At 40.7% G+C, this 132,888-nt stretch overlaps 8 protein-coding genes and 2 long non-coding RNA genes across 13 annotated transcripts; 4 read left to right on the top strand and 6 right to left on the bottom strand.

Moving 5' to 3' along the window:
- The first annotated feature begins 10,431 nt into the window (after positions 1-10,431).
- gng3 (guanine nucleotide binding protein (G protein), gamma 3) lies at positions 10,432-16,693 on the top strand. The gene is made up of 3 exons (XM_085469814.1): positions 10,432-10,949; positions 11,790-11,889; positions 15,155-16,693. The coding sequence occupies exons 2-3, from the start codon at positions 11,791-11,793 to the stop codon at positions 15,281-15,283; spliced, it is 228 nt and encodes a 75-aa protein (XP_085325940.1). The 5' UTR covers positions 10,432-10,949; position 11,790; the 3' UTR covers positions 15,284-16,693.
- Positions 16,694-16,747: 54 nt separating this feature from the next.
- Positions 16,748-19,844, bottom strand: banf1 (barrier to autointegration nuclear assembly factor 1). 3 transcript variants are annotated; one of them, XM_085469813.1, is made up of 3 exons: positions 19,726-19,844; positions 18,778-18,937; positions 16,748-18,330 (listed from the first exon to the last, which is right to left on the bottom strand). In XM_085469813.1, exons 2-3 carry the CDS (start codon positions 18,901-18,903, stop codon positions 18,184-18,186), a joined length of 273 nt encoding a protein of 90 aa, XP_085325939.1. In that variant the 5' UTR covers positions 18,904-18,937; positions 19,726-19,844; the 3' UTR covers positions 16,748-18,183. The 3 variants fall into 3 exon arrangements, with proteins under 3 accessions (XP_085325939.1, XP_085325938.1, XP_085325937.1); XM_085469812.1 differs by having other exon boundaries at positions 18,778-18,917; positions 19,726-19,842; XM_085469811.1 differs by lacking the exon at positions 19,726-19,844 and adding an exon at positions 19,294-19,375 and having other exon boundaries at positions 18,778-18,917.
- Positions 19,845-20,047: 203 nt separating this feature from the next.
- prdx5 (peroxiredoxin 5) lies at positions 20,048-23,051 on the bottom strand. Its single transcript, XM_085469810.1, has 6 exons — positions 22,723-23,051; positions 21,436-21,570; positions 21,224-21,355; positions 21,031-21,069; positions 20,884-20,948; positions 20,048-20,379 (listed from the first exon to the last, which is right to left on the bottom strand). Exons 1-6 carry the CDS (start codon positions 22,816-22,818, stop codon positions 20,274-20,276), a joined length of 573 nt encoding a protein of 190 aa, XP_085325936.1. The 5' UTR covers positions 22,819-23,051; the 3' UTR covers positions 20,048-20,273.
- Positions 23,052-25,558: 2,507 nt separating this feature from the next.
- On the bottom strand, positions 25,559-39,834 carry esrra (estrogen-related receptor alpha). 2 transcript variants are annotated; one of them, XM_085469806.1, is made up of 8 exons: positions 39,533-39,834; positions 37,786-37,888; positions 31,524-31,907; positions 30,962-31,078; positions 30,742-30,855; positions 29,684-29,851; positions 29,045-29,314; positions 25,559-28,585 (listed from the first exon to the last, which is right to left on the bottom strand). In XM_085469806.1, exons 3-8 carry the CDS (start codon positions 31,900-31,902, stop codon positions 28,332-28,334), a joined length of 1,302 nt encoding a protein of 433 aa, XP_085325932.1. In that variant the 5' UTR covers positions 31,903-31,907; positions 37,786-37,888; positions 39,533-39,834; the 3' UTR covers positions 25,559-28,331. The 2 variants fall into 2 exon arrangements, with proteins under 2 accessions (XP_085325932.1, XP_085325933.1); XM_085469807.1 differs by lacking the exons at positions 37,786-37,888; positions 39,533-39,834 and adding an exon at positions 36,695-36,943.
- A 4,652-nt stretch (positions 39,835-44,486) lies between these two features.
- On the bottom strand, positions 44,487-64,978 carry kcnk4b (potassium channel, subfamily K, member 4b). Its single transcript, XM_085469805.1, has 7 exons — positions 64,853-64,978; positions 64,299-64,560; positions 47,957-48,071; positions 47,681-47,841; positions 46,959-47,145; positions 45,666-45,808; positions 44,487-45,577 (listed from the first exon to the last, which is right to left on the bottom strand). The coding sequence occupies exons 2-7, from the start codon at positions 64,485-64,487 to the stop codon at positions 44,969-44,971; spliced, it is 1,404 nt and encodes a 467-aa protein (XP_085325931.1). The 5' UTR covers positions 64,488-64,560; positions 64,853-64,978; the 3' UTR covers positions 44,487-44,968.
- Positions 55,981-56,749, top strand: LOC146699883 (uncharacterized). Its single transcript, XR_014922657.1, has 2 exons — positions 55,981-56,190; positions 56,329-56,749. It is a non-coding gene; the product is annotated as an uncharacterized LOC146699883 (long non-coding RNA).
- Positions 64,979-72,911: 7,933 nt separating the features above from the next.
- adssl (adenylosuccinate synthase, like) lies at positions 72,912-81,177 on the bottom strand. Its single transcript, XM_085469803.1, has 13 exons — positions 80,760-81,177; positions 80,180-80,282; positions 79,614-79,682; positions 77,592-77,642; positions 77,450-77,516; positions 77,219-77,326; positions 76,706-76,787; positions 75,944-76,070; positions 75,686-75,840; positions 75,148-75,272; positions 74,911-75,008; positions 73,829-73,978; positions 72,912-73,716 (listed from the first exon to the last, which is right to left on the bottom strand). Exons 1-13 carry the CDS (start codon positions 80,991-80,993, stop codon positions 73,664-73,666), a joined length of 1,422 nt encoding a protein of 473 aa, XP_085325929.1. The 5' UTR covers positions 80,994-81,177; the 3' UTR covers positions 72,912-73,663.
- Positions 81,178-90,770: 9,593 nt separating this feature from the next.
- Positions 90,771-97,569, top strand: LOC146699880 (uncharacterized). Its single transcript, XR_014922486.1, has 2 exons — positions 90,771-90,829; positions 97,485-97,569. It is a non-coding gene; the product is annotated as an uncharacterized LOC146699880 (long non-coding RNA).
- Positions 91,621-109,279, bottom strand: kif4 (kinesin family member 4). The gene is made up of 31 exons (XM_085469800.1): positions 109,055-109,279; positions 108,136-108,280; positions 107,894-108,008; positions 107,521-107,711; positions 107,349-107,438; positions 107,065-107,231; positions 105,558-105,652; positions 105,298-105,417; positions 103,087-103,262; positions 102,894-102,955; positions 102,649-102,781; positions 102,409-102,467; positions 102,128-102,233; positions 101,764-101,871; positions 101,443-101,619; positions 101,076-101,179; positions 100,839-100,983; positions 99,639-99,749; positions 99,414-99,497; positions 99,176-99,289; positions 98,918-99,073; positions 97,697-97,794; positions 96,365-96,494; positions 96,062-96,232; positions 95,856-95,975; positions 95,665-95,742; positions 94,860-94,961; positions 94,614-94,781; positions 94,284-94,409; positions 93,555-93,662; positions 91,621-92,309 (listed from the first exon to the last, which is right to left on the bottom strand). The coding sequence occupies exons 2-31, from the start codon at positions 108,256-108,258 to the stop codon at positions 92,121-92,123; spliced, it is 3,726 nt and encodes a 1,241-aa protein (XP_085325926.1). The 5' UTR covers positions 108,259-108,280; positions 109,055-109,279; the 3' UTR covers positions 91,621-92,120.
- Positions 109,280-114,994: 5,715 nt separating this feature from the next.
- Positions 114,995-131,927, top strand: ammecr1 (AMMECR nuclear protein 1). Its single transcript, XM_085469799.1, has 6 exons — positions 114,995-116,548; positions 121,297-121,407; positions 124,888-125,002; positions 125,636-125,726; positions 125,845-125,941; positions 127,629-131,927. The coding sequence occupies exons 1-6, from the start codon at positions 116,076-116,078 to the stop codon at positions 127,741-127,743; spliced, it is 1,002 nt and encodes a 333-aa protein (XP_085325925.1). The 5' UTR covers positions 114,995-116,075; the 3' UTR covers positions 127,744-131,927.
- Positions 131,928-132,888: the final 961 nt, after the last annotated feature.

Genomic DNA, 132,888 nt, shown 5'->3' with positions numbered 1-132,888 from the left:
GTTTTCCTACAGAAAAGCAACAGTGCTGAATTCCTGTATCATTTTGCAGTAAAATTGCTGTTCCTGCAGCAGCTATGTCACTATTTCAGAATAAATAGATCTATTTCAGAGATTCTGACTGAACTCTGAATGGAAGTCGTCTATGGTTATGTCGAGACTGCAGCAGGCTTTGACTTCTTACTGATTTTTTACAGTTAGTCATGTATTATCACAAACAGACTGCATGCCGATACCAGACCGATAGCAGACTACCTCTGTCTCACTGCTTCTTCGCATTGGGCCAAAGTCATTTTAAAGACAGCTGACTGCGAGTGGTTGCATATCGGGTTGTCGTTTCCAGAGCAACAATTTCAAAGACAAGATCGCAAATTCATTGCACATGGTTGCAGTAATTTGGGTTGTGCAGTGGTGGTCTGTCTGTAGCATTAATGTGAGGCTTTAAATGAGGCATAACTCATCTGTGAACTGATTAGAGCTGCTGTTTTGAAATCTGCTAAGGTAGAAAATTAGTTTATACATTTTCTAGTCTGATATCATATGTGACATACAGTATGTGGAGTACTCTTCCCAGCCTCAGTTTAACAGGCACAGAAATAAAGACTCAGTCCGTCAAAGAAAGGTCTACAAATAGGGGACATTTGTGCTTGTTTTCCATTAATCCAACCATTCTGTTTATCCTGAATCGCAGGGGGGCTGCAGCCTCCCAGCTGTCGTAGGCTGTGCTCTCGCCTCTTAGTCCTTTAAAGACAGAAGAAAGAAGTGGTAGTGCAGACTTGCCAATGACTGTAAAGTTCAAGGATTTGGAACATGTTTCTTAATAATCTCATAGCTGACCACAATGTGACAATATGTCAGGTTACAGGTGGAAGCTACGACCCAAATAAATCCAGATTTGCAGACAAATTCACAAAATTCAAAGCTTTTAAATTAATTTTACAATATGTTAACCAAATCCTAGTTGTTGCTTCTTCCATATTTTTTTAACTAGTAATTTAAAAAAAATCCCCTGATACAATTTTCTAAAACCAAAATGCCTTCAGGTTAAGCAGTTTGAATAAGACTTTAAGAAGTTATCCTGAAACTTTTTTGGATTTAAGTGACTTTAAGAAAAGGTCTATATTTTTCTACCGTCTTCATCATGTTGGAGTGCCCGTTGTTGTTGTTTTTCTGTTTTTTACATGACTCTTTGTTTTGTATACGAAAGACCGTCTGTACGGAATGACATCTTCCTACTCTGCTGTGATAATGTGGATCGGATCTTCTTTGAGTTGCAATGCATCCACTGTTATCAGACCTCTGTAAACTTGGGAGTGGGTGGGTGGGTGTTTTTTTTTTTTTTTTTTGTTGTTTTTTTGGGGGGGGGGGGGGGGTCAACTCGCCGTATTCCTGTTTTTACCTCTCGCCTTTATTTCAGCTGGAGAAACATCAACCAAACGTGCAGTTCGCTCCTCCTGTCTCTCCAGCTCAGCTCGCAGTTAGGAGAAGGGGTAACGTTTGAAGAGGGCCTCTTACTATTGCTCCTTTTATACAGACTTTATATGCAAAGTGGCTGCCGAAGCAATTTCTTTGAATTCTACACTGTATGGACTTGCTGTGCAGTCGAGTCGTTGCTGACCTCAGATGTTTGTACTCGAGAGACAAATCGAAAGGAAGTTTCTCTTTAATTGTCATGAACTGAAGGGCCAGTGTCTCTGTGAGTGTCCGTATGTGCGTACAGTTTTTTCTCCTTTTTTTTTTTTGTTCTCTTTTTTTGCACTTGAAAAGAGGAAAGTTGTTACTGTGTGTAAACCAGTGCATTGCTTATTTGTGGGAACTGGATTAACCTGGTTTGTATTTTACTGCTTCTTTTTAGATATTGTGTTACTCCCTGTACCAAATACTGAGTTTAAGGATATTGATTCATTGGTGTGATGATGATGATGATGATGATGATGATGATGGGGTAACTCAAGAGAAAAAGTAGACCACCCCGTTCCTAAAGGGGGTAAGAACTCTTCAGGTTTGCCTATCAGAGTAATGCTGTGCTGATTCGCTGTCCTTCTTCCTCCAGAGACCTAAAAAAAACCTCATGTTATCGAACCTGTGATGCTCTTCTGTGCCCCCCTTCCCACCCTTTTCATAATGGATTGTTAATCTTAAGCAAATGTAATATTTTCATATTGTAATAACTGGTCCTCGTATTTAGAAAACATTTTTACCTTCATGTACCGACTATACTCTTCATAATTCTTTGAGGTGCACTGTGACAAATACAATGCTGCTATATCACAAAGACTATTATTCTGCACGTCACATTTAGCCGATGCCAGAAGCTAAAGGTGACAGATACAAAGTGGGCTCGAATACAGAGGCCCTGCTTCCATTGTTTGAATTCAATCCAGGCTTCTTTGTGCTGCCTCGGTGCGGTGTATTAATCTCAAAGCGACTTCGTGCACAACTGTAGGATCTGTAGCTGTCCTGTTGGTCTTCCTTTACAAGCATGACTGGATGGAAAGAAAGAGTCAAATGTAGCAGTTTCTAAAAGCTCATCTCATTCCTGACAGTGGTTAAAAAGTCTGTGATGTCTTTTTCTGCAGATTAAATCTATTCCAAACACAGAAGAAACAATTTATGGGTGAATTCTAATTAGCTGATTATTCCTAACCGATTTTGAACCATCGTGAGGTTTTTTTCAGCAGGTGATGGTGCAGATGTGGAAGCAGTTCTGCTTCAGTGTTCTTTGCAAATAAGCCCACATTTTGACTTGTTTGAGAGGCAGTTGTTACGTAGCATTACTAGCAGAAGAAAATCCTGGCAGACAAAAACTGGGGGACAGCATCTAACAACCATTGGGGAATTTTGCAGCAGTTGCACCTACAGCCACTAAATTCAGTGGTTTCAGTTTTGTGTTGCCATTGTTGTAACAAGCACATTTTTATTAAATAGAGTCAAAATAACTACTGAATGAATTGCCATGAAATTACATTTTAAGTCTTCATCAGTAGATGACGAGTTATTAAAACATTGCTGCCTGTGAGCTTCAGCTGTGCTTTGATGTTCATCACTAGCTAAACTTCATCATGCATGCTCACAGTAACAGTGGTTAGCACAGTGATCTTTAACTGTTTTTATACACACATGTGAGTCCAGATGCGCTATCAATGCTAAGAAGTTGGCACCAGACATGCTGGCTCCAAAGCTACTGGACAGCTACTGATGGACTACCGATGTTAGTAATTATGAGAGAAGTAAACACAAGAAATGTACCAATGGTTTGCAGATGCAGCCCACAGATACTGTCTCCCATGATTTTCTTCAGATGGAAATCAGTAAAAGTCATCTACGTAAGACTTTGGAACATTTTATTCCCGAAATGTGGGCTTGTTCTCAGAAAGCCGAAATATCTCTGCACCAGCACTGGCTTCAGTACAGCGTCAGTGGTAAATGATAGCCCAAACCAGCACTGTTGTCATGGTGCAGTGCTGTTCTAGACATAATACGAACTTTTGGGGGGGGGTTGTTTTTAAGTGCATTACAGAAATGTGGTATGCCTCAAAACAGAAGTGTATTGCGCATAAACCTTCATAGTTTTAGCTGCTAGAGTTTCTGCGGATTTTTTTTTTATCTCCATGAGATCAAGAACAAGTTGCCCAAAGTGATTTTTGTTGGGGTTTTTTTGTTGTTTTATTTTGTTTATTGGTCGACAAGTTGAAGCCTGAGCTATAATAATGCCTAAGGAAAAAGTTCCTTCAACTGAAGAAAAACTCTTTACCTGACTTTCACATTCAGGCATTTTGCCTGAATATATTTAGACCTGGTTTCATTTCTATCCGTGTAAAACAGAATATATTCTTAGCATAAACATGCTTTGAGTCTTATAAACTCTGAGAATATTGAGTAGACCTCAGAAATAGTCCAAAACAATACATCAAAAAATTATAGTGTAGCACAAAACAATATGCAAAAAAAACTAGTGGTGTTATTCTTAAATATTCTTCAGAGAATCTGTAACTAGCAAATCAGCCAGTGTCAGCCTTCTGATATATATCTCTGATGTACACCGGCCTTCATTGAGGCTTCCGGGACCTGCCAGAGAGAAATGAAGTTTGGAAGCTTAAAGTTTTGAAATGTAAATGATGAAAAAAGTGATGTGGGTTCAAATTCTTATCCAGGCAGGAGTCTTGTGCAACACAAAAGCACACCAGCTGCAAATAAGGTTCTTTGTGGAAATGCTGTCTGGACAGTGGCTGCTAACAAACTCGTTCATTCATGTACTTTCTCTTCCATTTCTTACATGTTTGATTAGCAGCAGCTCTGATTACACGGGTTCCTGTGTTGGTGACATGACTGAAGATTTCCCATCAAGTGATTAAACTGCTGTCTTGTCTCTCTTTTGTTGGTTATAGCTGAATATGATAATGTTACCATAATAGCATCCCTAAAGTGTGTGGTGCAAAACCTGATGGCTGGATTGTGAAGTTGTTCTCCGTGTTTATTTCTAGTAACCACACTGGAACTGGCTCTTTTAATAAAGAAATTCTGAGAAATGATTATGTCTGGGAGTGTGTGTTGTACATTTAAAAAAAGAAAAAAAAACCTGTAAACGCTCGGAGAACACAAACATCCAGTGCACTGTGATAGGCTGATGTGCGCCCTCTTGACCGATCACCAGCACTCTCTGAATGGAGTCAGTAGTGTCTGTTTGGAAAGTATTGAACGCTTAGGTTTCCGTCAATACAAATGACCAATTGCAATTGATGATTCTTATGATCACCCCACCCAGATCTGCTTTGCTCATCATTATATAAAACTGGTTTGGGATTCACAGCACTGCGATGGAGCACCCCGGGGCAGATCGATCAGAGACAGAGAGGTTAAAACCAACTCAGCATCTGCCTGGTAATAACCGCTTCAAATAAAAGCAATACTGCATCAACTATATGTAACTGTGGGGACCACATCACAATGAACCTTTTCCTTGTGCATCAGTCCATACTGAAATACAGTACCTTGCAAAATGTAGGCACCTAACATGTCTAGATCAATTTGTGAATTTTGTAGTCACAAATATCCATGAATTCATTTATTGAGGCTAGTCGCATGAAGTCACCTGACTTCCTGCACACATTGCTAGAACGTTGTCAGCCATATTGGATGTGACACAACCACCATTTCCTAGGGAAAAATATGTCTTCCCCAGCTGGTTGGCAGGGGTTTGGGACTGGACCAGTGATCACTTTGGTTGCTAGCCAGTTGCTATGGTTGCCTGTAACTTTTCATGTTTATCTGCAAATACTTGCTACTAACTATACTAACTACTATTTGGGCAGTAGAAAAACATAAATGGAGACTGTTCACCTTCAAAGTAAAAGTTGCAACTCAGCATTGCAGCTGACATGTTTCAAAAGTCACAACTTCTGCTTTGAAGGTGAACCTTGTGTTGCAGTTTTCATGGTTTCACGACAGATTGGAGAGTCCTGGACAGTGTTCGTAGACAAGTCTGTCACTTCACCGCAATTTGATTTATACAGCGCCAAATCAAAACACTAAACTCAAAGTGTTTTATCTTTTTAGGTAAGTACCCTACAATAATACAGAGAAAATCTCAAGCAAAAGTGAGAAGGAAAAACTCCCTTTTGACACAAAGAAATCTCGATCAGAATCAGGCGTGCATCTGCTGGAGAGGCATGCATCTGCTGCGACTGGTTCGGGGAGAGGGCAAAAGGAGAGAGCAGAGGGGTTCTGTTCAAACTATGACCATACAATGTGCTAGTGACCAAAGGAGCCACGAGGAGCTTTTTGCCAACCGGTTAGGGATTAAGCATGTTTCCATAGCAACAGATGGTTGCCAGGAGGTCACTGACAAGATGTAGACCTGCATGACTGGTGCTTTAGCAGCCAGCTTCCCAGCAACCACTTGCAACCAGTCAGGAAATACACATATTTGCTTGCCAGATGGTTGCAGACCAGTCCCTAGGCCTCCACGAGTGATACATTATTCACTTGATCCTACATTGTCACTATAATTGTCAAACAAATGGTGGACAAGTTAACATTGCATGGTTAGGGGTGATGTGTATGCAAAGCCTCGGTATAATAAATTTTGTTTCCTGGAAGATGAATCCCAATGACTGGGGTAATTCCCTGGCTCTTTTTTTTAGCACTATCATAAGACTCATGAAGTATTGGTTGGTTATGTTGATATTTGGTGCATACATTCATATTTCTCTGTAGACATAAACTTTATCATTGAGCCTTTCATTCTCCATCTAATCAACTTAGCAGCCATCTTGGATTGAATCCATGTATTTACTTTGCAGTCTGTATCTAAGTGAATGGGGAGAGCCATAAATTGAGAGTTATATCCAGTAAAGCAAGAAAAAAAAAGGTTTGGCAAAACGTTGCACCAAGTTAAGTTTTTTCCCCCATTAAGTTGTACTTGTACTACACGTGCACATGCATTGTTTCACATTACAGCTTTTAAAACCTTCCCATTTCAGCTGTTGATTGGACTACATGGGTGATAACTATCTTTCATGTTCAGAATTCTCCCATAAATTTCTATTCAGGATCCTTTGAGTGCCTTATCTAATGTCTTTGCTGCCACCTGCCAGCATTGTGAGCATGTTAGCAGTCTGATGTTGTACTGCCTAGCAAACACAGACAGTATAAAAGAAGCTCCCATGATGTCCTATTGTGAAGCATTAAGCTGAATATTTTTGGTGTTACCATCTGTGTGTTTTCGAACCAGATATGACGAGCGAGGGGTGGATCTGACTGTGGCTCTAATAATGACCATGATTCACACAGTGATCTTCATGTTTTATTCAGTACGACCTGAAACCAGCGTGTGAGCCCATTAAGTCATCAGGATAGCTTTTACTGAGGTTGTGGACCAAAGGAACCGAGAGCTGTTTTTCCATGGATTTCCAGAAAACTTATTGCAGTCAGAAGAGCCGTTTCCTCCTCCTCCTTATACTTTCACGTGCTCCCTTTAGGTCTCGCCACAGTGTATCATCTGCCTTGAACTCACCCTACGTCTAGCATCCTTTAACGTCACACCAACTCTCCATGTTTTCCTTCACTGCATCCATGAATCTTCTCCACTATACCTCCTCTGCACATGCCAAACCATCCCAGCCTTGCCTGGGATGGTTAAGACTTTGAAAGTCTTAACATCTTTTAACTCTGTCACCTCCAGCTCAGCTTGCTGACATCATAGCAGGTCCCACTGTCGTCACGGAAACCTTTCCTCCCAGTCTTGCTGCCCTGGCGCTTATCTCCACTCACTCCACCCTGCCTTTACTCTCTTCTTCTCTCTTTTGCCTTGTCCTTTTCTTTGGATGGTTGACCCCAGGTTTCACTGTATCTGCTCCTTGCAGCTTTACTGTTACACCTGTCTCCTTCTCATTGGCACACATGTAATCTGTTGCGTTTCTACTGATGAATCTAAACCATTATGGTGAAGATGGTGACTGCTGTCTTTGAGGCGTCAGAATGTTCGCATCGTTGCAGTTTACTCCAAAACGTATCAGAGAAAACCACTATGTGATATTCAGGAAACTGCTTGTAGCGCATTCAAATATTACTCAATGGTGAATTTCCTGAATGTTTACATAGTGAAGCTTTTGTCGGACACATCTTTATCTCAGCTGCTTGCACATCTGTTGCCACCTTTAGTACAGTGTGTGGCGGTATGATGGCAACAATCTACTCGCTACAATTGCATCAGTCTCCTGAAACCAGCCTCCTATCAAAGTGTGGGCATTTTACAAGATAGCTCATCAACCAGTGATGTGTGATGACTCAGAGGCTATTGCAACGGATGCTTTAATGTGAAAATGTCCACACAGATTTTATTTAAAAGCGCCAGCTCTTTTTACAAGCTAGAAATCATCAGACATAAATGGTCCCACAGATAATGCATTAAGCATTTTGCTCTTCGATACGAGCATTTCACCGACTGTTGAGCTGACACACACCCAGCGTTTCAGCACCACAGCGGAATCAATGGCCCCAAATGGCTTAAAATGAAAGTCTTTTACCAACATTGTTTCAATATTTATTGACATCAACCTCGAGGCAGAGAAGTACCCTGCGTGCTACATGCTTTCAGACAAAAGCAAGGCAGTGACTGGGTCACAAGAGTTTCTCTTGAAATTGCAGTGTGTTTGAGAGGAAAGTGATTATCCCTCTTTACTTATGCAGGGAGATAACAAGACAAGATCTTATCCTCGCTGCCATTTTTCTGCCTTGTTATTGAAAATGGTCCTAAATTTGTGTTTGCTAAAAATCATTTTCCTATCAGGTGCATAGAGTGAAGCTGCAGTAAAGACATAAGACTGGTTGTCTCTCAGCTTTGAGTCTCCAGATTCATAGGTCCCAGTGTGGCATGGCAGTAATTATGTTCAACTTAATTAAGCTTTGTTAATTATGTAAAAAGGAGTGTAATAAAAGGTCATTAAAGGCATCATTTAAAGGATGCAAAATGAAACACCGAGTTAACACCTGAAATTTTGCTAAACTGGATTTATGCACATTTTAAGTTGACCTTTCACCGAGCCACACCTCTATTTTCTCCTGCATTGTTTTCCCACTTACGCTTGACACCATTTTTTTTTTCATTAGTACGGCATCAGATAATTAGCTGACTTATCTGTTGGATGTGCACCCACACTAATTATAACAGAGAATAACCTGCAGAGATGAAAGAGGAGCTCTGGTAGACCATCTGGTGAGTGCTTTAGACACGGCTCCTGCAGTCATGTAGTGGTTTGTACCTGCTGTCGTTGTTTTTTCAGAGTTTGTGCCAGCACAAAAAAACTATCATAGGGTTGAAACTGGTTCTCACAATACAAGTAATGTTACCAAATACCTGCTGGGTTCATTTCTCAGATGTGCTGCCTGAAATGGGTCTGCTCAGCAGAAAAATACACGACAGAAAAATGACCTGAAAAGCAGTGAACTTCTACAGCTTATATTGGTATATACTGTATTCTATACCATACATGTTAAGAATAAGAACATGAACTATTCCTCTAAGTCATATCACTAAAATTATATCAAAACAATATGGTGTGATGTGTGGTTTATTACATATATAGTGCACAGCAGATGTGTTCAATCCAACATTATATGTAACGTATTCCTGTTTCCTGTGTTCTTTGTTAATGTTTTATCAGTTAGCATTAAATAGATTAGAAAAGAGCAGCATTATCGTGCTAGAATTTTATAATTAGAAAGCCACTAATGACGACACATTTTTAGTGGCTTTCCTTTCAGGTTTTGATGTTGCTTCTTGCTGCTGAGATTTGATTAAATTCTGCCGGCACCATCCAGCAGATGGAGTACTTGAACCTCAGTAGCAGCTTATCTTTTCACCTTCCACCATTGTATGCGCTGCAGCAGAGTAATCAACAGTAGAATAAGTCATGTCTGCACCATATACAGTACAATAGTTAGTTGAAATTAAATTTGTGATTGTCTTCCTCCACTCTCTCTCTCTCCATGCTTTCCCATCCACGCTCCACCATTACACTGTCTAATAAAGGGAAAAGGCACGAAAATTATTATTTAAGAAGAAAACAAATAAATGAGCTATGGCCTGTAACTGGAGCTCATTTATTGCTGGTGGTTATAGGTTATGCGGGAACCACTCACACCTTACCATGGCACAAATAATGTTCACTGACATGCACAGATGTCTTTTTCCTTCTCATTTTTAAAAAAGAACAAATTATTTTTAATGAATTTCACTTTGATTTGGGCAACTTTACACCAAACACAAAGTTTAAATTCTGTTCTACTGTATTATTATTATTATTATTATTATTATTATTATTATTATTTCATACCAACGTTGCAACTTATGGCAAGCAAAACGGACAAACTAGCTGGAACGCGATACGCCCCTCAGTAACCAGAGACCATACAAATGAAAAGATTCCACAGTCGAAAAAGAGATGAGAAGGGCAGCAGCACAGCGCCATTAAAGCCAAGAAAACACTAGCATAGCAAAGATGGCGTCGGACTGCTTTTTCAAACTTCAACTCCGTGTTGTAGGTTTTCAGGCTGTCTACTCGAGTTTCTCTTAATATAATTAACTTTGCGCAATGGTCAGTATTCTATTACTTTATAGTCCAGTCTTCACTGTAGAGTTAAACACACAGAGTGGTGTTTTTTCTTCTTCTTGTACATAGCGACAGCCATAGCTGTTGTTGGCGGTGAGCTAACGGAGCTCTTAACTTCACAGCGTCTTTGGTCTAACGGCGTCGTAAAAATCTGGTTTCTGACAAAATCTACGTCCGTTCTGCCATTTTCTTTTTCTTTAACATTATAATATGTACAAATTGAGCCACTAATCTGAATTATCTGTAGCACATAATTATTTAAATGCTAGCCGACATCTCCCCAATTTAAAATGTGATGTAAACCATTGAGCCAGACTGCAGCAGTCCCCATAGCAACAGAGGAGAGGGTGGACATCACAAATGGCACAGAGACGCATCATGATTCACACCACTGGAGCTCACGTCCCAAGCTGTGTATAGCATTTTAGCACTGAAAACTAATCCCAGACCACACAGACAGCCCTGCTCCATGTCAGAGATTGAAACCTGAGAGATTCCAGTTGGCCCCAATTTCCTCAGCACAAACGTGGTACAATCCACCCACATTAGAAAACCTTTACCAATGCTCCCCCCTCCCTCTGTCTGGCAGGTACCACTCACTGCTGAGGGGGTTATCCTATCCATCCACCGCAAATCTAGCCCTCGTTGTGGCAGAATTGCAGTGCATTGGACTGTACAGAGCAGGGTACCATCCAGGCTGTTGTCTGTGAGGGGTGGGGTCCGGCTACACTCATACCACCAACCATAAGCTGACAGAGGGACACCAGAGAGGCAGAAAAAGACAGGGGAAAAAAGAGAGAAGAGGGGGGAAGACTGCACCTGAAGAGGAATATAATACGGGTAAGGAGAAAAGGGGGGGTGGATGGAGGGAGAAGGAAAAAGACAATGGGGAAAGGTCCAGAATGGTTCAAATAGATTCGTTCCTTTGATGCTATGCTTTTTTCCCCCCTTTCCTTCCTGCTGACAGTCCATTTAATTTCAGTCCTTTTTCCATCTGTGACACGTTTTTCCCCATTTGTTATATGTGGGCATCATTTCGTGAATGGCTGCAGTGGTTATTTCATTCCACATTTGATATTTCTGTGCCTGTTCCCGTTCATAGTGGGAGAATCTGTGGGCTATAGTGAATGATGCTTACCATTTGGCCCAGTTTGTGTGTTGCCTTTGCATTTTTGAAAATATATGGGAATTTGATCCCATATCAGATATCAGATGACATAATGTGGCAGCTGTGCCGATTCTGTGACACAGTATTGACTGATATTTATAATATCTGGCTTCATGCTTGCCTTAAAGCCCAGCTTGCCTAAATACATAAATAATATAATGCAATTTTTGAGCACAGTTTTTTTTGTCTTAAGAGCTTTATATAATGTATTTGTCTAAAAACTGGTTCTTGTGTGTATTCCATTTGATTAAGCAGCTGTTATTTAAAAATAATAATAAAAATCCTCTTAATAAACCTGTATAATGGCAATGAATAGTGCCACCATAGCTCACTGCAACCATATTTGTATTTCTAATATTTTTCATGGCTCTAAAAATCCATTCAAAGTGAAGGATGTATGCAACACAAAAACAGTAAGATGATAAATTATTTTTTCATTTCAGTCAAACAAATGCACAAATCTACTGAATGCTTTTCCTGTCTCTTCTATACGTCGCCGTGTTTGTGGCTAGGATGAAAGGAGACACCCCAGTGAACAGCACCATGAGTGTCGGCCAAGCCAGGAAGCTGGTGGAGCAACTGAAGATCGAGGCTAGTTTCTGCAGGATAAAGGTGAGGCGCACGTATTTATCGTGAAGTTTGGTCCAAAACAGCACAAACGAAAGTTTTCTGCTTTAAAAAAATCAAGAAAGGAATTCTTTGATATGTTGTGATAAGTCAGTTCTGTCAGATGCTAATAATTGTGCCGCACAAACTAAATGCAAGTTTGGTTTGAAGATTTTGTTGTAAGCGATGATGGGTAGGCAGTGATGACCTTCTCAAACATACTTTAAGTGAAGGCTTCCCACTGGAGGCTTTCCAAATGGTGTTTGGCTTGCATGATGTTCCTAATTGCATCAAAGCCACCTTGCAGAGGCACCTTGCCTCTTTGTAAGAAATAATCCACGAGCGTTAAAATGAGCAGGAGGCAAACTTGTCTCATGCTACCATGAGAGCAAAGTTTTAGAGATAAGCTTTATCTGCTGGCACCTCTGGCCAATAATCAGAACCTGAAGCAGAAGGTTTGTCTTCACAGAGGTCCAGCACTCTTTCAAAACCTTTGAAACATCTGGCTGTTCAATGTAAAGGTTGAAATTGTTGTTAGAGAGAGATCCACATAAGGAGCACAAGAGCTAAATAATAATTCAGTTAACGTTCAGTTACTTTTATGTTTGCACATTTCATGCTCATATTTAGATTTTATTAAGAAAACTATCCATTCATACATACAAACATCATTTCACGGTCAATCAAAGCAATTTTGAGTCAAGTAAGAACATATTGAATTTTAATTGTTGTTGATGTGTTTGTGGTGTTACTATGTTTTATCTTCTTTACATAATCTACAGTAGTATGTCAAAATATTATCTACTGTGTGTGTGTGTGTGTGTGTGTGTGTGTGTGTGTGTGAGAGAGTGTGAGTGAGGGGGTGGGGGGGGGGGGGGGGGTAAATGGGGTATTTTTTTGGGAAATACCAGCCATTGTTAAAACTATAAGCCAGTACAGTAGCGGGGCTTGTGAGGGTCCTACAAAGATTTCATGTTCTGACTGTTCCACAGTGTACCTGTGAAAATACAAATGAGAAAGAGCAGAGGCCAAAATAATGCTCATGCATATAAACGATCACAGCAAAGATAAAGATATACAGTGGGGCAAAAAAGTATTTAGTCAGCCACCGATTGTGCAAGTTCCCCCACCTAAAATGATGACAGAGGTCAGTAATTTGCACCAGAGGTACACTTCAACTGTGAGAGACAGAATGTGAAAAAAAAAATCCATGAATCAACATGGTAGGATTTGTAAAGAATTTATTCGTAAATTAGGGTGGAAAATAAGTATTTGGTCAATAACAAAAATACAACTCAATACTTTGTAACATAACCTTTGTTGGCAATAACAGAGGTCAAACGTTTACTATAGGTCTTTACCAGGTTTGCACACACAGTAGCTGGTATTTTGGCCCATTCCTCCATGCAGATCTTCTCGAGAGCAGTGATGTTTTGGGGCTGTCGCCGAGCAACACGGACTTTCGACTCCCGCCACAGATTTTCTATGGGGTTGAGGTCTGGAGACTGGCTAGGCCACTCCAGGACTTTCAAATGCTTCTTACGGAGCCACTCCTTTGTTGCCCGGGCGGTGTGTTTTGGATCATTGTCATGTTGGAAGACCCAGCCTCGTTTCATCTTCAAAGTTCTCACTGATGGAAGGTGGTTTTGGCTCAAAATCTCACGATACATGGCCCCATTCATTCTGTCCTTAACACGGATCAGTCGTCCTGTCCCCTTGGCAGAAAAACAGCCCCATAGCATGATGTTTCCACCCCCATGCTTCACAGTAGGTATGGTGTTCTTGGGATGCAACTCAGTATTCTTCTTCCTCCAAACACGACGAGTTGAGTTTATACCAAAAAGTTCTACTTTGGTTTCATCTGACCACATGACATTCTCCCAATCCTCTGCTGTATCATCCATGTGCTCTCTGGCAAACTTCAGACGGGCCTGGACATGCACTGGCTTCAGCAGCGGAACACGTCTGGCACTGCGGGATTTGATTCCCTGCTGTTGTAGTGTGTTACTGATGGTGACCTTTGTTACTTTGGTCCCAGCTCTCTGCAGGTCATTCACCAGGTCCCCCCGTGTGGTTCTGGGATCTTTGCTCACCGTTCTCATGATCATTTTGACCCCACGGGATGAGATCTTGCGTGGAGCCCCAGATCGAGGGAGATTATCAGTGGTCTTGTATGTCTTCCATTTTCTGATGATTGCTCCCACAGTTGATTTTTTCACACCAACCTGCTTGCCTATTGTAGATTCACTCTTCCCAGTCTGGTGCAGGTCTACAATACTTTTCCTGGTGTCCTTCGAAAGCTCTTTGGAGTCTGACTGTTTGAGGCTGTCTCTTTTATACAGATGATGAGTTCAAACAGGTGCCATTCATACAGGTAACGAGTGGGGGACAGAAAAGCTTCTTACAGAAGACGTTACAGGTCTGTGAGAGCCAGAGATTTTCCTTGTTTGAGGTGACCAAATACTTATTTTCCACCCTAATTTACGAATAAATTCTTTACAAATCCTACCATGTGAATTCATGGATTTTTTTTTCACATTCTGTCTCTCACAGTTGAAGTGTACCTCTGGTGCAAATTACTGACCTCTGTCATCATTTTAAGTGGGGGAACTTGCACAATCGGTGGCTGACTAAATACTTTTTTGCCCCACTGTAACTCAAAACAACAAGGATGAGGGTCTGAAACATCCATCGATCCTCCCATCCGTTTACTTATGTTTATCCACTTCAGGCTCATGGTGAGGCTGGAGCCTGTCCCAGCTACCATGGAGCAAAAGGTGAAGTGGACCCCGCACAGGTCACCAGTCTGTCGCAGCTCTAACACTGACAACCATTCCCAGCCACTCCTATGGCCATTTTAGAATAACCAATCTAACACACACAGATCATGCAAACTCTACGCAGAAGGCTGGCTGGTGGATTCAAATAGAGGATTTTCTGTCTGCAATGCCACTATACCACCCGGGTTAAAAGCAGCATGCAAAAAATCAATAACTGTCGCTATTAAAGCACCTTGAGATGACTCCTATAACAGCAAGAGGCATCTCAAGGTGCTTTAAATTCATTTAATATTAATCACACAGTATTATAAGCAAGGATTTGGCGACTGTGGGGAGGAAGTCACTAAGTTCCTGATTTTACAGGGAAATTACCTGCAAATCACCAGGATCAGCCAGCTCCCTACTGTGACCACTCAGAGGCGGGATGAGGGGAAAGTGTAAAGGGGAAAAATGTAATTAAATGCTCTAAACCCCATCGTCTCCACCTCCAGGTATCAAAGGCAGCAGCCGACCTGATGGCATACTGCGACGCACACGCCTGCGACGACCCCCTGATCACCCCCGTGCCCACCTCAGAGAACCCCTTCAGGGAGAAGAAGTTCTTCTGCGCTTTGCTTTGAGACAAATCAGGGATTGTTGTGATGAAAAAGTACAACTGTACAGTATGTACATCTATGTACAGTATGTACATGTACTTCCAATCTGAATAAGACATTAATGTACTATAGTAACGTTGCATAAAAGCTGCCGATGTACAGTACATAACCAACTACAAAATGTCTTGAACTAAATTCTTATACTGCGAACATCTGTCTCAATGTTAGAGGAGGGCAAACAAGAATAATTTAACATTTAATCAATAAAGAGTTAGAAAAATCACAAAGTTGCTAAAAGTCTCAAGGGAAGGGGGAAAAACAAAGAGCGTTCATCTGAAAGGAAACACATGCATCTCATGCTCAAATAGGTTACAAGTAACTGCCAGAAGGGACAACATGATCACCAAGTATCTTATTTCTCCACCAGTCACAGGCAACAGATTCATATTGAAACTGGGAACCTAAATTACATTAGGTCTCGGTATTATGGAGGACATGTCTCAGCTCTCCCCATTTAAATTCCCCATAAATGAGAAGACTATTGCCGCGTAATCAAACACATTTTCATTCTTTGTCTACTCGTAGGCAGAGGTCATAACATGGATGCTCCTCTCACAAGTAGCAGCATTTTTTTTCTAATCTAATCTATTGTTGACCTTCGTCATTCACTGTTTAGCCCTGTCTTGGCAGTTACTTGTTTACAACTGGACACATGCAATTGATTTGGGGGGTTTTGGGAGTGGGGGAGGGTATTAAGATTTTAGCCTCTTCTTTTTTTGCTCATTTCTATACTATTGCCGTAGTGTGGATGTGGACGTGTGTGTATGCATAGGTGCTACTGTGAAACTTGAGCAACAATTCTGTGCATCGGATCACTGTCAAATTGAGATTTTGTAGTTAAATAGCACACACACACAAACCCAAACACATTCCAGGAGTTATGGACTTTCAACATCTAATCTAAGCCACTGAAGTAAGATCATCTAATCGGTTATTCTGAGCCTGTCATAATAATAATTTTCTAATTCTTTAAGACATGAAAATAAAAACAAGTAAATGAAGCAGTCTTAATGTACTTTTAAGGACAAGTGTGCATCATTGTTATTTTAAATGATCAGAGGATCTCCAGAGCAGGGGTTCTTAGTGGTTTCCAGAAAAGTCATGGATCAACCAGTGTCACTTTCTCCATCTAAAGTACTGTCAGCTGTTAAGTTTCAACACCACTTTCATAAAAGGAAACGAAAAACTGCTCTTCTCGTGTCCGTGACCTGGAACTTTTGGAAACGCCTCCCTCCTGCTTTGGAGCATTCAAAAAGAAAAAAAAAAAAAAATGAGTGACATATTTTCATCATGTTGCAAATATCTGGAGCTTTGGCAGAAAAAAGGGTAACCATGGAAACGAAGCACTGAAATAAAGCCTCCTGTCATCAAACATTTTCTGTCTCTTGGGGTGTTCTCTGATAAAATGCACAGGAAAAAAAAAACATGTTCAAATGTGATACTTGCTTTTTATTGTTTTATAATAAAAGCAATAGAAAAGCTGAAACCTTTTCACAGTCAAATGCAAACACGTGGGCCTGCATTATAACAAAGAGCTGCTACACACTGGTTACATCTTCATACAGCTTGATAACTGGTGGTGGGTTTCAGCATTTGAACGGAAGATTAGGGAATAGTGTGAACATGCAGTGTTGTGGACTTTATACTTCTTTAGACCAAGTTAAATGTTTAAAGTAACATGCATTAAGGCATCTCATGTCTAGAAATTCAAAGACAATACATAGCTCAGCTATGAAGACCTGACCTAAATATCAGGCTCACTGTTGTAACAAAATGCACACAGTGTAGGATTTTCATTTAAAGCCACTTAAACCAATAAAGGATATTTTATTTGTAAGTCACATGACAGTGGATTAAGAGGGTTTCTCCGCTCTTACTCAGCTTGTAAGTTGCAGAAAGAAAAGAAAGCCTACTACTTTTAACCTACTTTAATTAGCTGCTAACATGGTTTTGCTAGATCTATCACTGTGGGTTTGGATCAGGATGGCTGCTGTCTGACGCTCACCAACTCGTAACTTTGCTTTCACGACCTCCACAGAAGGTTTGCATTTTTTTACTAGCAGCACAACTAGCTGTGATATCGAGCTTTCTAACAAACACAATATCTAAGTTACCAGCAATAGAGACACTTTTATTATTGAAAGTATTGTTTTGTTACATTGGCATCTTTATTTATATACATTTCAATCTTCAAGTCCAAACAAGCTCAGAGTAGACTAGATGTAGGACTGTGGTGTGTCTTCATTTGCAAGACACAAAGATAAAACATTTCACATACATATATCTATATAAATCTCTAAATACCAGTGTCAGTTGAATCTTTTTTTAGGTTTAGTTTTCAGGTTTCACATTAAATTAGCCAAATCTTCTGCCAAACAGACAATCCTTATCAAGAAATCGTTGAAGCAGTGCTGGTGGAACTACAGTACATGAAACTGTGATGATGTGCTACTTAAAAAAAATGGACAACTCATATCAAACCTTCCAGTAGCATTTAAAAAAAAGCAAATGGTGCAAGCAGCCCAAAAGCATCAGGTGACTACAGGTGTTAGTGTAGATTGTACAGGTAAACCATCACATTAAATAGAAAGAAATGTGCTGAAATAAATGAAAACAAATCGTGAAGTTAAAAAGAGTTTACCTCTAAAACTGCCATAATGAGCTTAAAATGGTAACTTCTTAACGCACTGTCAACAATGAACACACTAGAAATTTACATTTTTTAAATTTTGAACAGAAAGTACACATAGTATTCCAATAGTTGGGCCACATGGATATTATAAGCAGGGGCTGAATTAAAAGAAAATCAGAAGAGGTAATGTACAGCTTGGACTTTAGAAGTACAAAAACAAATGACTGAATGTTTATAGGAAGGCATCGCACCATTCCTTAAGACAGCCATAGCAGTCACCTTGTTGTTTGACATTTGCTCCGCAAGTGTCCTTCAGCCAATCTCGGAAAAGCTCCTCGTCTTTCTTTAGCACTAGAAACTGTCCGAGGACGACATATGCCTGTGGAAGTGGATGTGAAGACACAACACAAGAATGTAATTAAGACCGATGGGCGAGTATCTAAGAATGAGCCACATCTGTTCTGATAACGAGCAGATCCAGTTTTTAACTGAACCTGAAAAACTGCACAGATGAGTATTTGTTTGGGTGTGTTTGATCAAATTCATAGCTCATTTGACAAGAGAACAACTCTTCTGCGACAACAAACGTTTACAGATGTCCAGAAGAAAAACTGCAGCTTGTTTTTCTTTACATCACAACTTTAGTTGTGCTAGTTTTCCAAAAATAAGAACTAATCTGTTAAGCTTGCGTCAGCTGTGATATACTGCTGCTGTAAGTTAAGATTATTTCAATATTATTCAAAGTAATCAATACCTACTAGGTAAAATAACTTAAAATTACTGTGTGAATAAACACACTGCAGAAGCTAATCAAAAACCAAGTCACCTTGTCAAAACCCTTATCCTCCAGTCTTTTGCCAAGGACTTCTCCGATGCCTGCCAGAGCCATCACTGGCTTCTCTCCCATGGGCTCGGCCACGAAGTCTTTATGTTTTTGGGATGTCGATGACATGGTCTCTTTGGAGTCTGTCAAATAATAGCAGGTGCTAAACGGTAATATAAACAGATCTGACAAGTGAAAACAATACTTACCCAATTTCGTGAAAAGAAAGAATATTTCGTAAAATTGCAAATCTAATTTTACTTATATTTTTATCAGTAACTGATAGACGGCACAGAAACTTCTTTAGACAGTAGTTGAACATGATATGGTTTAATGTTTGGCTACTCATGTCAACTCTAGTTATGAACCAAGCCTACAGTGCGAACATATCAACAAGTGCCGTATCTTTCTCTACAGCAATGACTTATTTTATGGAGCTCTGAGTGCTAATGCTAATATATTTAACATCTGGGGTTACCAACTGATCGTCATTACAGAGTAGCATCTAGTCAGACTCACCAAACACAACTACACCCGTGAAATATTTCGCCTGATTGCTTAACGTAAGTGCAGTACAAGCAGTTGAATTGCGCGCGCAACACATTTCAATGCTAAGCGTTTTAGCACACCGAGCTAAAGTTCACTAGCTTCCAGTTTATATTACTGCTTTTTTTCCTACATAGCCGCAGCTTCTTGGCGGGAGATATGTCCATCTCAAAGCCAGGGCTTGCTCCTAAAATAATCACAGACTATCAAGTTAATGCTGTAAAGCTAGAAATCAGGGGCTCATATTTTAGGCGCCTACAAATTAGCCTAACTTGAGCTAATGAAGCTTTAACGCTACTAATCTAATTTTTATTTTTCCTATGAAGCTCATTTACAAATAACCTCTTCCTTTGGGGCACGTCTGCGTTTATCACAACAAAAACCCACAGCTGCGTATCAACTTACCCGTTAGTCTCCCGTCCAAGCTTGATATTAACGTAGTTAGCTGAAAAGCTACGTGCTTTCGATTTCTGTATAAGCACCGGCGACCACAATGCAATGCGCAGGCTCTCTGCGGCTTCAGGTCAAAAATCGCGTGACGTCATTTCCCCCTGATTTTGATCTCGCAGGATAAACAGACAAACCTCTAGGGCATAACCAACTTTTAATGAGGTATTTCGATTATCACGTTTATCATAAATTATAATAAGCACGTCTTCATTTTTGCCTGTCACACGTTGCTGAGGTGGCAGACACTTTGTAATAAACAGGCAAAGAAAACAGTGTATATTGCTTTCAGTGTGCATTTTATTAACTAGGGAGTAACAGTATACACAGACTGATGCACCGTCCTTAGGATTGGCTTTCATGTCATGGTTGTGCGCATTAATCATCTTCTAACTCAGCTTCTGACACCAGCATGGCATTTGCATCAGTCTTTGGGTTGAGGAGGCGAAAGCTTAAGTAGGTTTATAACTGCAACTTTCACAGTAGCTCGGGGTGTGCGGCTTCTTTTATTCAGCTGACAAAATGCTGGAAGCCAGGCTGCAGGTCAGCCCGGTGCCATCTGGCTCCACATTGAGCTTCTTTACAACTCCGTCTTCCACCAACATAGAATATCTGAAACAACATGAAATACACACTCCAATCTACTTTAGGTAAGACCAACAGAACAAATAACAGTTATGTTGTGTGCAGTTTGTCTTTAATCAGTATGGACAGAATTAAGATTGAAAAATCAGTAGAAACTTCACAAACACTGCAGTTATCTGCAACCTTTGCACAATGAATCAATTGCAGTGGTAGAGGTGCAAAAGCAGGTAATGTGCAAAAGGCCGTATGTAAAAGCATTTCCACTCACTCGCTGCTCCACTCTTAAGTGAGCAGTAAAGTGATTCTGGACAGCTATAAAGTCAACATACTGTGTCATACATACTGTGTCATCATAAGTGTACTATTGTGTAGTGACACTGTTAGCACACAGAACTGCACAGAAAGTACTTATTATGTTCAAGGCAGGAATGATTGTGGGAACGATTGTGGGGATATAGTGCATAAACTTTCTTACTGTGCAAACTTGTTATTAATAAAATTCAGGAATTTAAGACAAACAAAAAAGGTTACCTCTTGGATCGCTTATTCCCAAGTACCTGCACGATTTGATCACTGTCAAGTAACAGGTCAACTGCCTAAGGCAAAGAAAGATGAATTAATAGTCAGTCACTAAAGCTTCAAGTAGAGCTGGAATATAAAGCAGATATTGGTTTTTACCTTTGTGAATGCTCCAGTGGGATCAGCCAGCATCCGCACCTGCAGAGGAAAAGTGGCCATAAGCTCAGCATTACTGCATCCTTAAAGTTCATTTTGGCCATTTCCCAGGTCTTTGTCCAAGACTAACATGTCACAGAGCTCTCTAATTGTTCAGAAAAGCCATCTAAATGCAGGTTGTTCAGTTGTACTCTACCTTTCCATCAGCTCCATGCTCTTTTCCCCATGCAGCCATGACAAACGCATCGTTGACAGAGATACATGCTATTTCCTGTATACCTTTATTCTTCAGTTCTGCAGCCTGCTCCACAAAACCTGGGAGGTGAGTCTGAAAACAAAAAAAATAAATAATTAATAAGGTCAGCTGATTATCAATGTGTACAGGCACTGTTAACAGTGTGGACTCACTTTGGAACAGCCAGGTGTAAATGCTCCAGGTACAGCGAAGAGGACTCCTTTCTTCCCCTTAAACAGTTGATCCATAGCCACCTTATTCCCTGGCTCCCCCTCCTGGACCTCCACTGCAGGAATATGTTCACCCACCTGATGAGAGGCGAGATGACAATACAGAACAATGGTGACCTACATTTCACATTACTGAAGTGAGCAATACTAATGTGCATGTCTCTGGAGGACATTGCATGCACTGCTATTTGTGTTACGTTTAGCCTGCACTTGCACAGAAGTGCTGCAGGATGACACAGTGGAGGGAGAGGGGTTTTTCTCTACGTACGTACGAACGATAGATACAAAAACACACCCATCTAATATTCAGCTTCCTATTTATTAATAAACAAGGCTTGCAGGATCTTGCACGGCCACTGGGGTTCTCTGATTGGATTGTTAAATTTGTGATTGACATGACATTGACCAAATAGGTTCAAAATTCGTACTTGTAACTTGAAACTTGAGTGCAGAGTTTCACACGTATTTTTTGGCTAAGTCCACAAACAAATCTTTTTTTACGCACACACAAATTCTTGTTTCACATACAAATCCTGATTTTCAAGTACAAAACTGATTTACAAGTACAAAACTGATTTACAAGTACAAAACTGATTTACAAGTACAAAATATTTATGACCACAATTTGAGCCCATAAAAAAGCCGTATCACCCATAACAAGAGACAATAATCTGAACTGCAATGCACTTGAGTAACGTTATCCTACAAAAAATGGGTTAAATAACCCAATGTTGCAACGATTTGCATGGCCGTGAAGTGAATTCAGAAAAGCTGCAAGTGACCCAAATACAACATATATACTTATACTTGGGTGCACATATACTGGCCGTGATTTTGGCTGTATTTAAAACAAACAAACAAACAAAAGAAAATAGCGGAATACTGCCTTGACGGGCCTTAAAAAGTACCATGAGTGTGCATCTATAAAATAAACAAGCCTAGTCGACTAAAGAGAAGGTGAGATTGATATATACGCAAGCTACGCTCAAAACGAGTTTAACAGGTGGGGGAGGAAGGTGCGGAGACAAGCACCGACAGGACGGCTGTTATTAACAACCGATAATGATGAAGATAACGGCTGTCACGGGGACGGAATTCACACGGATAGTTAGCATCGTGAGCTACAAATAAACAACGTAACCGCTTTATTTAGCAAGTTATAGTAAAACGCACTGACACAGTCGCATTTGGCTCGTGCATGTCCGGCAGCGAAACGCTCGCAAGCCTTACCTGAATCGGCATTTTGGATGTCGGAGTAATGTGCAGTAGTCTAGCGCTCTGGAGCACACGGGAACTTCTGAGTACAGCGGATGTCACGAGGAGCATTGTAGCTGTTTAGCAAGCAAGGTATTAGGAAAGCGGTTGGTGGGGCTTTTATCGTGCCGTGTGCGCTGCCTTAATTTCCGCTTGGACACGCCCAAAGCTCACTTGTCACTCTTACCTCGGGTACAGTTACCTACACTGCTGTCCCACATTAGGTCTGGCTGTAGGTACGTAGTTGCCAGATTTGGGCCCGCTAAGCCTTTATTTACTGCGCCATCTGCTAGCAAACCCACATGTCTACAGTTAGGGCTAGAGACTGAAAGTAGCCCGTGGAGCTATAGCAGTTCCGATAAAGAAAAATAACTTTGCACAATGCAAGGGAAGACTTCACCAAAGTCAGGAAAATGTTATATATGTGTGGGCAGATGGTTCACATATTGATTGTATCAATACCAGTGACGGTATGGGTATCGGATGGATGTTTTGTTTCTATCCTCCTAAATTCCCACTGAATTGTGTTAGTAATTTTTTGGAGGGGGTAAATGACAAAAATATACCTTATATGCTGGCTTTATGGGTTGAAAGTGTCAGCATTGGTATTGGCAATACTGGCCCTGCATTTACTTGGCATTGAGTCAGTATCCAAATTTGCAGTATCACACAGAGCGAATATTCATACTTTTATACTATTAGGCCTTTTTCACAGAAAAAATGATGGTTTGGTTCCATGAAGCCTGTTAGTGAGCCACAGCAGCGAAGTAGTCACACAGTGTATGAAGCCAACCCTCCCAAATCGATCACAGCCCTTGGTTATACACCTGTGTTTCCATTGCTGTGACAAATTAAAAGCAGGCTCTAAAAGGGCTCTTCAGGGACACAAACGCCTTCATTACTCACATCACATTTTGACTGCGTGTATAAAATATGCTACAGTACATTTAGCCCACCATTAAGCTGCTCCTGCTATTTTGGCATCTGTTAAAACATCTTCTATGTGTTTTTTTAGACTTTAAAGACAGCCTTGTGTGTGCGAATGGAATTAACCAGGGCTAAATGTAGTTAACCATACTAAATGATTAAAGACTGAATTGTTATTTCATTATTTGGATCAACCACAAACATTTATTCAAAAATGTGAGTGAGCTTCTGTTGTAACACTGGGCCAAACTGTATTGATTCACTGTTTGAAAATTAAAATGTGTGACAGCATATCTCTATTGGTCCCTGGGGTCTGGCTGCAGTATAAGTCATAAACCCTGTCCTGTCCATGTTAGCAGATGAGACTGGGATAAAACTAAAACAAAACAGCTCTCCTCTTAAAAATTTTTTCAAAGAGATGCTTTCTACCATTATTATTAATTTTCATCATGCTGATTTGGGTACTGGGGGCCTCTGTTAAAATAAGTTTGATTTTAATTACTAAATGCTGTAATACCGGGGAGAAATCTCTATTTGGGAATTACAGACAGAGTAGTGATGTTGAGAGGAGATCCAGCATTTCCACAACAACTTTTATATAGTGACTTTTATATTGTGAGTCAGCAGCATGTGTAAACTCATGGTCCTGGGGCCAAATCTGGCCCTTTCCAAATTTTAATCTGGTCGCCAGCCTGTTCAGGTTCTTGGTAATTTTTTGCTTTGTAGTAATTAATTAAATGTAAAGGCACACCTACGCTGCCACTACAAGATTAGCTTACAATTTGCCAGTTAGGCTATATGATACATGTAAACAACATGACCAAAGGTAGTTGATCATATGATGATTGGCTATGGGAGACTTTTATAAAGCTGTGCAGACAATACTAACAATTATTCTTTTACTTATTTTACATTTCTGTTTCGTTATGCCCCATATTACCAGGATCTGCTATATATTTTATAAAGGAAGGGGGCAAATATACGACCTGGAGGCCAAAAAAAAAAATCTTCCAATCCAAGTCACTAGGTGGCGTTGGAGAATGGAAAAATTACAGAGGAGAGGGGCATGAATTTTGCACTTCATATTACCATAACTCACCATAAATACCAGCATAAACCATTAAATATGTCCCTGTTGCTCACTATTTACTTAAAAAAAAGTGTCTACAATGAAATATATATTTATACATACAAATAGCTGTGGCCATACCGACTCTGACTTTGCCTGGATTAGCAAGATCCATGTCAGGAGGCTACTGGAACAAAGGGGGGATGTTACACAGGAACCTCAAGCTCCACAGTCCTGTGCAGGATCTTTGCTGTTCCAACAACTCTTCTGGACACTCTTTGGATGTTGTTTCTGGGATCTACTTGGGGGCCACTGCACCAAGTGCTCCAATTACCACTGGGACCACTGTTGCCTTCACCCCCCTGGTGCTAAAGAGAAAACCTGGGGGCAAAGCAAGGTCCAATTCATCAACAGTTAAGAGCATGTCCAAAGGTGATATGGTCAAAAATACGACGACACTTACAGCTTCAACAGTGGTCTTCATCACAGTACCCTCATAAAACACCCCCCCTCCCCCCGGAATACACATGCATACACATCCACAGGGAGAGATGAGACCAATGGTATGCGGTGGTGGTGTGTCCATTTATTACACAACACAAAGCACCTACAATAATCCACTCCCTTTTTGCGTCAGACAGTGGAAGATCTCACTTTTTTTTTCACAGTGATTTTTATGTGGACAAGTTTAGACACGGACATCAAACTTTGATCTAAATGGGGAAAAAAAAAAAAAAAAAAAAATAGCCTACACACAGAAATTCACAGCCAGTATCACACAAAAAAAAGAAAGCAGTGTCAACAAACAACAGTAAATTGAGTAAAAAATAGAATTTAATCATTTAAATAGTCTTTCAAAATACAAACATTGATTTGAATTTCTAAATAATATACCGTTTAGTAGCTATTCTTAATTATAACTGGCAATGCTTATATGTACACCGTGGCTATACAAGGAAAGGTGTGAGGTTTGGTAAATTTATTGTATTGCTTATTTATATTAATGCGCACGTATGCAAGTAGACCCACAAATGACTGTATGACGTCAACAGTGACACTGCAAATGGCCCTCCACCCTAACCCCCGCCGTACCTAAAATGCTAGTGAAAAAAAAGAAAAGAAAAATCTACCTTTGCATATATGACCCGTTAATATGGAGAAACTTAGCGGCATCTATGTTTTTGCTATCTTTAAAAAGGTTTGAGAAACATGGCTAGAACACAAGTTTTTCTTTTTAAAAAGACAGACGTATATAAGCTCAAACTTATGAAAACAAGACCAAACAGATCCATCAGTGTCACATTTTGCCAGATTTCCCATTCCACAGTGCCAGCTGTTGCTTATGTAGCACCCATGGATTAGCAGTTGCACTGTTTTAGCTTTACCACCACATCAACTGTGACACACACACACACACACACACTTTCTCTCACGAGGCATTTATGAGCCATACACTCCGTAAAGAAAACAGAAACAAATGAACTGCGGGACATTCGGTATGCCCACTACCCACTTTTTAAAACTGACAACAGATCACGAGTTACATTTGTCTCCACAGTTTGTTTTTTTTTGGCCATCTGGCTTACTCTGCCTCCTGAGGTAGCCTTCTGTAGCCTCACCATGCCACCGGACCTATAGAGCCAAGTAAATTGATCCCTAAAATCACAATCAACCTCAGACGACACACACCTGTTTACATTAAAAACACAATCAGCATTCACTTTATCCAACCCCACAACAGTGTGTTTACAATGTAAATAAAATACCCTTAAATCCTAAAAAGGAAATTGTATGAAAAAAAGAGAAAAAAAAAATTAGCAAGTTTCAAGTCTTTACAAATTTCAGTACACTGTGAGCTGCACAAATAAAATTATAATTGGGGGTGGGTGGTTTTCTCACATTTGCTGGCTTTTTTTTTTGTTTTTTGTTAGTTTTTTTTGTTAAAATGTCCACTACAAATTGCATGTTTCTGTTTATTTCAGTGGAATTGTACATGGCTAAAAGATTAATGGCCCTTTTGGCCACTAAATATTATTTTTAGGGATCTGATTTTATTATCCGACACTGTAGCTTTGCATCGCATGGAAAGCTTACTACAGTGATCATTTATGCTGTAAATATACAAACCTGCTGAACAGTAAGCAGGACTTCCACACATCCAAAAGGGAAGATGTTGCATTTCTTGTTGCCCTAAGCCCATAATTGGGCACTTGCAAAAGTTCAACAGATCAGCTGATCTCATATAAAAGCATCTGAGATCTATGCAACATTCTTCACCACTGCAGAAAAATGCAGCAATGTCTCAACGTACACGTATCAATCATACAAATTAGTGTTACACATCACAGCCCACAAATCAAACAGGACAGACCTTTTCTTTTTTTCTTCAAAAACACACCTGCTGAAGTCAAAAACTGTGATTCTAGTGGAGTAGAGAGGGCAGTATACTTTTTTTTTTTTTTTTTAAAAAGCAGATGAGGCATTTCTTTTCTAATCGCTCGTTGCCACACTAGCTTTAATGTCCAAGAGCCGTGTTCGTCCCTGATCTCAGTGTAGCTCATTGGTTTCGACTGCATACGAACAAACACACATGCTTGCTTGGATGGAAGCCTTTTTTTGTGTGTGCCAGTAGGATTTACATACAACACTTTACATATAAATTAACTTCCAAGCGGAGCATTTTATGTGCATACAGTCTTCATATACACTTCTCCTGGACTGTGAATCCATTGCACAAACTTGTAAAAAGACAGCTGCACTCACACCAGCGGCTTCTGCTTCACAATTTAATCCCCAAAGTGCTGCAGTTTTTTCTCAAATGTTTTTTTTGTTTTGTTTTTTTTTTAAATGTACTCATTTGGCTTCCCTGACCAAACCGGTTTCTACTAGAAGCTCGATTTTTTTGTTGTTTTTTTCTAAAAAGCAGCGCTTGGGGTCCCAAGAGTGAAGTACTACTAATCGAGGCATACAAATAGATGTCTCACCATTTGATCCACATTTTGAATGTGACAGACAATATTCGAGTCGTTATATTGCTTTTAACATATTGCAAGAAATTCCTATGACTTGCCTACAACGGCACACTAAACTATAGTAAATACAAGCACTTAGTGTGCACTTTATTCTGACCCCTTGTTGGACTCTCAAGCATTTTGCCGGGTATGTTATTATGGCTTTTCATGAGCAGATGTAGTACTATTTTTAAGTTCAAAAGCCACATGGTTGCAGTCTGTTATTCGGTACCTACATGTTGTTCTTCAGTGGTTAAGTAACTGCAGGTTGATGCTGTGAAGAAACATGCCGTGAAACGGTTAGAACTAAAAAATATTCTGGCATTTGTGTTAAATGTTCTCACGTGAAGAGCTTTTTACTGAACTCTGACAGTTACATCATTCTGTAAATGGCCAATTTCCACTTCACATTATTTTCCTTTCTTCCTGTGGCCTAAAGGAGATAATGATCGTTTCCTCATTATTAATTCTGAAATGAAAGCTGTCCTTTTCCATAAAACACACATCCACTCTTGAAGAGTAGCTCTCTGTTTGGGGCTTTCTCTGAATCCGCTCTACTCCTGCTCCTGCGTTTCTCTCTAGGGGGAGTCCATCATGGCTTCCAGCATCTCCAGGAATAGTTTGTGCATGGGCACCCCACCCCGGGTCTTGATGCTGTAGAAAGTGGTCAGAGCACGGCCAGCAGTCTGTCGGAGGAGAGGCAACGTTAAAAGAAGACGTCCTGCCCGCTGGGGGTCGTCTGGGCGCCGCTGACATTCCATCTCCAGCAGGGCCTGGTGGAGGAGGTCCCGCAGCTTCTGCACGGCCTCCATGTCCTCGATGTAAACAGAGTCTGACAGAACAACAGGGAGCACATGGTGAGGGAGTGTGGAGGGTGCTGAAATGTTCTCAGCTTTTGTCACAGAAAGAGAGGCTGCCTTGCCCGGTAATTGACTACAAACAAACTAATGTCAGTTGTTATTTATTCAACAAGCAGGGCCTGTAGTTAGCACTCATTGTAGGTGGACCTCTGAGGGACAACTACATAAAGGTTATGAGATGGGTAAACAAATCGCATCATATTTACACTACAGAGAGATCATTTGTGAGTTATTCAGCTACAGTGCGGATACCTGCAAGAAAGCAGAAGACTAGCCTTTAAAACTGGGAATATACAGTGTTACAGTGCACCTACCACTACAAGCTACAACAAAACGCTTCATAAGATGCGAGAAGTAAAGGATGTGTCAAAATACTGAATTCTGATTTATATGTTCCCATAGCTGCTTGTCTGCAGCTGCAGTAAAAGTACCTGAGTTGGTGAGTGCGATGGCTTTTAGCATGACAAATTCCTCCCGGTCCACGTTAAGGGCACGGAATCGGCGAGCGAGCTGACTAATAGCTGCATTAAGCTCTGTCAGTCCGGCTGCACGTGACATCTCCTCGTCAAGGACAAAGTCCTCTGCGAACACCACCTCGTCCTCACAGCCGAGCGAGCGGTACGCTACGCCCAGCACGAGCACCTCCAGCCACACTGACTGCAGCACTGACATCTGGTCTGCCAGAGACAGAGACAAGAAGCCTGCAGGAGAAAGCACAAAGAAAGGGACACATTTAAATGGAGGATGATGGGTTTACTGGTACCAAGCTCCAAATAATGGTTTAGATATTTTAACCAGCTTCATATGGGAATAAATAATTTCATCTGAGCTCTTAGAATAAGGTCCTCGTCTCTTGACATTAAATGCACACTGATTTGTTTTGACTGTACATTTTCTTTAAATTTATTCAGCCTTTAGAGCCACGCTCATGCAGGCCATTCATAACAACAACAATCAATATTCTAGTCATGGTGTGACTGATGCTCTTCAGCGAGCCTGGAAGTCTCTTCCGCTGTTGCCATGCTATTGCTGCCTCTCCTCCCCTCCTTTATTCTCTCTGCATCTCTTACCAGGAATGTGTTTGGCCCAGCCGATGATCACAACCAGCTCACGGTCAGCCAGGTCACAAAGGGTGGTGAGCGTACGCTGGGCCGTGTCCGGCTGCAGAGGGTCGGGCATGGCAAATAACTTTTCTGGCTCTGCTACTAGAAGGTGGGACACGATGATGTTGGAGGAATCTGTCACAAAAACACACAACAAACGATGCATTAATTACTGTATACATTCAGACATGTTGATACCCACAACATCAGCACTGTCATTATCTAAACAAACGCATTCAGATATATTTTGATGATCTCCATTACTCTTCACTGTATTATACGCAGCGCTCTATGTACAGTATATAAATATGGATTTTAAAAATAGGCTTAGGATCTGCCAGCTTTGCCTGCTGCTTATGATCATTATTCTATGTTTATACCACAGCCAGATTCATGTAGCTTGAACAATCCAGGTCAAATTACATTAAATTAAAATCATTACAGAGCCAAAGCTTTTCCTGACCTGCTGATTTAAAGAGTGAAGACTAACAGTGAACCACATCAGGCACTAGGGGGAGCTGTGTTGTAGCTAATTCCAGTTTATTTGAAATGTTTTGTGTGTTGCTTTTATTTTCTGAGGAGCTTTCCTTTAAAACTTTACATTTTTAAGGGGAAAATTGTTCATTTCCAAACACATAAATCCACATTTTAACGTTAACTCAGTGCAAAGGGGAAAAAAATCTCCCAAATTAACCAAATCCATCTGTATTTCTCCCTTTTTTCTACATCACTATCTTTCATCTTCTTTCAACTTCTTGTCATGAGTAACTTACTCCTGGCCCGGGCTGCGCTCTGCCTGTTAGTGATATGCAGTAGACATTTCTGTGAAATTTAGTCACCATCAGTGTAAGAATTCACGAGTTATAGCCAAAAAAGTGTTTCATGTTGCCACGGTGACCTATGACCGACTACTAATCAGTGCATCCTTAACTCGAAGGGAACTTTTGTGCCACATTTGCAGAAACTCCTTGAAGGCTATTTCATGACACACACAAAAAAGCATAATACAATTTATCAAAGCTCACTTTTTTCGCTCTCCTTTGTCAGCGGTAGAGGAGCACTCTGGTATGTTGCATTCTCCACTTCTGGGCGTCTTTTGTACTTCTGCCTTCCACCCCTGACCCTGTCCAGACGAACTCCTACATTGTGCAAGAATCAGCAGTTCTCGTTTAGGTCAGCAATAAACTAAGCAACTGCACAATAATGAACATATTGGAATAATAATCAAAGTCTGGTCACACTCACCCTCTTTAAGCATGCCTACTTTCAAGCACTTGGTGAAGCGGCATGCCTGGCAAGCCTTTCTGCGCCTTTTAGTGATTTCACACTCATTTGATGCTGGACAGCTATATTCAATGTTACCTATATGAAGAAGCAGAAAATGTTAATCTCAACGAATGTACAAATAAATTCGCGAAGAAGCAAGTGCCTATACTCTCTCTTATCTTTCAACCACACACACATTCTGCTATTCCTCTTTTTTTATGTCCTACACTCCGACTATACCAATCCTCATACAGAGGTGTGACAGTGATTTTGTTACACTCTCTGGAAAGTTACAGAAATAATGTCAGGAGTTCATGAAGGTCCCAGAAACAAGCAACAATATGAAAGATTTTCAAAACTGCATACATTTCTTGTTTTTTGGGACAAAATAGCTTCTTTTTTTTTTGGAAAATCAATGAGAAGTTTTAGCGGTATTCTAGAAAACAAATACGTGTTTTATACTCTATGTTTTGTTGTGAAAACATTTAAACACATTTAAAGTGCTTTACCTGTCACTAAAGCAAACTTTACCACAACACACCTTGAATGGTTCTCTTGAAGAATGCTTTACAGGCCTCACACGATGCAACACCATAATGGTAACCTGAGGCCACATCCCCGCAAACGAGACACAGCCTCTTGGGAAGCGTGCTCAGGGCGTACTTGCATCGACCTGCCCCATTTCCAGCGGAGCCCTCCTCTGCCCCATCGCCACCCTCATCCTTGAAATGGCAACGCAGAGCTGGTGTGTACAGTGGCGGGGAGTAACGTTTAACGTTGTCTCCTCGGGTCACTCCGCCTCCGCTATGAGAAGAATCTGAGGAGGCCCCGCCAGGGCTGGTCCGACCTCCCCCGCCTCCCTCTGGACTACTTGGTTCTGCCTTTATGTAGACATCTGACCGACGCTCACGGGAAGACATGATGTCTGCAGGGCAAAAGGAAAAAGAAATGTCAAAGTAAATAATAGCACAGAGACTTTTAACTCACATCTATATCTCTGAGAAAATCATCAGTCACAGATTTTCATGATAACAAACAAAAGTAATAAAATGATAAAGCAAAGAAAAAAAGGATGTAAATAAACATCTCAGTAGTGTAGTGCCCCTTCATGGGCTACAACACTTTACCATATTCCCACCCCAGTCTTTAGTCCTTCTTAAAGCTTTTTAAACCATCAAACTGTTTGCACTACTGTGTGGGATTTGTGATGGTTTGAGCATAAACACTGTAATCAGAAGGAAACAGGCAGCAGAGAGAAAAACATTTCATGTTGTGGTGATGCAAATGCTGCTTTAATCTACTATCAAATTAACCTCAACTAACCTTCCCTAAACTAAATGGTAAATGGACTGATTCATATATAGCACTCTTCTACTCTGAGCACTCAAAGCACTTTTCACAACTTGCCTAATTCACCCATTCTCACAAGCAGTTTTTTTCTATGCTCTTTCTATCCAACATTTACACTCTGATGGATGCATCTTGCCCAAAGATGTTTGACCTGCACCACCAACCTTCTGATTAGTAGGAGACCTGCTCTACCACCTGAGCTATATATGTATGTGTGCTTAAAAGTACAGTGTGTAAAATCTTACAGCAGATTGTAGCTCACAGTCTACAATTGCTGTAATCAGACTTTTGCATAATCTTAGCCACTGTAGGACAAAGACATTAAAACACATTACGTTTAGACTGTACCCCATAACAGCAGCCATTATGGGGAAACGCAGAGCATCTGGGAACATGTTTCTTCTACTGTTGCTGCATAAAAACATTTTTGTACAAACTAAATTTGAATATATTTAAATAATATCGACACTTGGAAAGAAATCAGGAATGAAAAACTGATAAGTGTCAATGAAATATTTTCTAGAATTTTACATTTTTTCCCTCCAGTCATCTCAAACACTCTTGTCGCCGTTCATCTGTAGAGAGTACAGGGTGTCACTTTGTTGTTTACCCAGATGTCAATATGTGCCCGTGTCTATTTATTCTGAATGATTAAAACTTTGTAAAATGAGTCTATTAGGAATCTGTAATTCAGTGAAATGTACTTCTGCCCAATAAAAGCAACACCGAGTATCGCTGTTAAGAATGTCCTGAACTTTTCTGTCAGTACGCGCTGCTGTTTTTGTTTGTCTGTCAGCTGTTTCTTTGAAGAGGATCAAATATTTCTGAACTCATACATGACATGAGAATGTACTCACACTGTTTATCAGAGAGAAAGTCCAATCTTTAGGACACTCAAGCCTAACATTAGCTGACACAGCGTTAGCTTTTAACCAGTTGTTGTTGTTGTTGTGTAGCCAGCTCGTCGCCAGCTATCCAGAGACGGGAGGGTCATCTGCTGACAGATTAGACCCCTGACTTCAGCTCAGGAGATGAGGCTTGAATGAGAAGCAAGGGGATATTTTACCCAGATGCCAGTGGTGTTGTCTCTTTCATTTGTGTTTTCACTTCTTTGGTCAAGGGGACCCCCTCTCAGATGATGAAACATAAGTATGAACCTTCCTATTTGGAGTCTGAGGATGCAAACATAAAATAAACTGTCCCTCCAAATGCTTGAGTTCTCCCTTCCTCAACCTTTGACATACTACATATGTGGCTGGTCCTCTACATACATACAAGAAAATGCCATTTGGCTTCTCACACAATTTAAAATACATCCTCCACCAATTAAAACAATTAATTAATTCAAGCACTCCGCAAATCAATGCCTGAACATGTGACTGCATGAGCCAACTGCAGCTGCACCTGGCAGCTCGAAGTTTCCTGGACTAGTCTGGATGTGTAACACTTCATTAAATGGCTGATGCACAACAAATATTTAAATGTCTGGCACAGCAGAAAGCAGATAATCATCTAGTGACTAGAATTACTCCCTACTTTAGAGAGGTTAATCAAAAATAAATCATATTCAGCAACACAACTTATTCAACCACAAACTGCAGTATGCACAGACATGAAGGCCAAAAATAAATGAATAAATAGTGCAATGGTTGCTGCAGTGAACTTTCCAACATCAACTCAGCCATCCTTAAAAGCGAGCCTTTACCGAGCCTCAGCAAATCCATCCGCACACTGAAATCATCAAAGTAATCACGTTCCATTTGGCTAAAGGCGTGTGTCCACCAAACACTGTGAGTAAGCAAGACTTCAGGAAAACGGTCACCATAATGGACAAAAGAGCGATTCTTGAAGTAGTAATACCTGACGAGTATGTGAAACATTACTGGGGAAAAAGAAAGGGTTTATCTAGTTCTTTGAGTTTTATTCGCATCCATCATGCAGGTGCAATGAATTAAGTAAAAAACTTCATACTATTTGTCATCAAAGATTGGTTTGTGAACATTAACAAACAGGAATGTGGTGCAACACAAAAGTGAAATCAGTGGCCTGTTCATTTAGTACAGTTTTTTTTTTAAATGTTTCTTCTAAAAAACACACTGAATTTAGATAAATAAGTAGGTCCAATTTTATTTTGACACAAAGATTTGTACAAACGTGAAATGAAATGCATGAAAGTGCAACAAAAATATTGTCAACGATCTTAATGAATAATTATGACAAATAATCATGACCTTAATGCTGAACAAAATAATCATGATCATCATATTGGCCATAATCTTGCCTTCTAAAGATATTAATGAAAGCTATCAAAAACACGTCGCACCTAATAGAACTACACCTCTGTCATATTTCAAGTCATTAAGATGTCTAAGGTGAGTGAATGGAGGCCACTGTGCTATAAAGAAGTCACTCAATCACATAACTTGTATTCAAATAAGTAAGCAAAAGTAGTAGTCTGTAGTTCTAACTTAAATTATGCTAGCAAAAATAGTAAACATGTTATATTTGGGATGTTTATGAATCTCAATACAAGCGTATAAAAAAGTTAATGAGTCTCAGTACACAGTCGAGATGGCATACTGTGCACTGCACCTTGAAATGCACTCCAGCGAAGGAGAGAAGTACGCAGAAGATGTTGTTTGACATAAAAAATGAAAGAGAAGATTCAATTACCCAAGTGAACATGCACTTCTAATACCAAAATCTGCATCTCTGTGAGTAATTCTGTGTAATGCTTTTAAGCTCAACTTAGTTTTCAAATGTCAGGGTTCTTAATGTCAACCATCCATATAAAATAAGACAATCAGCTTAAGAGCAGTCTGATCTCTGACATATAATGTAATAATATCAATGGGGCATCTGAGGTTTCTCGTCTTTATGTAACTTAACAAACTGGTGGGCGAGTGTTTGCATGCACAAACTGACCACCGCTTTGCCCAGCCCAAGCGAGGGTCATCAATTCAGAAGAGAGCGGATCACGCCTGTATTTAATCACTATAAAGACAGACAGTTGATAAATTGCCACCAAAACACTCTTGACATGTTTTATTATTCTACCTGAAACGAACTTTGTTTTCTTGATTTGAATTGTGAAATTGAGAAAGTAACCGTAACGTGAGCATGAACTGTCTCTTAGCTTCACCTCTTAAGCATTAATGCAGACCCTTACTTGAATGACTGTGTTAATAGATCACTGCGTGAGGACGTTGAGGAGGATTTCTGCAGTCTAAATAGCCTCAATCCAGTTAAGTCCTCAGTTTCTCTTGCACACATAGTAGCAATCTACTGCAATTATCCAACATTTTTCTATTTGTTTATCAGGTGGGCTGATAATCCACTCAAGTCTCGTATAATTACAAAACATGTGACTGTGACAACAAAAACAGTGAAGATTCTGAGGCTTTTTGTGATATAATCAATAAACATCAGTCCTGGGCTGGTCAGCTTTGAGTGGTTTAACTCTGTCAGTTTAAAAAATTACTACTAATTACTACTGTGTCAATAATAAACAGCCTCTTGTTCAGACATATTTAACATCAAACTGCACTTCTAAGACATGACCATCAGAAAAGAGCTTTCTGTCTTTGCTGATGGGAACCACTGAGAACAGAACAGAGAACCTCAGACTGAAAGCACACTATGAGAAAAACAGTCAGAGTTAGTCAGTCCTACTAACAGTGTCAGTAGGTACTTCCCAAGCAAGTAAGCCTTTATCATACTTATTGCTGCAGCAGATAACCCAATCCTATGGTTGCTGGCATACAATTTTCTTTGGAGTTTGCCCTCTCTGTATATGAGAGCTGTTTGGCAAGCCTCGGACACGTCAAAGAAACTTATCCTGTTTAAAGTTTAGCCTACCTGGACTCACTGAAAGCTCAGTTAATCGCTCAACCAGACAGTACCAGTAGTAGCACATAAACACAGATACTGAACAGTGTCATTTGGCTTTGCTCGGACTTGAGTCAGATCATCAGGTCACCATGTGCACCGCTGGCCAATTCGACTTCTTCTTTGGGAAATGTCGGTTTCTTCATAGAAAATGTTAACAAGCATGCGATGATAGCTCTCTGGTTACTCATTGATTCGACTAAAGCAGCGCGTAAAACCTAAAGAGGTCTGCTAAATAGCTCTGTTATCTACTTTATCAGCCATAGAAACGCGTGGTGTTTGCTGTAAACTAATTCCAGCGTGTTTGGTGTAACGTTAGCATGAGCTAGCTTCAAGAGTAGCGAATACATAAATGATAACTGTATGTTAGCTAACTAGGCTAGCTAGCCTACGTTAATCCTGACTATCCAGCTCTCTCCCCCTAGGGCCGAGGTTTATTTTGGTCACTCTAACCCGGACTAGGCTGCATCTTACCTGAGCGGTGACTAGAGCAGCACTGAACGATAAGTCTCCCCACGGTGTGCTATCATGACACAGATCCAGCAGAAAAATCAGTATCCAGACCACCAGCTCCTGCTAGCTCATGCTGGCTATGTGCGGAGATGGGCCGGCCTACAATCGGCTTTCCCTAACAGCTGGGAGGCGATGCAGGCTAAGCACATAGTAACACTTTCACACTGTCATCTGTAAATGTCTCATTTTAAAAGTTAAGCGTCATATATTTACTATATTTTTTGAATGGAGTAAAGGAAGATCCCAAATTATACTGATCAAATATAAGATGCTTCATTGCCAGCTGGAAATCTGATTGGCATTGTCAGAATTATAAGTTAGCATTGTTAATGAAGGATGCAATTAAACTTCTAAACTGTAATATATATTATTTTTGATCAAATGTTTCAGCTTGCTTAAACTAACAACAAAGTTACAATAATCTAGGGGAAGACAGCTAAACTTTTAGCTCCTGGTGTTACACACAAATGTATACTGCTGAAGATGTGTTTCCCCTCACACAGTATCCCCAAAACAAAAAAGAAATTTAAAGTGTCACTGAAGAGCCACAGGCTGATACATTAATTGTTCTTTCTTTCTGTCATCTATCCGCCTCTTGCCCCTCCCTAACCCATATTTTCTGTTTGCAGAGCAATCACGGCCTGTCGTTTCAAGTTTGTGCCCTCATGATATAATTTCGACAACAGACCAAGAGAAGTATCTGTGTTTAGCTGATGAGCCTGCTTTTCTCAAACAGGAACATGTCCTGGAAAGTGTATGACTGCAACAAAACCATCATAATATACGGGTAACATATATAAGTAATGAAAAATACGGTTGTGGCACTGTAACATTATTCTCTGTTGTTTTTACTCAGCCTCAATCCTTCTACAAACTTGCTCATATCTGTGCATGTCCTAAAGGCGTCAGCTGAAAGTCTACCACAAAGTCTACCTTTATAATGACTGAATTGTGAGGAAAAAGAGGCACTTGTTAACAAATAATCCCAATTGAAACACGGCATAACGGTGTAACATTTCATCAACATAAAAGGTGACGTAGGAACAGCTTACCTGTTTGGTGACCTGGAGCTTGAAGCCTGTGTATGTCTCACTCCAGAAGAGAGCTCAGTAAAATGATATTGCTGTGGGCTGAAGTCTGCAGTTACCGGGACACCTGCGAAGCAAGCAAACGCTTCTGAGAGTATTCCCAAAACTTGCAGCCAAGCCAAAGAGTTTGCTTTTCATGTTTGCCCTTTGTGCTTTGAATGGTCAAATCCCCACAAGGACACCGCGTCCGGCCTCATAATGACCATAATGTATGCAAACTCGCAGCAAATGATTGGCAGGCTCCTAACAATAACTGTGGAGCTAATCTTCACATGATCCAGAGGAAGCATGTGCTCTGCCAACAGTTTTTGTTTCTTCTCTAATGAGGCGTATGGATACACCTAAAACCAACTGTCTTTCCAAAAATACATAACCCAGCCTATCTATCCAGATTTTTACACACACTGCTCATACCCTCCCCCTTTACACTGCGTGACACACTCCAAAGGTCACAGTCACAGGAATGCTTGAAGGGCAGACAGAGAAAAGCCAACACCTTGTCTTTCAGTCATACAAAGTTATAAACTTAAGTTTGGTGATAAAGCTATGTAAATAATTAAATTACTTAGGCTTAAAAACAAACACAAAAACCCCAAATGGAATAGTATTCCAGCTTGTTGTTAAAGTCTAAATATGACTGTTAAAAAAATGCCATATCCCAAAAAAGGACACCTATTTTAAGCAACTTTAAAAGTGTGCAAGGCTCTTATATATGAAAACAAACTGAGATGCTTTTCCCATTTTGTCTGGAGGTTAAAACAGCTGACAATTTCATTTTTATAAGTCGTTTCAGTTTCAGACTCTAATCCCAGTAGACTGTTGCACCCAAACAGCTCCTTGTCATAAATGGATTTCCAAGTACACTTTCTATTACATAAGCAAAAAGTCAAATATCACACCTCGACAAGCTCCTTATGTCTTCAACCGTTTAAAGCTTTCTTATCGTGGTTTTGTCAGGGGTAAGGTCTCCGTCAGTGACATCACATTCACAGACGCGACACTAAACTCAGTTTAAGGGTTTTAAATGCGGCGCACTGTGGAGACAGGGAGAACAGCACCCAGGGGTGACCTTGCCTTACTGATCTCGGACCGGTGAAAGGTTAATTGCCGAAGTGGATTATGCCTTAAGATCAGGGATCTCAATCCTGGCCCAGGAGGCTCGACAACTTACATAGTTCGGTGTGTTAAAACCGAGAGAAATATAACTCGGGAGATTAAAATACACAGAAGAGAAGTTAAAGTGTGAACAACTGAAGAAGAAGTGCCGGAGGGGCATTCTGCACATGAGAACTTGCTGTTTAAGTAACAGCATGCAAGAAAGAAAAACAGAAGAAAACACTTATCATCTGCATGTTGGTCTTTATTTTCTACATTAACGAGTGTGGCTTACTGGTGACTAGAGTACTAACCACCAACGACTCCTCTAGCATTTATTGAAGCATGAATTAGTCCCAAGGTATACATGTGTTATAAGCTTGAAATATGGCGTGCACTGCAAATTATCCCACAGTGTAGGCTATTAACTATTTTCCGGCTCGTGTCCCATATCCCCATTAACGTGGTCAGGCGAACTTAGAGCTCTTTCGGGCAAATCGTGCATGCACATCAGGCTGTCGTCAAGACAGCTGCCACGTCCAAAAAACACTAATAATGGGCAAAACACCCCATGTGTGCTCAACCTCGGAAGTGTAGGCTAAGACAAGATACTTACTAGGAAATGTAAAAACATCACGGGGTCGTTTTTGTTCTTAAATATTTGAGGTCAGTCAAGTCTTTGCGGATTGCAAGTCCACTGGCAGTTGAACTGGATTAATGGCGCCGTAAGAGCCTCGCGACGTTTCTCACATCGCATCACGATGTTAGCATGTAAAAAGGGAGATAACAACAACCGGCGACACAATGTCTTCGCCCGGCTGTTCGGCTCCGTCCACTGCTGTTAAAAAATTCCCGTCTTCGCCTTCCACAACTGAGGTTGTAGCTGAACCTTAGCGTCAAGTCTCCAACAAAAACAGCATCCACATCCGGTAAGAGTATTTCACAGCAAAACTCCGTCGACATATTAAACCTTTCAAACATTTACCAAGCGGGAAGATGACCAAAAATAAAAAATAATCCAGTACAAAAGTCTCCCTCCTTTCCGTCAAATCCGTAACACATTTTTAAAAAGATAGAGACGCTGATATTCTTAAAACGAACTCTAAATGCTGCTTTTATTTTAACAGTTCAACTTCCGGCACACCTCTGGCTTTCTTCCGCGCATTTGACGGAACTCAGTGACGTAGCCTGGATCTCGTGCCTGCTCTCCTCCCTCTGCCACAATTTGCGTCCACTGGGTCTCCGTTACGTCTGCACGCACCTACAACCCGCGTCATCCGCATTTTAATAAGGGCCTGCAACTCGTGAAAAAAATATGACCCACTCCACGTTAATTCGCGTACAGTCAAGGTGTATTCATTCATTTAGACGAGCTGCTTCAAAGTGCTGATTTCAGACCATTGAGTGCTTTTTATAGCAGTGAACCCTTCCACACTAAAGAAAAAAACCCCACGGCTTTCATATTTGCTGTGAGATTAAAAACACGGGTCTGTTGTATTATTATACGTTTTGTGGCCTATATTCAGAAAGCCTTTATGCTTAAAACACCATAACGAAAATGGCTTTCTGCAACATGCTTTATTATTATAATTATCACATTAGCTATAGGGCACAAAATGAGGCTGCATGTCCTTTCCAGGACACCTCTGTGGAAAATGTAGTCATGCTTTTGGTCTTGTGACGCTGACCCGTCTCACTCCGCCGCTGCACAGCATCTGGACATGAGCCAAGGAAGAAGAGATGAGGAGAGCTGTGCCAAGGGTTGAGAAAGTAAAATAATTAAAGGATAGTAGTCTGAATTTAAAAAAAGGAAAGAAAAGAAAAATACTTGCTTGGAATACAAAGTTCGCCCCCTGTGTTATCCTGTATGGGCTTTTGTGTAAGCCTGCTCTACCAAGGTTCACTTTATTTGGCAATTTTATTATACAGCAAAGAAAACAAACGATTTTCTTTTGTCAAACTTAGAAGCCTCCTGCTTCTAGAAATAGTCTGCTGCCCCCTGCGCTCCCCAACACGCCTGGCAACAGCTGGCATTAAGAAAGCAGAGGAGTTGTCACGAAAGAGTTGAAAAGCTTTTCTACTGGTGTGGTGAAAGTGGAGAGGAGGGGGAGGAAATCAAGAAAGACAAAGAAATCGGAGTAACCATAGTAGCCTATTATTTAGATATCTCCACCCCAAAGCTGCCCGGCGTGATCCGGCTCTAATTATAGCCCAGTATACGTTGGTTTCAACTGAAGCAGTGAGCGCTGTGTCCGAGGTGCGGGACAGCAGGCTCGCTGTGGTTACATAGATGCGGCGCGCTCGCGGGCAGGATTTTCGTGGCGCGCGCCTCACAGGGAAAACTGACGGCGGTGTCACTGCGACCTTGAAGCAAGGTCATTCAGCCTGTGCTGCAGAGACTGCAATTCTTCTGCGGGACTGCATCACACTGCTGCAGACTCTGCATTATCCGGTTGGAGGCGAAACCCGTCATGCTATGTTCGTTAGATTTGCGCACAAATCTGTTTAAAGCGTTTTGTACGATTGTGTTTAGCGTAATAATATAGGTCTAAACACGTGACTGCGCATTGAGTGTGGATGTGCGGGAATCAGAAACCTAAAAAAGAAATAGAAAAAAACACAGTGAATGCCAGATGGGGTCCCTGCGGGTGCTCCTCATAGGGGGTCATGACCTGAGACAGGTGTCAGCTGATAGGCTACATAAATTCTAACAAGAAGCTCTTTTTTTCTTTCTGTATCCACAAAAGGCACTGGGCACTGCATTAGTGAGTCATAGCCAGCACGACTGACTGAAAACAGTCTCCACCTATACTACAGACGCTTATTATTAGACTACAGGCTGTAGCAGGCTGATTCCAGAGTGGGGCTGAACTCATTTAGTGCACTTAGATCCACCTTAAAACTTAAAAAAAAAAAGAAAAGAAAAGCTGGTCATACAAATTCAGCCATCACCAAAAAATGCAAGAACATGCAAGGGGGAACATTCTCTTCACAGATGTTTTATGCTGCTCTGCTGTGCACATGCCACGTTGTAGTGGTTATGAATAGCAAGGTCAATGTGCGCAAATGTGGGGTGAGATCAGAGAAGGCTGATTTGATTATATGTTCAGGATGGTCATGTGAGTGCTGACTAACTCTGTCAGTTTTGTTTGAAATGACCTGTATCGGACCGTGACTAGAGCTTCAGTGTGTCCTCGTTATGGGGCAGCTTTGGGGATATGTCTCTAACTGACACTACACTACAGTCTGTCTCTTCTTTTTTTAAAAACCTGAATACAGAAAAGCTTACATATTTACAATCCTATAAAATATTTATTTATTTCGATTTTAATTTAGAGTGGAATTATTCTTTAAATCCAGGCCAGTAGTGCTTTAGCCCACCCATGTGGCCACCACTCGACCCCTGGTGGCAGCTCGGGGAAACTGCAGCAGCGGTGCTGATGACGTTATAGCAGCTGAGCAAGTGTCCTCCAGTTAAAGGTCACCCACTGCCACTGCACATCATCGCTGTCTCCTGACTTCCTGATTGCAATGCCAGAACAGTGCCTTTTCTTTTTAGACATCCTGCGGGGAAAGTGTCAGATTTCCAGAGGCCGGTCGACCACTCCGTTGTTTTCTGCGCTCTGCTTACTCACCACGCAGACATGACTGCAGGCTGCAAGTGTGGCATCTAGGTGGTCACAAACAAGCGCACACAGAGGGATACATTTCAGTTTTCAGTTACAGATTAGATGTGTGAAGTACAGTTGCATCTTTGACATTGAAGGTTTGCGCCACCTGCTGGCCGTGTTTAGAGAGAAACAAGCTGAGGAGGAGGAGGGGTGTGTATCTACATTAGTGACAGTCTCAACTTTTGTGTATCTGATATTTTGTAACATTAAGGTACACCGGCTTTCCTTTAAAAAAAAAAGGATACATAGAACAAAAGAGCAGCAGTCACACTGTACTGCTGCACTGTGTTTGTCCTTGGTGCCATTTTCAGGTTGAAACAAGCTAGAATTTCAAACAGACTATCATTTACACGAGTCAAATGAGCAGCTACACAGCACATTCTTAAAAGGATAGACTGACAACTCAAAGGTCCATGCTATAATGCTGTTTATACACTGCATTATGTGTGATATGCAAGTCTGACAGCGTATGCCTGCTTTTGTCTCCACCAGCCTAACCAGGCCTATAGAATGCATTAAAGTCAATGCTCGAGTTACTTTATCGTGCTTAGAGTGATACTTTTTCTTCTTATTGCTGTTTGTAGCTATATGCCATGTTTTCTGCCAATATGGCTGCACGCTAAATATAAACTTTTACTTCAAATGTGATTATTTTTGACTCTAAACTAAGCATCTGTTCAGTTGAGGAAGAATAAAGTATTCTCAAATCATCCCCTCAAATTAGAAAGTGATTTTTAAAAGCATCTTCATTTTACCAGTGTTTTTTTTTTTAAACCATTGGTCCTCAATTACCAAACATATACATTAGCCCGTTCTTGCATCATTGTGATGTCATAAATAAATAATGATGAATGATGAATAAATAAAAAGTGTTTTGTACAGTAATCTCTATGTCCTTTTATATGATATATTACTTAATATGTTTATTGAATTACTTTATTTCAAGGTCAACTATGACCTTGGGCGCCAACCATGAAGGTCAAGGTCAAATGCTTAGCCAGCCTAGTTACTCGTGTCCCTCATACAAGGCCTTGTATATTGTGAAGAAGGTTGAAGACCATCCGTAAAAATCGTGGGTATTATAAAGTTTTTACTGAATTTCACATTGACTGAATTTTCACCAAAATGAAATCACCTTGAGCTGTTTCCTGTATCTACCATCACACAGAAATTGGAAATGATATCTGGTAAACTGTGGACACTAGACTGCTAACAAACAGGCAAACAACCAGACAAACAAACTGAACTGTTTACATACTCCCTGCGTTTCCAGGGAGAATGAACTGAAATGAACCCATTCATCCAGTTTCTTAGCTGCTTATCCAGTTTAGGTTTGCAGGGGGGCTGGAGCCTACCTGTCATAGGGCAAAAGGTAAGGTACACCCTGGACAGGTCACTAGTTCATCATAGAGCTAACACGAGGAGACACACAAGCATTCACACCCACAGCATCAACAGTTAACCTAACATGTATGTCCCCCATACAAATTCTACACAGAACGGTCAAAGTAGCTCAATGGATTTAAATTCAGAAACAGGAATGAACAGAAGTGTGAGAGATGGGGGATGATGCTGGAAATCTTTGAAAAATGTGAAGAAGAAAGAAAATTGAACTTTTAAATTTATTTCCATGTGTTGCACCTTTTCCTGTTGGTAAATACTCCACCCCTCCTTGCCATTCCTACTACAAAAAGGAATTAAGTAGAGATAAACAAACTAATGACAGAAAAGCCTCTGTTTGTCACTATCTACTATAGAGATTTGGGGTTTTATTATAGTGGGCCCACAGTTAAAATGAAAATATTTTTTTAATATAAATAAGATGATTACTATATTTGCCTATTGGTAATAAAATGCTCAATTCATTTCTTGTTTTATTAAAAACAACTTTATTAGGCAGATGTATGTAGTGCAATAGAATTCAATGCATTTGGCCATGAAAATCTAAATATAATGCAGTTTACAGGATTTAAAAAAGATTTCAATACATACCAAAAATGTACAAGAGGATCTCGAGTACCTGTTTATTTGTTGGAGGGATTCAGTAGTTACTGTCACAGATCAGAGAAGCCTCTCTTCAGCACACTGGTGTATAAAGTTTATCGTGACTACTATAAAGATTGTTCACAGAGTCGTACTGCACTTCAGTCCTGGCCCACTAGAGAGCAGTAACTCCTCAGCAAGTAAAGGGAACACTGGCATGAAAATCTCTTCATCACCTTTAAGGGAGGCATAAACACTCACATGCTAAGAACATTAAATGCAAAACCACACGTGGCTAAGGCTTCGACATCTTGTTTTTATCTTGAATGTCTGTATGCAGGCACTATATATTCTACAATTAAAACTCCTCTGTCAAACGAGACTCAATACATTTGCTATCATTCACAAGGCTTGGGTGGCAAATCTGGAACGGATCTGGGGTTTCTATTGGGTTCCTTCTTGTTAGTGCTGTTGGGGCTGTTGTTTTTGTGGTTCCTCTGAGGAACTGGCCTTCTGTGGCGTCTCCTTTTTGGCTGACGGGGATTGGGCTTTGTTGGATTTAGCAGGGGATCCAAATGTAGTTTGCCGCTCTGAGTATCCGAGGACTCGTCAATAAATGCAAGGTTTTCACCAAAGTAGTCCAGAGGCTGGGACAGGTGGGGGTCAGGAGGAACCTCCTCCTGTTTGGGTTCTGCAGGCTTTTCTTCTGGGACTCGCTCCGTCTGAGTGGCCTGAGAATCTGTCTCCGATCCAGACCCTGACTCATTAGAGGAGGACGATGATGAAGACGAATATGACCCAGACTCTTCCTGACTCTCACGCTGCTCTTCTTGCCCCTCAGGCACCCCGTTAGCTGATACACTGTGACCATGGCTTCGAGGGCCGTGGCGGCGCTTTCTCCTACGCCGTTTAAAGGGGTCATCGATTTTTCCTGGCATGCGAAAGTCCACCGACATATTTTGGATGTTCTGAGTCCAGTCAGTGGCGTGGGCTCGCAACTCCTCCATCTGAAAGGAAAAGGATGAAAGCAGAGGTGATGGAGAGGAAGTAGTGGAGACAGCAGGTGATAAAACAGGCATAAAAGAACAGGAGTACCTCAGCCCTGGTCTTCTTTGAAAGAACCCGGAGCCAGTTACCAATCATTGTGAGGATAGATGCAAAGTATGCAAGCCCCAACAAGATCCAGAACCACACCAAGGGTTTGTACCAGTGGTCGCTGCCTTCCTTTCCTGAATCCCCTTTGACACAAAGACACATTATACAGAAGCAGGAGGTAAAAAGGGGCCAGCGCATTCACACATCCGCCCATGAAGCCATCCATTTCCATGGAGTAAATAAACTGTTAAGATAGCAGACTAGATAATCAATAATTCATCTGTGAAGAAAATCATCATAAATAATTTACGACATTGTCCGCGCTAAGTGAACTTAATGCACCACGACTGACAGCTAAATTTATGGATGACTAATTAAGTCATAGCTCCTACTTATCAACAGATCAATACCTTCAACGAAAAAGAAAAGTATGAAAAAGTAAATGATATAAGCTATACTGATCTGGAAGCTATGATTGTGTTTCAGCTGCATCACTTTTATAGAGCCTAATAAAGCAGGATGTACACTAGTGGCAGGCTATGGGCATCCGTGGTGGTGCACAGGGTGTGGAGAGTGGAAAGGATCTCATCTTAATAAAAATAAAAACAAAAACAAGCACAAAAAAATCCTGCAGACTAATTATTGGGGAGATACTGGTGGTCTGATGTGACCTCAGGGGTGAAATAAACCTGTCCTCTCTGCATAAAGTAAGGGTGAGCACTGACTGTCTGAAGAAAAACCTGACACCAGATCCACCCACCCACTTATCTAGTTTAGGGTCATGGAGGGGGCTGGAGCCTATCCCTACTGCCGCCTCTCTCATGCTGTATTTTTTGGTGTTTTGTTCCTCCAGCTGTCGAAAGCCTTAGTTACATATTATTGCGCAATTTACATGACGAACTGCTCTCGAATAAATAGCACAGCTGATTATCCGGTACTGAAATAAAGTCCGCCTATAAAAGCATCAAAGTTTCAAATGTCAGCTTATCAGTAATAAAGTTTTATAATAATCAAATATGTCAGAACAAGCAGAAGGAGCCATTTAAAAACTTTGACAGTATCAAAACACATGGATTGGGTGGGGGTGAGGGGGTGGTGGGGATCACCTCCCTTCAAGCTCTTATAAAGAATGGAACTATCAACAGAGACCAAAGCCATTTCTTGTAACTGGCTAGAATGATAAAGGGCCACCGCTTGAACTAAAATAATACTGAGACAGATGGCCTTTTTCCATTTCCACTTTCCTATTCTGTGTGCACCACTGCAAACCAGCGTGGGTGGTTGATTATATACCTGCAACATAGTCTCCAAACCCCACTGTGGTCAAGGTGATAACCACGAAGTAGGCTGATTCCAGCAGGGTCCACTCCTCCACCTCTTGAAAAATGAAGATTGGCAGCGCAACAAAGAGCACGCAACCCAACAGGATGGACAGGACAGCTGAGATCACACGCACGATGGTGGGACTAACTCGCCATTTCTGTCAGAAAAGGATAACCAATTAGTTCCATGAATATATAGCCTGTATATAAAAGATGGACGTGGTGACGTGATGTCACTCATTTCTTTGTGAAGTCATTTTTTAAGCCTTGAGTTCAGTCTTTTCGCCATCTCCTCTTTAGCGTTTTGAAACCAGACGTCATGAACGAGGTTTGGGTCTGACTGAGAAACCAGCCTGCCAAGCTATGCCGACTCTGAATCTTATCCTATTTTATCACGTTTCTGACACTGATTGGACCCCAAATATACAAAATAAAAATCTTGTTATGTCTGAGAAGACTTGATACCATCAACTGAGGCCATAAATGTTTTGGATGAAGGGAACCAAACGCTTCTATGCAATTGAGACCAATTTCTTCTTTTCAAATACAGGTGTAGGCTTTAGATGATGTAAGGCATTGGCTTCACTCTTCAGACCCAAATGTTAGATCCATCTATTATTTATAAAATCTATGGATAAGTATGTTTACAGTGGCAGTAAAGAAGACATTTTAAAAAATTTTTGAAGCTCTGACCAGGAAGAGCTTCTCTATCTTGGCCACAGTTTTCCTCAGCCCAGTACCCAGATGGTCTCCCACTCCAGCGAGCAGGATACCAAACATTGGGATTCCCACCAGGGCATAGAAGATGCAGAACAGCTGCCCTCCTTCTGTTTTGGGAGAAATGTTTCCAAAACCTGCACATGTGGGATCAGAGGTAGAAGAGCAGTTGTTTAAAGACTTCAGATGTAATTAATGAGTCCCATCATGCAATTAAATTTAATGAACAAGGACTTTTAGCTGGACACCAACCGATGGTTGTGATAATGGTCCCTGAGAAAAAAAAGGCACTGGCCAGATCCCATTTGCTGACAAATGTAGCGTTGCCTATGGGATCCACACCTGCTCCAGTGGCCTCCACCACCTCCTGGGAAGGGACAGTGGGGGGAAGGTTAGTACTTAGTTGATGAAACACTCCAATAATTAATGTTTCACTGGAAAAGAGGCATTAACAAACACACGAATGAATGAACCCATCCCTGCTACGGGGTACAAAATGCACTGTCATGATCAAAAGCAGGAAGTTAGCGGCGATGAGCAGCTGTGACGGCTCCATTCTGTCCCGGGCATATCGAACCGCTTACAGCACAGAATCAAATTCCCTGATTAAATTATCGGAACATAAACCTAAGCATGATGAGGTTATGAATTAACTTGGCCTCTGCAGAAATCATTAAAACCAATCAATTAAAAGTTTAGATTGAAGATTGTAGAAATGTCTACTGCCAAGTACGTCTGTCCCAACAGATTAGCAGAAACTGACTGAACTTCTCACCCTTTCAAATTCTATTTGTGCAGTGACAACTGACTAAAAGAGTAGGTTTGAAGTAGGAATCAAATCAGTGACACTGTAATTACAAGATATGTGCTGTAACTGTTCGGGTATCAGTGAGCTCTGACTTTGCATGAATTTACCTGCATTCTAGTGGATACAGGAAGACACTGCAGTGAGGTTTTGTGTCCAGAGGGTTTAGCATACGATAATTAGGTTACTTTTACTCCTCAAGTTACATTAAAAGCGAGAGGCAAATTATGAGGTTAGTCATGCGCACCTCAGTCTCAGCCTGTGTACTCTGTGTACCGCAGAAAGGGATGATTTGGAGCCAGAAATATAATCCTTAGTAACTGTGTTCAAGAAACGTCCTGGGAATGCTAACCAGAAGTGAGAGGTTCAGGTTTTCATGACACAATTCCCTCACAGATGTAGTGAAATACACAACATACATGCAAACAGCAACTATGAAAACACAATGGTGTTCATACTTTACATGCTATCAAATGTATGTGATATAGAAGTATTAATTAATCTGCTTATTATTGACAATCATTTGTCAATGTCACATGATTGTTTAGATAGCCAGCAAAACTTTATAAAGAAGGAAATTGAGCCAGGGGATGTTGTCACACTGACTTCATGAATTGCTTGAAAGATTTAATATTTATCTATATTCTTATATTTATTTAATTTCAGCGTACAAACTGGCAGCTGTAAAAGTTGTAATTTCGCTTATCTAAGCTCAGCTTATACTGATATACAAAAGGAGACCCTGCACTGATAGCCAGACCATGTGAAAAAAAGTCACGTGGAGAAAGTTCACCAAGCACACCTCATTATTTATTAGCCTTTCAAATCCATAAATTTAGAATCTGGGGTTGGCAGTGATAAGAACGTCTATACGGAGGGACAGCTGAAGCTCTTATTTAAATCTGACATCTCGAGTCTGCTGCTCTATCTGGTACGGTGGTGTCATCTTGCCAAGATCTGAAGAGCTCCCTAAGGTTTTCAGATAAACATTTACAGTGACGAATCAGAAAGTAGCTGCACAAATCAGGTCGATTTCTAGCTAACCAGCTAAAAATAAATAAAGAAAAAATAACTATATGTGCTGCTAAAGATTTATCGGGGAACACAATATATGATCCTGGAAGAATAAACAACATTTTTAGGGATTTCTATGAAACTTTATACTCACCACAAATAAACCCATCTAAAAATGAAATTGATCTGTTTCTTGACAACGTAACTCTTCCAAAATTACTAGACAGTCAAGCAATGGAACTGGATTCGCCACTGACGCCAAGTGAACTCCAGGAAGCCCTGATAAGTATGCCCAATAATAAGGCTCCAGGTCCAGACAGCTTCCCTGCAGAATTCTACAAAGAATTCTGGACAATTTTGGCACCAGTATTCCACAGCATGTTGCAGGAAATCGAGGAAAAGGGCAGACTACCACCAAATATGAATTCTGCCAACATTAGTCTCCTGCTAAAACCAGGCAAAGACCCTTTATTTCCCTCAAGCTATCGTCCAATTTCTCTTTTAAATGTAGACCTTAAAATAATCTGCAAAGCTCTCTCAAAGAGATTAGAGAAAATAACCCCCCTCTTAATTCATCCTGACCAAACTGGTTTCATAAAAGGTCGGCACTCCTCAACAAACACTCGTAGATTACTTAATTTAATAGACTACTCATACGATAAAAACATCGAAACCATAATATTGTCTCTAGATGCAGAAAAAGCATTTGACAGAGTTAATTGGAAATTTTTATTCGCAACTTTACACAAATTTGGTTTTGGAAACTCTTTCATAAACTGGATAAGAATATTATACAATTCCCCAACGGCTCGTATCAGAACAAATGACCAGACATCCTCCAGCTTCTGTCTCCTGAGGGGCACCAGACAGGGATGCCCACTCTCCCCTTCACTTTTTGCAATTTTTATCGAACCTCTAGCAGCAGCATTTAGACAGGCTACAACAATTAAGGGCATAAAATGTAAGAACATAGAACATAAAATCAGTCTCTATGCGGATGATGTGTTGCTTTTTCTGCAAAACACACAAACCAACCTCTCTGAGGTAATTACTTTAATAAACTGGTTTTCAAGAGTTTCAGATTATTCAATTAACTGGCCAAAATCTACAGTTCTCCCCATTAACTGCTCCTTCCATAATTCTTCCTCTGCCCCACTGCAATCCGGAAATATTAAATATTTAGGTATTAATGTCTCTCCTAAGCTTTCAGACTTAACTAAACTAAACCACATCCCACTTCTAAAGAAAGTAGAAGGCGATCTGACTAGATGGAAATCTTTACCCATATCACTCATGGGAAGGGTCGCCACTATAAAAATGATGATCTTGCCAAAAATAAATTACTTATTTTTGATGATCCCTAACAAACCATCACAAGATTGGTTCAGATCTCTGGATTCATATATTTCCAAATTCCTTTGGAAAGATAAACCCCCGCGTATTAGCTTAAAAACGCTACAAAGAACCAAGGATAGAGGAGGATTAGATCTGCCTAATTTTCACCAATACTTCTTAGCCAACAGGCTTCAGTTCATCTCAGAATGGTTAAAACATACCTTCTTAGTTGAGCCCTGGCTAGATGTTGAACAGGCACTATGCAAGGATCTAGAGATTTCAGACCTACCATTTATTAGCTCAAACATCAAAAGACATGAATGCTTTAAAAGTATCAACATCAGCTTTTCTCTAACAGCATGGTGGGAGTTTCTAAAAATAACGGAGTCTTCATTAATCCCATGCAAACGTACACCTATCTGGAATAACCCTGACATATTACAAAACAATAATATGATTAATTTCCCAGAATGGAGTTGTAAAGGAATTAAATACTTAGAACATATATTAGAGGGAACAGAATTTATTCCATTTGACAGACTAGTTGAACAATATGGGATCAACAAGACAAGGTTTTTAGAATATCAACAAATTAAATCCATAGTAAAAAAGAAATTTAACCTCAGTCAAGTTGAATTACAAACACCACTAAGTGCGGCACATTTTCTTACTCTTAAATCCCCCAAATTATTATCTAAAATATACAGAACACTTTCTAAATTAGATGAATCAATATCCCTTCCTACTGCAAAGTGGGAAGCAGATTTATCAGTCAACCTAGACCAAAACTTCTGGTCTCAGATTTGCTTAAAAACTTTTAAATTAATTAAAAATCCCAGTCTGCAATTAATACAATACAAAATACTTCATAGAGTGCACTATACAGGTCATCGGATGTTCAAGATGGGCTTTACATCTTCCAACAACTGCTCACACTGTCAAGGCAATACACCAGACAATTACATCCACGCTCTTTGGTTCTGTCCACCAGTGCAAAAGTTTTGGCGCGAGATATGTGAAGACTTATCAAAGTGTCTGAAATGTAACATTCCAACTTCCCCCTTAGTGTGTCTACTGGGCAGCTTAGATAATGTCACTTCAGAAAAGAATATAGCCCATATGATCTTCACTGCCCTATGCATAGCCAAGAAAACAGTCCTCATGAACTGGAAAAATAAAAATAATCTTAATTCTAACCAATATAGAAATTATCTATTAGATTACATTAGTCTTGATACAGCCTCTGCCACCACATTAGATCAATTGCTCTGGGCCCCTTTTATCAGCTCCATCACCTAGTGGGGGTGGGGGGTCATAGTTTGGTCCCGCCTTCACTGTTGTGATTGGTGAGGGGGTAGGGACAGGCTTAGGGCGTCGGGGGGTTCCCCGGAGGCATCTTCCTTGGGGGGCTCAACCCGGGGTAGCGGTCACGTCCGGTTGGGGGCTCTGTTGGCTCTCAGGTGACTGTTTCCTCGCGGCTGCGTGCAGCAGGGCTAGGGGAGGGTCTGTGCTGACGGACGTGGGTTACTGACCTGGTAGCCTGTCTGCCCCTGGGTGGGTCCGGGATGGGCGTGAGGTTCTGGGGGCGCTCCGTCTCTGGGCTGGGGCCCGGGCCGGGCCTCGGGGGCTTGGGTCCTGGTTGGTGTGTTGCCGGGGTTGTGGGCGGGTGGGTGCATGGGGGCCCGGCCCTGGAGCAGGGTGCCGCCGGTGCGTCGAGCCGCCTGGGGGGCTCTTCAACTGGTGGGGGGGATGGTCACATCTTGCAGGAGCTTTCTTCTCTTCAGGAACTCTCTGCAGGAGGGGGAGATACAGGAGAGGTGGAGGAAGATCTCAGCCTGGGCGTTTACCGTCTTATGTAGTCTGGAAGATGTGTGGATGGTGGGGTGGGTGCAGTTTTCTCTGTGGTGGGGTTGGGTGGACTGTCCAGGGCTCTGTGGAGCCGGAGGGCGCTACTGCACTGGGCCCCGGTCTGATGGGCCTGGGCCCCCCTTCCCTGGCGGGTCGCGGAGGGTGGGAGTGCCTACTGGGGTCAGCGGGGGAGCTGGCCCCAGGGAGGGGTTACCTGCCCCTCCCTTCCTTCCCTCCCCATCTCCAGCTGCCTCCCTCTTCCCGCTCCTCCACAACCACCCACACATGCAGGGCCTTGGAGTGGGGGTATGTCACCAGGGTGCAGAGGAGGCTACCCCCCCCCCCCCCCCGTCCCCTTCTGGCTGCCTCTGCCTCAATTTTATCCCACAACTTAGACATTCACATTATTCACACTCTCATTACACATACATATAGGATCTTGGGGGTGGGCACAATCACCGAGTCCAAATTACCATCAGGGTGTATACCTCACCCCTGACGTCGTTGCCCACCTCTCAATTTTAAATACACTTAGTCATTGAGGGCTAGCAGGAGGGACCATGCGCTTACCTGCTGCTCCTTGGCAGGTAGCTCCATGCCCTCCTGGGTTTTAATTGCACCTTAGAACACATATGCATCAACACTACAATGAGCGGGTGGAGGGAGGTTTGGAGTCTTCTCCCACCCCCATTCTCTGCGGCCTGCTGGAGCGGGAGGGGCTAGGAGGAGGAGTTGGCCGTCCGACTGCGGTCTGGGGTGTGGGGCCTCCCTGCTGCTGCGGAGTCGGGGTGGTCTGCCTCTCCCCACCGCAGGGAAAAGGGTAACACCACCTGGGTCTGGGTGCAGTTCCCCCCTCCAGGGGCAAGGGTACCTAGACCCGGTTTGTAGAGTACGCTTGGGGAGTGTGATTGTGTGTACAGCGTCTCTTTATGTCTGTCTCCACGTTGGTTGAGTGTGGAGTGAGTGCATATGAGAGCATGAGGGTGGGAATGGATGTTTGTGTCTGTGTGTGCCTGTATGTCTGTGTCTATATGTCAGGTTGGGTATCAGACGCCACCTCTCTGGGGACACCTCAGGCCCTCCAAGGTTTGGAGGCCTATCTCCACCCACCACCACTTCCCCTGCCGGTGGCGGACTCCCTCAGGTATCGGTGTGTTGGTGGTTCTTTGTGTCTGGGGGTGGGCGTCCGGGTACACACCGGCTCACTCCTTGGCGGCCGCTTGTCGGGGCCTGGGGCCTGGGGCTCGCTCGGGCCCCTTTGGAGGTGGGGTGCCCCCGGCCTCTCGGCCTGGGGCTCGGTCACTCAGGCACAGCTGGGGGCCGGCGGAGCTCACGGGCGCGTCACTGCAACTCCCCCTGACTTCTGCTCCGCGGCTGCTGGGCGAGCCCTCATCTGGGACTCTCCTCAGCTCTTACTGGAACAGTGGCGCGGCTGCCCCTCTGTTGGTCTTCCATGGTCTCTTGTGTTCTGGGGGCCTCTGGATGTCTGGAGTTTTGATCTCCTCCATACCCGCTTCACACCCTGGAGGACGGGGCTGTGGCCCCCCCACACTCCCTAGCAGATCATTACATGGAGAAACCTTTGGAATGCAAGCATGCTGATCCACACAGGTATGCACACATGGGTATTCACAGACGCGGACTAAAGCTTTCTTGGCTGCTACCTCAAAGCACACTGTGCGCTGTCTATCTTGCGTGCTGCACAATATCGTTTATTATTTAGTAAATATTGATATCTATGACTAGCTAGTTTATTGTGATGGTGCTTTGTTTTCTCTATTATTATGTTGCTCTTTGTTGTTTGCTGTCTCCTCTGTTTGTTTTTTTTGTTTTTTTTGCTTTTTTCTCCATACAGGTGACCCAGGAGTTCTTTTTTTTTTTCTCTCTCTCTCTCTCTTCCCCCCCCTTCTCACCGTCTCTTCTCCCCTTTGGTTTTCTTTCTTTCTCTCCCCCTCTTTCTCTCATTCATTCCCCCTGTCCTATTTATTAAAAAAAAAAAAAAAAAAAAAAAAAAAGACAAAGGATGAACTGAAGCTCTGCCATCACGTAATGTCGCATACTGCTGTTTCTGATGTCATTTAAAAAAAAAAAAAAAAAAAAAAAAAAAAGAAAGTAGCTGCACAAATTTTGCCTGAATTGAAGACCTCCGGAAAATTCTTTCAGTGTCCAAAAATAACATTAGACAATTACACAACATGCCTACATCAAGGCAATGATACTTTTGTTTAATAAATTCTTCAATAAAATAAATGTCACATGATCAACCACATCAATATCTGCTGGTAGAAAATATAGCATGATCTTTGATAAAGTATGGTGTGCTATGTGACAGATGCTTGAGGAGGAAACTGCAACTAGAAGATGAAACATCTGAATGTAACATCAGTTCGGTGACACATGATCCACAGTGGCTCAATAGCAGTTTTCGTGTAAGCCGACATTAAGTGCATTGTGTCCCCACTTCTATAAGTGCACTGAGGTGCAAAGTTCACCCAAACCATCCCAATCCTTTCTTTCTTTTTCTGATGGAACCAAACGGACGCTATCATCACATCACTGGCTGCATATTATGAGTGCATTTTTTTAAAAGCACAATATATTAGTATCTACATGATTTTAATCAAGCAAATTGTCAAATGCTCTTTTTACAAGTAGAGAAACAAGAAAGTGTTTCAGCTTGGACTTCTTACTGTGCTCACCTATTCATTTGGATATTTAAAAAAAAGACACCTAATCGCTCATGTGCTTCCTCTAAATAAACACAAAATACAACAAGACCTGCTTGCGTGCTTCAGTGTCCTTTGATCCCTTTAACCTTTTCCCAAATGTCGCCGAGTTCATGTGTAGATCGCTTTGCAAGCGTAAACAGTAATTTACAATGTTCATTCTAGAGTGAGGACAAGCGTCTCAGGATCACAGCTAGGTTGCCAACGCTCGACCCATCTGTGGATCAGCTGTCACGCAGTTACACTCATGAAAGGAACCTTGCATAGCTGCTCTGACCACACCTGTTATCTGGCTCATAGTCGTCGTGCTGTGCCGCTGCACTGTGTCACCAGCAAAGCTCCACTGAACACGTTACACATCTGAATGATCATCCTAAGGATCCACAAACTCAGCCAGTGCGTATAAAACATGAAGCAGGTATGTGTCACGCACTCAGCAAAAGTGTATTTTTAGCTAGAGAGGCAGTCGGCATCAGAGGTCATCATGACACTTGTTTGGAGTTTGTTAATATATGATTAACAGAAAGCAGCAGCTGGGCAAAGCTAGAGTCACTTTTTGAATGCAAAATGTGTAGTTTCAGTAACTCAAAGTTTGCTGTATGCTTGTAATGAACCGCTGATCTGTACCATAAGTCATCCTTGCGGGGGTTGTCGGAACTGTATGCGCAGTCGCACTAAGGACAGATGTGATCAGAGGCATGCCCCGTAACGCGTATAGAGCAGTCTGTCGCGGCAGAAATAAGTTGTACAAAGTCCATGTAAGTTACGATAATACTTTGATAAGTATGATAAGTGTGTTTCTAATGTAAGGTATGTTGCTGCGTTTGTATTGTGAGCTATCTGAAAACCCTTTTATTCTTTATTTACGTTACTTACATCCATGTGCTATTTTTTAGCTAGACATGTGTGTCATGCAAGCTAGCAGCACCCCATGAGAAACGGGCCGAAGTGTTTAAGTGTTTACCGGAGTTTTGCACCCTTGGCAAGCGGACTGAGGTATGTGATGAGAGATGATCTGTTGTTATATTTTATTTAACTGAACTGTGTAATCCCTTGATGCTGTTTGAAGTAACCCCTTTTGTTTTATTTAATCTGTGACTGTATATCTCAGAATTACTTGTTTGAACTTGCCTGAATTAACTTAAGCTCATTGTTATAGTTCAAAGGGTACTGTACGGGTATCAATTTTTTCTTATTTTATAGTTTTCACGGTGCTCAACGTCCAGAGAATGAGCCGTGTGTGGTGAGGAAATAAATGGCTGCACCCGTTAGAGACTCTTCTGTCGTTCTTGATGCCAAGGGCTGCTACAGTGAAAACTCATCGCTGCCTTGCAGCCATCTACACTCATCTTATTCTTTCGTCGAACTGTGAGTAAAGGAGTGTATCGCATCATCTAGAGACTACTGGATCAGTAAAGGACTCAAAATAAGGACATTATAAATACAATGTCATGCACACCTTCATCTTGTAAGCTGTGTGAGCAAATGATCTTCAACATGGCAGTCTAAAGTAATGCAAGAAAGAAAGACCTCTTCTGTATTTAACACAGTAGCATGTAAAGTTGTGATGCTGAATATCCCACATTTCTTGCATCAGAATGTCTAAGACTGAATCTGGGCTTTATGCTATCAGTTGTACTTCTGTAAAAACTTAAGTGGCAAATTGTCTTATTTGAGGGCATCATCAGTATTATTTTGGTTTTGTTGCCAGTCTGTGAGGTTAAAGGTGTAAATATCTAAGTTGAGTGTTAATAAGTTTGAAACCACCACTCAACCCATTTGAGTTAAGATATATACACTTAAAAGGGCAGGTGCAACAAGCCAAAAATAAAATTAATAATAATGTTGTCCCCTGTTGAAGAAATAGACAAATCTACAGAGGCACAAGAGGCCAGGTCCAGCTCCAGAGAGCGAAGACTAACAGAAAAGGGGCAGGAGATGCATGAACAGGAGGCCAAGAAAAATGAAAGGTCATTTAGCAAGGCATATGAGTCCTGGAAGGAGTTAGCAAGAGGAGTTAGAACAAGGCTGAAAGGTTTCTGCTCAAACGAAGACCTTGTTAGAACACAAACGGACATTAAGGCTAAAGAAGCATTAATGCATGAACTGTATGAGCCTATCCGACGTAATCATACTTCTACTCCAGATGTTGTCAAGAAAATGGATGCGTGTGTTGCCCTAACAACAGAAATTTGTGATCTCATTAGTAAACGACTAGAAGATATAGATAAGACTTTTAATGACAGGCTCGAGAAGGAGCGTGTAAGGATGATATTAAGTAAGGAGGAGTATGGATCTGTTTTTGGGAAAACTGAAACAGAAACAGTTATTTCAGAGCATTCAAAGGGCTCAGATTCATACTCTGGAGCCACATCTACAACTTCTAGCAAACGTGTGGATGCCGAAGCTGACCTTGCAGCTAAACTAGAACAGGCGAAGGCAATGCAACGAATACATGAACAGCAAGCCAAGTAGAGTAGCTTAGAGCATGAGTGGAAAATCAAGGAAGCACAAATGATTGCAGAAATGACAGCAAAGCTAGAGGAAGAGAGAACTAAACTGCAACAGCTACAGGCAGAAAATGAGGTAAAAGTAGCAGCAGCCAGAGTGAGAGCTTACAACAACTACGATGGATTGGAAAGCCTTAAGTATGAAGCAGATGACAAATCACAACTTGATAGCCAAATCAAGTTCTCAGAATCTGAATCTCAGAATCCATTGAATCCACAGGCTGAATCATTTCGACCTCAGTGTGCACCACCTGAAATTTTGCAAAGGCAACAGGAGGTCAGCTTAACACAGGAGCTTGCAAGCTTGTTCGTCTCCAACCGTCTGCCTGCACCTGAACCCACAGTGTTCACTGGTAACCCTTTAAAGTTTATAGACTGGAAGATATCCTTTATGGCATTGATTGGCCACAAACCCCTCCCCGCAGGCGAAAAAATGTTGTACTTGAAAAGTTATCTTGCTGGTGAGGCACGGAAGGCGGTCGAAGGATTCTTCTATCGAAACTCAGAAGATGCATATCAGGGTGCCTGGGAGATTCTTCAGGAGAGGTATGGAAGTTCATTTGTCGTCCAAAAGGCTTTCAGGGATAAACTGATGAAATGGCCAAAAATAGCTCCCAATGACCCAGTAGCCCTCAGAGAGTTTTCAGATTTCCTTCAAAGTTGTGCCGAGGCCATCCCTCATGTTAAAGGGCTGGCAATTCTAAATGATTGTGAAGAAAATCATAAACTTCTCAAAAAACTGCCCGAATGGCTGGTACGCAGATGGGGTCGTGTTGTTGTGGATGAACTAGACAGATGTCAAGAGTATCCACCATTTGCTCATTTCACCAGATTTCTACAAAGGGAAGCTAGAATAGCCTGCAACCCCATTACTTCTCCCTTCTTACTAACCACTAAAGTTACAGATGAAAGGCTTCCTAAGAGAACCAAGGCACTCAGCACCAATGCTCAAGCTAAGCACTCTGCAGGTAAACCAGGGACCTTAATTTCAAAGCCAAGACCACCATGCTTCGTCTGCAACGATGAAACACACGGTGTCGCCAAGTGCCCAACCTTTGCCACAAGGCTTCCTGATGAAAAGAGAGCTTTCATTCGTGAAAACCGTCTTTGCTTTGGCTGTTTAAGAAAGGGTCACACTAGTAAAGAATGCAAAAGAAGGCACACATGCACTATATGTGGTCGAAATCATCCAACTTGCTTGCACATAGAGAGAATTGAGGGAGCCAGTGAAATGTTAAACAGTGATTCACCATCTGCAGGAAATGAGACAAAGGAAGTCCGCAATGTCATGTCACACACATTGACAAGATACTCCTCAGCTACGTCTAGCATTGTTCCAGTTTTTGTGTCATTGGCAGAAGACCCCCACAGTGAGATTCTCACATATGCTCTGCTCGACACACAGAGCGATTCAACTTTCATCTTGGGAGATCTGGTCTCTGCACTAAATGTGAAGACTCAGCCAGTGCAATTAAGGCTCAGTACAATGACAGCAGTAGACACAGTCATAGCTAGCAAAGTGGCTTGTGGATTGCAAGTTCGTGGGCTCCATAGTGAGTCGCATGTTCAGCTACGCCAGGCATATACAAGGGATTTCATCCCAGTCGATAAGTCTCACATTCCTACAAAGGACACCGCACTTCAGTGGCCACATCTGAGGCAACTGGCAAACAAGCTGCAGCCACTTCAAGACTGTGAAGTGGGATTGCTGATTGGCTATGATTGCCCATCAGCACTGGCCCCTCTAGAAGTCATTGTAGGGTCAGAAAACCATCCATTTGCTCAAAGAACCGTGCTTGGCTGGAGCATCATAGGATCAGCAAATCCATATCTTGATAGAAAGGAACATCAAAGCTTTGTACACAGAGTGGCAGTAAAGGAAATGCCATTGCCTCCGGTCAATGATGTGTTGAAGGTCCTAGAAATGGATTTCAGCGAAAGAAACTATCAAGATAAATATGTTTCTCAAGATGATGTTCATTTTGTAAAACTCCTCAGCAGCACAATCACAAAAAGGAAGGATGGACACTATGAGATGCCACTTCCTTTCAAGGGCAGCTCTCCACCTATGCTGCCAAACAACAAGCGACTGGCTGAAGCTCGTTTGCAACACCTCAAGAGGAAGTTAAGGTCCAACAGGCAGTACCATGACCATTACACAGCATTCATGGAGGAAACCATCAGCAAAGGTGTTGCAGAACCAGCCCCCCCAGCACATGAGGGAGAGACAATTTGGTACATCCCACATCATGGGGTGTACCATCCTAGGAAACCAGATAAACTTAGGGTGGTCTTCGACTGTTCAGCCAAGTTTCTGGGCATCTCTCTGAATGACACCTTATTGACTGGCCCTGATCTGATAAACTCTCTAGTAGGAGTTCTCTGCCGCTTTAGGAGGGAAGCAGTAGCCATCACCTGCGACATTGAAAAAATGTTCCATCAGTTCTATGTTCCACCCAACATGCGGAACTACCTGAGGTTCCTATGGTGGAAGGGCGGTCAGCTGGAAACAGAACCCCAAGAGTATAGAATGGCGGTGCACCTTTTCGGTGCTGGTTCCTCTCCAGGGTGTGCCAATTTCGGCCTTAAATATCTTGCACAGCAATGCGAAGCCGATTATCCTTCGACTGCTGCTTTCATTGAAAAGAACTTTTACGTTGATGATGGACTGACTAGCGTCCCATCAGTCACAGAAGCTACAGACCTGATTATCAATGCACAGCAGCTGTGTAAGACTGGAGGTTTACACTTTCACAAATTTAACTCGAACAAGGTGGAGGCGCTATGTGGTGTTGCGCCTTCAGAAAGGGCAGTAACCACCGGACCTCTCAACCTTAGCCTGGATTCAACAGCGGAGGGTCACGTACTTGGCATTCAGTGGTCAATAGAAAGTGACACCTTCAGCTTCAACATTGACAAAAGGGACCAACCCTCAACTCGTCGTGGTATCCTGTCCGCTGTCTCCTGTCCGCTGTCTCCTCCCTCTACGACCCTCTGGGTCTTGTAGCTCCCTTTATCCTGAGTGGTAAATGTATTCTCCAGGAGCTGTGTCGCATGGGCGTAGGTTGGGATGATCAGCTTCCCGATAGCCTACATGCACGGTGGGAGCAATGGAAAAGGGATCTACACAGGCTAAAGGAAATAGCGATACCCAGATGCTACCATCCTCCAGACTTTGGCAACATAGTGAGGGTGGAACTGCATCACTTTTCAGATGCCAGTAACATAGGTTATGGTGCATGTTCCTACCTCAGATACAAGAATGGAAAGGATGAAGTACACTGTAGCCTTGTGTTAGCCAAAGCAAGAGTCGCACCAACAAAGCTCATGAGCATCCCAAGGCTGGAGCTTTCGGCTGCAGTAATCTCCGCAAGGCTAAGCGTCATGTTAAAAACAGAGCTCGGCATGCAGATTGATGAGGAATTCTTTTGGACTGATTCCCAAGTTGTATTGGCCTACATCAGCAATGAGGCACGGCGATTCCATGTGTTTGTCGCAAATCGTGTTCAGCTAATCCGAGAAACCACAAACCCTGCTCAGTGGCACTATGTGGATACGGCAGAAAACCCAGCTGACCACGCTTCGAGAGGTCTATGTGCAGGGGACATTCTGTCAACGAACTGGTTATCGGGTCCTAAATTTCTATGGAAACCTGAGATACACCCAACACTACATTTTTCACCAGATTTGCTAGTCTGTGACCCTGAAGTTAAATCGGTGAAAACCTTTGCCACCCATGCCAATGAGCAAAATGACATTCTGAACCGTCTAAGCCGCTTTTCCAGCTGGACAACGCTCATCAGAGTAGTTGCAAGAATTAAGAGACTAGGCATGAAGTCAGATCGTGTCAGTAGCATTGTGACGGTAGAGGAAAGGAGAAAAGCTTGTGAACTAGTAATCAGTCTGGTTCAGCGACAAGCCTTTTTGCAAGACATAAAGACACTTCAGAAGGGCAACTCTCTTCCATGCTCTAGCCCCCTAAGTTGTCTTGATCCCATCTTAGATGAAGGACTTCTTCGTGTAGGTGGAAGACTGACAAAGGCAACGCTCAGTCGAGAACTAAAACACCCGGTTATCCTTCCAAAGGAAAGTCACATTACAAGACTAATACTGTCTCATTACCATGCCACCATCTGTCATCAGGGTCGCAGTCAAACCCTAGCAGAACTCAGAGCAAATGGGTTTTGGGTGCTTGGGGGAAGCAAAGCAGTTGCCAAGTTAATACATAAATGTGTGCAATGTCGAAAACTTCGGCGCCCCACCGAGGAGCAACGCATGGCAGAGCTCCCGAAAGAAAGGACTGAAGCCTCCGCTCCTTTCTCGTACTCTGGTATGGATTGCTTTGGTCCATTTTCCATCAAGCGGGGCCGTAAGGAGTACAAAAGGTATGGGCTTATCTTTACATGCCTGTCTTCACGTGCTGTTCATATCGAGATGCTAGAAGACCTATCAACAGATGCATTCATCAATGCCCTTAGATGCTTCATCAGCCTCAGAGGAGCTGTTTGCCAACTCCGCTGTGACCAAGGCACAAACTTTGTAGGAGCCAAAAATGAGTTCAGAGAGGCTCTCAAACAATGTGACATGCAGGCACTGGAGGCTTTCCTGGCAGACAAACAGTGTGAGTTTGTTTTCAATGCTCCTTCTGCAAGTCATGCTGGTGGCATCTGGGAACGCCAAATTAGGACCATTCGTAATGTGCTAAATGCCACTACTGCTCAGTGTGCAGGAAGACTAGACGATGTCTCTCTTAGAACTTTGTTTTATGAGGCCATGGCTATTGTAAATAGCCGCCCCTTGACTGTGGGCAGTATCTGTGACCCAAAGGCACCTGAACCTCTTACTCCGAACCATCTTATACTGATGAAGTCCAAAGTTGCTCTACCACCACCTGGGAAATTTGTGAGAGAAGACTTGTATGCAGCGAAGAGGTGGCGTAGAGTACAATACTTAACTGAGCAGTTCTGGGGTAGGTGGAAAAGAGAATACCTCATGAATGTCTCCACAAGACAGAAGTGGCACAAAACCCGCCGTAATCTAAAAGTGAATGACATTGTTATCATCAAGGAAGATATGTTACCAAGGTGTCAGTGGCAACTGGGGCGTATCGTTGAAACTATCGAAGGCGATGATGGTTTAGTCCGTCGGGTCAAAGTTCAAGTAGGAGTCCAAAGTCAGACCAAGAAACAGGACCGTGTTTTCAAGCCCCCCATCATCGAGCGGCCTATTCAAAAACTGGTGGTTCTTGTTGAAAGAGAATAATAACAACCATGTTATTATCTGAGAGGAACTGACATACTGACATAAACAATGTAACAGTCCAGGTGGCACCTGCTCTATGATGTTTGTACACCTGTATATTGGTTGAAGTGGTCTCATTTTGTTGTTGTTCAAATCATGTATGATTAGCTAGTTTGTAAATCATAGCATGATTGGTGGGAGTGTAATGAACCGCTGATCTGTACCATAAGTCATCCTTGCGGGGGTTGTCGGAACTGTATGCGCAGTCGCACTAAGGACAGATGTGATCAGAGGCATGCCACGTAACGCGTATAGAGCAGTCTGTCGCGGCAGGAATAAGTTGTACAAAGTCCATGTAAGTTACGATAATACTTTGATAAGTATGATAAGTGTGTTTCTAATGTAAGGTATGTTGCTGCGTTTGTATTGTGAGCTATCTGAAAACCCTTTTATTCTTTATTTACGTTACTTACATCCATGTGCTATTTTTTAGCTAGACATGTGTGTCATGCAAGCTAGCAGCACCCCATGAGAAACGGGCCGAAGTGTTTAAGTGTTTACCGGAGTTTTGCACCCTTGGCAAGCGGACTGAGGTATGTGATGAGAGATGATCTGTTGTTATATTTTATTTAACTGAACTGTGTAATCCCTTGATGCTGTTTGAAGTAACCCCTTTTGTTTTATTTAATCTGTGACTGTATATCTCAGAATTACTTGTTTGAACTTGCCTGAATTAACTTAAGCTCATTGTTATAGTTCAAAGGGTACTGTACGGGTATCAATTTTTTCTTATTTTATAGTTTTCACGGTGCTCAACGTCCAGAGAATGAGCTGTGTGTGGTGAGGAAATAAATGGCTGCACCCGTTAGAGACTCTTCTGTCGTTCTTGATGCCAAGGGCTGCTACAATGCTGTTCGATTTAGTTAGTTGCAGTATCATATCAGGTAATATCGTGTCATGTAGTATCGTATCGTATCGTTTCGTGTCTTATTGTTTAGTATTGTATCGTAGCAATCAATATGACGCTGTACCTGATGGAGATTGTAAAAGAGAAACGGAAACAATTTTTACATTTTCGAAATAAAAGCCAGATAGTGAATGGCTCCTCTCTGTACCTCTATAAGAACCTCCAGCTTGTCTGAGTCGACACAGGAGAAGTTCAGCAGGAAGTCCCGGCGTGTGTCCTGCAGCTTCATGTGCACGCCCTCCTCCTGCGGAGCCTCCAGGGCACGGAACACCACAGCTCCCAGCACCAAGTAAAGAAGAACACCCGTCAAGATGGCGAGCAGGGTGGAGCAGCGCATGGCTGCACCTCCACTCAGTCCAAACGTTGGCTGCTGCTTCTCTCTGCCAGCCTCAGCACTGGAGTTGCTGCAGCTGAAATATCAGCAACCACACAAGTAGACTGGTTACACACTGACTACGGAGCCTGACAGCAGCCCAGACTGCCCACACGCCTGCAGCAGCCAGACTATTAGGTCCACAGCAGGCATTAAATGGACTCAGTCATCACCACTCTGCTGACACACATTGAATGCAACATCCAGCACATAAAGCCTGCTCTGTGACCTGCCTTTAACTGAACAGATGTTGCATGAGTATCTATAAAAGATAAGCGATCCATGTCATGAATAGCTAAAACAGATGCGATCATAACAGTGGTGCTCACCTGTTAAGCCGCCCTAGTTGCCCCCGTTTTCGTCTTTTCCAGTCCCTCTCTGTGCTGGCTCTGAGGATGGAGTCCCTAGAGCCGTAACCACTGGGGAGCCCGTCCCCCTCACACTCTGAAGGAGGGGACACTACACGGGACCACAGACAGATTTTTATGTGTAATTCAGCAGTTAGTTTCAAATGAGTAAAGAGGAGCAAAGGGCTCACTTCCTTTAAAAAAAAATAGCTGTCAGCGCCAAGGATCAATGACAAAGAAACAAAGCCCTGAGGTGTGGCAGTGCAGTTGTTGTTGTTGTTTCATACATCATCTGTACACATATGTATAACAGAAGCCTTTAGTTAGTGATGACCCCCAAAAAAGGGGGTTTTCCAGCACTGGATGGAAAGTTAGAGAATTATGATTTGGTTTATTCCCTTTAGGTGATGTTGATCAAAAGTTACAGTGCTGGTGTGGAACAGCCGTGGAACTAAAAAACCAACAGATATGTCAGACACTTTCTGGGAAGTTTAGGAAATTATTTAAGAAGGTAGTATTTTCACTGGGATTTGATAAGTCTGCCACTTGCTATTCATTTTGCATTACTGGTCTGTAAGCCAGAAAAGGAAAACAAAAGAAGCTCTCATCCTCTGAAGTTCGTTGACTGTGGTGCTGTAGTCAGCAGGTCCGCTGGATTGGATCCAAAATTAGAGCAATAAATTGTCACACTATGACTGCAAAAAGCACTTGGGCTCCGAAGACTTTTACAGCTGCTAGGACTACACAAGGGGGCAGTCCATTTACTGAATTAAATGCATTCCAATCAGGAGTATTTATGAAGCACATCCTTTAACAGCATAAAATTACCTTAAATATTTGGTTTGTATATACAATCTCACAGATTTGTAAAACAGTCAGTAAAATAGAACAAATATCCAAAGGTGCATGTGAGTAACTGTGTAACTGTAGTTCTTTAAAGAACATACTTATCTACACTACTCCAAAGAACATCTAAACACTGATCACAGCAAAGCAGTTATTCAACGTAAACATATATAAGACTACAGCACAGACTGATCATGGACCAGCTGACAGAAGGAAGTTGTTCTATCCTGTGCATTAAGTCCCAGCAGTGCTTCTGCAGCAGCTAAGCTTTATCCATCCACAGTGATACCATTTTATTACCACTTAGAGTCCCTCTGGGTCCATAAGATTCATGGTACTGACCAGCCCCTGTGTGCTTACCTCAATATGTAGGATCATAAGATTCCAGAGAAACGGCCACCTCATGCAAAGCGTTTCAGGAGTTCGAGCAGCTGCATACCGGGAGTTTGTGTGTGTGAGAGTGAGTGTGTGTGAGAATGATGGCTGGTGCTGAGTGCACACGCAGCAGAAGATACTCAGTCAAACTGACTTTATATAGACAGTGAGGGAGTGAACTGAAGTGAGACAGAGAGAGAGAGAAGGCGGAGATGGTGGTGAAGCTAGACTCAGCTTGTTCAGTGTCTTTTTTAAAGATTTCAGACGTGCCGCATGCACATGATGCAGTTTGGATCGTTTGCTTTATTTTGTCATTTTAACGTTTCTCCTGTGCATGAGCATGTTACAGAAGAACCTCTGCTGAAATCCCACGTTTTGCAAAGCTACCTCTGTATCTCTGTGGGATCAATGTTTAAGATTTATTGCCATCTGATTGGTGTTACTCTGCAAACTCTGCAGCGGGAAGCCAGCTCAGCCACCCTTCACCCAACCCTCAATAACCTGTCTTCCTCACAAGCAAGAACTGCTGCTGTTCCCTCTGTGTGTGTGTTTACAGGGTTGGGGATACGGTTTCTTTCTAAGAAAACTAAGTGAACTTTCAGACATCCAGAGTAACATTCAGCTCAACACATTGCTGTTGCAGATTTACGAGTCCTGGAGTTATATTATACATCGCCCCAAATCAGGAAGATGGGTGTTATAGGTGATTTATTACACTCATTTCCGGCTCTATACTTTTATTCTTGGTATCTGAAAGAGTAGCTTTGGATGATTTACTAATACCGGGCCTTGGTGTAGCTCCTCAGCTTACCAGTTTGGACAGTGGCTAACTTTCTTCTGATTGGCTGCCCCTCGCAAACAGAAGGCTTAAGTGACAGATAGGTGTGGCTAAGATGACTATATTAGGGATGATAACCATTCTCACTGACATCATATGCATAGAGATGGGGAAAAAAATGTTGGAGTGCTTACTTGCACCTTGTAGTTTGAAAAACTGAGCATGTTCATTATGAGCTTCTGTCTCTGAAATATTATTATTATTATTATTATTAATGACAGAAAGTTCCAGCAAAGCATAATAGGTTCCGTTTAAATTTGAATACATCTGCAGAAAGTTTTGTTTGCCTCTGTTTCAGCTTTTCACTTTGCCATCTTCCCAGATTTAGAGAGTACTCATCAAAGGCTTGGAGAGATCTACTCATTCGACTTTATTTCCTTTATGTTTTTGTAATTTTTTTACAGAACAATACTGAAGATATCAAGACACAAAAAGCACCCATGGAAACACAAAAACAATAAATAAATCTTCACAGTGCCTTACCCTGGAACAGTTTTCCATTAGCTGGAGTCTTTTGTAAGGTCCACATGTGTATTAACTACATGCTAAACAAGCACATTTTTGCTCACTTCAACATGTCACTTAATGTCAATTAAGTCTTGTGCGTTCATCAGAATCGACCCGGAAAGACTCCAGTCTGGGCCACTGGCCCATTCTTAGGAAAACATTAAGGAGGGCATTTATTTTGGACGTTTTACTGTATTTTTACAGGTTTTACAGCCATTGCTACTGATACTGATACAGACCACTCCCCTGGGCATTACCACACTATACCAACCAGAACTACAGATGTATTGCTTACAATTTAAGCTCAGAGAGTCATGATGACAGATTTCTTTCATTGAGTCAAGCAGAATTTCTTTATGTGGAAAAACTGAGACATACCATTGCACTTATTTGTCTTACATTAAGATATCTGAAGGATTAAATGCGTAGTTAAACTTGATAAAGAAAAGAAAGTTTCAATGTTCAGGCCCACTTAAGATCAAAATGGGCTCCCATGACGCTTTGCTAAAGACACTTGATTTATTCAGAACTCAAGGCCATTGAAAGCAATTTCCTGAATGTAACATCCCACAAAGTTTGTAGAAAAAAATTGCTTTGCGGGAACATTATTCTTCAACAGTGCACAACTTGAGTTTCTGGAAGAGCTATTTTACCAAGAAGCAGAGTGCTGGAGAGCTGGCAATCCCAAATGACATGGTTAGGGATGGGTTGGGCCACAGATTGCAGGAAAAGCAGCCAACTTGTGCTCAGGGTGTGTGGGAAAACAACGTGAAGTAACAATCTGTTGTAAAAAAAGTGAACAGGTATTTGAAGAATCAAATACCTTAAACATTTTTGTTTTAACGTGATCTTTATGCAGTCTAAGCAGTTTTATGTATTTTAAAAAAAACTATATTTCAACTAATAGTTTTGATGTTGACACCGCTTTGAAATGTGGAAAATGTCCAGAAAATTATATGACAGCATAAAGTGTCTTAATGAAGCGCTGAGCTATCAGAACAGCTTCAGTGTGTTTTGAGAAGGATTATTTGGAATTGTGCTGGAGAAATTTATCACCGTTCATTCAAAAGATATTCCTTTTATTGGCGTCTTAATGAAGTCGGTGGGGAGAACTGTTTAACTGGATGTTAATTATTTTAAAAAAATGTCCCATAAGTGTTAAAGTGGGTTGAGATTTGTTAACAGACAATTTCATGCTCTGTAAATAACTCAGTGACCACTCTTACCTAACGCTTGGAGGCACTGCCATCCTGGAAACGATCGCTCTCATCTGGATAAAAGTGTCAAAGTGACCAGAACCTTATTTAATCATCTAACACTAAATCTGATGAACGGTTTTGCTGTTTTTCACACAGGAGGACATGAAGATTGTTTTCACCGGTTGGGCAGTTAAGATTACCACTCAACAATTAATCCAACACATCTATAATCCTACACTTCTAATTCATTTTAACCAGAAGTCTAAAGTACGTTATCATAAGAAATTTAGGGACAGATTCACTGCGATCTTTCCACCTCCATTTTCCAGGGTTAGGCTGAGGGTTCCTTTGAAATAGTAATTCAGCTGATCCTACACAGGTTGAGATACTGCCCTGGCAAAAATTGCCAATTCACCACGGTAGCCATGCTGATAGTCTGCTGAAGTCCCCGACAGCTACAGGTGCAAAAAGCCAAACTTCAGGACAGTTGAACGATGCTGAAGATCCAACCAGACAACAGATCACTGTGCTGCTGTGCGCTAAAGCTGAATTAGGGAAAGAGATTTGAAGAGCTGAGGGTGGGGTGGTGGTGGCGAAAAAACATTTTGGGATTGAGAATATTGGGACTGACCACCTAAGCCAACTGCCGTGGTGGTCAGTGGTGATTGTGTGTACTGCTGTTTCATGTCAACTATTCTTTAGCGAACCTGCTTTTAGTTTGTTTGTTTAAATCAATAAAAGAACAGCTGAGTGAAATGCCTGTCCATTTCTCCTTTTGGTGTGGGCTGATTTTATTAATACTTCTTCAAAGAACTCTGTGACTGGTGTTTGTCTTATTTAAATTGCTTTATTTACTTGCTTATTTACACTGTGTGATTCACAGCAAACAACTGAGGGATGCACTGCAAAAAACATTTGACACATCCAGGATTTCTTGGTGTTAGAACCAAAAACCCCAGTCAGAGTTATGAGTATCAACACGGTGGCATGTTAATCTGAATTTATAAGGTCATTATAGCACTACGTGTGAAAATGTGAAACTTTTAAACGTCAAAGAATAATCGGTTCATTCAGGTCTGTCACTTTATCGCAACTTTAGATTTTTGCCAAACACGCAGAGAATCTGGTGCCTTCACAGATGTGCAGGTTACTCCTGCCATGCATGCAAATGCACGCAATTATGGCTCTTAAACAGTGCAGTAGATGCAGAAAAACCTAATTCCAATGATATTACAGTTGCCTAAAACTAAACTAAAAACTACAACTAGATGTAAAAAAAAAAATATCTTAGCTCACAGATATAACAATAAAAATAAGACTTTTGAAAACTTTTAAATTCAAATGATTTTCAAATACTTGGAAAACTGAAATAAAATAAAAATGTAAAAGAATGTATCATTAGTTTTTGTTTATTTGGTAAAAAATTGTTATTACATGTTATTACATCTATAATAATACCTATGTCTAACGAGCAAACCAACCCAGAGGATGAACTGTAACTTAAACAAACACTATTCAGAAAATATTAAACAAAATAAATTGCAAGGCAACATTTTAGAGTATCTTTAATGTGCAATTTTTAAAATTAAAGTTCCTGGATTCATTTACATTTTACACTGCGCACCACCTTTTTACTAGTTTTGTAGGATGTACATGTTACTGATAAGAAAGTTTGGTGTAATATATGAATCAATGTTAATCAGCGATTACTAAAAGCACACTAAGTAACACCTTAGTCCAGCTGGGTTATCAGTTTAAGCGACAAAAGGATGTGAGTATATATTACAGCATGATAGCAATTCCTTAGACAAGTGCATTATGTTATGTATTCAGATGCATTTGTCTAAGGAGTTTATGCTAAGTGAGATAAGCTTGACAAGTCTGTCTCCATCTTTTCCTGCAGATACTTTGTACTCGATCTGTGCGTGCTGAGCAACAGCACTGGATTTATTACGCGCACTCGCCAAATAAACTGTTAAATGCGTTTAGCTCCTCAATTCAATCTGCGTGAGAGCTGCTGTCTCGTTCTTTCAAAATCTGAACACAGTCCAACTGCAGTGAAACAGGTGTCTTATTACTCCAACTGCATAAATCATGACAGCACGGAGTAAGAAGTGGGTTTACAGGAAAGGGGAAAGAAATGCAGATGCAGAATTCAGTGGTAAACAGAGTTCTGCGAAAATCAGGAGTTGCTCCCCTAAAATGTACCTCCTGCATAAATCATACCTGGAAAAGCTTTTTTTTAACTTTAGGGAGTGACGGAAAAAGCACTCCCAAAATATACTCCTCTGAGAAGTTACGCAGGAATCAAAAATTCATAACAATTCATGTTATTTCTCATAGTTAAAGTCATCATGCGAATAAGTTACTTACTTCTCGCTGACCAGTGCTTATAAGTGTCCTTTCAGTTATATGTGTGATCTGGTAATCTGAAGGTGAATTCATTAAAGGTCCATCCAGCGGGATAAGTGGAAGCAGGAACCAGGCACAAACATTGGAGGCAACAAACGCTCAAACTGACTGACCTGATGTAAAATGTGCTCCCAATTACATGTAAAAGGAAGGTGGTGGTAAACAAAAGAGAGGGAGGGGAAGGGGGCAGAAAGGAGGAGGACTACGCTGCTATTATGAGCACTTTATTTTCAATTAAGCCTCCTTGCATCTACTGCAAGCTCACTTTCTGGCATTTTTGATGATGCAGGGACTTCTTAGACTGGAAATTGACTGATTAGCAGACGTTTGCAATTTTAGTAATTTAAGGGAAGATGCACTTCCAACGCGCAGAAGTAGGACAAACATCAGCAACAGACTGATGTTTTTCATTTTTTATAGCAGCATCAAGAAATCAAGTCTTCGTGTACTTTTATGTACCGATTGTAAACTGTGGTTCAGGAATTCATCCTTTACCAGCTTGTGAAGTTAAGTATTTAACATATTGTTATGGGTTTAAGTATAATAGAAAACAAAGCAGTGAAATCTGAAACAATCACTCCAACAAATTCATAATTAACTGCATAAATTTATAATTAAATTGTTGAGCCAATAAGAGCACAAGACTACACTGAATTCAAAACTATTTTGTGGTGTTCGGTAGGAAAAATTTGGGGTGATTTGGTGAATTTATTTTTGCCCCTCCCAAAGGCATGGACCACAGTGTGACCAGTGTGTCCAACTTTGAACCAGATAATTTTGTGGTGCCATATGGAGATATAGGCAATGCTATGCAATGCAGCTGACATGCAGACTGAGTCTAACACCACACCCTGGCACTGGACTGGTAGGTAACATTATATGGTGGGTTTCTCTTATAGCTGCATCCACACTGGTAGCGATCCACAGTGCCATGGTGATCAGAGGCCATAGAAAGGAAATGACATTTAGCTATTTAAAAAGAAAACAAAAAAATAGTTGAGATTACTGTTGGTCGTCACTGAAATGACGACCAATGAGAGAACAGAATCCCACTGACATATGACCTGGTAGTTCATTGGTTAGAGGATTATGTAGGCAACCAGAGCCTTCAATGTCCAGTGTTTTCAACAAGAAATTTCACTTATTATGTGGAGGCACCTTTAGGGTTGGGCGGGGCACGGCCCGATGGTTCAGCAGTAAACCCAACCAAAAAAGGAAATATTTTGTAATTGTAAAGTTTAAAGTTACAACAACAACAAGACTTGAAAAAAATAAATAAACACAAACATCAGAAACCTGGTGATTCAGTATTTAAAGTTAAGCTGCTCTTAATGGCAAAATCAATTGTGGGTTGTTGCATCTCCCCATCCGTCTTACTAGTTTTGATACAAGATATTAAGTTTACACACTTTAATCATTTAATTTCCCACCAACAAACACCCCATCATCATCCTGAGATGTCCAATGAGCAGCAGAGAACACCTGTGTGCCTGTTCAGGGCCTTTAACCCATTAGAAAGTCTGAATATCTGGGAAGCCCCAGTACAGTTACACCTCTTATCGATTGGCAAAAGAATCCACTTTACACTCTAATCTAATACCTCCACGTTCTGAAAAGCTTTTAAAGTCTAGAGGAAGTCAACTTAAAGAGGGTGCAAACCAAGAAAGATTGAGAGAAAAAATATTTCAGGGTGACAGCGGATTGAAAAATGCATGAAGCTGCTGATAGACTGAGCCTCCTTTCGTCTCTCAGTCTGCTAAAACCATCAGGAATACTGAGATCTGTCCAGAGCAGGTTTTTTGGAATAAAACATGCTTCCAGAAAACAATTCACTGCATTAGGAAAGAAGAAGACTCTCTAAATATCAGGGTTTCCTTTTGTTGACTTTTATTTAATAGCAAGTTGAGTAAGCATCATACAAGATGGACCAAATACATAAAATGATCAACTAACGTAGCAAATCTGTGTGTGGATGTGAAAATGTCTTCAACTAAAGTTGCTTAGTGTCAATTTATGCTTTTTTTTTCTTTTATTAACAATTGTTTCAAAGCAATACGTCCATTCCAACAATCCCCATAGAGCGCATGTTACAAACTTTATGAGATTGATTCATGTCTGGTCTTGTAAAGTGATCTAAAATTGCTCAATAGAAAAGTTCACAACCACAACATGGCTCACCCTCTAATAACAAAGTCGGAAAATAACCTTTTAAATACAAACGGCTTCCACACCTGTTCATCAGTGGCTCTACAGGTAAAAAAATAACTGCATGGTGAACAGATGTCAAATGAGCTAAATTAGCCTCCAATGTTAAAAATATACTGAGGAATGGCTTCAAGAATAATTGACTTTTTTGTACAAGCTTTTTAAAAATCAAGACCCTCATTAATACGTAGAATCGGTGGAATGCATAAATTATATCTGAAGAATTACCGTGGATGTGTTGGACAAGCAGCAACTGAAAGGCTTCACAGGTACCTTTGCTGGTAAAGTATTCCTACCGGGTAGAGTGTGCATTTTAAACTCTTCTGGTAAACCTATGAAAACCTCAAGGTATCATCTGAGCTGGTGTCGAGGACTGCAGGGGGGAGGCGGGGGAAGCAGAAGACGGAGAGATCAAAACAGTTTGATGATGCTCTCCCTGGACTTGCCGACTCCGACCCACTTCACTGAAATGAGAAGACGCAGGGACCAAAATTCGATTGGCAGGTTTTGGCAAAGCGAACAAAGACGTTGGCTGCAGTTTCCATCCCCATTAAACTAAAGTATCTCTTTACAAACCTGGCACTTGCAGGAAGTCCTCGATGAACCGAATATAATTTTGAGCCTGCACCGGAAGCTCCTCGAAACTCCGAGCCGTCTCCGTGCTGCAGCACCAGCCGGGCAACGTTTCGTATTCCACTTTCACTTGTGTCAAAACGTCCATGTTTGCTGCAAAAGAAGCATCGTTCAGAGAAAAATCGGTCCTGGGAAATCCAGCGCACCGGCCCACAAAAACCCACTGAGCAAAAAGAAATGATAACGTGCTGTTTTTGTGCAGCTCTGGTGCCATTTTAAACAGAGGAGACCCTTCTGATTCATTAACTTCATGATTCAACTTCTTCTATTTGGCAGTACAAACAGAGAGATGAAGACGATAAAGCTGCGTCTGAACAGATTTTGACAAACTCAGGATGTTGCACTTCCTGCTGGGAAAAAAAAAAAGCTGACCCATGTGAAATAAAGACACCCCCCCCCCATTCACATGAAACCAGATTCTTTTCAGTAATTATATTTCTGTCAATAAAGCTGGAGTAGGCAACATGTTTCTAGGCATCTCTAACAAAAAGAAGAAGAAAAGAAAAATCTATAATAACTTTTCAGCATATTGTTGTTTAAGTGGTCTGAGTAGGAAATGTGCAAATGTAGCCTGCTAAGGGCCACAGCAGCAGATCAGGTGAATAACAAGCGAGATGTGAGATACAGGCACGATGGATGTAAGCAGAGAGCAGCCACCTCAGAGAGCATTGTTCAAATCCTGTGTGAAGTCAGGAATCAATCTCAACTTCCTTTTATGGAGCACAGTTGTGTTTGTGATTGTCTGGGTGGAGGGGTCTGGATAACTGACCAGCCATAAACAATCAAAGACTTCAAAATGTCACGCGATCAACTGTTAGACTCAAATGTATAAGGATAGCACTATTCTGAAGAATGTGTACATCCTCACATCTTTTCACATTGTTGTGACACTTGTTTCAGAAGTTACTGAGTCACAGAAACACTAAATCCTGACTTTAAGCTCTAAACTGGGCTCAAACTGTTCTTTCGAACCGTTGCATTTATACCATTTTTCTACAGATCTAGAAAACCTGGGAACATCCTACCTGGAAAACTTGGCAGAGGTTGTCCATTAACCTTATATGCCACGGCCACTTTAATCTCAGGCAGCGTGTCCAAAATGTCCAGCTTCGTCAGAGCAATTCTGCAGAAAGAATTTGTGTTCAGCTTTGATCACAACACAAAGAGCACATGGTGAAACTTGCTTCTAAACATAGCAACGATGCCAGTAATTACATCAGCCAGCGAGGGAAATATTCTGAAATCGTTTGAATGTTCCTTACGCAGAGAAGCCATTGACCATGTGGGCATATCTGACCAAAATCAGGTCCAGCCAACCACAACGCCGCCTTCTGCCCGTGGTCACACCGAACTCTCTGCCTCTACTCTGTAACAGATTCCCGGTCTCCTGCGGAGCAAGAAAGAGACACACAAAGTCAGTTTAAAGAGGGGAAAAAAACAATAAATAAATGGGAAGCATATTCCTTGATTTCAAGAGGCAATCACACCAATACTGCTTGCTCTAATAACTTTACTTTGTACAGAAAGTCAGATAAACATATATTCATCTCTAGTAACACCTGCATGCACACTCCACTGTCATGCTCTCTACAGTACCGGGGATTTGCTGTAATCTGGGGGATCTGAATTGACGTAAGTTTGGCCACAATCATGCGTCTGTAACATCAGGTTGGCAGCTGACCACAGAGGCTGAGCAACTGATGATGTTACAGTCCATATTGGACACACAGTAGAAACTGCAGGAAGTAACTAGGATTTTTTTTAAAGCACAAAAAAAACAATTTGTGTCTTTTTACTCACGTTATCCTGTTCTGTTGGAAACGCACCAACACCCACACGGGTGGTGTAAGCTTTGACAACGCCGTACACTCGGCCAACATAGGACGGAGGCACCCCGAGTCCAGTGCATACGCCTCCAACGGTGCAGTTAGAAGATGTCACGAAAGGATACGTGCCTGAACAGAAAAACACCTGTTAATGTGAGGAAGTAACAAAACAAACAAAACACAACACGTCCATCATCTCAACTCAAATATTTAAAAACCTGTAGATGCTCACCAAAGTCAATATCCAGGAGAGCAGCGTTGGCTCCCTCCACCAGGATTTTCTTACTGGGTCCAGTAAGAGCTCTGTGCATGAAGTACACCCCGTCAGTTACCAGAGGACGCAGTCTCTCTGTGTATTCCTGAGAACACACACAAAAATATCACTTGATGAAAATCTATAAGACTTACCTATACTACTAAGTAAATAATCCGTTTATAGTGCTGTCATTAGAAATCATTTTTCTCAGATACATGAAAGTCCAGCAAACATGGCTGAAACCCTGACATCCCCTCCCTGATCGAAACTGGCCACAGCATGACAACAAAAAACTGAACTGTGGATAGATGAAAGTTTACAGAGGTCGGGTCAGACGGTCTCTGTAAGCTGATTTTCTTTGAATAAGTTGACCCTCACAACAAAAGGTTTAAACAGCAGAGGAGTGGGGCTACTCTGCTCACAGCCATGCACAAAGATGTTATGCAGCTATCACACTAATCAAACAAACTGGACGGGACTCAGGCACGGTACATGCTAAGATAGTCAGACTACAGGTATAGGTCCACTATCTTAGCCTTACCCCTGTTAACATCACCTGTGTTTTTCCTGCTATGAATACAATGAATATAAGAACTCCCAGTAACACAGGCAGCTAAATGAAATTCAGCCATCATTAACCTTTACACCTGTGATTTTTCCTCTTGTGATGTAGGCCCAACACCAACACCTGAGCCATATAATACCATGAAATACCTCTATGTGATAAGCAGATCTCACCTTCAACTGTTGCAGTTCGCTGTCGATGTCGACATTAAGGTTTGGGTACATGGTGCGAAAATGTTCCGCCAGCATGCGAAACCTGCAAACCATGACGAGCAGGACAGATTATTAGTTAGACACGTTAATGCATGTTTATGTGGAGCCTGTCTTTATGCAGCTGTGCTTCCACTGATTAGAGTTTTAACCTGACACACAGGAGAGAACGACTACGTTACATAAGGTTTCCATAAAAGCTTTTTCAGCTGTTTTCCATAGATGGGTGCTGCCACCTGCTGGTAGGAGATTGCATAAACTGACAATAACTGGACTAATGTGTTATAACACCTCATGTTTTGTCTGTGAGATGTTCCATTTTTTTAAAATCCTTAAAATGTATGCCTAAACTTGCCATCTGACCAATCTATGATTCAAAATCACTTAAACAGCGTTCCTGTCGGCGGCCACATTATCACGTTATGGTGAGGTGATAAGACTGTGCAACATGAGGTAGAGAAAAAACAAAGCGCTTACTTCTCCTCAAAAACTTTGAAATCTGAGACGAGGTCACAGACTCGCAGACCGTTCCGGGCAGCTTTCGAGGAGTAGGCAGGACCGATGCCCTTCTTAGTGGTCCCTAAACTGGAGCACGAATAAACACAACAAAGTCTATTAGGAAGTGCACACTAAACACAAAGTCATCCCCAGTCTTTAATGCTGTTATACTGCATGCTATTATTAACAGTCATAAAATATTTGATTTACTTTTTCCCTTCTTGCTGCTGCCTCTGCTGCTCCTGGATTCCATCAACAGCTTGATGGAAGTTGAACACTACAGGAGGACAAACGGGACTGTCAATAAGAACACGTGTGTTACTCAAAACTTTGAGGAGAAACTCTTACTCACCGATGTGGGCGCGATCTGAAATCTTTAATCTTTCCTCCCATCCTTGTAATCCTGCACAGGAAACAACGATTCACGTGGTGCAATGTTTTTACTGCAGGAAGCATCTTTTTTCTCTTCTTCTGCATTATTATTGATGCGTGCGCACACACACACACACAGACTAATAAACATTTGCTTCATGAAAAGCATAAAACCACTGAACTAGTGAGATGTTAAATGTTGAGAGTGAGAGGCGAGACAAGAGCATGGTTACCACTTTACTGTCTCACATCTTCGTTTAACACTCAGTAAACTTTATAGGCCTTTTCCACTCGAACCTACTCGGGTCCGATCTGTTTTCAGGGTTTTCCATTAGGTGCCAGGTACTTTTTTAGTACCTGCTTGGCCGGAGTTTCCAAGCAATCTGAGACAATCCGAAATTGTGACATCAGGCTGCACGCCACCAACTGGCTAGTAAGTGGCATCAGAGTCATGAGAGTGTCTCCTTAATGAAAATCAAAACTGTCATTTTTGAAACCTGACAACAAGTGAAATGGTTACACAGAAGAACACTGATCACAGAGCGTGACAAAAAAACCACAGACTGAGCAGCAGGTATTCCATCGCCTCCACGTGCTCCTTTGTTGTGGCATTCGTGTCACATATAAATGACATCACGAGACTCTCGGTTACGTTGCTATAACGACTCCCCGCACATTAAGTGGTACTCAATTGTAATGGAAAATGAGTCGAGCTGAGAAGGTACTAGTGGAAAAGGGGTATTGGTGAACTGAGGACACCCACTGCACTATTTCTTTCTTTCTTTTTTTTATTTATTTCTTTTGTTCTTCCTTGCAGTGTAACTAAAGAAGAACTGGCATATATGTTGCTGCACTTTTATGCATCTTCATATTGCAGCACACCTCTTCTCCCCTTCCTCTGCAGTGGGCAGACTGCAGTCCCTGTAAAATAAATATCTGATGATTTATATAATGAAACAATGCTTGTTTACAATTTGACCGGATTTTGGACAGCCGTTCTTCCTCATTTGCCTTAGAGCATTTCCAAATATTAAGAAAGGGTGAAAATGACTCAGTCTGGTGTGACAAACTGTTTTGAAGGATTTCACACATTCCTTGAGCCTTTTGAACACCTGAGTATTTATCGTAATAGCACACAAACCCAAATTTGTGACTGTCATGACAGATTTACAGTTCCAAACATTGTTCAGTTTTATCCAGTTTAATCATCATAGAGATGCAAAGGAAAAGACTATTTGCTGGAGCTGGAGTTAGTCGAGAAACTGTTTTACTCTTGTTTTATAGTTGTGGTGCAAACACTCTTTCAATACAGTCAGAAGACATTCAACACACATGTTCACTGCACTATTTCTGAAACGCTGTCAGCCAGTTTGGAGCCTCCTAATTTCAATAAGCTCTAAATGTTTTCAGATCTGTTAGGAAGGCCAGTTTTATCTCCCAGCCTCTTGCTACGAAAGCCATGCTGCTGGAATACATGCAGCATGTGCTTTTGCAGCATCTTGCTTCAACATCCAAGGCCTTTCCTGAGAAATCTCATTTAATGCTGATCTTATTCAGCATTAAATAGGGAGAGATACTCATACCATCACAGATATCAGCTTATTATCAAATGATGGCATTCCTTGTGTATCTGCAATTTTGAAAACTGGCAAATGTTACAAAAAAATAAAAAAATCACTCTGGGAAGCAGTTTTTATAGCCAGAAATGTTACTAATTAACATAGCTGGTTGTGAAATAAGCAAGTTAATTAGTACAATGTTGTTTTTAATATTACACAACACCATCTCACCGTTTCAAATCCAAAATAAATCCAAAAACAAAGATATATAAGGGTTCGTCTCACTCTTATTTATTTATTTTTTAAATATTATATAATGCCATTTTACAATACGTCCCAGTTTTGTTTTAATAATACAAATATCTTTTTTTTTTTTTGGGGGGGGGGGGGGGGGGGGGGGGTAAATCTACCCTGAAATGATCCTTTATGCTGTGACACTGTACCTTTGCCTTTACGCAGATTCTTTTCGGCCTCCTCAAACAGTCCCGGCAGGTGTATCACCACTCCGTTACCTGTAAGGTGAAACTGAACTTTTAACAAGCCTCGTATAACTCATCTTATACACTTTAGCATCAAGTGTTCCAGTGTGGGAAACAAACTGCTCATGTTTTCCCTCAGCTTTTGTTTGGATGACATCTCAGTGCACCCCTCTCCCAGTTTCCTGTTTTTACAGTAAGCCTACTGGAAACAAAAGCTATTAAAAGCATGACATCCAAACAAAACATACAATAAAGAGATGAGGAATGAAGCACAACAGCACACTGTACATGGTTTAATTCCTGTGGCTGTAAAACTGCACTGACTAGGAGGTCTTTTTATTATCTAGACGAGCCTTAATAACACAGGATCTGGGTAATGTCCTTAACAGCGTGAAACAGACGGACTGATAAGACTGTCTGCCTGTCTGCGTATGACGTTCACGCTGATAAAGGTGATTATTAATGCGTTATAGCATCTTCATCACGCTTCACCATCAGCGAGACTTTCAAAACTCAAGGCTCGCCCTTACCAATGAATGAGATGGCCTTCTTGTTGAGCACCCCACTGGGCAGCAGATGGAAGTCGTACTCCACAGAATCCACAACCACGGTGTGACCTGCATTGTTTCCTCCCTGTGAACACAACATAACATCCATAACCTGCTCACAGCATAAGACCGATACAATGTTGTGTTGTGGTAAAACATGTTCAGTGTGAACAAAGGGTTAAAAGCTCCTGTTCCTGTAGGCGCTGTGTGGCTTTAACAAAGTAAACAATAGCACTTTTATTCGTAGGTGCGTCATTCCATTATATAATGTCATGTTCACGGTCATTTGTCTAACTCTGTAAAACTGTATGGATTTCGAAGCACCACATTAGATTACAAACGACAGTACTTAGGTAGTAGTGCTCGTTAGCGCCACAGCAGCTCTACATCCGGGGAGGTCAGCCAAGGTTGTTGACGTCGGTCATGAATATTTAACTGCAGCTAAACGGTGACGAGGCTCTCCATAGCCCCGCGTTATATTCAGAACAAGCCCAAGAAAAGTGTAAGAAGTGGTGTGTTTAAGGGTAAAAGGTGACAAAAGATCGACAGCGTAGCTTGGTACCTGGCACCTGCACACAATATCCGCATCCATGGCGAGTAAGTCCACTACTTTGCCTTTTCCTTCGTCTCCCCACTGCGCTCCGAGCACGACGGTCACTTTGTTCTGCGGCTCCTTCGGAGTCCTGAGTGGGTGCTCCTGCGGGACACCCTCCCGCGGTCGCTTAACGACCGGCTCCCCGTTCAGGGACGTGCTCTCCCGACCGTTAACGTTAGCCATGCTGCTTTCGGATGCCATGCTGCTGCCCCTCTTCCCGCAAACCGGAAAATCGTATTGGCGCGTTCTCTCGTCTACGGGAAGTGCTCGACTTCCGCTTTACGGGACATCCTCTTTTAGCTTTACTTTTTCTTCCCCCTGAAAATAAAACATACGTGTTCACACATAATTATTATCAGTATCTATCATGTCAATTTATGCTGACTAACTGCTATATAAACGCCTTGTCGGTCAGTTAAATTGGTTTTTTTTGGTGTCTAATTTAAAAGTAACACACTCACTGATCTCCACTTCCGCTATCAAAGGTTTTTTTTTCAACATTCGTGATTTTCTTTTTAGTGTATTCTGTTTTTTTTTTACTTTACTTTTATTGTATTTAACTCATCAGTTGGTAATTTGAGTAATAAATTAAAGTTCCCTTTTAAAACTGCAATAGAGAGCAATTCAGTCAGAGGCACAGCAGAGGGCACCAGTGAGCAAGTCATCTGAGAACACTGAAAGACTAAATTAATTATTTACGTTGTTGCACTGTCAGTATCTACGAAGCTGTGTTTTTAAAAGAAGAAAAACGCAATAATAAATATAAAAATATACAGCAAACCTAGGTTCCTATTTTTGTTCTATAAAGACAGTACATGCATGTGTCTGATCTGCCACAGGGAAACTTACATTGTTGAAATAATAAATAAATAAAATCGCGCCAACGTTGGTTTGATGTCAGGAAGGATAGCTGGACGTTATCCACAATAAAATCTTACACATATGTTTAAGAGATAGCATATTGTGTTGGCTCAGTGTGACTGCTGTCAGAAAATATTGGAAATTACGTGCGCTGCTTGCTTCATTCCTTAAGTCAAAATGGCGGATGTTGTAAAGTGGCTCGTTGTGCTGTGACTTCCCAAAGACTAATATAGAGGTATTTTACTACAACAGAGAGTAATACAGAAGTTTACAGCACGAAATTCACACTGGATTCATTTTAGCCTGTGTCACAATTCCCCCCTCATATAAGCCACCCCAAAAGAGCAGGAGTTCACTGATCAACCACCACATTCAGACTCTAATATTGTAAAGACCCCCACACCTTGCTGTGGTGCTTGGCACAGACCCTTTGGATCCTTATGTTGTGGGGTGGGGACTGTGTGGACTGAGCTAGTTCCAGCAGGTCTCACAAAAGCTCGCTCAGAATCTGGAGAGTTTGTAGGTCGTGAGTCGATTTCTTTTTGCGCCCTGCTGCTGGGGGATGGCTCTGTTGGGGAGTGCATGATTGTCAGGATAGTCTGCAACACTGTGGTAGTAGGCACTCCAGCTCATGTCACTGTTAGTTTCTTGCTGCACATATCAGTTCAACTATCAACAGAAACAAACGGGTGCACTGAAGTTTATTTTCTGGAGTACAAGTTTAAATACTTCCATATATTTTAAATATATATATTCATTTTGCACAGTTAGTCCAATACTCTACTACTGCAGATGTAGCCATTTTCATTTTATTGATGTAAGTGAAGTATTTAAAAAGAAAAAACTATAATATATGCTTGTTGGAATTTATACGTGTCAGTATTTATCTCTTGCTGAAGTGTTAGGCACCATGTGAGGTTAGTATAACTGTAATTTGCTGGCAATATGCTTGCATAACGGCAATAAAGATCATTAATCTTCCCACATCTGTCTTATCTGTGCAACACTGTGCAGCACAGGGACAACAACATTTCTTTTAAGCAGGAATTTCTCTGATCATCACTGCATCATAACCCCCTGATAAAAACAGGCAGAGCTGATGGTAGCTTACCTTTTTACCTCAGTTAAAGTCAAACAAGACTCCTCCTGCACTGCCTCACACTGTATTATGAGGAGCAGTCGAAGATGGCTGAATGTCATGAACACACAAACTCTCTGATAAGAATTCATTGTGTTTTATTTATTAAAAATATCCAATACAACATTTAAGAGTTCCACAAACATGCAACATATTTAAAACGGTGCATTCAAAAAGTGAACATCCTTTGTTTAAGGATGATTGTTATAATAATGCATTTGCCTGGAGGTTGTATTTTAATTAAGAGGACATTATATAGCTCCCTGCCACATTATATATTATGAAGACATTCATTATATAATTTCCAATATGGAAATCACTGATTTATGACAGGTTTTTTAGTAGGGTTAAATTTATCTGCACTACTTGTTGCCAGTTTAATTTACAGGCATGCAGACACATCAGGTTCTGCACTGGTCCAGTGTCACATCAGCACTTTTGCACTGAGCTTACTTCCTCTTTGCAGTTAGTATCATTGTCCTGTAATGATAAGTAGATCATAAATATATTCGTGCAATATGCTGGCGCACTTTCAGGGTGAGCTCGTCATTTACAATTTCACTGTTTGAGGTTACAGGTGGTTATTTGAATAGACCATCAGTGCAAAATGAGAGACTCGCTGAGCAACACAATAAGGCTTTATTCACCGTATATGCTTTTCTTCAGCAATGCCATCTTAAAAAAAAAAAAAAAAATCACAAAAAAGTCACAGTTTATTTATTAGTGAAGGCACGTGGGAGATAAAACCGTTGTGTACCTGTACACGCTCAGCAGGACGAACGTGGCAGTGGCCTACAGAACTGACAGGCAGAGGCTGGAAATCACTGGCTGTCAATTCATAGGTCATCACCTTGTGCCCCATCTCTCTTTAGCTACATATCGATCTTTCAAAGATGCAGTAACCCACACTCACAAAAAAAGCAGAATGGAAAATAAAAGCAATTGCGTGCTGGCTTCTTGTCGTCTTTGGTAGATCTCTGCAAGTAACAGCACCTCCACTGGAACTGACACAGCTTCCACATGGAGTTGCTGTTACATCCAGCAAGCACCAGAAGGCTCGTCGCCGATGATAAACAGCACGAGGCTGATGAACAAACCTGTCTTTGGATCAGGGTCCAGTTTATTGAAGAGGAGAGAAGCACCAAAAGAGAGCCCAGAGGTGGACTCAGCATTTGGACTCGGAGGCAGCTGCTTTAGTAAGAGAGGAGTCTCCTCTTGCAAGTGACTTTGACCTGGCAATTTCCTCCTCCCAGTTTTTATAACCTGAAGTAAACGGCATCATTGCTCACGCTGCTCCAACAGCATGTCCAAAGGGCCAAGGCCTGTAGAGATAACACAGATTTTATGGCAGCTGTCAACATGAGGGCTTTCAATGTGTGAGTAAAAGGGTGTGTCTGACCTGTGTACCTGCTATCCTAGCATTTCCTGCTTGCGCCTAAATGAGTCTTCTAATAACTATCAAGTTCTTACTAAGTAATTATGAGGATAAATCTCAAACGTCAGATTACCCAGTTTGACTTTAATCAAGTTGGTTTTAGGTCTTGTAGTAAACGTAAGTAAAAGTAAGTTTCTTTTTCACCCTGCCTTGTTCAGCTTGCAGGGTTATGTCTGTGTAGACTTTGCCTTGTAGTAAAACTGCACAGAAAAAAGAAAAGAAAAGAAAAACAGAACAATAAAGCAATTCAAAGACCAGCAGTTACACTTAGACCAGCTGCTGTTCTTGTACTTGGTTTGTTTTAATTGTTTTGAACGAATCAATCAGACTGCACTAAATTGCTTTCAAGCAGACACATTAGCATTCATTTGAAAACAGCACGTGTCTCTTCTGATCACTGATCCAAACAACGATCCAGTGCTTACACTACATTTAGTTATGTTCTGAAGGTATAAACGTAGGAAGGATGAAGCTGGGTCTTGCCTGGTCATTGCTTGGTTTTGTTTTGTTATTGTGACTGAAAAAACAAACAAAAAATAAGTCATACTCACCTTCTCGCTCAACGGGGCGCAGTGGATTTCGCAGAGGAGGCCAAAGGTTTGAGCAGCAGGGTGTCGTGACACACAGAGCCAGCGCTGGGAGCAGCAGAAAGCGGGTTACAGCCAAGACGAGTAGAAACTCAGCACACGGGACCGACACAGGTGAAGTCACACCTTCGTGGATACTGACAGTGCATGGTTTGGTTTTTTAAGACGTAAATGTCAGCAGTGACAGCAGAGAAATGGCAACGAAGCAGAGCGGCCAGTTTATGAGATCAGGAGTTGGTGCAAAGTTAATTATTATACTCGCAGTCAATATTTAACAGGCCCAGCGCCCGGCCCCTCTGTCCAACATCCTGATTCCATACTGAGTGGCACGGAGGGTAGGGCCAGTGTCAAGCACATCTCTTTTGTCGCCCTGCACAAAATATGTATTCACTGCCTCAAATGGCCTGCGAAATAAAATAAAAAACGAAACCCTCAGAGAACTGGGCTTTCTCTGAGTTTGAAAAAGCTCAGCTCTTGTGAGCCTCTATCTTAAAGGATTGTTTTAACAATAGCAGTAGTAACAATAATAGGATGGGGTGCAATGTACATTTACTGTTTTTCTCATACATGCATACAAACACACACACCTAAGCACACTTAGTGGAATAAGCAGTAATGTAGCTGAGAAGTATGAAGCAATAGCAAGAGGAATCAAAATACTGTGGAGTGTAGCAACAGAGCCAGGCTGAACAACAGGACAGTAAAAGGCTGATTAAGCAGTGCATTAAAGATTGGAAGAGGGCACTTTGATGCATTGGAGAAAAACAGCACGACATGTGACACAAAGCACTGATACTAAAAGTAGCACACAGTAACACAGTGTTTAGCGATGCTTTAAAGTAGCTGCTCAACACGTGCCAGTACAACCACATCTCTGAATGAGGTTGAGATATTGTGTAAAAGTGGTACTGCATTCAACGTAAAAACAGCACAAAGACAATTGAATTTGGTTCACTTTAATTCGTCTCAGATGTTGTTCCTGGGATCTGCTGAGCTAGGCGAGTGGCTTCAGCAGATCCCAGAAGAGTGCAGTGCCCTCAAGCTCCCAGGCCTCCGGTGGAGGACCTGAGCTTGAAAGGATAAAGACCGGCTGCAAGGCCGAAAGGGGAAATCTTTTTTCATGAAATATATATAGCACCAAACCAGTGCCTCGGATTACTTTAATTTGTAAAGTAAGGATCTTACCCCAACAATCAGACGATCCTCAGTGAGTAAGCACTTGGCGACAGCGGGAAGGAAAAACTCCCTTTTAACAGGAAGAAACCTCTGTTTGTAGTGGCTGTCCTGAAATGCCACGTTTTTCTGAAAAACAAAGAAGCTGTTCATCCGTTCAGCTCAGACATACACGTCTATATCTTGATAAATATATGTATACAAAAATATTAATAACTAAAAAATACATTTGCTGAAATTAAGAGGCTTGAGCCGTGTGTGACATGGTTAACTGTCAATATCTAATGCTTTCCCAGTGTCTCGTTGCCCTCGTCACAACGTTTCTCGAATGTGATGCTTGAATGAAAGTCAAAATGACCTTTTATACTTTTCCCTCAGCAGTTAAATGTTGCGCTATATGGTCTAAATGCAGAGTTTAAATAATGCAAAGCACTGTTTTTACTTCAGTTACACACTGTCCCGGATCTTTTCAAAGACAGGCTTGTAAGTCACACTCACGTCCCCTGCATTTTTGCATCCATCTTTACTTGATTAATGACTTAATACCTTTTATGACATCTAACAAGGGAAAACAATCTTGTTATGGTTACCAATCAGATCCATATTAACGCCTAGTGATGATCAGCAGGAAAAGCAGCTGGTGCTCTGCTGTTTTTCTCCTCCTTTCACGGGAGCCACTGTTTTAATGTTCCCACTATGCAAAACAGCGCAAACTCCCTGAAAAAAGTAAAAGCAAATGTGTATCAATCATCTTTTATTTTAAGTAATGGCATTTTGTGCCTCTTTTATTCATGCACTTGGCCTATCTTATCTCAGACATTCAAGAGATTGCTCCACCTGAGTGCAGAGTCCAGTGTCTCTAAGAGGGAGAATATGTGCACAGCATTAATCTTCCACATTGATAAGTCGTTTCTTGTTCCTCTGAATCGACTTTGGTCATAATCATTTGAGGTGCAATTTAAAGCAGATAGCGACATCAGTTTACTGGGCATAAAATGATCTCACGTACAAGGTCACATGCAGAATCTTAGCTGAGATTGGTGTGGTGAGGACAGTGATCTCACTTCAGAAATGATTGACTCCATCGGGGTTATTGATGTTCTTTCAATTGTGCCAGTTTTTCTTACGAATATGTCAGATTTTAAAAGAAAATACGTAGCTCTGGGTTCGAATGTCTCCTTTTGATTTGTTTTCTCTATGTTAAATCTGGACTAGGTTTTACAGTTTGATATCTTGCTTTAGGTTAATTACCCTCAGAGTTTTGCTGGACTTTGGTTGACTTGTGCCAAACATGTGACAATCCCCGGAACAGCCGGAGAACTGCACGAAAAGGTTCTGAAAACCTATTGCTTATTTATCTCCCTACTATGACTCACAGTTTCTCTTATGTTCCAGAGTTTAGCTTATTTATGCTTCTTATCTGTGTACTTCCTGCTCCTTTGGAAGGTGGCAAAGCTCAGTTGGACAAAGGCGATATCTGCTACTTCAGTGGCCCAATCAGGGTTTGAAACAGCATTCGAATGAAATCAGATTAGCGTTTATGGCCTGTTTGACCATTGCCCACCAAATCTGATCAAATCTCGCCACAAAGATCTAGATTAGTGATACACTCCTAAAACAGAACACCCAGTGCACACTGTGTACTGCTCTAACTATACTATATGTTTTTAAATGCTGACTGATGCTCATTTAGTCATTAATATTTAATGATACTTTAAGTGGCTTCAAAAGTGTTGAAGGTCTTGAATGAACTTGGATTATTTGATAACAGATTTTTAAACCTAAAGAATGCACATGTAAAGAATAATGTATTCTAATTATTTTTATTATATTTATTTGTTGATTCGGTGCATGCTATATCTAGACTGCATACGAAGATGGTGACCACTTCTTGGTCTAAAAAATGAAGCCATTAGCTTTGAATTGCCTCAAACCTGCCTTTTTTGTAAATGGCCAGGAGGGGGCGACTCTTCTGGTTGCGACATTTGTGACCTCAGTAAACTCTACGTTGACTTCATAGACTCAGTCCATTCATCCATCCATCCATCCGTTTTCCTCTGCTTATCTGGGGTTGGGTCATGGGGACAGCAGCCTAAGCAAAGAAGCCAAGACCTCCCTCTCCCTGGCCAACACCTCCAGCTTGTCCAGAGGAATACCAAGACATTCCCAGGCCAGCCGAAATATATAACCTCTTTCCAGTGTAGCTTGGGTCTGCCCTCGGTACAGCGTCTACATCACTGCAGCCGCAGCACCAATCCATCTGTCGATCTCCCGCTCACCTCACTTGTGAACAAGACCCGAGATATTTAAGCTCCTCCACTCGGGGTGGAAACTTGTCCCGACGCAGAGTGGGCTGAGAACCATTGCCTCAGATTTTCAGGTGCTGATTTTCATTCCCACCACTTCACACTTGGCTGCGAACCACTCCAGCGTGAGTTGGAGGCCACCACCTGATAAAGCCAACAGAACAACATCATCTGCAAAAGGCAGAGATTAGATTCTGAGACCACCCAAGTGGAATCCTTCCACTACTTGGCTACACCTAGTAATTCTGTCCCTGGTGAAGTCCAACACCCACCGAGAACGACTCTGACTTATTGCCGGCTATGTTGACCATGCTCTTGCAACAGTTGTGTAAGGATCAAATGGCTCATAGCAACTTCCACACCAGGCACCAACCACCTTGTGGCTGCAGCTCAGTGCAGCAGATTAAGCAATTTAATGTGGTCCATTAAGACTCAATGTCCCTTTGAATTGCTTTGACAGCTTTTCAAAGAGACGTTGAAGGAAAGAGTTGCCAGGGGAAAGAGTTGAAGATCTTGCAGACTGGGGCGTCTAGCGTTCTCAGCACACCCTCACTATGCATTTAGCCGCCACAGATCTGTTGAACAGAACATCAGAAATTAATCTATTTTAACAGTAGAGCATCATGTGATGTCTCCTGACATCTCATGAAAACAATCAGAAAATTCTGAAATAATAATGTATAATTTTATTTAATTATAGTTATAATAATTTATGCAGAGGTATTTCCATTCAGACAGACTGCAGAGAGCAGTTTTTTGCTCCTGTCCAGTTTTCCAAAATCCCAACTGCATAGTGCCAAATGTAGACGATGCTGTGGGCCAGAAGAGGAAAGGGAGTGACGGCTGTACCACACACTTTTTGACTGTGCACCCATCTGACAGCAGACGCTCTCTGCAGGTAGACAGGTGCACACTTCCACCCCTGAACCATGATTACCCCATGAGAAGTAACCTTAATTACAAGAAGTTGTATTCTGACATTTAGTGCCCTCTATTGGTGACCAGCATGCTGTGCACGAGAAAAAAAACAGGCCTCTGGCTCAGATTACCTTCCTGAGCTGAAACCATTATGTTTTCATGAGAGCAGGGAGCCATTACACTGAATGACACACTTCAACTTGTGCATTTTACTTGGACGTGTGATAAAGTTTCCATTCATAAACGTGACGCCAGCTGCACACTACGAAGGACGCTGCCTTTAAAACTCATCGCCTCTTGTTTCTCAAAGTACTTCTCGCCTCGGTGTCCTCGACCCTCACGTCTGAATCCAATCAAATGGGAGAGACCTCTCATTTCCTTTTCATCCTGCTGTGTTATTGAGACAAAATGTCTTCTGTATTCATGAAGGGAGCCTTCATAACCCATCTCCCTGAGGCTTGATGAAATCTTTCTCCTCTTAAACTAGATGCGCCTCTTCGTGCTCATCCCCGTCTATTTATTTTCTTGCGTAAATCTGTAATTTAGTCCTCCGCCTCCGTGGCCTTTTCTGGTAAAGTGTTTTTGCACTAGCCTGAATGCTTTTTATCTGGGGGCGGGTAAAAAAAAGTCAAGCAGACTTTTCTGTTTAACAGTGATGCTTTGTCTTGTAATTCATTTGGCCTGGGAAGCAGCTGTCATGGCCAATAACATCCCATAAGAGCTTCTAGATCGGATGAAAATGTTCCAAGAGGAGAACTTTGAAGCACCTTATGAGACATTTAACTGTTAAATCGGTGATCTCCATGAAAAATTGTGCTGAACTTGGTTTTGTGCTGGAATTGGCTTTGGGATCAGTGGATATTCTCTTTGCAATTTGTTGCTTCTTTCCGTTCAGCTTGTGACAGTTTGCTTTTGGCATGTTCGTTTTACCCACTTTATAATCTTTACCAAGGAACATCCAGTTTTCCAGACTTATTGTTCACCGCAGTTTCATCATCTGCCAGCTCATACTCAGATCCTGCACTGACGCTGTCATCGGGACTTTGTGTGTGCCCAAAGTAAAAACTACTATAAGTACCTAAAGATCTTTGATTAGTGTGATGTCATACTGAACGTGATTCAATATGACATTGTAGCCAAAAGCTGTTTTCACAAATCTTAAAATATGACAAGATTATTCAATTATTTTGGCTCAGAAAAAATGCAACAAGAAGATGAGTGTGGTATCTACATGTAGGTCAGATGGATCCTTTCATGATGTCTGGATCATCAAGTTACAGACCCCTGGGACAAATGTTTGCTAGTCCCTGCCCAGCTTGTTTTGATGATCAGACTTCTTTTCTGTCTTCAATAATCAGACATAACATGCAGGATTGTGGACACACGTGTCCTCAGAATAGCTCCAAATTGAGAGCATTGCACTTTAATGAGTCAATAAAAGCTCTAAAGTACCAGAGTCAGAGCCTTTTTTAAAATATAACAATTATATTCTAATGTATGTTTTTGTGCTTGCACATGCACCTGTTGCTATCGTGTCTTCTTTTGTTTCCCCCCCTTTCAGTGCTTCTTGACAGCTCCGCAGCGAGTGCTGAAAAGATAATGAAACAGAGCTCAGAGAGGTGAGTTATTGAGGATATCCTGAACTTCTGTCTGTAAGTGCTCCTGTTTTTGCTGCTGTTATCCACTGTTAGCTGCTATTAGTGAAACATTCTTTGAAGTAGCTCAAATAATGTTGGATTTAGACACTTAGTGAATAAACTCTCAAAACTGATCTGAGAAGTGAATCAAACTGTTAATCCCAGGGGAAGTGTTGGTATATAACCAGTTGTTGTTTAGCTGTTGTCAGCTGTCCGGAGAGGGAGGGTCAATTATTTAATCTGCTGAAAATAAATGAGCATATCTGTGTTAAAAAGTCACAACTTGTCATCTATATGTTGGTCGTGGTCTCTTTTCTGCACATTTTCATTTCTTCAGCAAAGACAGCCTTACATACGGTAATGAAACATGGGTATGAGAATTCATATGTGGTGTCTGAGGTGACAGTACAAATCTAAAAGCCTCGTCCTTTGTATACTTAAAGGATTCATTGTTCATGCCTGTGTATCACAGTACATAATGTTTTTGTACAACCCCCCATGACCATATGAGATCTGACCAGGAGTTGCTTTGATGAACCAGTTAAACAAACAAACCTAAGATTGCTCTCAGCTGAGGCACTCGGATGTGTGGACTGGAGAAAAGCAACAACAAAACCTGACATCACAATGTTTTCATGCAATACATGACTTGGCATCTTGATAAGTGCTTATTCTCCACCTGAGAATTTGATTTGGAAGAATTTAATACATTCAGTACTCACACTGCTCAGCCGGGACATGATGTACATTTTCCAAAAGCATCATCAACTGAATACTGTTTTCCTGGTGAAACATTTATTTCATCTATCATTTACACTAATTTAACCTACACAACAACAAAACAAATCAGAAGTTCCACATTAATCCTACCAGAAGGATTCAAATAAATTATCTTTCAGTTACAAAAGAAAAAACATCAATTTGCTTTAAAAAAAAAGAAAAAGAATAGACTTCAAAACTTTATTCAGCAGATAGTACGCAGTAAAAAGGACTCAAATTTAATCCATAAGAAGATGTTATGCTCCTGTAGTGACAACCGGTTTAATGTGTTAGAAAAGTGAGTTTATTATCATTTGGGGGGATAAATGAGTCATGTACAGTTTGATCGTGTCATTGTGAATCATTGAGTGCTATTCACAGTTCTTTGATCAGCATCTACTGAAACTGAAGTGTCAATAGCTACTTTCAAGTAACACGTTAGTCACATATAAACAGAAAGACTTAAACGCACGGACAACATTCATCTAAAAAACATTGACAGCTAGTGTCCAGATTAGGACTCCTCTCTGATTGGAGTGCATCCCGAGAAAAAACTGTTCTGGAAACTCGTCAGGAGTCGTTTCTTCTTCTTGAGGAAGCTGACTGTTGTTTTGTCCTCTTCATCACCGTTGTCCTCCTGCTCTTCCTCTGCCACCTTCAAGTCTGCGGTGGTGTGTCCCATATCTCCAATTTCTTTTAGCACCTAAAATAGTAAATGAGCACAACACTGTTAGCTGGTTATGCAACATGCAAGACATAAACAGTCTAAGTTTACTCTCGATTTTAAGTGTCAGGATGTTAAAAAAAAAAAGTCTTCTTACTTAAATACAACCTCAGATGAACAACACCCAGTCATTTAACAAAGACAAAGAAAATCCAGAAGCCGTTTGTGGAAAACTGCAAAAATGCATCCCATGATTCAACAGTTTATAGAACCACCTTCTTTCCTAAATGACCTTATTAGCCTCTCACATCGTAGGTCCCCTCCTTTTTTGCTGATATGCTGCGTTTGGTTTTCTCCAAACGTGGTGCTGTGTATCATCACCAAACATCTCCACTTTGGTCGTGTCTGACCACAGGACATTGTTGCAGAAGTCCTGTGGTTTGTTCAGACAAAACTCTGTAAAGCTAAACTGTGATGCTGTGCTCTATTTAGAGAGAAGACACAAACAAGCCACACTGTTTTTTCTTCCTTTTCATTTAGCTGAAGCTGGTAGAGTATGAAGTAGCTCTGGGTTTTTTTTAGTAGTTCCTCTGAGCACTGCACAGTCTTACTGTGGGATGGATTTGCTGGCACGTCCACTCCTGAGAAGACTGGCAACTGCCTTGAATATTTTCCAGGACTTCAGGTTGACCTTGTGACCCTTTCCAGATTGATGGGCAGCAACAATTGTTCTCCAAGATCATTGATGACGTCTCTCCTGCGTGTGCTAGCATACACCTGAATGACCAGAGCTGCAAACTGCCTAAACGTCTGCTTTCAGAGGAGCTCTCACCTACTGATAATCCAATAATCAACTCAATTTGATTATCAGCACCTGGATGCTACTTACACTCTTAATTCCTCTGGAAACTGTACAAGTGCACTTTTCACAAAAAACTTTGGCATTTTGACATTGCTAAAAAAACAAAACAAAACAAAACAAAACAAAACAACCCCAATAAGGTGCAGTATCCCACGTGTTCATCTCTCGTTGTACTTAAATCATTTAGACCCTCTCAAGGATCAGATCCTCCCCCCCTTATCTTGATACTTAAAATCTTAGAACTGATGATTTATACGACTGTAGCAGTTTTTTCTCGCTGCAATTCTATATTTCTACAGTTGAGTTGCCTCATTGAATGAGAAAACTAATGTTAACTAATGTAACTGAGAAATATGTTTACATTCACTCACACGCAGCCTTGGTACAAAGTCCTGTGCATGCCAGTCAACTCTTGTTCTTACCTTTTTTGTGGGAGTGCAAGACGGCGGCTTGAAGAACGTATTGTTGCCTGGACTGGAATCCTGAAGAGATAGAGAGTCTCGGGAAGTGCTTTCTGTGGAGCTTGCATCCTGAAATAATGAACAGTCCCAAATTCAGAACAATGCTCACTGATAGAAATATGCTGGGCAGTGAAAGCCAGACCTGACTACACAGAAACACACCTCTTAGGCTAACATTCACTTCAGTTCTGAGTCTTATTTTCACTTCTTAGGTTTTCAATCATTTTCATTATGAAACAACATGTTTATTGTATAATACACACTATAAAAATCCATCCCAGAAGCGTGCAGGAAATGGCCTGAAATTAAACTGACAACCAAACACTGTGGGGATCCAGTTTTACTCTTTCACTGCATTAAAAAAAATACATGTTGTTTCTAGTACATCAGGCCAGACTTCGGTGGCTGATCTCTAAACTCTTTGTGATGCAATTAATGAGTAAAACTGGAGCCCTGCAGCATATGAGCTTTTATTCTCTTCTAAAGCAGTTAGTAAAAGTTCATTTTAAGCACATTTTTCATACATGAAACTGGTGTGAAATCTGATTCTTATATATTTCTACCCCAAAAGCTAAGAGTGACTGCTATGCTTGTGCAGCTCTAAATCTGCACGGAAATCTTACATCTACACCAACAACCCATTATTTATCCCAAATTAAGAACAGGGAGCAAGAATGAGGAAAAACCTGCCTCAGCGGGCACCTGGTTATCCATATTTCGACACTTCTCGTGATCACATTGGCAGTTCTCCCCACATGTCATCTTCCCTTTGCGGCACCTGCACTGCTTGTTGCTGCAGCGACCTTTACACGCACACTAAAAGAAGAGAAACCAGGTTCATAGGCCTTCTATCCTGATGCAAACCGTTTCATTTCTGTTTTGGTCTGAAATATGTGACATTTTCAAAGAAATGACATGATGATAAGATGCACATGATTTGTTTTCACTGTGGACAGTCTGTTTCTATAAGATCAAGGAGTTCAATTCAAAAAAAGTGCCAGACTCCTCTTCCCGTCTTACCCCGGTTTGTTTCGGTTTCTTTGAGACTCTGCGTCCTCTCTCCTGTTTCTCAGGTCGCCACTCTTCCGTTTCCTCCTTGTTTTCGTCCTCGCTGAGTGACATCAGCTCTTCGATGTTGATGGTCGCATTCAGCTGCGCTTTAGCTGTGGTAAAGCGCCTTGATTTAGGCTACAGAGAAAGCACCATGTTATGTTCAAATAATCATAAATTGAAGCTACTTCAAGTAAATCTGCAAGAAAAACTTACCTTTGGAGGGACGTACTCAAACGAATCATCTGGGTTGTTTTCTTTGTTGGTTTTAGGCACAAGGATTTTCTTCTCACTTGCCAGGTGCACCATTGAGAGTTTCTGCAGACACGGGCAGGTTTAGGTTAGTCATATAACTTAGGTGAAGAGAATTGCAATGCTTTTTTTTGCTTTTCACTATTCAAACCTGCACTGCAGAACTTTTATTTCTTCCTTCTGGCAGTGAGTGAAATTACACAAATACTTTCTTTATGACAGGGTTTCTTTTCATCTAGGCAAACACTTTTTTCAACATTTCCAGCATACAGGTAGTAACTGTAGTCTACTCTGTCTCCACTGCAGCACTTAGCGCCCTCGTCAATAACAATCAAAGACTAGTATGATGCAAAATATGTAGAGATAAGGACATAATCAGGATTGCATGAACGTCTTTAGGGGGGCCTTAAATAATTCCACTTAATTTTATTTATAAAACACCAAAACAACAGTCACCTCAATGCGCTTTATATTGTAAGGAAAAACCCAACCATAGTAGAGAGAAAACCCGAGTAATCAGAAATTTCCCTTTTGAGCAAGCACTTGGCAACAGTGGGAAAGAAAAACTCCCTTTTTAACAGAAAGAAACCTCTGGCAGAGCCAGGCTCAGGGAGGGGCCGCCATCTGCTGCAATTGAGTGCTTTAAAAATTTAATAAGAGAAAACAGACTGCCATACTTAACTGGCTGAACAACTGGCTAGTCATGACAACAGAAATATAATGACATTGGAGGGAAAAAAAGAACAACAACAACAAAAAACACCATTACCCGTCTGTACTCTTCATTCTGCTCCACCAGTTTCTGGTTCTGCTCGCTTAATTCCCGTAGCTTTTCAAGCTCTTCCTCCTATAATGATATTACAACATAAGCTCTGGGCACAACTCTGCATTAATTAATTAAAACAAAGAAAGCTAAAGTTAATTAAACCACAAACGGCTGTAAAATCTGTCCAGACAAACCTGAACATTGAGGCGCTGCAGGAGCTCCTTCTCCTTTGAACTCTCCTTGATGGTGAAGTTTGTTTCGTCTGAATCTTCACCGATAGGTTTGTTCTGAAGCTGGTTAAGGAGGTAAAGAACCTGAAGAAACAAGGTAGAAAGGTAAATATATGGAGCTGCGACAGGTCAATATTTTTGAGTCTAAAGCGAGCCCATCTATGAAGCACCTTCTCTTGATGCCTCTGCTCGAGTTCAACCAGCTGCTGCTGGTGCTCCATGTCCATGGTGGACATGACATTTCTCTCTTCAGCCAGCATCTTCCTTAAGTCTTGTGCATTTGCCTTTTCCTGTGTCACCTCGCTCTCTAGCTTGGCATGGGCTGTTTTAGCAGAAACCAACTTAAAAAAGAAAAAAATATTAGATTTTCTTTTCTAAACCAAACACCATTAAGTGATTTGACTATTGTACAATTAAACAATTCAGTTATGGTCATGGAATATATGCATGCATTCTCATTTCATTTTATCTACCTCTGACATCAGGACCTTGAGGGCACACTTGGTCTCAACTATACTGGTGATGTTGTCTATGCGTTGCTTAAAACGTCCCTCGCTGTCTGCAGCGAGAACTTTCTGCTGCAGGTCCGCTATCTGGGCATTCCTGTGAAGGTGCAAATCACTCTGCAGATCTTATAAAACCTTTAACGTGTAGCATATACGCACAAAACAAACGCAAACAGCATTTTAGTCCAAATAAAACAAGCTTGTACATAGCTTCGTTAGCAGGATTTTGCTAATACAGCGGACCTTTTAGCTTGAGTACAGAACCTTTGGCCACAAGTGCAGCATGTGTGATCGTTTGTTCTGGAAAAACAGCCTAAAAGAAAAATGAAGATACCGACTGTGGCTGAGAAACCAGAGAGAACCAAGTTACTGGTTGTTGACAACATTTACACGACTGACCTTCGCTATTTGCATGAACCAAGAAAAAGAAGTATATTAAACGTTTGCGAATTTATTGCAATATTAAAATGATAAAGTGACAGCTCACACATGTTGCATTTAAGTACAGTTATTACTAAAATTGCAACAACTGTACTTAAATGCAACATCAGATGTTTCTTTGCAGCCCTGAACCCTTGGTTTGGTGTAAGTTTGGCATAAACTGGACTCCAAACTTATCTTTTGCTAAAAGCTTGAGAGGCTTCAAGGAAAATCGAAAAACAAACAAACAAACAAAAAAACCCCTGAAATAATCAGTGAACAAATTCAGGGTTTTTTTTTTTTGTTTTTTTTTTAAAAACACTATTACTTATTACAGAGAGCATCTTAGAAATAGACAATAGAGTTTTTTTCACATATAAAGGGGGGAAAAAGGGCTGCTTGAAATAGTCATTAAATCACACAAACAGTTTGGACCACAGACAGTAAAAAATATGGATGTACTTTCAGGTTGGAAAAATTCAGCCAATGGGCAAGTGCCTAAAACCTGCATTCTTTGTGAAGGCCATCAGGTGGCAGTAGTTGCAATTAGGCACATAGGCTTTTGGTCCTATAGAAGTCTATGAGAAATCAGCTTTCTGGCCTCACCTCTGTAAACACTTTGCTGCTAGGTTTATGTCCTCAGTTACTAACGACTTCTCAATCACAGGTCATTAGCCACTACAATGCTTTCAGACCCACCCCTCCTCGTCACTTTTGTAACCAAGATGACAGCAGCAGAGACGCTCATCTAAGTGGCCTCGAAACAGAATGAAGCCAGTGGAACTTATCAAACCAAAGGAAATGTCATGGCAGCTAGGTATTATACTGTCTGGTTTTGACAGACTGAGGTGTCTTGTTTGGCTGGTTTTCATGACTCACCTGAGGCCAATTTCTGTCTCCAGGTTCTCCACCTGTTTCGTCAGAGGGGTTTCCAGCGCCCCCTGGCTCTCCAGTTCAGATATGATCAGTGTCCGACGCTGCATGGAGAGATGACATAAAGTAAATGATTTAACCACATTTCTCTGCATCCATGTCACTTTAACTATTTTATTTAAAAAAGAAAACACTTAATTAGATTTATAGACAAACTCTGCTTTAATGGTCCCCAGAGGAATGTTTATAATTATAGCCAATCAGAGTTCACTGATAGATGATGGCTGTCTCTGCTGTAGCAGAGATGTTTACAGAGTTGCTATTAAAACTAAGAGTTAAGCAAGTTGGTTTTGCATTTAACTCATGTAAATAAGTCACTGTGAATGGATCCAAAATGGACACGATGAGCTGGAAAATAACCACATCTAAATTGGATCTGGTCCTCATCCGGTCTGAATCTGTGGTTCTCATCTGTTCAGATGAGTTCAGTCTTTGAATTTCACACATTGTACCTTTCAAAATATTGTTTAACATCATTTAAAGGCCGATTTATTGAATGCTGCCTGCTGCAGTCTGAATTTAAAAGGTCACAAACATATTTAAGAATCATTCAGCTTCATCTGGAAGATCTCAACTGTGACAGACATTTTTCCATCATTGTGAGCGATTACAACACAACAAATGGTTGATTATTGATCAGCGTGTTACATGTTTAAACACTTACACAGCTCTGTTTCTATCTAGAGAAACAGAGTTAGACACTAAAGATTTTATCCTGAGGCGATTATAAATATACAGTGTAATGACAACTGTCTCTGTCCTTCTATCACTCATTTATTATTCAACTGCTCATGTTACTTAAAAAAAACTTTAGCAAACAAACGGCAAGCTAACGTGTTCTTGAGATTTCAGCGTGTGTAAAAATGTAAACTTCTGTAGCTTAATTGGCTCCACTCTGATCTTTGATAGCCACTTTGTGAATGAGGATATTAAACAGTGTCAGACAGCTGGTTCAGGTGTAGCCAGAGGGCAGAGTCAGAGAGAAACACCAAAGTTTGCAAAAGAAAGCCCGTCAAAGAGTCCGTTTCCACAGTAACCAGCTTAGATCTTAAACCCAGCTAATCCCAGGGTTATCAAACTCAGTGTTGTTAGCCAAACCTGGCACTGAAACAGGGCCTTGCTGCATGTTTCGTTTTCTATAACAACTGTACAGATGTGTCAGCTCACCCTGATTTTGGGAGCCGGCCTCTCCCCAGCCTCCAGCTGCTGTTTGAGGTGGTTGATCTCCTGAGCCAAAACCTTCCTGTCCTCCAGAAGATCATTGAGATGGCGCCGGGCCTCCTCCGTGCTAACCATCACCTCCACCTCGTTGAGAAACCATGTCTGATGACAGAAAAGGAAAACTGTTCATATTGTGAAACTTTAAGTCAGAGTTATCTCCAACACAAAATATTTGACCATTTCTCAAGAATCATGTTTTTCTACCTTCACTCTCGCAGCTGCTCCCTCCATGCCTTTGTTCTGGGCATCTTTGCGCTTCTCTGCTACCTCACTTCTCTTCTGTAGAGCATCTTTTAATCTCTTGTTTGCAGCTGCAGCCTTTAAGCAAAAAAAAAGAGCACCTCATAAACAGCTACAAACCTTTTCCAGTGATTCTTCAACCCTATGAACACAAAAATTTCAAATGGTAAAAAACAAACTGTGCAACAGTGAATGGCCACACCTCTTCGGTTTTACGACGCAGGACGTTGGCTTGTTTCTGAAAATCTCTCTCCAGTTTAAGCAGCTCATACTGCCGTTTACGATCCTGCAAAAAAATACAAAATAAACGGATTACAGAAGTCAAAGAACCTCCAGAATAAACAGGTTTTTGACAAGAAAAGGCTAGAGAGTGCAACAACTGAAGTCATCCCTCTTATGTCTCCATAAGAGTCTTATCTCTACTCACCTTCTCCTTCAGCTGCAGTACCTCCCTGTCCTTTTTGTTCTTCCACTGCCTGAATTTCTCAGAGTCCTCTCTCATCTGCCGCATTAGCTGTGTACGTTGGGTCTTCATAGCCTGTGAGAACACAGCGACATTTGAAACTTGTGTCTGTAGTTACTCAAACGCTTTAAAGAAAAACAAAGCTCAGAGTACACGCGATGACGCCATGTGACAAAAGGTTTCTGTACTGCATGCTCACAAAGTGCCATATAATGCAGAAGAGAAATATGTTACTGAACAAAGATAATAGATAAACTATTACATCTATTACTGAGGCTGCTTGATGATCCAAAAATGACTCATCAGTTACATGGTGGCTCTCATCACATTGACTTAATTAGTTTCTGACTATAAAAACAATATCTGAAAACTCTGCCAGAGATTTTTAATATAAACAAAAACTATAATTGTCTGATATGGAGATACGATCACAGGCTCTCGTGTGTGATCTGCAGACAAATCAGCTGCAGGCAGCAGTTAATGATCCTTCCAAAGGTTCACAACTTGTGATCTTGTTACAATTTTAGCTTTCACTAGACAGAAAGAGAGCCTTTGTTCATCAAGACTTGTCATCATGGCTGAAGCCAAATAAACTGTTTGTTAGTTTGCGATTTTATGAAGGAAAAAGTAATTAAAAAAAATAAATAAATAAAAAAAAAAAAAAAAAAAAAAAAGCTGCTCTAAAGTATTTCTCCCATTAAAAATAGCCAACACAAAAACGGTAAAGAAGGAGATCAAATTTTTTAAAAACGAAAAGAAAGAGGTAAATATGACATAAAGCAATTCTAAACCTAAAATAAAAGCATGTATTGTATAACAGGCCAGTTGAGATTTGGATTGGTATCACAAGAACTTTGTAATGAAAACGAATCTAAAGAGTTTAAAAAAAAAAAAAATAAAAAAATCAACCATCTTGTTTTCATAATCCCCTAAAGCCAAAAAGCACAATTAGAAATAAGATTTAACTAATAGCCCAGCCCTACACCCTGCTTTTACAGGACTCAGTGTTAGATTAAGCATCTCAGCTGTGGTTTATATCACAATTCCCAACTGTGTTGTTTTGTCTCATACTTCAATTTAAAGATCAGTTTAAAAAACAAAACAAAACAAAACCCATGCCACACAAAATATTCAACACACCATTAAAGGAAAATAAACCGTTACCTGTATTTCCTCCATGAGCTTGCTAACTTTCTGAACAGACGACTCTTTGAGTTTCAACAGTTTGGACTGCTCGAGAAGTTTCTTCTTCATGTCTACCAGCTGGCTCTCAAGCTCCTGCAGTCTCTTCCTCCGTTGCTCGCTGAGCCTGGGCGAGAATGGTGGAGTCAAGTCAGGTCAAGTATAAGAACCTGCACGTATATTACAACAAGCACCAAAACAAAGAAAGGGCTTTCCTACTTAGCCTGGTTGGTGTCTTTCTTTGCAGACTGAAGGGCCAAAACGAGTTCCTCTTTCTCCTTCTGCAGTGAATCCACAGCAGACTGTAGAGTTTGTACATTTTTCTGGAAGAGAGTCCGAAAGATTAAAATGTGTCTACCGTTTCATGATATTTTGAAATATGGCTTACACGTATTTGCACTACACTTTGAGATCTGTGTATGTGACAGCCTCTACTAATAAAACCATTTAGAATTTGTTATTCAAGTGGAAACGTCTGCAAAGTTTAAAAATGCCAATAATAAACTGTGACTTGGCAGTCAATAACACCTCGCTTAAACTTGTCTACTGTAGTGAGATGACAGTTAAGTGACTCTGTAATGCTGACCTGGTGCTCAGATTGCATCGGCTCCAGCTGGCTGTCATTTTGGCACATTTTTTTAACAAATGCTTCTTTCAGGCTTAAGACTTTGTTAAGCTCAATCAGCTCCTTGGAGAGCTGGGCTTGCCGCAATGCATGATGGGCTGTGAAGGCTTCTGGGGAGTCCTTTAGGGCAGTGGCATCCTATTTGGAGAGTATTAGAGTTGGAAAACATCTAAAATTACATCTGGTTCAGTCTTCAGTCAAGTTAGTTTGGCCAAGATAAAAGAAATGTGATGCTCCGCTACTCGTGGAAGATACGTTAAGAAAACAAAACTGAAAACATACTGATGGGGATCCCTCTGGTGAACATTTATTGCCATTCCCAGACACTTCAGGTAAATCCTCTCCTGCAGCCACTGCATCAATGGAGGCGGCGATGCCCGCACTCTCATTCTGACAAAGCAAACAAGGAGTAAACCATAACATTCAAGAAGAATATTCAAATTTAATAGTGGAAAAATTGAAGAATTGCAAAATAGTTTAATAACACAGCAGCAAAAGAAAGTTGTCATCAAATTTATTTAACCCATTTCTTTCTATATTTAACATCAGGCAAAGCTCTCTATTTAAAAAAGAAGCACCAATTTACTCTATTATTACTTGACTTATATTTCTTTGACTGGATTGTAATGTAAGAAGACATCCATACTTTGAGCTCCAAGATGATGTTTTGCAGATTCTTCATCACTTCAACATTCTCCTTGAGCTCCTGGTCCTCCAGCGTTTTCATCACTTTCTCCAGATCTACAGTACATCTGAAAAACCATCGGACATCAATGTGACTCAGTGGATTTGTTGACAAGCTGAAATCCTGAGTCAAATTAAAAAATGAAACTGCTTTTTGTAGGAACAGATTTCAGCACAGCTACTGTTAAAGCTTTTTGAGACCTCTTCTAAAGCTTTGCTGGCTTTTTGCTTTAGCAAACTCACGCTGCATGGTGCCGCAGTTGCTCCAGCTTGCTTTGCATTTTCTCATTTGCTTGCTCTGTCTACAAAATAAAACAAACAGCATATAAAAACTATGATGATGCAAAACAGTGGAAATGTAAGAAAGAAACTAAGGTCAAAAGATCAACTGTAAATAATTTGCAACTGTTTTTGTTCGTGTCAAATCCAATCCTTTTGTTTTCATAAGCAGTAATAACAGGATGCTGCTGTGACCAGGCTCACCATAATGATCTTCTCAAACATGTGGGCCGTCTGTCCAGCTGCCTCACTCAGCTCTCTGCTCAGTTTATTGTTCTCATCCCGCAGAGCGCGGTTTCGTTCCAGCAGTTTAGTCACGTTCTCTGCACTCTCTGACCTGCAACAGGGGCAACTATTATGGCCTTTTGCTTTATAGGTGATGTTTATCCTGGCTGCATTTATTTGGCATCCTCTTTGAACCCTGAGGTTTACTGAGAAAGCTGTCTTACCCAGAGAGCACCGGAGCTACTCCTCCACGTGCATGAAGTAGCATCACCTGCAGCTCTTGGACCTACACCAGGGTACCATTGAAAACATTTGGAACATGCTTTAATCTTTTTCAAACTAAACCACTCAATGAAAAACTGCAACACTAGTAATTTGAGTGCTGATGATAATGAGGGCCAACACCCATTTTTGCACCTGTTGTTTCAAGCGGTTCATTTCTGCAGCTCTGGGGTCGATGTTGACAACTGGTTTATTTTTAATCTTGCGAGCTCTGTCAGCATATCGCAGCGTGTTGATGGTTTCCTCCATGTTGGAGTCTGCAGGACTGACGCAAGCAATCATCAAAGTGTGGCTGTTGCCTCCCAGAGAATCTGAGGACAAACACACATATACATGTATACGTTTACAGGGGTGCAGTTAAGTTCTACAATGCATTGTTACCACTTTGAACACCCGTAGCTTTTCTCCCTCAAATAAATAAAAACCTAAGCTTAATGCGAATCCTGTTCAAGGAGTCTGAAGATGTTTCAGTTTTTCATGGTAATGGAAGTGAAACAAGCAGGAAAAAAGAAAATACCACATACTACAAGCCCTACCATAGAAAGGCATAATGTTTGTGTCTGCTGAAAGTAGAAGCGGGCCTATGTGACAACATCTTATGATCATCTCAGTCATACAGGTCTTTCTGAAAGTAGAATGGCAGCCTCCACTTGCTGTTCAAACCTTGTTTGCAGAATGCAGCCATTCAGAACATAGCTGGCTTAAAGGCCTCATATGAAAGGGACCTTAAAAGTCTTGTTTCAGACAGTGGAAGAATCGAGGAATCACACCAAAGTAGGGCTGCTCAATTAATCGAATTTTAATCACGATTACGATCTGGGCTTTCAACGATCATTAAAAATGACTGAGCCGATTATTAGCCCCTCCCTCATTTATCCGCGACACCTTAAAGGCCGGTCCGTGAAAATATTGTCGGGCATAAACCGGTCCGTGGCGCAAAAAAGGTTGGAGACCGCTGATTAAGAGGACCCGAGGGAAGCTCGGAAAGCTAAGCAGAAGTTATTTGGAGAGTGACTGCCGTTGGTTGAAAAGAGAGTTTAAAAAAAAAAAAAAAAACTTCAGTGGTGTTGCACACCATTTTGTATTATTTTTTAAAGTCATTGTTAACCCTTTAAAGCCGGTCAGAGCAGCACACTCCGTTTTGCGTAACTATTGTTAAATCCCTGTAGAACCTGAACCGTGTAAGCTAGCACAATAATTTGTTTTGCATATGAAACCGGAGGAGTTGTACTTACATCTGATGCCATCAGCTTGTCCTCGGTCACGGTTTCCTTCCACATATAGCTTTGCAAAAATTGCATAAAAAGCGCTTGCAGGAACAAAAACATAATATTCCAGAAACACGCTTTGCCGTTCCTATCAGCTGTTCGTAACACTTCCCACAGTAAAATGATGCACATGCTGTTTTCTTTGCAAATTTGCATCATAGGATTGTTTTTTGTTTTTCCTGCAGTATATAAAAATTGCTGTATCTCCAAAATAAAACTATGAAGACACTCAAAATAAATTTCCTGTGGTGGGAAACTATTTTTTGCAACTTTATTGTATTTAAAGTTTTGAGGGATAAACCTCTTAAATTTCTCCAAGTAGAAATATATGTAAACAAAACAAACGCGATTTTCAATTTTTTTTGTAGTTTATTGCACTTTTTTGCAATTCATGTAATTACTATGCACTTAATGCATACATATTATTAAAATATGGGCTATAACAGTTGTATTGATGTATAGCAACTTGAAATGCTCCCACAAATGGCACTACAGCATGTAAAAAAATAATATAAGCTCTGGTGGACTTGGTTCTATAGTAGGTCTTAAAGGGTTAAATAAATATCGTCAAATAATCGTGATCTCAATTTCAGTGAAAATAATCGTGATTATCATTTTTGCCATAATCGAGCAGCCCTACACCAAAGTCTGGTATAAGCTAAATAAGAATGATTTAAAATGGAATTATCGACTCCAGCAGAGTCCACAAATACAACTTTAAAGGAATCAGGACAAAATATATGACAGATTTAAAATGTTTTAATAAAATTGGTTTTGCTAAAGAATATAATGAGCAAAACAAAGAAACACTTAAAGAAAAAGAAAAGGGCAGCACATATCCAGTTTAACTCAAATTAAATTCATGTTTGTGAATTATGAGTCTTATTTCTTGCATTTTTCTTCAAATTCAAGATTAAAGGTAAATAAAAGCATCACCAATCCTGGACTCCAGGCATCTAAGCCTTCTGAAAACCTAAATAAAACCCTGACTGACTTTGAAAATCCTCACAGTGAGAATGTATCCATGTCTGACCTAATGACCATAATGTAACATCTGGCCATCTACATCAAAGCTTACCTTGCAGCAGGCGGGTGAGCTTAGAGTCTCTGTAAGGAACAAAGGTGTTTTTCTTGCTTTCATCCCCCAAAGCACTGATCACATTTCCCAAAGACAAAAGGCCACGATTGATGCTGATACCTGCACATAAATATGGACGGCATGACCAGAAGTACTGTTATTAAACACAGAAATGTAGCTTAATACACCTTACATAGCAGCACATGTCTCCGTGATAATCGCACATTAAAGGCTTACAACTTTTAACTGATCTTGGTTACCTTCCTTTAAACGATCTCCTTCTGCTTTGGTTTTTTTTTGTCTCTCGGATCCAGCCAGATCCACAAGATGCAACTTTGAAACAACTGAATCAGCCCTGAAACAAAGGATTGTACAAATATTCAGACTGCAGTAGGCAATATTTTGGAAATGCCTGTTGGGTGTTGTAGAATGAGGACGTGCACAAACACACTAACCCAGTTTAAGGGAAAATATTATAGTAGCTTACAAAAGAGAAACACTGAAATTCTGGGCCCACCCTCTGTGTAAATCAACAATTTAGCTGATACAATGTATCTAAAAAGTATTCACAGCGCTTCACTTGTTCCACATTTTGTCATGTTACAGTCTTATTCGAACATGGATTCATTTTTCACCTCAAAATTCAACAAACAAACACCTTATAATGACATTAAAAAACAAGAATATTTGCTGTTAGTTTTAGGTTGTGGTGGTGCCTTCTGTGGTCCTTTTGGTGTTGCTGAGCTGGTGAGTGGATTAGGTTGTTGTTGTTTTTTTTTTAAAGAACGGACTAGATTGTTGATTCAGCAACTTCATACATTTTCTCTCTTTGTCTGATGTATTCACTATGTTTTTATCAGGCTAATTTAGTCGTCTGTTTCATTTGTTCTATTTTGAAACTTAAACGCTTTAGCGGCTGTCTTTTGTGTAGTTTGCAATATTTGCCTTTTATTTATCTGAAAAAGTCTCATGTTCCTTAAGTACATCTACCCTGTTGAACTTATTATGGGAAATAAATATTTAAATAAAAACAAGCTGCTGATTATTTCACATTTTACTTGTGAGCAACGGCACATTTAAATCTTACAAATATAGTTATTTGGCTTATATCGTGATAGATATCGTTATCGCCTGAAATGAAAAAAACATATCGTGATATGAAAAAATCTCATATCGCCCAGCTCTATGAAAAACCAACAAATGCAAGTTCAACAATTGGAATCAACTCCAGATCTTTTATCTGCCTAATCTCTTAATGAGGCAACAAGCAACACCCGGTCATGAAGCAGCTTGTCCAGTTTCTTTTGACACTTTGACAGTGGGGCATTATGTACAAAAACAACTTTAATTCCTAAGCAGTTCATACAGTTCTTTCATAATACCCCTTGAAATAGAACCAAATGCCTCATGTTGAGGATTACATTAAAAAAAACAAACAAAAAAAAACAACAACCTGCTGTGGTGATGTACAAAGGCAAAATAACAGAAACATAGTGTCCAAAGCCGGTTCCAGTAAATCAAAGATTGACAATATAATAACAACCCAAGGCAAAGTTTTTACTGGACAAATGTTAAATTAAAACTGTAACATTTAGAGCAATTCTATAACAAATACCCATAACAGGAATATGAAAATGTACAGAATTCAAATGACTGTCACCTTATATCTGAGCACTGTGAGCAGGTATTCTGTGTCTATATCAGAAAAAAATGTTTGGACAATAAGATGAAACATGTTTTATCAAGGAAAAAGGGAGCCAAACTGACTTATCTGTCCCTCTGCGCTGTTCCAGTGTGATGGTGAAGATAGCATGGGAACGTGAAGAGGCAGCGTTCATGGCTGTGGAGCCCACGGTACGAGCAGAGTTTCCAAGCTCCAGACAGCTCACCATTTCAGGGGCAGAAAATACCTGCTTCTCAGTTAAGCCGACAATCTGGAAAGCAGGACATTTTTAATAAAAGTTCAACTAAAGATGGAGAAAAATGCACATATGTGGTTCAGGTGGGCTGTCAAAAAATTTGAATTTGCTTTTAACATACAAGTCACTCACCTTGATGCCTTCTTTAGGATCTTCCCGAATGCTGATAGCAGGTTTGTCTTTGGATGAACACAGCAAGTCTAATATTTCTTCATTATAAATCTACAATCAAAAGAAAACCTTAACTACTTTACTTTATAGGGCTATTGTACATACACACCACAAACCAAAAACATTCACCAACCTCCAGGTAAGACACTGCCAGACAGAATTCACAGTCTGTCCTTTGCTCCTTTTCTGCAAAGATGCACCTGATAACTCGAGGAATGACTCCAACAGATGGCTCGTTTTCTTGAGCCGTTGTATAGGTTCCTCCCATCGAAAAGGTCTTTCCAGATCCCGTCTGTCCATAGGCAAGAACTGTGGCATGGTAGCCTACAGTAACAATAACATCACATGATGGATGGAGCATAATTAGCTGCAAAATTATTCAATAGATTTAAAGGAATACAAAAAATAAACACAGCTATTTTATTTTTCGAGCCTACATAATCACGTCTCAGGAAGAAGATTAAATCTTAAGACATTCACTTAAAAAGCATCAAGTTAAAAGCTACCTTTGAAAAGCCCAGACAATAAAGGGGAAACCGCTGTACTGAAGACTTCTTCTTGTTCAGCAGTGGGCTCAAATACATAATCATAAGTGAATGCCTTCTCTGTGCCAACAATCACCTGAAACCAAACAAACATGCAGCAGTTTTTACACACAACATGCAATGTAAGTACAAAACGAAAACACAGTGTAGTTTGATTTTGATATATTGTGAGGCATGCCTGTAAAAGAAAGGCAGTTGAGCACCTGTGGCTCCCCAGGGACGAAAGTGAGGCAGGACTGACATCCCTCGTTGATTTCTTTTGGTACTAGTGGGCGACATCGTAAGGCAACTCGCACCGGAATGACCTTCTCATCCTCGTTTGTCATGATGCAATATTCCAATGAATAACTGCAAAACAACAAAATGAAGGGATTACCAAAAAAAGCTGGGCACTGATGTGATTAAAAGGCATGTTACTATATATTTGCAGAACAAATATGTTTAAAAAAAACTTTATAATTTATACAAAATAAAAAAAAGTTCTGAGTACTCAATATTAAGGCAGGTGGTGTAATAGGGACTCCCTGTATGTTCAAATATAAGACTTTACTTTTGCTAGACAATTTGACAGACCAAAAAAACGTCCTAGAAATAAAATAGAAATCTCTTCTGATAGTTTACGGTTACACACTTTATATGGCTGAGTGTCAAACATTTATGCGGTTGTCTTTTTTTTACATAAGTGCTTATTTGTGAAAATGACTTAATAAAACAATGGGTGGTGTCAGTATCTAAAAAATTGCTCCATTATTGACTTCCTATGTTGCGACTCCGTGATCAGTCTCTGTGCACCACAGCTTTCAGCCCTTCTGGAGATTAATCGGAACAAAACAGAGCTGTGCAATGACTCCCTGTCCTGGTGGAAATCTACCATTTTCCACGGAGGGGGTTGTATCGTTGACGATAAATTTTAACTGTTTGTCTGGAGGACACAAACAGCAGCCATACTTTAAGTCCACTCGAGCAATTCACATTTCATAGTTAGCGGTGCTACTTTTCCAGAACAGAAAGCACTACCAAAAATGCATCAAGATGACTGTTAATTAGCTCAGCTGAAACCAGCGACAGCTTAACCGTAGCTAACTAGCGGGAGTTATCAGCAAACATTGACATTAACGTTACCTTCACACGTTTCCTCCAGAGCCAGTGTTTAATTAAGTATAGCGAAAACTACATTCGTTGGTTCTGCCTGATAGACGCTCTCAAATAAACATTAAGCCTTAAATATATCAAATTATTAACGCTAACTTCCTCGACTTTTTAAATTTTACTCAAGTCAGGTCCCTAAGAGGAGTTGTTACTGCCCGCCACTTTCAAACACTCAGCTCCGCCTCCTGTTTCTTCTTCTACTTGTAATTTTACTGCAGAGTCAATGCAGAAACGCAACGCTACCGACCTCTACAGGATAAACGGAAGAGTACAGCGTTAGTACGTTGTTCTGTGTTATCCGTTACACCCTTTCTCCTCAATGTTTCTGAACTTCGAAATATACTTGAAGGTGCGATTAGTAAATGAAATCCCTACTTGATATTTAAATAGCCATACTAAAAAAGTAATTAACCACAGACACAGTGAGGAAAGCACTAGAGTTTTACTGTCCAGGCAACAACACGAAACTCAGTAGCTAAGGTAGAGATGCCAGGATTAATAAACACAAATAAATAAATGAACAAAAGAATGAAAGCGCAAGAGGGGACTATTTGTTTTTTCAAAAAGACAGGAGGAATATAAGGAGAGATGGGTGAGTGACATAACGCCCCACTCGATGAGATGAGTTTTTCAGCCTACAATGGAGAAATGGGGGAGTGACTCTTGTCTGCTGGCTGGAAGAGAAAGGTCATTACGCTGGGAGCCAGAGGGGGAAAACAGCTGAGTCCAGATAAAACGATGATGACAAGGTTTCTGCAGGGAAGACAGAGCTAAGCTGACAATAAGAGCAGCAGAAACTGGGGCACAGATTCACATTGCATTTATGTGTTTCTGATAATATGCAGTAACGTATCATTTTATGACAGTAACCAGTCCAACCAAACACATCAAGGAAATTTATTGAATGAATGGGACAAGTGAGCACATAATTGGACCATATGCAAACTTTGACCTCTGTCAATACTTGGAACTCCTTGGGAGAAGCATAAGCGCCAATAGAGCTTATCCTCACCAGCCAACACAGATGTCTGACTCAGCCCCACCCCTCCTCTGACTGAAGCTCTTGACCTCATATCACATTTTTGCAGTGTGATTAAATGAAATATAATAACACATATCAACCACGGGCATGTCCTATATTCATCCTAAGAATTAGCCACTATCCTGCCATTTCTAAAACCCTACAGTTACGACACACTGACAGTGCTATGAAATAGAGGTATTTTGCAATTGCTCACCATTAAGTGATTGTTTTGCTATTGAGTCGTTTGTCACAATATGTTGAAGGAGATTTGAGAACCAATGAATCCTTACTATTGATTTAAAAAACCAGAAAACCCTGGTGTTGCCCCTATACCTAACTCCATGCTTATGTGAATCATGTTCATCATCATGTCTCCTCTCAGCTGTGATCTCAGAGGCAAGTGAGTCCTGCTGCTGTGGGAAATTCCACCACAAGGCGTAATAACAACATGCCAGACAGTCCCAGCTCCCAGGAATAGAGCAGACAGTAAATGAATGGAACAAAACAGCCTAATCTTTCCATTTATATTCACATAATGATTAGTGCAGATACATGTATTTTTCTTAAAAAGATAAAACTGCAGAGCCAGTGATAAATTCTCTCAGTGTGGGGGTTACTTAAAGCCATCACGACCTTGACAACAGTACACGCACTTAGACTGCAGCTAGAAGGGGAGGAAATTCAGCCTGCTTCCCCCTTTCCTGTTGCAGCTTCAAAAGATAATCTGGACGTGGTGGATTGCATTGCAATGACATCACCCGTGCCTCAGTTCCAATGGTTACACGAACAGGGTTTCAAAGAGAATACAGTCTGCTCAGCTGCACTAAGCTATGTGTACATACCAGCTTCATGCTCTACTGAGCTAAAAGCCCCATAATGGTGTTTGCCATTAACCACGGAAAGTTTAACATATGATCAAACTCATTTCTGTTTCACAAAAATGTATTAATAATTAAAAATATGCTAAATATCTGTTGAGTTGAGTAAACTTGAACAATTGCCTACAGAAATAAATCACTGAGATGTCAGCGAGATTAACTGACTGTGTAGAGGTCCATGTGACATTAAGTGAAATTATATGTTGCCACATAAGAAAACACAAGACAATTTTTACTTGCTTCATTTATTGTGTAATACAATAAATGCAGGCATCTGCATTTTTTCTTTTACTATTATTTTTCTTTTAAAACAATTTTTTACAACTGTTTTGTCTGCGCACTTCACATCATTTTTGAGTGCTTTCAGGAACCTGCATAGATACAAAATGTGAGTATATAATATGACTACATTTATATCCAATGTTAGGGTTACATGTTTTTCCCCATAAAAGGGACAACAGAAAAAACTAGCAAGCAATTCAGCCAAGCAGGAAAATGGAAGCTTAGAACACTTAAAACCTGCAGTGCTCTGCACAAGAAAGCCTGTTTGGAGGCGAAAGCCGGAAAGGGATCAGTCAGCAGCACAGCCAACAATAATTAGTTGTACATTTTCAAAGAGGTTTGAAGCCTTATGCTGAGTCAGTCATGAGGCACTTTATGGGAGCGGTGTCTGTAGGTTACTGCTCTGATAAACAGAAATATGTCTGAACTTGACAGCCAAGGAGGTGAAGCCAAATCAAGGAAAATACTGTCAATGATAATATAAGTATAAGCATACTAATACTTTGGGCATAGGCAGCATTACAGAAATTGACATAAATTTTTTGGCTCTGGAAGAACCGAGGATGCTGTTGGGTTGCTACACTGGCATTGAACTGATGCTGACAGTAATATTTAAGGATGATATACTGATGTTTAATTTAAGCACATATGAAAATATTGTACTGTGTAATTATTCTTTTTCAGTGCTTTTGTCGTTACAGTTGGACTCTAAGGAACTTGACTGAATTTTGAGATTTATTTGCCATAAAAAACAAATAAAAAGACACACAACAAGCAAAGTTATATATGAATTTAGCTGATAATATTACTTAAATTATTTTTTTAAACTTTCTGTAGATACTATAATAATATTGTTTTGATTATTTTTCTTTTTTTCTTGACCATGGTTACAATAAAGTTCCTTAGAGTTTACTGATAACACAGCAACAGCAATTGATATTGGGGAATATGCCAGTGGAGTACTTATAGATTAAAAAACAGCCTTTGACACTGTTGAACATAAATGATTATTTTAAAACATACAGATGTATGGACATAAAAAACATGTGAGAGAATGTGAAATGCCAAACAGTCGAGGGTTAAGGCATGACACCTGGTTAAGACAGTGTTAGTACCCGTAGCCATGTTTTGTAAAATGACAATGTTGTCGTTAGCTCTGAATATAGCAAAAATAGTTATCTTATAGGCATAGTATTATCATAGTGTTATTATAGTATTATGTGTTTAGTAGCACAAAAAAGAACAAAGACTGAGTAACTTTAGTTTGATGTTGCCCCTCTGCTGTCTGTTCTCATATTTAGCAGACGACAGTTAGCTGTGTTGAACCTGCAAAACATCATCTTGGAGCTCAAAGTATGGATTTCATCTTATATCACAATCCAGCACAAAAAAATATAAGTCAAGTAATAATGTCACCAAATGACTATATAATGTTAAGGATAGCAAATGTCAAACTAGATGTTGCTGCTTATGTAAGTGAAAAAAAGACAGAAAAACACCTTAATCTGTAAGAAACTGCTTTCAGCAGCACCGTTTCCAGCAAAAAAAAAAGAAGAAAGAAAATGCTTTGGTAAGCCCACTGTAACACAGAACAAACAGCTGACAGAAAAAAAAGTCATTGGCTGCTGGAAAGTTAATCAGCTAAAAAGCCTAATATTGTTCTCGGGGTCTGATGGGACCCAAATCAGAGCTAAATTTAGCTCTGATGTGGCACAGATGTATCCAAGTAAATATGTTTTTCTGCTTTCATTCAACTTCACGTTTGTTGAATATTGACATTTGGTAAAGATGACAACTGTTAACTTTTTAAAAAAATTGCATTCATGTATTGTCTGGACATGGTTATTTTAGAATATAATTGATAATTAATTGCACTATTTCTGGGTTTTTGTGGGGGTTTATTTTGTACATTTTAACTATTCAGAGTTAGAAAGTTGGCCAAATTGTAATTTTGTTTGAGTCCCTCAAATAGAAATTGTTTTGCCATATAAATTTAGTAATTCAGCTTTGGTTAAAACTGAAATTGATACACTTAAATTTAAAAGATTCTAAAAACTGTTGTTTATTCTGTTTGGGTAAATGATAATACAACACATATAAAATGGAATTAAATAAATTTATACTGACAAACATACATCTTTTTCTCCTTTTATCAAACACATCTTTTGTTCAAATTAATAACAAACAACTTAAAACTGGGGGGTTCCTCATGGATCTGTATTAGGACCATTCTTGTTCATTTTATGCATTAATGACATTGTGTAATTTCCAGATCACTACAAACAATATTATTTGCAGATGACACCAAACTTCTATGTTGTGATAATAATTTGGAACAACTTCTGAATGCACTGGGGAAAGAGTTAAGTAAATTAAAGATGAACATTTTAATTTAATGACCTGGTTGAGCTTAAAACTGTCCAAACGCACAAATATAAAGAATTTGTTTCAAGTTAGACAAAAACATCACGTAGTATCATAAAACTATATATTTAATAAACAGGCTGTAAGAACCTATGGTAAATATTTCAGTATTACAGTCAAGAGACTAAAACTGCGGAATAACTGCACAGAGGAAACAAAAACTTGCATGTCACTGCCTATGTTCACACAGCTGTATAAAAACAAAAAACAAAGAATATGAGGAAGAGCTGGCTTGGTAAATAAGTGGTTTGACTTCTCTGTTTTGCTGAGTTCTCACTGTGGTCATAATGATATTACTGTCGCCTGTTATTATTGTTATGTTCACATATCTATGAGAATGTTATATTTTTGTTCATTTTTGCATCATGGAGTAGGTGTTGATAAGACCTACACACAGGCAAAGCCCAAAATGCTGACTTTAATTAATTTGATCACATCTAAATTTTGCATGTAATTTCTTTACAAAGTACATTGTAAAACAAATGTAATTGAATCTGGTCAAAGCATCTAGTTAAAAATTTGGTTTTTTGACTCTGGTTCAAAGCAGCAAATGGTCTAAATAATACTTGTCTTAAATATGACAGACATCAGTGATCCCCCTTCAAATGAAAGTGAACCTAATGGCAGGTGTATTTGTGTAGCTGACTGCAAGTATTTTGAATATACGGGAGTGAAGGTGCTAATTTCACTGTCTACATCCTTTATCAGAGCCCGTAGAAAAGAAGATGTCCTTTCCCAACTGCATCTAAGCATTATTTCCCTCTGCTGTACATGCAGTGTTTAATGTCTACCCACTCCGTTCTTTATTGATATATTAATTCCTGACTGAAGGGCAGAATGGGAAGGAGGTGGGGTAAGAGAACGATTCAGGAAACACAGAACTCGACATTAGACGTGTGTGGATGTATTTATTTGTTTACTCTTCCAGGGTCCTGGATGAGATGAAGCCACGACATTTCTAGCAGCAGCAGCAGCCCCGAGAGCGGCCATATGATATGTCTGTGTGCCACATTTCAAATCGGCCACTCGGAATAGATTACATTAGAGGCAGTTTCTCAAAAGAACGTGCATCGGTGTGCGTAACTTTATCCGAACTCACAGCGCTGTGAAATCCAGACACTGTCAAATCAGTTTACAGCAGTCAGTCGGCTCCTATGCCTTTTATAACTTGGGGGGCGTCGGCACCGATACTTTACCATGCACGCACGCATATACACATACACACGCATGGACGTCAAGAGCGCGCATGCTTCCACGGCCCCGTGCACTTCTTCTGAATTGCAAATCTGATATCCCAGAAGCTACGCATTATGTGTAGCAAGTGGGCGCAACACGTTTTCTGAATCCGGTTCCGGTGTGCCGACGACACCGATGCCCGTGCCCACAGACTGATCACAGGGCTTTTACCCGAACAGCACCGAATTGTAGCAGCTGAGAGACGAATGCGGGGCTCGTCAAATCCAGAGGATTTCTCACGGCTCACGGACTAGAATGCTCTTCTCTGTGTATCCCCATGAACGGATGACAACCTCCAAACAAACCTATACTGAAAACTTTCAGCTGTCCGTTTGACGCGGGGGTGTTATTGAGATTTCTTCCCCCCTCCTTCTCACCAGATTCAAGAAAAAGGCATCATGCAGGTGCAAACTGTGGGCTAACGTTACTGATATGACTCGCTGGGCGCTGACGCGTTTCATTGTGCCATGACAACCCTGCATTGTCAGATGCCATTTTACTCTGCGCTATCCCAGCGTCTGGAATTCCAACATACTGGGCCTGTTGTGTAATTAGAAGTTCGTGAGGCAGTAGCAAACAAGCTGGTGCAATGAGGGGCTACGCTGTCCAAGACACTGTGCGCAATTTGTGCTGAAGCTTATGGGTCCTGCGTACTCAAGCTCCCGGCTTCCACTTGGAGAGGTGTGCAGCGGGGCTACAGCGCACTGGCTGTCGGCTTCACATCTGGACCGCTTGGCTACTGTCATCTGCGGCCTGTTCGGACCGTGCCCACCCTGAACTTGTGTGTTTTAAGGGGGACTGACTGTGATCTCCTCGGATGCGGATGGTGTCGTGTTAGGGAGAACGGGGGGCTATTAGGCTGGGAGTTGACGTTATAGGTGATCCACTGGAACACCGAGATCCAAAGCTGGACTGGCTGACTACTCGAGAAAAAAACTGCTTATCCCAGCTATGGATTTTCCGTAGCAAAGTCACGCATTTTTAAAGGCAACGCTAGGGTGACACTGCAGTCTTCTCGCCACATCGGTTATTTCGTCGTCCGACAAAAAATAAAAGAGTGAAAGTGGAGTATTGTCCGTCGTACGTATCAACGCAGTGGGATTTCTACGTCTGGCCGGCGTTCCCCCCCACCCTTCCCGCGGTGACGGTTATGGGTCGGAAGCGGTGTGTCGGTGCAGATTGTTCCAAGATGGCGGCCGGGTGCTGCGGGGTGAAGAAGCAGAAACTGTCGGGATCGCCCGGATCAGGGGGTCCCGGCGGGGTGGGGGCGGGAAGCGGGGTGGCAGGAACCGGACATTGTGGCTCGGAGCTGGGGATTGGCTCCTCCGCGACAGTTGCAGCGGCGGCGAACGTGAGCCGAGCCAACGGCCTGGGGGGACCCGGGGGTAACGTTAGCGGCAGTAGTAGTAGTGGTAGCAGCGGCACAAACGCTCTGTCCCCAGCCCCGGCCGGATATAATACATCCGGCCTCTCCCCGAATCTCAGCCCAGGACCTGGTTCGGGAAGTGGAGGCAGAAAAATGGTCGTTTCGGCGGAGATGTGCTGCTTCTGTTTTGACGTGCTTTATTGCCATCTGTACGGATACCAACCTCCGAGAACACCCAGGTTTACAAATGATCCCTAGTGAGTATTTTCTTGTCTGCTGTTGTTTGCTGCATGTCAAAGGCTCACTATGCTATTCTCCCAGAAAATGTATGTGGCAGCACGCTTCGTGGCTTCAGCTCCGGGTTCTGTTCAAACTGTCACTTCGAAACACCCTTTTGCTTCTCGTGAATTTACACCGAAAAGCTCGCGAATACAGCTTGAATTGGCCAAGTTGGAATATCGGGCCTTGTCGAAGAGACTGTCTACACTGGCCTGTCGCTAAACTAGCTGACCACTAACGCTACAGCGAATTTGATATAGTGCTTATAAAGTAATCTTTTATGTCACTGGATAGAGTGAAAGGTCACTCTTATATTTCCTGTTGGCACTTTGCGAAAGAAACCGTTTACAGTGCTGTCAGACGAACTCTTTAATAACACTGCTAACGTAAGCTAAGGGTGTTTGCTACTAGCTTTAGCTGTTACCAGCTAGCCACTTAGTCTAAAATCATAGAGGTTTGAACGAAGATAACGTCGTTGACTTTATTTTAGTGTAACACCGATAGCTTCGTTAGGTGAAACATACGACTCAACGTGTTAACTTTTAATATTTTGTATGTTAATATCAAGAATATTTTAAGTCGCCCTGAATGAACTCTGCTTTGCCACATACTAGGCTTAGCTTTGAGCTACATTAGCTTAGTAACGAAGTATTAACAAGCTTTTAGGAATTAAATTAATGGTAAATATGCTGAGAACCTCGGCAACCATGACTACGAAACCAGCCGGCGGGTTTCACAGCAAGTTTTTGTGTAGTGTGGACAAGACCAGTGTAGAAACACATAAAAATACCCGATTTTTGGCACCAAACAACAAAGAAAAGGTGGTGCTTGCTAAGTACTTAGCAGCACTAATCTTTGCTTAATTTAACCGGCGATAAAAGAAGAGCAGTGGCGGCGTTAGATAAATAGAGCTAAAAGATAGTTTAACTGTTTCGCTGTTTAACCATGCGAAGCATTCGTTGAACGATGTGTTTTTTGTATTAATTGTTTAAAAAAAATCAATAAATGTATGATTCCTGCGCCCTCAACCGAGACATTTTGTCTCCACCTTATGTTATAGCGTCTGGCTTGCGGTTGTTTAACCCAACATAAGCCTGTAAGACGGTTGTTTACATTGGCAGCCCTACCCAACAATTTCATTAACCATTATAAATATAATAGACCAGATGACTTTGAAATAACTTTTTGATCTTGTGTGATCATTACTAAAATAATGAGAAATCTTGTCTTTCCATTGTACTGTCACGTGACACAGAGGCATTCTTATCCCTTTAGACAGACAATAAATTACATTGCTGTATACATGTTGGGTGTATGCATGCTGTGGGTTGTTTGTATCTACCAGCTCAAACATTCCAGTGTTTATGGAAATCATTACCTACCATGGCAAACGGTACACTGTTATACATATGTAACACACACACTGCTTTTTGCAAGTGTTTATTTGCATTTATTGTGTTGAATATGCAGAGATGCTGATTTTGACATCTTGACCTCTGAAAGGAAATCCAGCTTGCAGGAATCTTTAATGATAAAAGGGCATCCTCGAAGTCTGTCAGACATTTCCAAGTCTCTCTCAACTGCATGTCAGAAAACTGTAGGCAGAAATGCTTACACATTCAAATATACAGATTGCTCAAAACTCAGTGGTGGGTGTCACCTGACATGTCTCTGACAAAATAGATAGAGCTTGTTAGGCCAGAGTTTATGTTGCTAGACTTACCTAATGCACAATAAGCTAAATAAGAAATGCATTCTTGGTGGTAAAACTAAAAAATGTTTATTTTTCATATTTAAGTTGTAGTCATTTTTTTGCTCATTAATTCCAGGACTGCACTGACAAATGCAAAAATCCTTCATAAGAGAATTCTCCTCATGTTGGCCCCCATACTGGTCTTGCAGCCTATATAGGTGTTTCCAGTGATGATACACTCAAGCCCACATTTTCTGTTGTACCTCCCAATAAGAGACTATGGAGAAGGAAAAACTGTGAAAAAAAAATTAGTGCAAATTACTCCACAGTCTCTTGTCCACTCTTAGCAAAAAAAAAAAAACCCTCAAACATTAAGCGACATTGCGTTGGTAATCAGGATAAGTGCATCACTGCAAGGAGAGTATGAGTATTTGAAATGCCAGCAATGGGGCACAGACCTTGGTAAATCCCATATTTACTGAATATTTCCGTGTCCAGCAAAGTGTCATGCAGTTTAATAAATGGCGAGTATTTGGTGCTGACTTTCTAAATATTGCAGTAAGGGTATATTCTCCACAGCAGAACAAATTTACTGAAGTGATCATGCAATATTTACATTTGGGAGCCTCTCTTAAAGGCACAAATCTTGTCCATTTTTAACTCTGGCTGGCCAGTCTTTAAGGCTGAGCATTGGGCTAGGGCTTAACCTTCAGATTAAACCCAGACATGTACTCGTGTCTAGGAATGTAGCATGCTAATGGCCACACAGAAAAACTCCCACAGGTTTGAGCAACTCATGGTCTTGGGTGCCCTTGACATGCCCTTCTCTTGGGGCCATTGTCAGTTTGAATTATTTAAATGCTGCAACAATGCTGCTGTATTTGACATAGATGCACTGCTCTGCGCAGTTAGTCGATCAGCTCTGCAAAGTCACATTAGTTGTGATGATATCAAAATTTTGAGGGATAAAAATGTGTGTTCTGAAGACATAAACATGAGTTTGTTGTGTTTCCCGTGCATCCATTTCAATGATCAAACAACATTAAACATTGTCTGCATTTTTTTCTGTTTATCTAGTTTTGGATTTACAGCTATTTAGCATCCGCTTTAAATGTAATGAAATATTTGAGTGTATTTAAAATACATTTGCTGTATTTTTACTGCAAGGAGACTAATAAATTATGCCGTCCACCAGCTGCTCCCACAGTCATGTTAGCAAGGCTCGTCAGCTAAATTAGCTGACTAGCTGCTAGCTGACACAGCAGGAATATGGCGTGCTCGTGACTGTGACCGTTTTGTTCAGTTCTTTCAAATCATACCAGACCCTTTAGTCTGGGTGAGGTTAATTTGAAACTCCAGACCGGATGCTCTGTGCCGTTCCTGCATCTGACTTCCTGCCCTCACCATCTGGTTTGTGCAGCTTGACCCGGCTCCCATTAAAAATAGACTCGGCGTGTGTTGTTAGTAAAGCAGAGAGCTGGTTTTGAGATGCATCCATATGCGCTTTGGGAACTACACGCATAGTGGACCCCTAGTAGGAATGAGCAATGTTGAATGGGTAGGCATTGCTTAATAAAATGTTTTATTGGATACAAATTTTGTAAAAGTTTTGAAGTGAAGCAGCCACTGAAATTTAAGGTTTACAATTTAAAAAAATAAAATTAAATTAAAATGTAGAAATCATGCTAAGTTTCTGAGTGTACTGATCCACTGCGTTACCAGAATAAATGAATAATGGCTCCTTTTTTGACTACATTACCATCTAACGGAAGAAAATCATTCACTTCTGTTGCCAGCTGAAGCCACTTAAACTAGTTAAGTTTTAGTTTTTTAAATGTATTTTTTTTTTTTTTAGATAAATGAAACTTCATTGAACCAGGAGTCATTTTGATTTGTATAAAATATCATTTAAATGTTTTCAGATAAAACACACCCTTTTTTTTTCTTAGGCTTTGCGCATGTCCAATATTTTAGGAGTGAACTCAGAGATGCTGGAAAAGACTGTTCTGTCACTGAATAATTTGGCAGGGATATAATAATACTGTGAAACCTTTGTAGCTAAACTGTAAAAGTGTCATGCTGAATTTTGAATTGAATGCTGAATTATTTTTATCTGTACTTAGAATCTGACTGGTGGTTTTAATCTGGAAAGAGATCATTTGGAGCCCTACAGTGGCATGTGAGAATAAAACTTTACATAATCAAATGACTGTATATGATGCAATATACATATATAGTGTGTGTATATAAAATTTATGTATTTATTATTTTCTTTTCGTTTTTTTACAATGTGAAGCTATAGATGACAAAAAAACCCTTTAAGTATAGTGTTTCAGACACACATTGGACAGATGACAAAAAGGTATGCAGGGTAGATGGGGTGTGTGTTCTTATTTCCATAATTCTCCATGGGCCATACACCCGGTTTTGCATGGTTTTTGCCATGGACATGCCATGATGCCTTCCAGCATTGACTGTTGTACTCAGCAATGCTTGATGAATGTATGCAAACCAAAAGGAGGTGTGTACCTTTTACTGTCCTGTTCTCTGCCTAATGCACTTTTGGCTCCAGTGAAACAGCATGTAACTAAGTAATTCGGTGTTTTTCCACACAGTGAGTCCAATGAGGAATTTAAAAACAAACAAAAAACTTGTGTAGTTGGTTTCTTTTTTCCAGTATGTTTTTTGTTTTTTGTTTTTTGTTTTTTTACCCGCTACCATAAAAGCTGGAAAATGTAGTAAGTGTAGAAAATCATTGTTTCAAAAAGAGATTTGGGTTATTCTGTTGTGGCTGGACATATGGCCCAGTGCTATGGGCTAAAGTCTTTGATGACAATTAATCCGTAATAATGTGAGACACTTGTCCCATTTCAGTCCAATGTGAAAAGGTCTGTCTTACTAGCTGCAAAAAACTCGGCGATGTGTACTTCTAATGAGCTTTTATAAGCCCTGAGTAGGCATTTCTCATCTTGTGTAAACACATTAATGTTCAACTACTTTAACACAGTATCTTGTTCGTCTGTTGTTTTTCAGCCCGCTGTTTGTCACATGGAAAATAGGCAGAGACAAGCGGTTGAGGGGTTGTATAGGTACATTTTCTGCCATGAATCTGCACTCAGGACTCAGGGAGTACACCCTTACCAGGTAAGCAAAAATGGGGACTCGCTAATTTGTGCTTCAGAGCTGCAGACCTCTGTCACAGAGAAGAAACATTCAGAAACGGCACAAAATGTTATTAGTGGGGAAAAAAGAGTAAATTGAAGTCATATTGAAGGTTATTTTTTTTAATTCATTTATTTTTTAAATTTCATTTGTGCTGCGTTTTGAGTGGAACTGATGTTTGTCTTTGATTCCTGATCCTGGGGCTTGGAAAATATTCCACAATAATGTTCTTTAGTTTTCCGTAAAGGTTTGAATTAATGACATCTATTTGGGGAAAAAAAAAAGTAGTGTGATTAAAGGACAAACATGAACCCTTGAATCCCAGGAATGCAGATCACTGAAGGGTGTAATAAGGAGAAGTCATCGTAGGCTTTTTGGAAAGACGTTAGTTCTTCCCCTCGGTTATCAGATGCCGAACACTGTGGACAGTGTTTTTGCTCCTATAGTAGACTTCCAAACACTGAGAGAATCAATGCCAACATGGACTGAAGCTGTTCTGGAGATACATGGAGGTCTCCTATCTTGTGACCACCTTTTCTTTTGGTATTAAAAACAAGCGACATAAAGATTTACCTTTGTCTAAAGAAGACAAATAAAAATACTGTTTAGGTTCTGAATGTGCAGTGCCACGATTGTGTTTGTCATTTGTCAAGCAGAATGCTACATAACCATTTATGCTCATGCAAAAATGCAGTTGTCTTGTCTCAGTGCAGGTGCCATAACACTGTCCATGCGACAAGGCTAAACAACACGAAAGTGCACCATTCACTAGCAGTTGTTAGGACATTTGTGCCACGCATCACTGTTCTTGAACTACACTGCCTGTGTGTGGTATGTGTTGGCATGTAATCTATCTCCATTAGGATCTTGGATAAGTTTCAACAGCTGGTCTTAACTGCTGTGTTGGTCTTTGCTAAGACGTGTCTGTAGAATGACACTCACATTCACCAAGTCTTAACTACCCCCGTTTGTGATGATTATGAATGACCAAAGCAAAAAAAGAAAGAAAAAGGCAAAATCGCTGAAAAAAGGCCTATGTAGAGCTGGGCGATATGAGATTTTTTCATATCACGATATGTTTTTTTCATTTCAGGCGATAACGATATCTATCACGATATAAGCCAAATAACTATATTTGTAAGATTTAAATGTGCCGTTGCTCACAAGTAAAATGTGAAATAATCAGCAGCTTGTTTTTATTTAAATATTTATTTCCCATAATAAGTTCAACAGGGTAGATGTACTTAAGGAACATGAGACTTTTTCAGATAAATAAAAGGCAAATATTGCAAACTACACAAAAGACAGCCGCTAAAGCGTTTAAGTTTCAAAATAGAACAAATGAAACAGACTAAATTGTCAATTCCACTTAGAAACAAAATATTAATTCTAAAAATAAATCTTAGTTTGTTTTACAGAAGAACAGACAAAACTGACTAACTTTTGTCAATATCAAATAAACTGAGAACTAAAAGGTAATTCTCAATCTCTCCTTGTTGTATAGCTTAGCTTTTCAAACAGTTTTAACAGTTACTTTAGTCTGACAAAAGCCGAATGACGAATTAGCGCTTCCAGTCAGAGACTGAGGCTACGTCCACACGTACACGGGTATTTTTGAAAACGGAGATTTTCCGTTTTCGTTTTAAAAAATAATCCCGTCCACACATAAAGGCAGAAATGAAGGAAAACGCTGCTATGAACATGCCAAAGCAGCAGGTGGCGCTAGATTCCTAACCGTGCAGAAATGTTGGCCAATCAGAAGTCTAGAAGCCTCGGTGGGAAAAAGTAAACAAAGCTGGGGCATAGAAGCAGAACCGAGTCGTATGTGTGGAGGGACAGTAACTGTGTGTATATGTAAGCATTTAAACACTGCAGAGAGTAGAATTAACAGTAACAGTATTGTAGAAATTCATTTAACCGAAACAATAACGTGGCGCAGTGTGACGCATGCACCAGTTTATTGTATTTCCAGACTTGCTTTCGGCACAATTTACAGTGCACGCTACTCTGTTTTTTGTCAGACTTGAAATAGCCGAAATACCTTCACACTACGGAACTTCTATGGCTCTTCCGTTCGACAATCTCTCCGGCATTGGAACCATCATCTGTTTTCTCTTCGGTCACGCTCGGTTGATTTTTCTAGTCGGCACACTCATTTCCTCCATTACGCGCTGGCTCCATTACCCGCTGGCTGCTTCCCAAACAAACACACGTGCGGCTTGGCACTTGTGCTGTACTAACAAGTCACGCCACGTGACGCTGCGGCTGTGATTGGTTCGGCTCTGCGCTACTTAATTTGGATTGGCTGACATTATTATTATTATTTTTTTTTTAAGAGGACAAGAGCGGCGAGGTCTATCGCGATAGCTTAATTTCTCTATCGAGTAAAAGTTATATCGCGATACATATCGTTATCGTTCTATCGCCCAGCTCTAGGCCTAAGACAATTAAAAAGTGTGCAATCTGCACAAAAACTTGTCTGAGTGGCAAAAGATCAAGAAACCGTAGTGGATTAGGAAATAAATAGATAGAAAGTTGTTGGGAATGGAGCATCTTATGCTAAGCAAACAATCATGGGAAAAGCGTCAGATCCTCCCAATCAATTCAAGAAAGGTGGGGTAATCAGACATATGGATCTTCCACTAGTGTTATCAGTAAACAGTGGTGTAATTCATGTTTTTGGTGAGGCTAAACCACCTTTTACTGGTTTTTGCCACTGTGGAAAGCAGCAGTGCTGACCTGCTTCTGTTCCTTTGACATCCTTGTAGTATATACAGATAAATAGCTCATATAGAATTAAAACCTGTCAGTTAGCTTGTAAATGTTAAATATGTTCAGGAGATGGCTTTTCCTTTTCCTCAAATAGTCTGGTTTCATGAAAGGCAGTATCCGACATTCAACATGGCTGCAAGTATGCTTTATTACAAGCTTGTGCACTTGTATCCCCACTCCTAAATAGGCTTGGTTTGTTTATGGCCAGTCGTAGAAGAGAAGTTGAGTCACAACTAAACGGTGCAAGTGGTGTAACTGAGACTGCCTCGATTATACTCTGTTGCGGATGCGGACAGCTGGAGACCCGATGGCTAAATAGTCGTTCCTGTCATACTCCTTTGAAGAACGCCACCTGAGGTGCATGTGCAGTTGATACATTGTAATGTAAATTCTCTGTGGACAAGTCAACAAAAACAAAACAGGCCGGCTGGCCATCCGAATGGGTCTTCACATTCACTGTCTGATGAGGAAATTTATATCACACAGACTTGTGGACATGGAAAGTCCACTAGTCGTCTCCCCCCCCCCCCCCCCCCAAAAAAAAAGACAAAACCCCCCCCAAAACAAGCAAAACATATTTCATTCTGTTGCAAAGTGTGCTACTATATCTGTTACATACCAGCACCCTGCATCCCTGTGCTGAGTCACCTCTTGTAATGCTGTTTTGCTTTTGTACTTTGATGTCTCCAGTGCCCTTAAAGACAGCCGCTTCCCCCCTATGACAAGGGATGAGCTGCCTCGCCTCTTCTGCTCAGTGTCTCTTCTCACCAACTTTGAAGACGTCGGTGATTACCTTGACTGGGAGGTAAGAGATGTTATTTGCTTGAACATGGCTGAGCACAGGCTTTTGCCCCCGCACTTTTGTGGTGCTTTGCAGCTTTGATGCAGACTCACGTGCATCTCATTCTTCAAGCTATTATTGTACACGAATGTGTCCACACGTTATTTCTGGGTTTGTCACTTGAAGGCATACCCAGCATTCTTGAAGTGGCAGCATAGTTCTAAAGCATTGTATTTATAAAAGAGAAAAAAGTCTGCTTTAAATTAAAGTTTTCTGGCTTTCAAAATTGGATTAGTTTGATTGGGTACTGTATGCTTTTCCAAAACATCAGTAGATGTCTTTACCAGCTGTTATCTGTGAAAATAAATATGATTTGGAGCTACAGTTTGATCAATAGTACCATTTTTTAATTGTAGTTTTAATTTCCAGCAGAAGACTGAAAATTAAGAATAATATGTGAACAGAAATGAGAATATCGTGTAATAAACTGGAGCTTCAACCATGCAGTACATTGCATTTAGATGAAAAATGTAAAACAGATTCCATCATTAACTTGGAAGTGCATTTTGAATGGAATAACCTGTTTCTCCACAGCTCTGTCTTCATTGGATGAAGAGATTTATAGGGATTTATTTTTGTGCCTGTCTTGAATTCTAGGTGGGTGTTCACGGTATTAGGATAGAATTTTTCAATGAAAAAGGATCAAAACGCACCGCCACCTACCTACCAGAGGTTGCAAAGGAGCAAGGTAAGATCTTCTTGTGCCTCTAACAATCTAGCTTCCTCTGCTTTTAATAAAGACTGAGTTGTATTGAACAGAGTAGGGAATATGTGGAATTGCTTTTCACTCCTTTTACTTTAACTAGGTTGGGACCACATTCAAACCATAGATTCCTTACTACGAAAGGGAGGTTACAAAGCTCCCATCACAAATGACTTCAGGAAGACCATTAAGTTAACCAGGTAAGATTACATTTAATTGATTGAATTATCTAATGCTGAAACATTAATGCGTCACTGCTGTACTCTGTTCTTGCAGCACACTTTCATTTAGATCCTTTTACCTGACGTGCACAAGGCTTAACAGAACCAGCACAAATAGTTGTATACGTCAGTGTGTCTGGATGTACCTATGTGCATATGTGAAAAGGCATATGTTGAGTCTGTTGATTAAACCTTTTGTGGCTCTTGAGGAAACTATGTGCAAATGTTCCAGGAACTGCCATGCCACTTTTGTTGAGGCTGAAGTGAGACAGTGGCAGGCAAAAGAAGAAAACCCAGGATGTAAGAGATGGGTGTAACCACAGTGACATCACCCTTTTGTTATGTGAAGTAATGGTTTAAAACCTTAGCTCAAGGGGCTTTGTCCAAGGGTTTTTTGTTTTTTGGACAAAGTTTCAGCTAACACTATCAAGCTGCATCCAGTTACTGTGGCTAGCTGCTATTTACTCTTCAGTAATATAAAAATCAGGATCATAACTTCACCAGTAATGCATTCTGCCTTGCACTAGGCTATAAAATATTTAGATGTAAATATAAAATATAAAATATATTCTGGTATAAAACTATCAGTTTGCGGTGACTCATTTGCTTTTAGAGCTCCCATTAACCTCCTAAAACCCGAACTCTTTCATGACATGCATTTTGAATTTTTCTTTGCTATTTGGATTGATTGGGACCTGATGAATGTAAAAACAAAGAATTAGCAGATTTTTTTATTTTTAACCTAAATTTTGTATTTTCTTGTAGAGAAAAATGTAGTATTTTTGGTCTAGACATCCCAAAATGTGATGTCCACATATGCGGACACCAGGTCCTAGGAGGTTAAGTGAAATTGAAATTTCTGGCTGCAGTTTTCGTTGCTACTTCGTGGACACTAAAAAAAAAGACTCTCCTCTGCTTGAATATCCCTTCTTGAGGCCACATTAGCCCTCATTAGCATAACACAGCTAAAGTCCATATTGTAGACTGTATTAGCAGACTGCATTAACAGAAGTGCTAGAAATCTGTAATCTTTTAATGGCCAGCAAGGGTTGACCCCTGGTGGCAAACAAGACCAGTTGTACTGAAATATATGGAAAGATGTCCCTGACTTTCCTCAATCTATATCCTCAGTAAATATCTTCCTGTTTGGTCTCAGTTACTAGTTAAAAGCCTTGCTGAATATAACAGGATGTTCATTTAGTAACTTATGGTCCCCTTTAGTAAAAAAAAGAAAGTTAATGTATGGTTTACTGCAGTGTGTGCACTGTCTGTCTCTTTGAGTGATACTGATGTCTGGTTTCAAAAAGCTAAGATGGCAACAGTGGAAATGCTGAGCTTGAAGTTTAGAAAATGTTCACGTTGCTAGCCAACGTGTGATGCACATTGCCTACATCCATCTTTTATGTAAATTTTGTTTTAAACGTAATTCTTTCCAGGAAGTTGCATCATGGTTATTGTATGAGTCAGGTTTAGTAAAAGAAATCACGCATACAAGTAAAGTATCATCTGTGGGCCTGCTGCTTTAGTTTTGATAGCTACTGAACATGCAGCCTATTTTAGTACTGACACTGGACTGTATATGAAGAGCAAAGTGAGAGTGATCATGACTCTCCTAACACTGGATTAGAGCAGTTAGCCATCACAACACATCTCTTTTTGTCCCCAGGTACCGTAGCGAGAAGATGACGATGGGCTATGCAGAGTACATCGCCCACCGCCAGCACCATCACTACCAGAATGGCATTGGGCACCCTCTACCACCCTACAACCATTATTCCTGACAGCGAGCCGCATGACCAATCATTGGACCTCTCCGCGGACCTTTTCCCAGGAGAGCCCGCCCCCTCCTGGTCTAGCTATTTCTACTACTGTACCATTTTATGATGATAGTTTCCGTTGCCATGCTGGCCGTCTCCCAGACGTTGACATGGCAACGGGTGGCAACGAAGCGTTATTTGATTCTGACAAGAAATCCACACGTTTCCTTTTCTTTGCCTGTGGTTACGTTTTTGCAGCATATGTATTCCTATATCTGAAACCCCCCGTTCATTCATATTTTTGGAAATTTAATCAAACGTTAGATTTTATTAATCTTTTCAGCGAACCTAATCAGGTGTTTAAGTCTGTGGATGGAAGGAAGTCTCTTCGAGTGGATTAGTCTCGCGCTTCTGTTGTTTAAGCTTTGCTACAATTTTTACATTTACTAAGAATTTTCTTTTTTTCTTAATCTTTACGTTAACCTACTCTTAAACATGTAACACCATGTAGCAAGGCAACTGCAGTTTTCAAAGGCTGTCGTCTCTTCTTGATTCCTCTCAAAAAAACAAAACAAAAAAAAAAGACTGAGGTTTGTTTTAGCTTGTAAACTCTTGTAGTGTTGTAGTTGGAACTATGTATTGGAATATGTATACTCCAAAGTATAGATGGTAGGATTGTGGTGCCTCTTGACCAGCTTTTGCTGGCAATATTTATTGATTGAGCTCACAATCGTGTGTGTGATTTCTGTGTGTGGATATAGACATTGGTCTGCCACAAGACAAAAAACTAGTAGAAATTGGATGATACTTAAAGATTCCCCTACAAAAGAGTTTGGAAACCTCCCCCTCTGAGTATTTGTAGTGTTTTGGTGTGGAAGCTCTAAACCATGAACAGCTGTGTCCCTTATCGGTTTTTGTTTTAATCATTTTTTTAAACTTCTTTCAGTTTAAAGTAACTGCTGGAGGAAGCCATTTTGTCCAGGGATAATCGTGTCACAGTGATTTATTAATAAACAGTGTAAAATTCTCTGCATTGGAGAGGGGGAGCGGGCACAACTACAGGTCCCTACAGAGGGGAGGAAAAACACCCCAAAAAGCATGGCTGAGTAATACTTAGATTTAAGTTGAACGTATGTGTTTGTTTCTGAGTTTACTGGCAGGGAGTCACTTGACAGGGACATGCTATAACTACTCAAAGCCATAATGTCTTCTCTCTATTCCACACTTTGTAGTCCGTTGTTTGGTTTTGCATTCTTTAACCTCTGGTAGATGTATCAAGTCTCCAGCTTCTGAATGCAAAACCAGTTTCGAGACAGACCGCATCACTTGATATACTTGTCAAACCAGGTGGGTTTAGTCATTTGCTGAATGTGCTGCATGTTGCCCACGCTAATGGGGAAAGATTGTCTCGTCTCTTTACATTATAGCTAACAATGGTCACTCGTCCACAAAGTATTATGTATCAAAGCTGTCATTTTGATCCATTGAAGACGCACAAAGGAAGTGATCTCATTACCATGTTTGTGTCATGTAGACGTTCATGTCATTGTGCTGTTTAGAAGTGCAGCCAGTCAACGTAGTTGTTGAAACTGCACTACTGCCATTCTGCTCCGGTACTTTAGTGAGATCCCATTGATCCTGTTTGTGTGTCCACGGCGCTAGTAACGTTTTTGTCAGCTTGTATGGGCAGTCAGGTTGAAGCAAACACAGTTGAATTAGTTGGAACAGATTCTCTGCACGGGGCTCAGTGGCTCGCAGTCGAGGTCTACGTATATATGAAAAAGCCTACACATAAAGACTCAACAAGCCATCTCCCATCCAGATATTTACTTGCTGTGAGTCTCATCCGCACACACACCTGGATAGTTGGCTTTACTTGTCAGAACGTTTGAGTCTTGGAGGATCGTCGTGCGGGTCGCTTGTTTCGGGTTTTAGTTCGCTAACTGGAATTTTTGAGAGGTTCTTGTTACTTGACCAACATCTTTCTTTGTAACAGCCTTTACTAACTGACAGGTATTTTTTTCTTTATGCAAAAATGTCAAGGGCTTTTGGCACTCCATCCACAGTAACCCGAAATGACCCAGATTTCAGTTGTGTTGCCTTAAATGAATGATTTAAAGAAAGGAAAAAAAACAATGGACCAGTAGATGATGCCCTGAGTGTCCCTCTGTCGCTCTTCTCTTTTCCATCATCACACCACAGCGTAGGAAAGAGCCACATGACGTTTTCCTGCTTTAGAATGCCAGTGCTCTCTCTAAGAGGGCAGCTGGATGCCCGCAGCCTTCAGTTTTTTCACCCAGCTGGCGAAAAAAAAAAAACCCAACCCCTGCTCTTAAAGGTGACGTCAGCCGCTGTGGTGTTCAAACTGCGTCTCCTTGTACACTACATGACGAGGAGGAACAGCCAGGTGGTCATTTCCTGGTCCATTTAAACACAGCACAACCTGAATTTTTCTGCTGCAAAACCAAATTGACCATGCTCTTTTACATATGTCTTTGTATACACATGCAATGTATTTTGTTGCATGTATGTATGAGTATGAGACCTATGGTTTTATCCATGATATGCTTGATCTATGGCTTACACACTCTTATTAACCATTAAGAGATTTAAGACAAATATGGTGCTATCTGACCTCATATTGGGGTGGTCACATCTCGTGACTGGTCATGCGGACTCATTGATCATATCATACTTAAAGATGATACATATAAGATTTTCTCTTTAGTACATTCCTGTGAAATGAGTCATGACGGCACATTTTAATACCGAAGTATGATAGTCACCAATTCATACAGTAGCCCCCAGCAACCTCTGCTTTCACGAAGTTCACTGTGGGTTATTTTGGGATCAATTCCCTATGGGAAATACGGAATATAGTGAAGAAGGAAAAGTCCCAGAAGCAACACGTTACAGGGGCTATGGAATGTACTGTCTGCGGTCGTCATTACAATTTACCAGTGATATATTAAGAGAAAATCTTACATGTTTTACCTTTACTATCCTTGATATATGCAGATCTGTTCAACAGGTGTTTTTATTTTGTTTGTATTTTGTTTGTTTTTGTTTAGTTTTTTTCCTACCAGTGCAAGTCAACACCCCTTGCAGGTTTGAAAGGACAAGAAGTCACAAGTTAACCTCATTCCCCTTGATCGCTCCCTACACTGTGGCCCAGCCTCATGGCCTAGTTTGTCAAGGTGTGTGATGTATGTCGTTCGGTAGATGGTGACAGTAGTCGTGGTCGTCTTTAGCCTCCTCCTGCAAAATTTGATGCTGTTTTTTTTTTCTTCTTCTTCTCCCTTTTCTTTTTTTTAAAAGAAAACAACAAATCCTTAGTTTTTCTTCTAGCTGCTGAATCGTTTGACCTCCTCAAAGAGTTTGAGTTGTTGACTAGTGAACGATCCTGGTTTTTTTTTTTTGTTTTTTTTTTTTTTTAGCCACGTTGAAGGAAAGCATCTCCTAAAATGGGACGGAGAGTTAATATTTTACGTAAGGACACAGAGAACAGTCCTGCTTCTGTACTGGTTTAACTGTTTAAAGCATTAATACCTCATGGGATCTTATGGAACGACATTTGTAGTTTGTCTGTAGCAGATTGTGTTTTGGTTCCATACCAGGGTTAGAGTTCAGCCTCAGCATTCCTTGCGTGGTCATTCTCATATTTCGTGGAATGCTCAAGCTCGTGTTACCTTCGTATGTTTGACTGAACCAAAGATGCCAGCGGCCATGCCCAAATGCTGCTCTTCAGGCCTGGCTTCCTGTCCTTCCAAAAAAACAAAAAAAAAACTAAAAACCCTGCAATTGACAAAATGTTTTGTCTTTTTTTTTCTTTCTTTTCTTTTCGTTTGTTTTAAATGTGCGATTTTTCTCAACTGTTTTGACTTAATAAGCAACTCAATTTTTCAATGATTTTTTTTCATTGACTCTATCTCTGAAGCCGTAATTGGCCTCAAGGATGGTTAAAAATGGTTGCAAGTTGTTGTTACTTGTTTTGTTTTATTAATATTATTATTATTATTATTACTATTATTATTATTATTATTATTGCTATAATTTTCAAAAATGAAAATCCCATGGTGTGCCTCCTAGCTTTATGGGTTTATAAATGTTTTTTTTCCCCCTAAAGACCAGCAGTTATACTTTGTATGAACTATGGATTTATTCCTTATTTTTTATGCCATTAAAGATGAAAAAGCCTGTTTTCTTTACTCTGGACCCAGTAGCTGCACTGGTATACAATCGCACTGATAGATGAATTTAGAAAAAAAGAAGAAATGAATCAATAATAATAATAATAATAATAATGATAATAATAATGACAAAAGAAATAAGAACTACAATAAACTTGTGTTTGAGAGTTTTATTATAAAAAAAAAAACCTAAGAAAAAAAAAAGGAAAATGACTGTTTTTGTACATCAAAATAAATTCTTTTCAAAGGAATATTTTGGATCTAGTTTCAAAATTATTTTAGTGGTTTTCTATGTTCTGAATTTTTGAGACACTGACTTCTTAAGACGTGTCACTGTACAAAATGACTTTTTTCTGTTGCAGTGGCCTGATGGGCTGGGAGGGTTACCTGGTGTAACTCCTCATACCAACTTTTATTTCATTTCTTTAAAAAAAACAAAAAAACATTTTGGATCCTTGTTTTTTTCCTTCTGCTTTAGTAACTTGACAAATTGTTGATGGAATAATATGAACTGGGAACTTCAAATCCAACCCCTGTAGAGCTAGACCCTTCCTTTTTTCCTATTGAATAGCTGTTAGTGTGACAAGACTTGAAATGGGCATTTATTATGATAGTATGACTCAATAAAAAAAAAAAAAAAAAAACCCATAAAAAAAGAAATTAGCAAAAAATTGCAAAAGACAAGTGTGGGGAGGGTTGAAAGAATATATATAGATGGGTTATCTGAGTATGTAAGCAATGGCTGTGAAGATCATGTAGTTTTAAACATTGTTACCTTTTAAAATCATTTATTCAATAAAAAAAATTACAAAATCAACTTGAAAGAGAACGTGTCATTCTACTTTCTTGCAGCATGTACACTAAATTAGCTAAACTAACCTCCAGTATCTTCAGCTGACTGATGGTGGTCTAAACTTTATATTACACCTATGCATTATGCTGTTTGGACAGTTACAGTTTGTCCTGCTTTAATTACGTG

Source organism: Copadichromis virginalis, linkage group LG10, assembly GCF_057382275.1.
Source record: "Copadichromis virginalis isolate Kocher_CV1m ecotype Utaka linkage group LG10, C_Virginalis_male_GT1.1, whole genome shotgun sequence".
Taxonomy (NCBI): domain Eukaryota; kingdom Metazoa; phylum Chordata; class Actinopteri; order Cichliformes; family Cichlidae; genus Copadichromis; species Copadichromis virginalis.
Note: the sequence above shows the minus strand (reverse complement) of the source record. Positions and strands in the feature narration are given on the sequence as shown.

Coding starts and splice junctions, on each gene's coding strand:
- gng3 (XM_085469814.1), top strand. CDS start 11,791: ATGAAAGGAGACACCCCAGTGAACAGCACCATGAGTGTCGGCCAAGCC. Junction 11,890..15,154: donor CTAGTTTCTGCAGGATAAAG/GTGAGGCGCACG, acceptor CTCCACCTCCAG/GTATCAAAGGCAGCAGCCGA.
- banf1 (XM_085469813.1), bottom strand. CDS start 18,903: ATGTCATCGACATCCCAAAAACATAAAGACTTCGTGGCCGAGCCCATG. Junction 18,331..18,777: donor AGGATAAGGGTTTTGACAAG/GTGACTTGGTTT, acceptor CCACTTCCACAG/GCATATGTCGTCCTCGGACA.
- prdx5 (XM_085469810.1), bottom strand. CDS start 22,818: ATGCTCCTCGTGACATCCGCTGTACTCAGAAGTTCCCGTGTGCTCCAG. Junction 21,070..21,223: donor AGCATGGAGCTGATGGAAAG/GTAGAGTACAAC, acceptor TTTCCTCTGCAG/GTGCGGATGCTGGCTGATCC. Junction 20,949..21,030: donor CCACTGGAGCATTCACAAAG/GTAAAAACCAAT, acceptor TCTTTGCCTTAG/GCAGTTGACCTGTTACTTGA.
- esrra (XM_085469806.1), bottom strand. CDS start 31,902: ATGTCTTCCCGTGAGCGTCGGTCAGATGTCTACATAAAGGCAGAACCA. Junction 31,079..31,523: donor CTTCAAGAGAACCATTCAAG/GTGTGTTGTGGT, acceptor TTCTTCATATAG/GTAACATTGAATATAGCTGT. Junction 29,852..30,741: donor GACAAAGGAGAGCGAAAAAA/GTGAGCTTTGAT, acceptor TTTTTGTGACAG/ATTCCTCCAACATCATCGTG.
- kcnk4b (XM_085469805.1), bottom strand. CDS start 64,487: ATGCGCTGCTCCACCCTGCTCGCCATCTTGACGGGTGTTCTTCTTTAC. Junction 47,146..47,680: donor AGATAGAGAAGCTCTTCCTG/GTCAGAGCTTCA, acceptor CTTTTCTGACAG/AAATGGCGAGTTAGTCCCAC. Junction 45,809..46,958: donor GTTTGGAGACTATGTTGCAG/GTATATAATCAA, acceptor TTTGTGTCAAAG/GGGATTCAGGAAAGGAAGGC.
- adssl (XM_085469803.1), bottom strand. CDS start 80,993: ATGGCATCCGAAAGCAGCATGGCTAACGTTAACGGTCGGGAGAGCACG. Junction 77,643..79,613: donor GAATCTGCGTAAAGGCAAAG/GTACAGTGTCAC, acceptor TTTCCTGTGCAG/GATTACAAGGATGGGAGGAA. Junction 75,841..75,943: donor TCTCCTGGATATTGACTTTG/GTGAGCATCTAC, acceptor TTTTCTGTTCAG/GCACGTATCCTTTCGTGACA.
- kif4 (XM_085469800.1), bottom strand. CDS start 108,258: ATGACAAACGAGGATGAGAAGGTCATTCCGGTGCGAGTTGCCTTACGA. Junction 102,234..102,408: donor CAACTGCGGCACCATGCAGC/GTGAGTTTGCTA, acceptor ATGGTTTTTCAG/ATGTACTGTAGATCTGGAGA. Junction 95,976..96,061: donor AGCAGAGGCATCAAGAGAAG/GTGCTTCATAGA, acceptor TTGTTTCTTCAG/GTTCTTTACCTCCTTAACCA.
- ammecr1 (XM_085469799.1), top strand. CDS start 116,076: ATGGGTCGGAAGCGGTGTGTCGGTGCAGATTGTTCCAAGATGGCGGCC. Junction 116,549..121,296: donor AGGTTTACAAATGATCCCTA/GTGAGTATTTTC, acceptor GTTGTTTTTCAG/CCCGCTGTTTGTCACATGGA. Junction 121,408..124,887: donor AGGGAGTACACCCTTACCAG/GTAAGCAAAAAT, acceptor TGATGTCTCCAG/TGCCCTTAAAGACAGCCGCT.